Source organism: Cyprinodon tularosa, unplaced genomic scaffold (assembly GCF_016077235.1).
Source record: "Cyprinodon tularosa strain WSP-4 unplaced genomic scaffold, ASM1607723v1 ctg30, whole genome shotgun sequence".
Classification (NCBI taxonomy): Eukaryota; Metazoa; Chordata; class Actinopteri; order Cyprinodontiformes; family Cyprinodontidae; genus Cyprinodon; species Cyprinodon tularosa.
This window is the reverse complement of record NW_024039008.1, coordinates 5060656-5204834: the sequence shown is the minus strand read 5'-3', so window position 1 is coordinate 5204834 and position 144179 is coordinate 5060656. Positions and strand designations below refer to the sequence as shown.

Genomic DNA, 144179 nt, shown 5'->3' with positions numbered 1-144179 from the left:
CTCTGGCAGTCTATGGGCGAGAGCCAGGGTACCTCCTGGACAGTTCGACAGTGCGACATGGTAACACATAGACCTACAACCATAACACTCACACTCTGTCATGATGGGTTTTAGTGCTAGCCCAAGATGCAGAAACACTCACGGAGAAACTGGGTAAAAGTTCAAATGTTTAATAAAGTTCAGACACACAGGGTATAGGCACAGGGACTGGAATGGATCAGGGGCTGGTTCACTGGAGACATGACTGGGACTGGAGACTGAAGATCAGCAGAGTTCATGTGAAGCTAAGCACTTAGCTTCAGGCTTAGCCTGGCAGTTCAAAGTTTGAGCTTCCAGCTCACAATAGGAAACGACAGGGAAAACACGAGGGAACCTTCAGGCTGAGCTTCCAGCTCAACGTAGAGAACAACAGGGGACCTTCATATGGGAACCTCTAGGAAAACTCCTCATTGAAGTCATTAGGTTCACACCATGTAGAGATCTTCGGGGTGGCTCACCAGGGCAGATAGCTGGTTAACTCTCCTAGAGCTGCAAGCCAGAGACAGGTTGCCTGAGAGACAGTTCATCCAGAGCTTCACAAGGAGACAGAAGGTTAAGCCCATCCAGAGCCTTCACGAGGAGACAGGTGGTTAAGCTCATCCAGAGCTTTCACGAGGAGACTGGGGTTAAGCTCATCCTGAGCTTACACGAAGAGACAGGAGGTTAAGTTCATCCAGAGCTTTCACGAGGAGACAGGATTCCTGTGAGGCAGAGACAAGGAAGAATTAGATTCTGATCTCACACTAGAGAAAACAAAGGATCTTCTGTAACAGAGGCTCAGGAAGCTAACCAGCTAAGATCAACACTGCGGCGTGCAATCCAGGTCTGAAAGCAGCTTAAATACTGTGGTCCTCCTGATTAGCAGATCAGCCACAGGTGTGTGAGAGGCTCAACTCAGGAGGACCACGGCGCACTCTGCTGGAGGCAGAGGGTAATCTCCAGAATCTGACAGTGACTCCAGCCCTAAGGAAAAACAAAGAAAGCAGAAGAGGATCCTCGGCGCCCTCAGGTGGGCAAGCCTGAGGATCCCAACACACTCACGCCTAGAGTAAGGACAATTTTCCACAATGTCAATTACCCTAACAGTTAATCCAATTCAAAAATACTTTATGAACCCCGATTATATGTGTCTTTTACTCATAGATTTATTTTTGTCTTTTTTGTGGGCAGGAAGGATCTTTCCGTAGCAGTCTGTCTTACATCAGCCCTGGAGAAGCCTATTACTCATTTCACCTGTTGTTAAATAGTCTTGTGGAGAGGAGGCTCACTGTCCATAATTACATAACATTGTCCATAATGTTCTTCACTTCATGAAGAATTCTTTGAGAAATAATCTCCAGAGTTTGCAGCCTTTTTCATGTATTAGCTTGTTTAGCTTTATTTGCTCTGATGCTGTTCCCCAGTAGATAATGACAGAAAAGATCACAGATTTATAGTAAATGCTTAATAGAAGATATACTAATTGGCTGCAAAAACAGAAGGACCTAAGTTTCCATATGAAGTACAGTCTGCTGTATTTATACTCCTCCCCCACCTCCAATGATATAGTTACGATGCAACTTGTTCCTGTTTCTTCTGAAATCTACAATCATCTCCTTTGTTTGTGTGACATCCAGGATCAGATGATTGTTTCCATATCATGTCACAATGCGGTTCACCATGTGTTTTTACTCATGTGCATCTTTGATTGCCTGCCAAGTCCATCGAGTATTTCTGCAGATAACAGTTCTGTCTTGTAATGGAAGTCAGAGGTGAACAGACTAAAAAGGAATGGGGAGATTACTTTCCCCTGTGGTGCAACTGTTGCTAACTACCTAGGGAACATTTTTCATCATTCTACTTGATTCTACTTCTATTCTCCAATTCTGCAGTATTTGTTCAACATCAACTTTATATTCTTTTAGAAATGTCATTTGGCCTCCTTCTGTGTAGTTGTGACATCATCGGGGAGGGAAAAATCAGCTGGGCTGCCGTCATTAACATCTTAAATTATAAATGACAGCGGTTGGCCTATTCTTCAGTGATCAATCCTGTTTCTCTCCTAGACATAGCTATAGACTCAGCTTATCTGGTGGCTACAATGTAGCTTGCCACCATAAGTGTGTGCATGAGTAAGTGAATGACTGCATATAATCTAAAGAGCTTTAGTCAAGTCTCCTGAATTGAAAAAGCTCTATATAATTTCAGGCCACTTACCATTTACTAACTCTATGTCAAAACATACCCAACGTTCATCATCTTAACTATTTCTTTGTCTATACAGAGCCACCTATGGAGCTAGTTAACCATTACTTTTTCTAAAATAGAAAGTCTCGAGGTGACATGAATTCATGCATGAGTTATCTTACACTTCATGTTCTTTTTACGCTACTGAAACTTCAGGCATATCTGTATTTGATGGAGATACTAATAATGATCATTGATGAAAAAAAAGCATTGTTTTACAGAGTTGCATAAAAAATATCTTCTACAATAATATGTGCTGGCAAGATGTGTGTAAAAGTACATATATGTGCCAGATGAATAACCAGCGTTTGCTCAGATAACTTTGTTAAAAACCGTGGTGCATCAATATGCTGAAATAAAAATTATTGAATGAGTTGATGAGTGGCTTTTATTCTCAGTATAGAGGTACAATGTGATTAAAAGTAACTCTTCTAACAATGCAAACATAAAATATAAAAACATCAGAAAAAAAGAACAAAGCTAAAGTGTGGTAAACAGAAAGAGAGGTTTCCTGTATTACAGCACTAATTCTAATACTATTACATGCAGGTAAAAGGGGTTGGATTATGTGTTTATTGTTTCCTATAATAAAGACAAATTGATTATAAGCCGCACACCCTTTCTTTTACAATTCTTAAAAAATATGTGATTGATTATATCCTATTTCCTGTCCGTTTGTCCACCTGTCCACCCGTCTACCCATCCATCCATCCATCCATCCATCCATCCATCCATCCATCCATCCATCCATCCATCCATCCAGCCAGCCAGCCAGCCAGCTATCCCTGGATACAAAAAATTAGCCATCCACACAACCATGCACACACACTAACAGTTACGGGCAAATTCAGAGTCACCAGTTAATCTAAAAGTCATGTTTTTGAATTGTGGGAGAGAGCTAAGTACCAACAGAAAACCCACACATTGACAGAGATACATGCACACTCCATGCAGAAAGACCCTAGTCCCTGAATCAAACCCTTCATGCCGCAAGGCAACAGTGCTACATCATGTTCTGCTATGCAGTCGATTATTTACTAAATCACAATAAGTTAATGAGGATAACCAAAATGGATCAGTGCATGCCTTAAAATAAATTTAACTTTGATGCATTGATATTTATAAACAATAGTTCAATAGCTTGTGTCAATTATATTTTGAAATCATCACAGGCTTATTTCAATTCAGTTTATTTATATAGCGCCAAATTCACAACACATGTCATCTCAAGGCACTTTACAGTTCAACCAGATCATACAGTCAAATTGATACAAAGTTTTCTATCTAAGGAAAACCAGTTGATTGCATTGACTCATTGACTCAAATACAATCCCCCACACTAAGCATGCTTGTAGCGACAGTGGAGAGGAAAAACTCCCTTTTAACAGGAAGAAACCTCCAGCAGAACCAGGCTCAGTGTGAGCGGCCATCTGCCGAGGCCGACTGGGGTTCAAGGAGACAGAAGCAGAGATACAAAAAGCAGCTGTAAAAGGCAGCCCCGTCCAGGAAACACACAGCCAGGCAGACGAGCTCCAAGGCAGCTCCCATGCCAGAGGACGAAGAGAGCACATCCACTCAGTCACGGTCAGAGAAACAGGACCACACTGGAAAACAGGCCGATCTCCAACATCTATTAACAAGGGTGTTGATAGAAGCAGCACAGCTGATGTTTTTTTCCAGGATGACGTCACAGCCAAACAGGAACAGACGAGGCAAAGCTACTCTGAGGAAAAGCAGAGAGAGCAGAAGGTTAGAGATTGAACTAACAGATTCTGCAGAATAGGAGAACAGAGAGAGAATGAAGCAGAATGATGAAATGGGGGTCCCTATGTCCTCCAAAAGTCTAAGCCTATAGCAGCATAACTATAGAGATAGCTCAGGATAACCTGAGCCACCCTAACTATAAGCTTTATCAAAAATGAAAGTTTTAAGCCTAGCCTTAAAAGTAGACAGGGTGTCTGCCTCACGGACTAAAACTGGTAGTTGGTTCCACAGGAGAGGAGCCTGATAACTAAAAGATCTGCCTCCCATTCTACTTTTAGAAATTCTAGGAACCACTAGTAAACCTGCAGATTGAGAGCGAAGTGCTCTGTTAGGAACATAAGGAACAATCAGATCTCTGATATAAGATGGAGCTTGGCCATTTAAGGCTTTATATGTGAGAAGGAGGATTTTAAATTCTATTCTTGATTTAACAGGAAGCCAATGAAGAGAAGCCAGGATAGGAGAGATATGATCTCTCTTTTCATTTTCATTAGAACTCTGGCTGCAGCATTTTGGATCAGCTGAAGGCTTTTAACTACAGTTTGTGGACTTCCTGATAGTAAAGAATTACAATAGTCCAGCCTTGAAGTAACAAATGCATGGACTAGTTTCTCAGCATCACCCCTGGACAGGATATTTCTAATTTTTGCAATGTTCCTCAGATGAAAGAAGGAAATTCTAGAAACCTCTTTGATATGGGATTTAAATGACAGGTCCTGATCAAAAATAACACCAAGATTTTTTACTTTATTATCTGAAATCAGTTTAATCCCATCCAAATGAAGTGACTGGCTAATCAGTTTCTTTTTCAGAGACTCTGGTCCAAAGACTATAACTTCTGTTTTGTCTGCATTCAGAAGCAGAAAATTAAGAGTCATCCAGGTTTTTATGTCTTCAAGACATGCCTGTAATCTATGTAATGGGTTAGCTTCATCTGGGTTTATAGACAGATATAGCTGGGTATCATCAGCATAACAGTGGAAATTAATCCCATGCTGTCTAATAATTCTACCAATTGGGAGCATGTATAAAGTAAAGAGAATTGGTCCTAGCACTGATCCCTGTGGTACTCCACAGGTAACCTTTGAGCGTGTTGAAGATCTATCATTAACATGAACAAACTGAATTCGATCAGATAGATAAGATTTAAACCAGTCTAGTGCTGTTCCTTTAATTCCAACAAAATATTCAAGTCTTTCTAAAAGAATATTATGGTCAACTGTATCAAATGCAGCACTAAGATCCAACAGGACGAGCACAGATACAAGTCCATTATCTGAGGCCATGAGAATATCATTAGTGACTTTCACCAGAGCTGTTTCAGTGCTATGATGAGCTCTAAAGCCAGACTGAAACTCTTCAAAAAGTTCATTATGGTGGAAGTGATCGCAAACTTGTTTGGCAACTACTTTCTCAAGAATTTTGGATAAGAAAGGAAGATTGGATATAGGTCTATAATTGACCAAGTCATCTGGGTCAAGAGACGGTTTCTTAAGCAGAGGTTTAATTACAGCAATCTTAAAAGCTTTAGGTACATATCCCTGTAACAGAGATAGATTAATCACATCTAAAATGGAGGAGGAGATCAAAGGGAATACCTCCTTAAATAACCTGGTTGGAACTGGATCTAACATACAAGTTGAAGGCTTAGATGAAGACAATAATTTTGCTAATTCAGAGAGTTCAACTGGATCAAAGCAGTCTAAACCCGGTTCAGATTCCATGACTACCTCAGGTACAATCGCGGATAGAGGAGTGCTTATGATCTTATTTTTAATAAGATCAATCTTATTTATAAAGAATCCCATAAAATCATTGCTGCTAAGAGCAGGTGGAATGGACGGTTCAACAGAGCTATGGCTCTGGGTGAGTTTGGCAACTGTATTAAAAAGAAATCTAGGATTATTCTTATTCTCCTCTATTAATGGGGAGAAGTATGCTGCTCTTGCTTTACAAAGGGTCCTCTTATACAGCAGTAAACCATTTTTCCAGACTAGGAAGGACTCTCGCAGGCCTGTGGAGCGATATTTTCTCTCCAGTTTCCTAGCATTTTGCTTCAAAGTACGCAGCTCTGCATTAAACCAAGGAGCAAGCTTTCTATTTTTAACGGTTTTCATTTTCAAAGGAGCTGCGTTGTCTAAGGCAATACGCAGAGAACTAGCAACCCCCTCAACAAAATCATCAACCTGTGAAGTGGAATAAGCTAAGCTTTTGCACTCTGCAGCACTGCTCAGTGACACAGAGCAGAGAGAAAGTGAAGCAGATTCTTTAAAATTTATAACTGCACTATCTGATAAAGATCTACTAAAATTGAACCTTCTTTTGGGGGAGGAGAACTCTGTTAAAGTAATCCTGAAGGTTATTAGAAAGTGGTCAGAGAGGACAGGGTTGTGAGGAAATACTGTTATTTCTTCACATTCTATGCCGTATGTCAGCACAAGATCCAAAGTATGAAGATGAGAATGCGTGGGACTATTCACATTTTGAACAAAGCCAATAGTGTCTAAGATAGCATTAAAGGCTGCTCTTAAGCTATCGCCTTCAATGTCAGCATGGATGTTAAAATCTCCCACTATGATGACCCTGTCAGTATTTAATACCAAATCAGAAAGGAACTCTGAAAACTCATCTAAAAATTCAGAGTAAGGACCTGGTGGACGATACAAAGTTACAAAAAGAAGAGGTTTTCTTGCCTTGAAATTTGGATCAGGGAAATTAAGGGTTAAATGTTCAAAAGAGTTGTAGGAATTAATTGTTTTGGGAGTAATCAGTAAGTCAGACTCGAAGATTGTTGCTACTCCTCCTCCTCGCCCAGAACTTCTGGGGATGTGAAAATTTAAATAGCTTGAAGGAGTTGCCTCATTTATGCTCACATAATCCTCTTGCTGCAGCCAGGTTTCTGTAAGGCAAACCAAGTCAATGTGATTATCACAAATCAAGTCATTAACTAGTAGACTTTTAGAGGAAAGCGATCTTATGTTAAACAGACCGCATTTAATTGTTTTAACTTTTTCCCCAATTGGAGTTATTTTGATTTTAATTAGATTATCATGATTTACTCCTTTGGGAATCTTTGCTAATTTATTAGATTTTGGTCGTGGGCAAGACACTGTCTGGATGGAGTAAAGAGTGGGTAACAGTAGAGAAGCTGCAGAGATGTGTGTTAAACTACAACTCTGCTTCCTGGTCTGCACCCTGGGTGGTCAGGGTTTTGGAGGACTAATAAATGTGGCCAGATTCCTAGAAAGAAGAGCTGCACCATCCAAAGTGGGATGGATGCCGTCTCTCCGAATCAGACCAGGCTTTCCCCAAAAGGATTGCCAATTATTAATGTAGCCCACGTTGTTTTCAGGGCACCACCTAGACAACCAGCGATTGAATGACGACATGCGGCTAAACATGTCATCACTGGTCAGATCAGGGAGGGGACCAGAGAAAATTACGGAGTCCGACATTTTTTTGGCAAACTTACACACCGAAGCAACACTAATTTTAGTGACCTCCGATCGGCGTAACCGGGTGTCATTACCACCAGCGTGAATAACAATCTTACTGTATTTAACCTTATCCTTAGCCAGTAGTTTCAGGTAGGATTTGATGTCGCCCGTTCTGGCCCCCGGCAAACATTTGACTATGGTCCCTGGTGTCTCTAATGCCACGTTTCTGACTATGGAGCTGCCAATCACCAGAGTGGGCTTCTCAGTGGGTGTGTCACTGAGTGGGGAAAACCGGTTAGAAACGTGAACGGGTTGGTGGTGACCAGTGGGCAGAGATCCACGACTACGCTTTCTGCGTACAGTTACCCAATCGCCTGGCTGCTCAGGCACTTTTGGAGGACAGCTACGTGGGGGGCCTACTTCAACAGCCTGAAGCCTGGATTCTAACTCTGACACCCTCGCCTCCAAAGCTACAAAAATACTACACTTATTACACATCCCATTATCACTAAAGGAGGCAGAGGAATAACTGAACATCTGACACAGAGAGCAGGAGAGAGGAGAGGAAGAAGGAAGAGTTGGAAAAGAGTCAAGGGAGGGAGAGAGAGAAGCCATAGCAATGCTAAGCTAGCGCTAGCCTAGGCTAGCTACTTCTTGCTATCAGAAATAAAACCGTGTGAAACTGACAAGTGCTCAGTAGAAAAGTGCAGCAGAAGGTGCTATGTTTTAAAGTGGTCAGTTAGAGTTACTTAGATACAGAGATATCACAGAGAAAATAACTTAACTTCAGATGGAGATCCTCTGAACAGCTGCACACTCAGTTGCACACTCAGTTAATCCAAACAGGAAGTCTTCTTCTTCTTCTCTTCTATTATGGCGGATCACAAGCAACTTTAAGGTGCATACCGCCACCTACTGTACATGAGTGTGTAGCAGCGTTACTTCACATCTATTAGATTCTATTTTTTAATTTTGTATTCTTAAGATACAAAAACAATGCTTTCCTTAGTTTATGAATATCTGTTATGTTTCCTTCATTTCCTAATATTCCTTTAAGATTCCATTCATGCCCTATACTTCTAACTATTCTCTTTAATTTTTCCCTTTCGTGTTCATATAACTTACAGTTCATCAGTATGTGTTCTACATTTTCTTTTTCACCACATTTCTCACATTTCTCACTATTTTTCCTCCCTATTAAGTAAAGCATGTCATTTAAGTAGGTATGACCTATTCTTAATCTACTAACTATTATTTCTTCTCTTCTGTTTCTTTCATTAATGTTTCGAATTCGAACTGACTTTTGCACTTCATATAATCTTCTTCCTTTCCTATCTTCGTTCCATATTTTTTGCCATTCCTCCATTTCTTTACTTTTAATAAGTGATTTCCCTTCCCCTTTTCCAAAAGGAATTGAAATCGTTATTTCCCCCTCTAAAGCCCTTTTAGCTAATTTATCTGCCTTTTCATTGCCTTTTACTCCTTCATGTGCCGGCACCCAAACAGGAAGTCTTCTTCTTCTTCTCATGTTTTATGGCGGTTGGCAACAAACTGTTAGTAGCATTACCGCCACTTACTGGTATGGAGTGTGGTTCGTGATGGTTTAAATATTTATCCTGATATATTCTACCCTAACTTCTTCTAAACATACATTCACACATTCACACTTAAAAATATAAACAAATTTGTGCACAGCTTTGTATATCATTCCTTCACTCACAAACACACTTACTATAATTAAATTCTATGGAATAATTTCGTTTTCTTTAGAAAACGAATAATTATTTGTATGTGTTTACTCCCTAAATTTTTCCTCAATATATCTAATAAATTAACCTTCTCCTTAATGTCTTCAAACTCTCTTCTCATATATCTTCTCTCTCTTTCATATTTATGACAGTCTAATATAACATGTTCTATGGTTTCATATTTATCACAGAAATCACATTTGCCCGTTTTATGTTTTTGTATTTTAAAAAGTGTATAATTAAGTCCTGTATGACCAAATCTTAACCTTGTTATCACTCTTTCCTCCTTTCTATTTCTTCTTCCATATCTTCTTTCTCCTACCATCTTCTGAATTTTATAAAACCATCTTCCTGTTTTATCTTCATCCCACCTTTTTTGCCAAATTTCCATAAGTTTCTCTTTAATAATACTCTTTCCTTCTGATTTACTTATTTTAACTATAAAACTAATAGAATGTTTAATTGCCCTTTTTGCCATTTTATCTGCCCACTCGTTTCCTTCTACCCCAATATGTGCTGGAACCCACACAAATGTAACTATCAGCCCCATGTTTCGTATTCTGAACAGTGTATGATTTATTTCTAATAAAATGTCCATCCTACTATCTGTTTGGTTATTTTTTAAACTTAACAATGCGGAGCTTGAATCTGAACAAATGACTGATTTTAACGGTTTTATGTCTTCTACCCATTGTAACGCTAATAATATTGCCAACATTTCTCCTGTGTATACTGATAATCCATCTGTAATCCGTTTTCCTATTTTTATATTGAATTCTGGTACTACAAATGCTATTCCTAATTTCTCAGTCATTTTTGATGCATCGGTATAAATTTGAATATATTGATAATAACTGTCTAAATATAACTGTACTAAATTGATATCTACCGTGTACGATTTATCTTGTTTCTTTTCCATTAGTGACATATCTACTGTTGCTTCTGGTAGAATCCAGGGAGGTATAATTGATATTGGTGTTGTTTGACTCATTTCTAAACTATTCATTTTAAATTTTTTAATTTTATTTTCAATTGTCCATCCAAAACTCCTCATTTCTTTCTTTTCTTTTTCCCAGCATGGATTTAAAATGTCCAAAGTTGGGTGATCCCCTTTATTTCCTTGTAAATTTAACCAGTAATTGATTTCTAATTTTGTTCTTCTTAAATCTAATGGCATTTCTCCCATTTCTATTTCTAATGCTGCTGTTGGTGTGGTTTTAAATGCTCCAGTACATAATCTTAGTGCCTGATGTTGGATAATGTCTAATTTGGTTAGATGTGTTTTAGCTGCTGAACCGTACACTAAACAACCAAAGTCTATGTTGGATCTTATCATACTTGTGTAAATCTGTTTTAGTGATTTCCTATCTGCTCCCCAGTCACTGCCAGCCAAACATCTCAAAATATTCAAGATTTTCTTACATTTATCAACAACTTTTTGTATATGTATATGCCATTTTAATTTTTCATCAAACCATAATCCTAAAAATTTTATACACTTTACCTGCTCTAACTCTTGTTTATATAATTTTAATTTTATTTCCTTGTTTATTTTTTTCTGAGTAAATAACATTACTTTTGTTTTATCAACTGAGAATTTAAATCCCCATTGCAACGCCCATTTCTCTATTTCAATAATAACCTTTTGTAATTTTTTAACAATAAAATCAAAATTTTTCCCTCGTTTCCAAACAGCTCCATCATCTGCAAATAGTGAACACCCCATGTCTTTTTCAATATCTTTAAATACATCGTTTATCATAATTGAGAACAAAAGTGGACTTATAATACTCCCCTGTGGAGTTCCATTTTCTACTTTATATTTTCCTGAGGTAGTTTCTCCTATTCTAACTTGTATTTTCCTACCTGTTAAAAAGTCTTTAATCCATTTAAATATTCTCCCTTTAATACCAATCTTGTATAATTTAATTAATAATCCATCCACCCACATCATGTCATATGCCTTTTCTATATCAAAGAATATAGCCACTACACTTTCTTTATTTACTTGTGCTCTTCTAATTTCGTGCTCTAAACAGAGCGTTGGATCGTTAGTGCTCCTCCCTTTTCGAAAACCACTTTGATATTTTGATATATATCCTTTACTATTTAGATAATATACTAGTCTATTATTAATCATTTTTTCCATTATTTTACATAAATTAGATGTTAAGGCTATTGGTCTGTAGTTTTCTGGGTTTGAATGATCTTTCCCTGGTTTGGCTATTGGTATAATAATTGATTCCTTCCAGCTCAACGGTAATTTTCCCTCCTCCCAAATTTTATTATATAGGTGTAATATTATATCTTTAGATTTTTCACTAAGTTGCCCTATCATTCTATACCAGATTTGGTCTTTACCTGGTGCTGTGTTTTTTGTCTTTTTAAGTGCATTGTTCAATTCCGTTTTTGTAAACTCAACATTTAACAAATTATTTGTTTCTTCACCGCTCTGTATAAAATCTTTATATTTAATTTTTGTATTTTCTCTACCTTTTCTTCCATTTTCACTAATATTATTTGAACTATGAATTTTACTGAATGTTCTTGCCAATATTTCAACTTTATCTTCATCTCTTATTACGTTTGTATCATCTATTTTTAGAACAGGATAGTCAAACTCTCTTTTAATACCATTCATTATTTTGATTACTTTCCAAATTTTCTCTATTTTTGTTTCTTTCCCTATCGTATTACAGAATTTTTTCCAATATTCTCTTTTTGCATTCTTTATAGTTCTCCTTACTATTGCTTGTTTTCTTTTATAATCAATTAAATTTTTATAAATTGGATTATGTTTGAGTGTCTTAAATGCTTTATTTCTTAACTTTATTGCTTCTTTACACTCATTTGTCCACCATGGAACCATTTTCTTATCGTTCTTACTCCCTGATTTCTTTATAGAATTATCTGCTGCTTCCATTATTATTTTACCAATTATTAAATTTAAATCATTTATATCCATACTCATGTCTACTTTTTCTAAGTTTATTTGACTCAAATATCTAAATTTAGTCCAGTCAGCCTTATTAAAATTATACTTTTTCCCAATTTTAATATTCCTATTATTTAAATTTAGCCCTACTCTTACTATTATGGGGTAATGATCGCTACCTATTGTAGATTTTTTATCAATAAACCAATCACAAATACCAGCTAAAACATTTGAGACAATTGTTAAATCAATAACTGATTCCATCCCTGTTCTTATATTGATTCTTGTTCCCTTTCCATCATTAATACATACTAGATTTTTCATTTCCATTATTTCTTCTATAACTTGTCCGTTTTTATCATTACATTTACCCCACACTGTACTATTTGCATTAAAATCTCCACACCAAATTACCTTCCCTTCCAAATATTCAGTTAACTCCTCCATTATTTCAATCGATAATGTTTTACATGGATTATAAAAATTTATTATTTTTAATTTACCTTCTTTTTCCCATATCTCAATTACTACATATTCTAGTTCTTTCCCTTTCCCCAATATCTGATATTGTATTCCTTTTTTGATAAATATTGCACATCCTCCTCCACTTCCCTCTGCTCGATCTCTTCTTACACTATCATATCCTTTAATCACAAAATCTAATGATGTTTTTAACCATGTTTCCTGAACACAAATAATTTCCGGTTTTTCTTCCAGCTCATCAATATAACCTTTAAGTTCCTGTCCATTAGCGATTAAACTTCTAGCGTTCCATTGTAGTATTAACATGAACCGTTTTCACCCGAAGGTCCTGGTCTCCCATCTTCCTCCAACTTTTTATTTATGTTCTCCCATGATCCCTCTTTAAATCCCAAAAACTTTTCAGCTCCTCTCACTATTATTTTAATCTTCTCAGTTTTGTGTTTGGCTTGGTCAGTGCAGTTGATAACATAAGCTATGAATAATATTAGTTTTTCCACTGGAATTGTGGCTTTTTCTTCTGTCTGTACTTTGCTTTGTTGTGTAGTTTGTCTCACTGTTTGTTTAATCTCTCTTGTTTCCTGTTCCTTCACATTCTTAACTGCTTCTGCATAGCTTATGTTTTTAGTTGTTTTAATCTGTACGATTTCTTTCGCCCTTTTCCTTACTTCACATCCTCCAAACGTGACTCTATGGTTCCCTCCACAGTTACAACATTTTTCTTGTTCTTCTTTACACTCTTCTAATTTGTGATCTTCTCCACATTTTGGGCATCTTTGCCTCCCTTTGCAGACTGCTGCTATGTGTCCATATCTTTGGCATTTGAAACACCGAAGTGGTGGAGGTACATATGGTCTGACCTGAAAATTGAGGTATCCTATTTTGATGTTTTTTGGCAGCTCTTCATCTTCAAATTCAATAAGGATTGACAAGCTTCCTACTCTTTCTCCATTCACTGTTTTTGACAATCTTTTCAAGTTGTTCACCTTTGCACCCACAACACTTCTCTTGATTTTATCAAGATCTTCATCAAGAGGGATCCCATAAATCACTCCTCTAATTTTTTTATTTTCTCCCATGATTTTTTTCTCCAGAACAGTTCTTTTGCAGATACTCTCCACATTTAAAGCCTTATTCTTTTGTTCTATATCTTTACATATCACCAATAGGTTTCCGTCTCTCAAAATCTTTACCATTTCAACATCTCCAATTTTCTTTTTTATTTCTCTTGATACCACAATGGGACTGATTTTATCCTTTTCTTCCTCATTTTTAAGTTTTAATATTACTTTAAATTCCTCCCTCACAACTTTCCTCCTGACCACCCTTTCTTCTTCTGAGCTACTTCCTTCCAATTCCCGTTTATTACCTTGACTGTCACCTTTTCCCCTTCCTTCATCAGTTTTATTTCTTCCACGACCTCTCCCTCTTCCCGCAGGCGTCCACCCTTCAAAATCCTCGTCTTCCTCATTTCCTATCTCCATTTCCATCCGAACCATTCAAATACCAGTTTATGCCAAATCCGCCTTCTCTCAAGTGATGTTTCTGCTTTGAATTTTTCCGCGTCCAACACAAACGTTCGCCACACGTGCTCAACCGCTCCAAGCAATGACGTCTGTGATCGGAACCCCCCAAACAGGAAGTCTTATTTCAGAGTACTATTTATGTTCTTTTAATTTAAAGGTGTTCTGAAATACACCCACAGTTGTTAGCTGCTTGACACCCCAGATAAAATGCTTGCAACTGTATTCTCACTACGTTTGTTTCAATTAACTGACTATGTTTCACTCAGATTTAGTTTTTTACACTTTTGACAGGTTGAGACATTGTTCTGTTTTAGTCTTGAGAAAAGAGAAAAATACAAACATCAAAAAGGAAAGGCATAAAGAACCTTCTTAAAAGACACATTTTTGTCCTGGAGTAAATTATATCATAATAGGAATTTTTTTTTTTTTTCTCCTCACCATTTACTTCTGAAGATGATGTTTTGCCTCTTTCTCCTGCTTGGGATCTGACTCTGATTTGATCTGAGTTTGGTGCTGTCCTGCTTGGTGTTGTCCTTTAAATTGCTGTGTCATTGTTGTTGTCAGTCTGTTTCAAATCTACAGTATGGGTGAAACCTTTGCATACTGCATAAAAATACGGTTTAATACAGGTTTTGTGATCAAGGGCTTAAAAGAATATTCTGTGAACATACTGGTATGGAACATATTTAACTGCTATTTATCTATGGTGCAAATTATGCTGTAGTCATTTTGATATAGCCCAGTTTTATAAGAAATGAAAGTGGGGTTAAATCTGAAAATTATGTTTGCTTCAGTCCAAGCTGCAATGCTTGCATTGGACTCATTCTGATTCCTGCAAACCTTAGCATTTTTGTTTATTTTGTATTACACTGAGATTTAAGGAAAAATCTCTATTTCATTCTCCCCCCTTTAGTCTCCATGTGTTTGGCACCAGATCAGCAGAACACATCATTACATTTCAACCATATAGACCCGCTCTTCTGTACAGCTGTTCAGAAGATGGGAGGATAATCAACTAGTCAAACATTGCTCTCTCCCTATAGACCTCCTTTCCACCCTCATCTTCTCCAGTTTTCTGAATAGCTGGGTGAAGTCTCAGCGGGGTGCCCTGACTCTCTTTTTCTGCAATGGAATCAGTAGTCTTCCTCAGGGAGTGCTTGTTTGAACTTTTTGAATCAGAATTTGTAACGATCCTCTGCAAAGCCCAGAAGATGCAGCCTTAACAGAGCGACACACAACATTATGAGGTGAAGATGGGCCAGATCAAAGACTCCCCTTGGGGAGTAATGATGAACCCCCAACCCTAGCCACAAAGCATGGGGACATGTAAGACGCCTTTTGTTTCACAGATTTTTTCCAAGTTTGTGACCTCAGTCTATCATTTGCATCCAAGCAGCATAAATAAACATGTTATTTGTGCGGCATTCCCCGGGCCACCCACCCCTTTCTTTCACTGACGGCACAGAAAGTGAATTAATCTCTTGGGGCAGTCTGGGCTTTTCTGTAGAACACTTTGAACAAAGAAAACAGACTGAAACGACGTCTTGCAGGATTTTCAGCCAATATATTATTTTTTTTAACACTGTTTCAGTTTGCTGAAGTACATTTGTGTTGGCTTAGATGAAGTACCACTGCAGTACATATGACAGGGGTAATTACATAGCTCTGAAAATGTACAAGGAAAAATGAAAACAGTCCTATTCTTCTGACTGAAGTAGAGGGCAAGTGGCACTGACCCAGATATCACACCAGATTTATTCTTTTGACAGAAAGCAGGACCCTGGTGCTGATTTTGTACAACTATAGCTCTTTTAAAAATAGAACAGAAAGTATTATTACAATCCATTACTCTTTCACATTTGGGAAATTAAGGTGCAAAAATGTAAATTTTGCCTAGTAAAACAAATATATGAAACAAATGGCTCTTTACACCTATGATTTAAGCAAAGTAAAATTATTCAAGTTCAATTTCAAAGTATATACTTTCCACATAAAAAAGGTAAAATAAAGAAAAAGATACTAGATATACCCTTTGACATTTGATCTATTGTGGATTATGAACACATGAATGGCTGTTAACCATTAACTGTTTAATATAAACCTCTTTTTGGTATTAATTAAGTCTGAAAAATATGTAACTGTTTGTACAGCACACCACACTTATATGAGAGCAGGTTAGGTTTAATGTGCAGTGGAAAAAAACATAAGGAACAGAAAATAGCAGACTGGCAGCTAAATGAAAAAGCTACAAAGGCTTGGCTCCTGTTCCAGTATTTTAAAATTCACTTTGATTTATAATTGTCATGTCTTGAAGCACTTCCTGGTTTGGATCGAAAAGTGAAACACCTGGAGAGGAGAATTTATGTTGCCTGGATATTTAAAAGTAGAGTGAATTGCGTTATATCTGTGGCCACTACTGCCAAAACTGCTTTTGGTCGCTGTATAATTTTACCACTTGAATGAGAAGGAGGATCCACTGTGTGTTATGTTATTTTTGAACCGTGTCACTATCAATATCCCAGGTTGTCTTGTAAACAAAAAGTTTAAACTTTGTTTTTATAATTCCAATGAGAAGTATTGAGCTATATTAATTTTTACAATGGTAAAAATTAAGAACATAAACATTTTGGAATTGAAAAAGCTTTTTACATAGGTTCAAACATGAAAAAAAAAGCATTTTAAGAAAAGTCACATCCTTAAAATGTATAAAGTACACATGTGTATATACATGCATATTTGAGTAATTTATGTCATTCCAAATGTCCTAAAACAGGAGAAAAGTTTGGTTAGAGCTTTTATCAGGCAATAGCTACATATCTTTTCATTGTGAGTGTAAACACCTGGTTTAATTTATAATTAGAGAGTGTGAGGGAAATAAAGACTTCAATGGTGACAAAATTGCCCATATTATCGGATTACAGGTTTATTTTCTTGTTTTTTTTTGTTTTGTTTTTTACATCAGAAACTGCTTTATCCTGCAGATCTAAGAGTACAAATAGTTATTAGCATTACCCGTCCCACACAATGGTGTAGCTTTAAGCCATGGAGTTCATGTCCAGTCCACCTTAGGCAACCATGTGACTAGAAGAGAAGGTTAAACAATCAAGTCCACTTTAAAGGCAAAGAGTAGAAAACTTAGTCACAAAATCATGTCTGTGAAGAGCAAGCTTTTGTGTGGCTCCACTTCCAATGAGCAGCAGTTTTTACAGTTCTCAGAAGGACTGAAAGTTATGCTGGATCTTTTCATCTCGGTCTGCAACAGAGGAGCTGCAGTAAATTATGGATATGTTTAGGCTTGCAGATTCATCGGAGCAGCTGAATAAAACACAAAGAAAGAAATGTAAATTTTCTTTCTTCTGACTTCAAAAACATTTATTGGTACATGTGCAAAAACATTCCTTTGAAAATATGTCAATACATGGACATAAACTTTATTTTCTTTGTTCTTTGGTCTGCTCTTCCTGTTTTCTGTGGTTATCTCCATGTTTTTTGTGCCTCTATTTCTGTCACTTGTGCAAATCTGAAGACGATGTCCAGCTGCCTTCATTCACACTTTGCAAGATAAATCAAAATCCTAATATTTCAACCCACCTCCAAAACTTAAGCGAAAATGAATTCAAAATGTAACAAACTTCATAATATTTTTAAGGGGACATTTTTTAATAATCTTCATGAAGTTTTAAAGCAATTTCATTATAAAAAAAAGTCTAAACCTTTCGCAAGCTTTTGTTTTCCAATTACTAACTGAATTTAAAATAAGCTTTTCTAAAAATACATAAAAGAAATATTAGAGAACACAAACAGCATCAGAAAAAGGAGGAATAGCTTAGATATTTAAGGAATGTTGTGGACATGATTAAGCAGGGTTAGGTGAAGAAAAACAAACAAGCAAACAAAAAAATGGTTGGGTATGAAGCAAAATCCCAAGCTCCCATAAAAAGGATAGTTATGACTCAGCTGCACACCTGCAAAGACATGATCGTTTACACTGGGCTGCAAGAAGGTCATTACTGCATGGATAAAATTGCTCATCACCCATAACATACCATCCCAACTTTGAAACATCGACATGGAAGCATTTATGTTACAAGGTGTTCATACCCAGCAGTACTAGACAAGCTTGACAAAATTGACAGGGAGGTGGATGAAACTAATTATGGGAAAACCTTGAGATAAAATGTGTTAGAGGAGGAGTTTAGACTGAGGTGGAGTTATCTCTGTAACAACAAATATAAATGTAGACTTAATCACAATCGAACGATTCAGAGCAAAACTTGTTCAAACATTTACTCCATGCAAAATTAATAGGACTATAGGAATATTTTTCAGAATAGTCCTGTTTCTCTGACTGTGACTGGCTGGATGTGCTCTCTTTATCCTCTGATAACGGAGCTGGCTTGGAGCTCGTCTGCCTGACTCTGTGTTTCCTTAACGGGGCCGCCTGTGGAGCTGGTTTACAGTTGCCTTTTTATCTCTGCCTCTTTTTCTATGTCTGCCAATGTCTCCTTGAACCCAAGTCGGCCTCAGCAGATCGCCTAAATGAGGTTTCTCCCTGTTAAAAGGGAGTTTTTCCTCTCCACTGTCGCTACAAGCATGCTTGGTGTGAGGGATTGCTTTTGATTCAATGAGTTGATGCAATCTGCTGGTTTTCTTTAGATAGAAAACTTTAAATCATTTTGACTGTATGATCTGGTTGAATTGAAAAGTGCTGGAGATGACATGTGTTGTGAAGTGGCATTATATAAATGAACTGAATTTAACTGAAATTGAATAGAAATGTCTGCTCCGTAACATACAGGTGCTGGTCATAAAATTAGAATATCATGAAAAAGTAGATTGATTTCAGTAATTCCATTTAAAAAGTGATACTTGTATATTATATTCATACATTACATACAAACTCATATATTTCAGATGTTTATTTTGTTTAATTTTGATGATTACAAATGACAACAAATGAAAATCTCAAATTCATCATATCAGAAAATTAGAATATTGTGAAAAGGTTCAAAATTGATGGCCCCTGGTGCCACACTCTAATCAGCTAATTAACTCAAACCACCTGCAAAAGCCTTTAAATGGTCTTTCAGTCTAGTTCTATAGGCTACACAATCATGGGGAAGACTGCTGACTTGACAGTTGTCCAAAAGACGACCATCGACACCTTGCACAAGGAGGGCAAGACACAAAAGGTCATCGCTAAAGAGGCTGGCTGTTCACAGAGCTCAGTGTCCAAGCACATTAATAGAGAGGCGAAGGGAAGGAAAAGATGTGGTCGAAAAAAGGGTACAAGCAAGAGAGATAACCGCACCCTGGAGAGGATTGTGAAACAAAACCCATTCAAAAATGTGGGGGAGATTCACAAAGAGTGGACTGCAGCTGGAGTGAGTGCTTCAAGAACCACCACACACAGACGTATGAAAGACATGGGTTTCTGCTGTCGCATTCCTTGTGTCAAGCCACTCTTGAACCACAGACAGCGTCAGAAGCGTCTTGCCTGGGCTAAAGAGAAACAGGACTGGACTGCTGGTGAGTGGTCCAAAGTCATGTTCTCTGATGAAAGTAAATTTTGCATTTCCTTTGGAAATCAAAGTCCCAGAGTCTGGAGGAAAAGAAGAGAGGCACTTCATCCACGTTGCTTGAAGTCCAGTGTAAAGTTTCCACAGTCAGTGATGGTTTGGGGTGCCATGTCATCTGCTGGTGTTGGTCCATTGTGTTTTCTGAGGTCCAGGGTCAACGCAGCCACATACCAGGAAGTTTTAGAGCACTTCATGCTTCCTGCAGCTGACCAACTTTTTGGAGATGCAGATTTCATTTTCCAACAGGACTTGGCACCTGCACACAGTGCCAAAGCTACCAGTACCTGGTTGAAGGACCATGGTATCCCTGTTCTTAATTGGCCAGCAAACTCTCCTGACCTTAACCCCATAGAAAATCTATGGGGTATTGTGAAGAAGAAGATGCAATACACCAGACCCAACAATTCAGAAGAGCTAAAAGCCACTATTAGAGCAACCTGGGCTATCATAACACCTGAGCAGTGCCACAGACTGATCGACTCCATACCACGCCGCATTGCTGCAGTAATACAGGCCAAAGGAGGCCCAACTAAATACTGAGTGCTGTACATGCTCATACTTTTCATGTTCATACTTTTCAGTTGGCCAACATTTCTATAAATCCTTTGTTTTTATTGGTCTTCAGTAATATTCTAATTTTCTGATATGATGAATTTGAGATTTTCATTTGTTGTCATTTGTAATCATCAAAATTAAACAAAATAAACATCTGAAATATATGAGTTTGTATGTAATGTATGAATATAATATACAAGTTTCACTTTTTAAATGGAATTACTGAAATCAATCTACTTTTTCATGATATTCTAATTTTATGACCAGCACCTGTATATACAGCTGATTAATACATAAACACAGAACTTCAGATGTAAATGTGTGGATTGTAAAATGTATGAACCTAATTGAGTTGAATAGAAAGACACAACATACCTTTAAGATTTTACTTTTGGAAAGGATCCTTGAAAAGTATATATCCATTATTAAATAACCAGTTATGCAAGATTTTGTGTAAATTATGCTATTTAATCCATGAAAAACACATAAAAAGGGGGGGGGGGGGGGGGGGGGGTGAGAAGGCACTGTTTATCTCTCTCTCTCCATTAGTCTAAAGACAAACCATATTTCCAAGAAGCCTACATTTATTTGTCTGTTTGGACCCTGTTGTGTATCAGACTTCTGAACATTTTGTGCCACAACAAAAAAAGCCTCTAATCTCAGCTCACCTTTTTGGCTCAGAGCTGCTTTGGACACTTTATTTCCTCTGTCCGTGAACTCAACACCCAGTGGCTAATCTCTTGGAAACACTGATGACAATCAGTTGTTGTGACTTCTGCCTGAGAAGCCTCGGATCATCTCCTCTGCTTCCCTCCTTCCCCATCCGTTCCTGCTGATTTCATCATCCCCCCCTCATTCAGCTGTAAGACACTTAGGAGTCTGCACACAAAGGGGCTGCTGTGTGCTTCATCCGTGCCAGGATTAAACTGTTAATCAGGGTGTGACAAGTTAGGAAGGCCCTTTTCTTTGAAGTGTAAGGTGAACATAATTGGGTGTATAAAGAACAATGTTTTTTTATTTTTATTTTGTTTGTTTCGCTGTTTTTTTATATACCTTTCATTTGATTACTCGTCAGTTTTCTTTTCAAAAGCTACATTTATTGTTGTATATCAATGAAGTGTGGTAAATGTCTTCTTTAATCTAAATATACCCTAAAGTGTGGTCAGGTTGTGGGTGAAAAATACAACTGCATAATTTTTACAATCTAATTAATCTTAGACACAAATAACATTCACAGTATATTGAAAAGTACAATCCCCTGCTCTGCCTAAATTTAAGCCATTTGCATCTTTACCTATTGGTTAATTGAGTCAGTTTTAATAGTGTTTAAAGGAAAAATTAAAACCCAGCAGAATGAAAACACAGAGAAAGATCTAATGTATCTGTTATGGCTGAGATAGGAGGGATAAAAGGCCAGGGTTAATGGTTTATAATACCAGACAGGGTTGTGCTTTGAAGCAAACTGCCATAAAAGAGAACAGGCTTTAAAACCTGAGGTGACAGATAAGGGAGGAAGTTTGGGCCACTTGGTCACCAGGACATCCTGTGTGACTCACTTTGAAAGTGACAGTGGCCAAACTGTTTGCAGACTGTTGGTGGACCTGGCAGCCTGTTCTAGAGTGACTGCAGACCAGACTCTCATTACATTCAAAGCAGCTACGTTTCAAGGAGTTAAACTGTAAGCTGTCAAAGAACTCCGCTCTGACACAAGCCCCACTCTGAACAAAGCAATAATCAGGCGCGCACATATAAACATGAATAATGAATGACTGCTGCTGAATAAATGCATTTGAAAATCCACACATGTTGGTTGAAAAGGTGCTGGTTTGTATGTGCTGAAAATCAGAATTTATGTTAATTTTTATGCCTCAGAGTAAAGCATTACATGGGGAGCAGTTTGCATTTTGATGACAAATCCACACTGAGCCTCCGCTTAAGCATTTAAATCCAAAGTTGGATTTTCAATTGGAGATTTTTCAGAATAGCCATTCTTAATCATTGTGCTATGTGGTAGGTCGACAGATGTGTAATTTACTGATAACTTTGAAGTGAGAGGGAAAGCTGTTTATTTACAGTAAGATATGTAAGTCAGTAAAAAAAAGCAATCTAATTATGATAGAAAGCCTGGGGTATGTGTCTGTATATGATTCAAACCAGCCTATAATGCAAAACAGCCAAGCTTGACGAGGAAGAGCCAAATGAAGACTTAAACCAAAAGAATTTTCAGTTTAAAGTCATTCACATATTTTAGATCAGATTGTTGGGAAAAAGGAAACCAGACATCCCTCTTTGATTCTCTACACATTTTTTTCCAAAATGGCTTTCAATGTCAAAGAGACCTACTTATTGGTTCAGCTCTTTCCTCATCCTAACAGACCAGACCAACACTTGCACAACTGCAAATCTGTTTCCAACATTTATCTAATCTCCTAACATCTACTTCCACCTGAACACTCAACAAGCCCAGGCTCCCACCCCTGAATACAATTCAGCTTACATGAGATCCAACCCAGATGTTCCTTCAGTTGGTGGGCCCACATGAAGCGCCCTGTCTTCAAGATCCATTAGCTTTTGATCCATTAGATTTTCTTCTCTTATGGTTTGCAATACTAAGTCTTGCTCCAATTCTCTCTTCCCTGAGGCCCATTTGTAAAGGGAAACATTACCAGGAGCCAAAGCCCCACACAACTCAGCTGCATGGATTAGAGGGTACTCACAACATTTCTCCTCATGAAGGTTCTGATACTTAGGTGGAGGGGCTAAAGGATTGTTGAAGACCAATTTAGTAACAACATGATTTTTTTTTTTATTATTAGTTAAGTAAATGTGGTCAGATATTGCTTTTCATTTATTAAGAGCTCCAGTTGACGTAAAAAAAAAACCCAAAAAACTGACTCAGTGAGAGAGCAAGTTCAGTTTTTCCCAAAGAAAACAAACACCTGCCAGAATCTTAGTAATCTTATGGCAGTGTTACTATCAAACAAGAATAATCAGAATAGCCCAAGGCACTTGACAAATTTGTTTTCTTTTTTTAAATAACACCTGGTGAAAAGACAGGAGGCATCCTGTCAAATGTTGCATGGTTTTGATTGCCTTATCTTTCAAACTTTCTGTCATTGTGAAAACAACTTTATTATTACTTCTTTGTTTCATTCAACTATGTGTTTCCTCAAACAAAAACTCACTGTGGAAATCCGTCTAATAATTTAATCATTGCTTCCCTGGATTCTCACCTCACAAACTTTTCTTCCACTGTAAACACTTAGCTATCTTCCTCATAATCTACCTGGATCCCTCTCCTCAACTGTAAAGAAACATAAACACATTTGTTGTGTAAAAAAAAGAAAAACATTAAAACCTTTCTCAGTTGTCTTTAGATATATATCTATAGATGTTATATTTAAAAGACTATTACAAAACTGCAAGACCGTGCAACAACAGAGTGTCCATTTCATTCATTGCATAATTCTTGGTCACACAAACCCCTGTTGCAGGATCTGGCAGAGCTGGCCTAAAGACGTGGGGTTTAAAAGAAAGAAGCAGATCTTTGGTATAATTTGCACTTAATATTTACCTCTTAGCAGTAGTTGAATTGTATTCTCAAAGTCTTTAAGGAGCTTTCTTTTATACACCTTATTAAACACTTAAAGATGGACTCTTTGGATAAGCCTTAAAAACTGGAAGAATGGATTACTATATTCATTCACATTCATAATTGTCTCAGTGAATACGTAGAGAATTTGACCTGTGTGCACGTTCATGCGGATGTAGTGTTGCTTACATTGGCAGCTTACCCAGGTTTGATTACCATCTTTTCCCAGTCTCTTACAAAATAGGTAGAAAGTTACACAAGCCGCAACCCTTACCGACTGCCTGTATGCAAGTCCCTGATTATTGGAATCACCCATTTAAGTGGAATAGAGGCAGGACTTGTGATGGAAAGGTGGGCTAATGGTAGCACCCTTCCATGAAATCTAAGAGGAAGACAAAGATCTAATCTGCAAAACAATATAAACTTTTCACAACGCATATGGGTTAAGCAGTGTGTTAGTAAAAAACATTACCTACAATTAAAAAGTCCCCGTCAGTCATGTTTGAACCAGTTATCTTTATTATTATGAAGCAATAATGAGCAATGTGCTTCCTATAACAGGGTACAGATATATCTGCATGCTCTTTTCTGCTTAACAGTGGTGTTACGTCAGTGCGTGTTTCTTCTTGTCAGGGCTCCTATCTGTGTGTTTGTTTTTGTGTTTGTCTCCCTTCCACCAACAGGAGGCGCCTGGTTCCGGTTCGCCTTCTCACACATCTGCTGATTGCCACTACCTCGACGCCAGAGTGTTTGCCAGTTTTTGGTACTCTAGCCAAGTTTAGTTTTCTCTGAGTAAGACTGAGTTCTTGTCTCCCTGAGTTTTAACCTTTTTTGTCTTTGCCTCTCGGCAGGAAGTCATCCTGCAAACTGGACCTTTTCGGACCTCCTCTCCCAGGAGGGATCAACTGAGTCTTAAACTGAGCCAGGGATTCAAACAGGAGGTTTGGATCCAGTCTCCTTTGAGGACGTTGAAATTACTCTCTGAGCAAGGGAATCATCTTCACCACGACCCGTTCAAGTACAGCAGGAAATCTGAGTGGCAATCAGCGCCTCCATTCCCCCTACACCGTCCGAGTTCTGGGTAAACCCTGTTCCGCCCTCCACCGAGTCAGACAAACTCTGGAAAACCAACACACAGATTGGAGTCAAGGATCCTTCACTTCTCTGGAAACGTGAGTCTACAACCAGATCCTCTGCTTCAAATCAACGAATCAAATTTCCCACTGAGCCTGAACTAATAGTCTGTCTTCCCCTCATCTTCCAGTTCCGGCTGAGCAGAGTTGAGAGCAACTTTGCACCGAGCTTAACTTCTTCAAAAAAATCCGTCAAAACTTTTCATCTGTGTCTCTCTGTTTGGACTTCTGCATTTTGGGTCAGACCTTTAGTAAAATCATGACAATGCTAAATTACTTATTTTCTTCTTCATGTTGGGTCGAAGAGAGACGAAGACGAAGAGAGGTGCACCCCACACTTTAAAAAGCCCTGGCCTATTGCTAGTAATTTGAAATAGGTTCATGGAACTCAAGCTGTGCCTATAAGAAATCTGACCCTACTGAGGAAGACTGCAGCTTCATGTGCAACACTAGGTTGCCTTTTTCCCCCCCTGAATAACTGTTCCCCAAATTGTCCGTGTGTGCAACTATTCCTTATCATCCCTGTCTTTTCATACAATAAATTCAATAAAAGAAAGTGTTCAGAAATTCAGTCAAGCATACCGATGTAACCTTAAGAGGGTGCCGTGCTGATGATTGGAAACTTTTATTGTGGGGATGTGAGTGGAAGAACCTCTGCTCTGAATAAATCCCTCTCTGCAAACACCTTTCAATTTATAGGATTAGGCCCCCTGTTGTACTCCTGTCATGTTCTGGGAGACACACATCGGCACAAAGACCCCTTCTGAAAGATCCGCTTACCCCCATCCCCTCACCTTTGACTGCTCCCACTCTCCCCAGTCTTATTAAACTAATTAAGCCTTCCCCCGTCCAAAAACTTTTATTCAATTTCATATTTTTACGTCAGCTCTTTAATCCTGTTTAAGGTTACGTAATGGCAGCACACCAAAGGCCTCTGCTCTAAGGCCTCATGTGAATAGTGAATGACTATAAGTTTTAGGGGTGGAGGTCTTGGCTTAAAAAGTAACTATTTTAAAATTATATCTACAAAATAGAAAATATAGAGAAAAAGAAATTCTGAGATAAAAAATGCTCTGTTTCCATGGCAATAGGGGCTTAGTCAAGCTTCAAGTAACATCGCATATGAATGTTTTAAGTATGGCTTTCTCTAAAAAACCAGCTATTCTGTATATTTTGATTCAAGATCATATTGTTAATCTTTTATGGTATAGCTGGAATAAATTAATGCACATTATAGAGTGTTATGTCTGTATGTGTCAAATAGACTGAATCGTCATAACATATCTTATATGACACTTACAGCTTTACGTTACAAACACAAGAGTTTTATAGCCCAGTCTAAAAAGCTGATGTAAAGATCTTCATGTTTCACTCAAGCTAAATTATTTCCTTACTTTTGCTGAAAACATTTCCATCTCAAAGTCAAAACACTACACCTTAAACTAAGCTTACTTTGACATGTCTATCAATCACAGCGCGTACCACAGATTGCTCGGTGCAACTTTCAAATAAACACCCACAAGCCACTGTTAAGTTCAGTTCATTGTGTTTAGAGTAACACGTAAACACAGAAAAGAAAAGCAATACTCTGTTGCACACATCGGTATAGCTGAGGATGTGACTTTTACCTTTCACAAATGAACTTCCACTGGATCAAAGAGATATTAATATGCTACAGTAAAGGGTAATCAAGTTTATTATCCCATGTTCGCTTTTGTCAGGTATGATTTTTCTTTTTTGAGTTTATGGCACCTCAGACAAAAACATATTTAGTAAATATCTTGAACATTTGACCAGATTCATTTACTAATTTGACAATTTGTTTTGGCAGATAGGGTTACTTGAGACTGAAGATGCAAGGCCAGTGTAAAAATAAGCAAGATGCTGTGGCAGTTTTGCCTCAGATTCATCTTTTAAATATTTATATTACAAGCTGCAGGTTTTAATCTAATATGCACTTTCTGGTTAGTTCAGTAACTTCTTGTAAACCTGTGCAACTCTCCATGTTTAAAAGAAACTGTTTTTAATAATGTACCTGAAATTTTGAGAGGAAGATTAGGGTATGTTCAATAATTTAATCTTTTATCTGTTTTTAATAATATTTGTATCTAGAATTGCAGCATAGCAGCATCGGTAAACATTCAACCAATCACGAATGTTATGCTTGAATTTTATGTGGCTTGCAAAAATGTGTTGTTTTTGCAGTAAACTGATTGCACATACATTACAAAGCATCCCATAATACAGTTAAGGACATAAATGGCATTCTCATAGGATTATGTCTAAATCTAATTGACTTGTTTATTGCCACAGGAAACTTTAACATCATCAACCTCTCCTCCTACATAACAACACTTTGCTAGGTTATTCAAGGAAATTCTGTAAGGAGGTGGATAAAACTGTGAGGTTAACACCTTTATGAGAATAACAGCTCTAAATAGGTGGGGCTGCAAATTGCCTTACTTAGTTAGTGCTAGCAGCTGTTCAAATGTTTTGGATGATGGTCACACATCCAGTGTCCAAATGTCACTTATCCTGTTGGTTTTTAACACTCAGGATTTCAAGTCTCCCTACACCCAGCTAAACAAACCCAGGACGTTGAAAACAAGGCCACACCCTGGCCAAACATGTCCTACCAATTATCACTGTTTGATTTCAAAGTCAGGTTCCTGACGTTTCTTTTCACACTCCAGAGGGCAGGACCCCCTTGAAGGATTAGAAGACAGGAAGAGACATATAGGGCAGCAAGAGGAAATCGGAAGGATGGGACCCTGTTAATAGCTGCAGGAGCGGCAGCTGACAGCAGCCACGTTGTCAATAGGGTGTGAAATTCCTGTTTAGATGGGATCTCCATCTGGGAAATAGCTGAAGAGACACTGAAGAAGCAGAAACGTGTCAGCCTGTTTACCCTCAGCAGCAGCCTTTCTACCATACCTCTGCACAGTGGACTGTGTATCTGTAGTTGCTGATGCCTAACCGTTTACCCCATGACCTCTGTGGGCAGCCGGCAGGGAGGCTGTCATAAAGGGCAACAAAGCAGTGAGGAAGTGCTGCTGTTTTTTTATGTGACTTGAAGCATTACAGGAAAAGCAATGAAGAAGAAAAGAAACTCTATCATTTGAAACCAAAGGAAACCAAATGAAGGCAATGTATCATAATGAGCTCAGCAGAGCATAACATGTTGACATAAGGTCTTATCTTAACTACAGTGAGCTGATATAATTTGATAACCACATCCTTTTAAAGATAAAAATTGAGATGATAAAAAGGTTGTTGTCGATCAACAAACAAGTCATGCAACCTTATGGCAGCAAGAGGTCAGCCTATTCTTCTACAACCCTTTCTAGCCTGAAAGTGTAGTGCACTTATCTTCACAACTCCTTCATTCATGATGAGGCCGATTTAAAATTAGAGTTGGTTAACCTGTTCAGAAACACTTTTTGTTATATCGAGTGAAATGCTCCTTTCTTCCTGAATGTGTTCAATACCTTTTGTATTCACAAAAATGAATAAAAAAAAAAACAGATGTCAGAGCTGCAAGCCTGTAAAAACTGGTTGTAAGAAAATTTTTCAACATCCCTTCACAAAATTCTTGCAGTAATGCTTAAAATAACGTGCTTGAAACTCATACAGTTAGTATTGCTAAACTTAACATGCTAACTTGAAAGCTAAAAAAATATTTTGTTAAAATACAGGTGAATGAGACATTGGGAGTTAGGTTGAAGTCAAAAATTTATTGAAAGAACTGGCTGAGCCAGACCGCCTCTGCTTTGCTGAGTTCTGCTGAGAGATACGTAGGCTAAAGCTTTGAACAGAGAGGGTAGGGGAAGTGGGAGTGCCACTTTCAAATCTTGCTAGCTCTCCCAAATTACCAACCATAGCTTTAAATAAATGTTCTGTTGCCATTCGGAGCAATGGAAACAAGAAGGACATATATATTTCCCTAGAAATCCTTTTACATGGGTTAAACAAATCCCTTGGCTTTGGGTGGAAATTGGCCTATTCCTTGAGTTTCACCCCTGACGAAACAAAGACGACAGTAGAAGCCTTTTACTTTACATGAGGAAATAAGGGACTGGATGGCTTAGTGGTCCAAATTAAAATTTTCATTCATCTGGTATCTGTATCTTATTATCCTTGTAGGATTTTAACTTAATATATTTTTGATACAGAAACTGTTTGATGGCAAAAAAGAACAAAAACTTCAACCAGCGTGCTTAGTTTTCACAGCAAATTCTCCTGGCCTTAAAAAAATCGAGAAAAAAAAAAAAAAAAAAACACACAAAGCAAACTAGTTAAAGGTCACTTTTAACACAATGCAGAGGCTGATCACCTCAATGCCAAACTGCATTGAACCTTTTATCTATTTAAAAGGAGCTTCTGTCAAGTAATAAATGTATTTACTGTACAATATATAGATGTTTTATTATTCAGCTATCAATTTAATAATTTCAAAGAAAATATTTTGGGGTTTTATAGGCTGTAAGTGATGTCCATCGACAAATAACTGATATAAAGCAATTGCAATATGTATACTAATGTAATCAGAATCAGACATACTTTAATAATCCCAGAGCGAAATTACTTTCGTTACACGCTCCAGAATATATATATATATATATATATATATATATATATATATATATATATATATATATATATATATATATATATATATATATATATATATATATATATATATATATATATATATATATATATATATATATATATATATATATATATATATATATATATATATAAGTGGTAGTAAGCTTATTAACATACGCTGCTAAGTTGTTTGTTTATACAAACAGTACCAGACAGGTAGCAACAAACATGGTACCATATATTGATGACCACAGTATACACACCTGTAGTATTTGCTGCAGCTATTTTTATTAACATGATACTTTATGGATTCAAATTTTATCATCCACAATCAACAGATCTCAGTTGAGTAGAGGACAAAGCTGCAGGAAATAAAATCCATGAGGGAGATAACCTTTGCATTTATATTACTCTTTAATATGCATTTTGCAATGAAACTATATAGGATATGAGATTCCCTGTTAAATTCAGTTGGTGAAATAAATTCAATTTCTGATTATATTTTACCTTTTGTGATGGTCCTCTATTACAAAAGAAACAAGAAAATATGTTTCTGACAAAAAAAATGGACAGATCAAAGGGCTTATTTGTCAAGTTTCTCCGTCAGGTTAATTGTTTTAAGTTGTGTCAAAAAGACTGAAACTCTATTTGTGTTCAGACATGACCTGGTTTTAGCCTATTATCAAAGACCTTACCCCTTTTTGTTCTTGGGTCACACTTCTCTACATCCTCTCCCTTTGAACTACCTGACATAGATTTCTAATAAGAGACAATTAATTAGTTTAGTGCATTACACTGTTCAGAGGTGGTACAGTTCTTTGCCTGGAGCCGGCCAAACCGTCTCAGGTGGGTAGACACATGCAAATGTGTTTGTTTCATCAAGTGAGAATTTAATTTCCAAAGCTGCTTTTAATCTAGAACACCTTTGCCCCCAGCACACCTTAGAAAAAGTCAGGACAAAGGACAATAACAGGAAAGGACTGAAGCAGAGAAGGAGAGAAAAACAAGGAGACAACACCAATAGACCTTGGAAAGTCTAAATGAAATGAGCTTTTTCCCAACACAGTTAGTATTCAGTTTTATCTGGCTTCTTAGCTTAATTTACTCAGTTTCCTTCGATGTGTGCATTCAAGTCCGAAAACACCAACACAAAGCATACTTTTGTGGTGGAGACTAGTTTAGGCGGGGATTATAACCCCACCAAAAAATCAGATCCAGTTAACAAAGCCCCCATCCCTCCCAAGTAAATTACAACATTGGTATCTACAAAAATAAGTTATCTGGTCATTTTTATTCAATATTTTGATTTTCCATCTAAATAATAGCATATTTAAAGGAGAAGTTCGGTTTTTAACACTTTTAGCCCATTTTCTGTAGTATCCAGGATGAAATCGAATGATCGACACCAAAATGTTGACAATTGGTCCTGTCTCTGCTTTTTGGCTCATTTAGAATCCACCCCTGGCTGCTTTAGAATGGCTTCCATAGAGCATGTCCGATAATGTCCTTAAAACAACCTTAAACGTTCTTTTTTTAAAATATGCTACTCACCGGGTCGTCAGCACTGTTCAATGACGTTCCAAAAAAAGTTTCGTGAAGAAAAAACGTTCCTGTAGTGTTTTATTTAGCATTTTGTAAATCCCATTGAGTTCTGTTGGAATAGTCAATACTCCCCTGCCACCGGAAACGGAAATGGGGCCTGTTTACACAGTTGTAGTCTTTTCGCTTCACTCTGTGTACTCCGACGTCGAGGTGCTAACGTCTCTGTTAAACACTTTAAAAAACTCTGAAAATGGAATACGAAAGGTGGATTCTTGATTCTCGACGTCGGAGTACACAGAGTGAAGCGAAAAGACTACAACTGTGTAAACAGGCCCCATTTCCGTTTCCGGTGGCAGGGGAATATTGACTATTCCAACAGAACTCAATGGGATTTACAAAATGCTAAATAAAACACTACAGGAACGTTTTTTGTTTACGAAACTTTTTTTGGAACGTCATTGAACAGCGCTGACGACCCGGTGAGTAGCATATTTTAAAAAAAAGAACGTTATAGGTTGTTTTAAGGACATTATCGGACATGCTCTATGGAAGCCATTCTAAAGCAGCCAGGGGTGGATTCTAAATGAGCCAAAAAGCAGAGACAGGACCAATTGTCAACATTTTGGTGTCGATCATTCGATTTCATCCTGGACACTACAGAAAATGGGCTAAAAGTTTTAAAAACCGAACTTCTCCTTTAATCCCCTGGTAATTTACCCTTCCCCCTCAAATCCAACCGTTTTTTCTTTTTACTGTAAATACCCTACCTGGCAACAGTGGTTATAAAGATAAAAAAAAAAAAAAAAAAAAAACGTGTGAAAAAGTAGACAGACTACAATTATATGCATTGCTTAACCTATACCTTGAAAAAGATGAACAATCAAAATGATGTAAGTATATGTATTGTTAGATTGAAATAGAATAGAATAGACTCCAGCTCCTCCAGCTCTGCCGGGGGAAGCCCTAGGCGCTCCCAGGCCAGCCGAGAGACGTAGTCTCTCCAGCGTGTCCTGGGTCGTCCCATGGGCCTCCTCCCAGTGGGACGTGCCTGGAACACCTCCCGAGGGAGGCGTCCAGGGGGCATCCGAAGAAGATGTCCGAGCCACCTCAACTGACTCCTCTCGATGTGGAGGAGAACCTGCTCTACACTGAGCCTCTCCCGAATGACCGAGCTCCTCACCCTATCTCTAAGGGAGAGCCCAGCCACCATGCGGAGGAAGCTCATTTCAGCCGCTTGTATCCGGGATCTCGTTCTTTCGGTCATGATCCAAATTTCATGACCATAGGTGAGGGTAGGAACGTAGACCGAACGGTAAATTGAGAGCTTTGCCTTTTCGCTCAGCTCTCTCTTCACCACGACAGACCGGTGCAGCGTCCGCATTATTGCAGCAGCCGCACCGATCCGTCTATCGATCTCCCGCTCCATTCTTCCCTCACTTGTGAACAGGACCCCAAGATACTTGAACTCCTCCACTTGAGGCAGGGACTCTTCTCCCAACCTGAACGGGACAAGCCACCTTTTTCCGGTCGAGAACCATAGCCTTGGACTTGGAGGAGTTGATTCTCATCCCGGCCGCTTCACACTCGGCTGCAACCGCCCCAGCTGGCAGGAGGGAGCCAGCAGAACTACATCATCTGCAAAAAGCAGGGACGAGATCCGCTGGTCCCCGAACCAGACCCCCTCCGGTCCTTGGATGAAACTCAACTCGACTGAAAAAATTCTCGCACAACTCTTGAAACTCCCCGGAAAGGAAGATTAGTCAAGATAAAAAATAAAAAAAAAAATGGTTATGCACCGCAATAGTGAAACTACGTGCACAACCATATGCAGACTCTAAATGTGTCCACTTGGGTTTTTAGTCCAAGACCGTCGGCCAGCCTCATTCATTACTGTCTTGAACATGGCTACAACAGGGGAGACAGTTCTAAGAGCAACTTTGAAGTCAATAGGAGAGTAAGACTGGTGCGCATGGCATATAGGGTTAGAACCCAGTGGTATAATGCAGGCTAAGCAGTAATATATGTATGCCGACTCAGTAAGACCTGATTGTAAGCTAACCCCTGATATTCACCTAGCAAGACGAAGTGGAGGCTTATGCTAGGCATCTTTATGTTTATAATAAGGAAAGCACATTGACTTTCAAAACAACTCCATTCATATTTAAATGGCCTGGCAGTGAAACAAAGTAAACATAGTTACCTTTCTGTGAGCTTCTTGTAGGATTTCGACAAAAAAAAAAAAAAAACTTACTTGTAGCTAAATACGCTGAAAGTCCTTCATAATATGACATTGTGTGTCATTGCCTTAGCTGGTCCTATAGTCTAGTTCTACACGTGGCCAAAAAAGTATTGCTCAAGATACAGGCAAAATTGAGCTTCCCTCATCTCTTTCATTAGTGCTAATCTTACCATTTCATATATCTCCATAATAACTGTAACGTGTAATATTAAATATCCTACATTTGTTAAACAGTTACACAGTTCATCTCATATTAAAACATACAAACTATTATAGGTATTAAATGAGTCATAACTGTAATATCAGCACTTATAACTGGATTAAGGTTGAGAGGGCAAAAAAGGTTCTGGAAGAATCGTTTTGTTGTATTTTAAAGGCATCAATTAAGGACGTTTTTTCCTTAGAAAAAAAAAGAAATGGAGTTTTGCAGGGCAAATAAAAAAAATCATCCTAAGAAAACTGAAAGGCTTGAAATATGCAGTAAAAGAGAACAGGTTTATAAAAGAAGGATTATTTCAAGAAAATTAACAAATTTGTAATTATATATTTTTTTATTCATTTCAGTATATTCTTCTCCAATGACTCAAAGTTGCTTTTACTTATTTGTGTATGTTTTTTATTTCCCAATGCAAGCATGGTGCACCATAAAAACATATACACAATGAAAACTTATTTATTTCAGTTGTACTTTAAGATAAAAAAAACAAAAAAAAAACATTAATTTACTGTTGAACTTGCCTGGAAAAGAAAAGAGTTAATAAAAGCATTACTTCTCATAAAAAAATAAAATAAAATAGGATCAAATAGAATAATAATTGGGCGGTACATTTACCCCACCCCAACCACATAATACTGTAAGACATAGGTTATACACACAAACCCTATTTTATTTCATTAATGGATTATCCTAGTTACTCAGTGCCATGGGATGAGTTTGCATGGCTCAAAAAACCTCATACAACAGCCATAATGCCTCATCCGAATCTGCATGGGTGTAAGCCACGATATGTTAGTGTTAACTGATGACAGACACCCAGTGCTGTTTCCAAACTGTCAATGCAAAGGCATGCAATGATATGACATAATCTGTTATCACATGAATTTGAATCAACACCAAAAGCAACAAACTGCAACTCACAACAGCTTTAGGATCAAAACATTTTCCATTTTAGGAAGAGTGTTAGGAGGGATGAGCAAAGGTCTGCAGGGCCAGAAATAGATCTTGTCTCTTAGTCTGTCTATTTGCGCCAGAATGCTGTTTCATTATAAAAAAAGTAGATGTTTGCTGAGACTTTTTGGCTGCACAAAATGACATCATATCATTTTTATCATAACATGGTGCATTTGCTCGCTTATTTATTTAATTAATTAATTTATTTATTTTTTTATTGTTAATTTTTGTAAGACACGTCATTTGTTTGAATTATTATCTAGCTTGGGAATAATTCATCAGAAAAAAAGCATTTTGAACAATAACACATTATAGTTTGCACTATATAGTTTTATCAAATCTGGCCCAAACAATCAATGGCCCAAAATAAAAAGTGGTAAGAAATGCTAAGCATTAAATATTTTTCAATCATACGAACTCTATTCAAAACAGGAACACCTGTGGTTTATAAAGCTGGGATCTACTTAAATCGACACCACATGTCTTGTAATTTCCCCTAATGTAAGCACAAATTTAGGTTTAGTCAAAAACAGCCATGGATCCAAAAGCAGAGAAACTTTTGTCTGATGAGCTCATGATGCAAATTGAAGCCAGGCAATGCATATAATCCTATAAACTAAATAGTGGGTTTGATAAACACAGCCAAGCATGCAGGATGCCTTGTCAAAGCTGCACTGAATAAGTCATGGACACCATCACATGGACAAGCTTGAATGTCCACCCTATCACATCTTGTGTCCTGCTATCACTCTTGTGGAAATGTTTCTCACACTAATTAGTTAGATAAAAAAATATGGATTTATATTATCCCAAATTCTACTGCTCCCACATATTAGGAAGGGACGTTAATAGATAGGAAGATCATATAAGGACCAGAATACAGTAAGATCCTAACCATGAAGCAGAGTTAACAGACCTCTCTGCAGCTTCTATATTTTTAATTACTCATTACCTGATTAAGAAAGAAGTAAATCATAACCATCTCATTAAAAGTAATTGACTCCATCTGAGCAAAAAGTAAAACAATTATATGTCTTTTATTCAACATAAGCTCTTTTCTCAAAGATTTTATCAGTTATTGACTTGATTTACGGTAATCAAATTGATTTATGTTGTCTTACCGAAACCAGGTTGCATCAATAGAATTATGTTACCATAAATAAGTCAAATCACTCGAGAATATATATTTTACAATAGCAAAAAAATCTGTGGGAGGAAAGAGGTAGCAATAATCTTTCAGTTTGATTTGTTAATTGGTCAACAAATCAGAGCAATGAAACTGTATACAACAATACCACTTATTTCTGTTGTTTTGTATTGTTCAAAAGGAACTTACTCTTAATTTTTAGATTAGTTTTCCAATCTGATATTGCATTAAGTGCTGACAAGGTCATAATTATAGGAGATTTTAGTATTGATATCAACATTAAAGTTTAGTTTACTTGTAGCCTTTAAATTTAATCAGTTTTGTTCAAAATGTGCACATACCCATTCATTTTCATTGTCATACTTTGGACCTCGTGCTGACATACGGCATTGATGGTGAGGAGTTAATAGTTTTTCCTCATTTTCTTCATAAATAACATTGACCATATTAATGACAAAGACAACATAATTCCTCCAAATATATTCAATTTATATTAAAAAAGTGAAAATAGTTGCTTGTCAAGTGTGTAAGCACTTACACCATAATGCCAATTTTGAAAAGTTTCAGTCAAGTTTAAGACCTCATCATATTACTGAAATGGTACATCTGCATCATTTATGATATCCCCCTAAATCTGTCAGGACGCATTCTGGGTAAACCCTGTTCAGCCTTCCACCGAATCAGACAAACACTGGAACCACGGCACACAGACAGAAGTCAAGGATTCAACAACTTCTCTGGAAACATGAGTCGGCAACCAAATCCTCTTCTCCAAGTTCACGAGTCAAATTCCCCACTGAGCCTGAACTTACCGCTGTGTCTTCCTCTCACTTTACAGTTCCGGTTGAGCAGTGTTCAGAGCATCACTTCTCCCTCTGTTTAACTTCTTTAATAAAACCCGTTAAACCTTTTCCCTGGTCTCTCTGTACGGTTTTCTGCATTTGGGTCTGAACTTTGTAACATCATGCCATAATCATCTTTAAGTTTTAGGGTTTCTTGTTGAGTACCAGAGGAATCTGTGCAAGGGCCAGTTCTCTCCACTCTGTATATGCTTCCAATTGGTAAGATTATCAAACAGGATGGGATTAATTTCAACGGCTATATTTTTACATAAATTCTGACAAACCTTACACAACTGATCGGCTTTTTCTTATGTTGGGGTCTTCCTTGATGTTCCGATTATGCACGTAAACATGAATGGAAGCAGCATCAGCATTACTAACTGACATCTTAATGTAAGAACAACTTCCACGATTGCATGTTTTCACTATAAAAAAAACAAAACACATTTAGCTCATCAGTTCTCTTTATGGTAATGAAAAAAAGGAGCATCAACACAATTCTGTCATTGTCATTATTGACGAATACATCACTGTTGTCAAACATCATAAATGTAGTAATTAGACTGCATTAAATATGCGGTAAAATGTGTCTGAGTATGTTCAAATCTCCCCCCCTAATATTTTAACCACAACCTGAATTAAATGCAGAGTGAAAGAAGAGAAGGGGCCACAGAGGCATGACTTTACACATCCATCCATTTTCCATCATACTTATCCCAGCTGGGGTCACGAGGGGTGCTGTTGCCTATCTCCAGCCGTGAACGGGCAAGAGGCGGGGTACAACCTGGACAAGCTATTGCAGGGCAACACAGAGACAAACAGGACAAACAAACTCACACCTAAGGAGAAAGCCGACAGATAGGAGAACTGAGAGAAGCCAATTAACCTAGCAGTCGTGTTTTTGGACTGTGGGAGAAAGCCGGAGCATCCGGACAGATCCAGTATGCACAAGGAGAACATGCGAACTCCATGCAGTAAGACCCCAGGCAGGGAATCAACCCGGCACCTTCTTGCTGCAAGCCAGCAGTGCTACCCACTGCCCTACTGTGCAGCCCTATTTTATACATATATAATACTTGGTTTTACATAACCAATGGGTTTTGCATGTAGTACGTTTTTCTTCGCAGAAGATATGTATGTTTAATTAATAAAATTCCCCCAACTGCTATAATTTGATGCATATTATATATCTACAGATATAACTGCAGTTGTTTTGGAGTATTTTAAAAACCCAAAGCAGTTAGAAATTGGCAGCATTAATGATCCTTAGTTATTATACTACTAAAATTTGATTATTTTTTTTAAAGTCTGATTTTGACAATTGCAACAGTCCAAATGACTATGGTCTTATGGATGAAGGTCTTTTTACATAATTTCATGCTAGATGTTGTCTGTGTTATCAAACTCAGGAAGGACCTAATTTACTTGTGTTTTTTTATTTTCATGGTTGCAATGTATCTATTAATTTTAATTAGTTTAAAAAACAGCGCTTGTGCCATTGCACAGTAATTATATATAATTTCTCTTTTGGGGGATTTAATTGTAACACATAAGAGTAATACAAAATGTGAGTTTTTTTATTTAACTTTTTTGCACAAACAGTTTTGCATTATTATTTACCTCATTCAAATGATAAGATAAATTTTACCATGGATAAGAATGCAACCTTCTGAATGTGGATTTCGGTACTGTAATAAATACAGCACAACCTCATTTGTTTTTCTTGCAACTTCTTGCATCTAAATGATGAAAAATTTTAGAAAATTATCAATGCCATGAGCACCTATACAAATTCCAACTGATACCAAAAAGAAATATGAGAATTTAACGAGAAATTGAAACTTCAAAACTCTGTCGGTTGAAACTCTTTTTGTTAAATGTAGTTTTTTTAATAATTCAGTTATTATATTCTCTTGTGAAGTATTTAGAAATATATAGTTTATTTTTACTTTTCATCTTTTTTTTCCAGTTAATATTTAGTTGGATGACCTTATGTTTTTCTCAGATGGTTACAGTGTGATGGTTTGTGTTTTGGCTTGAATTTGTGTGGCTAAGTCTTCTGATGACAAGTCACAGCAGCCTACAGAGACACACAGAGTCTTGACACACACCACACTGCAGTACTGCAGCACCTTGGAGGGTCACAGTAATCCCAGCATATACCATTACATCGCATACAGACTAAACACAAGGCCAGGTGAGAGAATGACTATGTGTGTGTGTGTATGCGTGTGTGAGGTCATAGTGTGGGTGTGTGTGTGTGAAAGGAGCCACATCAATGTTTGTATGGGTGTCTGTGTGGGTCTGCTGGCTGTGTTGAACATTGGGAAGTTTATGTGTGCAAGCCCGATGGTGTGTAAGACTACATAATGCAGAACAGCCTTGCCTCCCACCTCAACTCAAAGTTAAAAAAAAAAGTCACAGCGAGGAGGCCACTTTGAAATACCAGGTGCTCATTTGGCAAATCTAGGCAACTGGGGTGTTTACATTTCAGCGACTGAGAGGGGAAAAAGACCAGATGCCCCCTTGAGCAGCACAGCAGCGTCCACACACAGAGATCCCTCACACCGCCATTGGTGCCGGACCTGTATGTGTGTGTGAGAGTTTGCTGTTGAAGAAAGGGATACAGAAAATGCTCTGTGAAGAAATTAAACATTCTGTGATGTCTTGCAGCAAAAAACAAAAAGATCAAATGTTGCAACAATACCAACAATTAGCCACTCTGGAAAAGTTTGTTTGTTTGAAACGGATCTATTCCATGACCAAACAAACCACAGGCATCCAATATATGCCACTTGTATGTGATCTCCTGTGTGAACTGCATTCATACAACACAAGTGTCCAGTATGTGTTGTAGAGAATGCAATGACATCACAACAAACTCACTCTGTGTTTAAGGAACTAAACATGGATGGTAGCGCTGGAGAGCATCTACTGATCTTTCACCACCTTAAAAACTCAATCTTTTGAAGATGGTTAAAAAAAAGACTGCTTTCCGCATCATCATCCAACATGGTTTTTGTTTTTCTTCCTGCTTCTGCGTAGCAAGATGCAGAATAGTGATCTTTGTTCAGCATTAATGACGTTCAGGTTGGATGAATGCGAACTGGCCGTTCAGACACAGGTTGCATTTAATACGATACGATTCATATCGGATTCAGGACCACATAGCCAAGTGGCCTGGGTTGCATTGGAAAAAATTGGATCTGTGTTGATCAGACTGCCTTGAAAAGATCAGATACAGGTCACTTATGGGTAACAAAATCAGATTTAGGTCATTTCAGGCTGCAGTGTGAACATAGCCTTAGATTTTTTTACTACTCTTTTTGTTAGAACAGATAGTTTAGCATATTTTATTAGGATTCTATATGACAGATTAACATAACATAGTGCACAATTCTTAAGAGGTAGAACAAGGACATTTAAGTGTTTAAGAAATAAAAAATTTTGGTAATTCCATTTTAAATGTAGGTGTTATAAGAAAGCATTGGTTATTGGTTTAGTGTTGAAATATTAAACAAACAATTATTTAGACAAAGGAACCTGACAGTCTAGTCAGGGAGAAAGTTGATGAAATGTTAAAAAACAGGTTAGAAATTAAAACAATATCCTAAATCCTGATATCTTCATACTTAAAACCCACCTTACAAGCTGGAAGAGCTTGTAAGAATGTATGTAATAACTTTCCCTACCCCTATCCCTAGTGGTAGAAACATTGTGCTGTGAAAATAGTTCTTTCTTCAGGCACAGGAAAGTGGTCAGAAATCGTGGAAGTATATATAAGTAAATGCAGGGTAATGTAGAAAATATCAATGAAAAGCTGCAAATTACTTAAAGGTATGGAGGATGTATTTTTTCCGGGTGATCATCAAAATAAGTGGTCCCCCTAATTGTCAATCATTCTGGTGATATGTTTACCTAAGGCTGTCCTATGTGGTCATCCCCATTTTTACTTACCGGTGGTAAGTGTGACATAGTGGAAAAATAGCAAATCTTCTTTTGGAAAGTAAGCTTGTATGTACGATGCAAACCGCATCTTTTAAACAGAGCGTTCACAAGGAGAAACGGGCTTGTGCACGCTCTTGCACACGTTTAATAGGCGTTCCCTCTCGGGAGCGGGTAAAGGGTTGTGCATTTTGTGTGGAGAGGGCGGTACTTTTCAAAAATTCACGAAAATCCTCCACTATAACTTTAAGGTATGAGAAAAACAAAGACCAAAAAAACATACAAACATATCTGTTAGAATTGCCTAGTACACGTTGAGTCATAAATTCCATTGAGAATCAGTGATAAAACTTGGCAACAGATGTTAACAGACCTCTTCTGTCCAATTAAAAAAAGGTCAGTCTGGCATTGATTGTGAAAAATTTTGCAGGAATAACTGACCAGAACTTTGTTCTGTAGACGTGCAATCCTCTCTGTTTTTATATCATCTAAAGTCAGAATAAAACATACTAAATGATATGCCTGTAACCTGTGAACATGTAAGAAAACTCAAAATGTACATATACTCTTCCAAGGTTCTGTATTACACCTGCAAACACGCTGAAATAAAGTGGTCTGTTGTGGTGATACGAGCAGTTTCTGTTTTGACGTTACTCTGCTGCTCACACACACCCACACACACATGCCCTCCTCCCTGTTTCTCTTTGCCTCTAATTGACCTGTTCTTATTCTGCATTGCTGCTGAATGGTTCTATTGTCCCCTCTCACTGTTTGCAAACAGCTCAAGTACTTCCTTATCAGCAAGGGAAACAATGGGCCATAAAAGACAAAAGAAGGTAACAGGGTGATAGCTGAAGTGCAAAGTAATAGATGTCTTCTAATGCACACATACCCCTACACACATTCTCATCTTACCATAGTAAGGACCATGTGTTGACTCCCATTGACTTCATTAATTTTCTTTCATTTTTATCCCTTTCTATCCCCTTACCCTGACATTAAACCTAACTCTAACAATTACCATTGCAAGCCTTAATCTAAGCTCAAATTCTTAGTCCTAAACCTAACGGTTAGTAAAATACAAAGTAATTACAAGCAAAATGTCCTCACTTGCTTTAAGTGGCCCTTATTTTTCTGGCGAAATCAGAAAGATTGTCTTCAGTCTGATGCACAAACAGCTGCACCCTCACACACACCCCCACCCATACAATAAAAGCCCATGCAAAACTGAATGCACGCATACCGTACACGTAGCTTCAGAGTACCTTGCCCTGGCAGACACTTTTATTGTTTCATTATGTCTGCTATCAATTTTCTGGCATTAAATTCACTCTGTCTTGAGAAAATATTGCCTGTCAATTTTGTCCCCTGCACCTGCTCATAACAAATCACCAAAACACTCTTTGTGACTGATTGCTTCTTGGCGGAGCACTTTGTGTTGTCTGTTTGTATTAATGATCAGCACAAAGCAGATTGATTAGGGGTTAAAGTTCAATGTGGGGGAAACTACAAGCAGAGCAATTGTTTTTGTTTGTGTATGTTTGCTTTCTAATGATAGCTGGAAACTCTAAAGGAGAGAAAAACATTTTTTACGCATCTATGAACCATTTGCACATTTTTTACTCGGGAATTACAATAAAAAAAAATTTTTTTTTTTTCTGGCAAAATGACTTAATTTGAAAGTTTGCTGACTAAGCATGTGTATAGGCATTAGATCTTCTTCAATACTACTTTTTTTTCATGGAAATAATGCATCATATTTTGAAAACTGATGGCTTGTTTGGGTCAATGTCAACCTGTATTCCATGTAAATGTCACTGAGAACTGAAAAGGGGTTGAACTTGGCCACCTCCTGTATGTTGCTGTCTGTCAAATGCTTGCCTGATGCAGTCATGTGTTTTTGTGTGTGTGTGTGTGTGTGTGTGTGTGTGTGTGTGTGTGTGTGTGTGTGTGTGTGTGTGTGTGTGTGTGTGTGTGTGTGTGTGTGTGTGTGTGTGTGTGCCAGCATAGCTGCATGTATTCATTCCTTCTGCCATGTGCATACTGTACAGGTTTTTCTGTAAATGGCGGCCTCCTCTTGAATTACATCATTTACTGTGACTTACTTTCTCTGCAAATCCTTTTCTTTCGTTGTTGGCCATCATAACCAATAAAAGTGTGCACTTTAAATCTAGGTGAAATATAAAGAAAAACATTTCATTTTCTTCTTTGGTGATTATTCCTCCCATTCCATGCTCATATGCTCCCATTTCATACTTGTAAACAAACATTATTATTCTTATTTGTCTATGGATCAGCCGTCATGGCTTAATTCTCCTATGTAACTGGAAAGGACCTAAGAGAAAGCTGGAAGAAGAGCTTAGTTGTTTTAAAATTTCTTCCAAAATGTTATGGTATATTTGGTCAATTCAAGGAACGGCTGTTCCTGATTTCTGCAAAAAATGTGTCCCTTGCATTTTTTATGAAAATTGATAGCTTAGCAGCTTTTCTGTTGTAGATTTCACAGTAGCCATGTTTACGTTGTTTTCTTTTCTTACAAGTGGAGCATTTATCAATGGTGATTTCTTTCCACCAGATACAATTTTAATGTAAACAGGAGCAATATAATCCTTTATATAACAGATATTTTGAAGAATAAGTTAGATAAAAGTTAATCTACTATAGGAATAGACTAAAGATTTCAGATGTACTATCTGTAAACATGCATTTTTTGATAACATCTGTTTTCTAAGTGAGAGAACACTCAGTAGACTTTACGATAGAAAAAACATCATGAATATGATCTGGCGGAGTGACATCATTTACCAAAAAACATGAACACCTTCACTGATTATTATATCTAGATTGTTCTAAATTATGTGTAGGCGGTTTATCATTTTAAAGTATATCATTCATTTAGCTTTTTTGCCTCTCTGTCTATTATGTTGTCACCATTGATGTTAATCAAAGTTTCCTGTACTTATTAAATAATCATAATGCATATTATATAGATATAGATAGAAGTTTACTTAAGTCATTTAAAAATGGAGGAAATTGAAACAAACAAAATAATTGCAAATTCATCTTTAAGGTTTTAAGACGCAATGTCAGAGAAGGGTTGGAAACACAGGGCAGAGTTTAGGTCTGGTAATAAAAACTAGATAGAGGGGTCTGATATGACATTGGAAACAGAACTGCAAATAAACAAACACAAACAGAGGCATGTGTTAAAAAACAAGATCTGAATGACAAAGCACAAAGATTACTTAAAACATCGAAAAATACACTCAGTATTCATATTTAAACAAAAACTTATCCGGAAATCATATATAGTTATGGAGAGTATCCTGACAGTCATTTGTAGGTGGTTCATAAATACCGGTCATAACACAAGCTCACTCCGATACCAGACAAGATACATTTGTCATCTTATCAGTCTTGCCACTCACTTGTCATCGAAACAGTTCTCTTACTGTGACTCATCTTTAGGAGGTATTTTATGAGGACCAGCATAGCAGCACTAGTTTCATGTGTTGCCCCAAATATTGATGATGTAATCATGTGTAACTGCATAGACATGTCGGAGCCTTGAGGCAGATAGTAATGCAGGATGATTTGTTTTCAACCCGATGCAGAGAGAACAACAAAACTCTTGGAATGAATGCTTATTTAATTTGTGGCCATGCTTTACATTTTCAAAGAAGACATTGCAGAATTAAACAAATGAAAGTAAGGGAATGTTTATATGTACTTTTATAAGGGTGGAATTTAACCTTGTAAACTGTTTGCAGCTGGATTCATTGTTTTTTACACTACTAGGAATGCCTGTGACATTCCCATATATGTATATAAAAACAATACTGGTAAAATGAAACAAAGTCATGCAGTTATTGAGAAATAGTTTTAATCTACATACAGAAGCACTTTCAATATACTATTTCTGGAATTTCTTGTGCTCTTATACAACATGTAAAAGAAACCCCAGTGCGTCAACTGACTGCTGCTATGGTGGATAACTGCACACACATTTGCTGCAGTGAAAAATCAGATGCTTCCACACAACAGGCAATGATTTGGGACTTGAAGACACTACTTGGTTTGTTATTTATTTTAACGTTAGAATCTATAGTGACGGGGGTGCCTATTGGAGTCAGCGGGGGAGCTGGCTCCCTGGGAGTGCAGCAGGCACCCCAGTCCTTTGCTCCCCATCCCCGAAATCCTCCCTCTGCCTGCTCCATCACTCGGCCACACATGTAGGTTTTTGGGGAGGGGGTCGTTACTGGAGGGCCACACCTTCTGATGACGTCCCCCACCCCAATTTTATTTTGCATTTTAGACACTTCCATCTACATCATTTTCACAACACACATCTATGTAGGGCATTTTCGGGGGGTGGGGGTCAGGGCCACCGGGGGGGGGCTTATTTTATGGGCCTCACCACGGTCGGCCTCCTCCATCCCCTCTCGCATCTAGACATTGAGGGTTGAGGGTTGTCGAAGGGGGAGGGTGTGCTGGCACCGTCTATCTCCTGGAGGGGGGGTGGAGTGTGCCGGACACCCCCTCTTGGTACTCCCAGTTTTAATTGCATCTGAGAGCAACACGCAACAACACCACATTCGAGCGGGCGCAGTGAGGATCGGGGTCTTCTCACACCCCTGTTCTCCGGCTGCCGCCTGGAGTCTGGGGCCTGGAGGAAGAGCGGGCCACCTGGTCCGTGGTTTTGGCTGGGGCTGGCTGCGGGGCCTAGGTGGCCTGCTGGTGGCGGGGCTGTCACCTCTGCTCTCCCCAAAGAAGGTTGGATGGAGGGGCATGAAGTGCCTGGTTGAAGGTTTTTTTTTTTTTTTTTTTTTTTTTTTTTGTTCTTTTCGGGGGGGGGGGGGGGGGGGGGGGGCGGTTCTGGTTGGGTGGCCGGCGCGGGATGGGTGGGCCCCGGTCCCGGGGGGGGCTCTTGCGGGGGGTGGTCCGGTCCGTGTGCGGGGTGGGGGGCCGGGCTTGAAGCAGGAAAGAGATGGGTTGGTGTGGCGGTGTCGCCGCTCCCCTCCCCTCACATCCGGATTTTAGGTTCACTTATGGGGTCATCCGATAGTCCCGGGACCGACCACCGGTGTCACCGGGTTTTTGGTCCTGGTATTATTGGATGTGAGTGTTATGTGTGAATGTGTGTCTGCGTTGTTATTTTCTTTATTTATTATTATTATTATTTTATTCAATTTTTTTTTTTTTTTTTTTTTTTTTTTTTTTTTCCTGTGGTACGAGTGGGGGCACTAGGGTGGGAAGGCATGATTGAGATGGTGTGTTTTTTTTTTTTTTTTTTTTTTTTTTTTTTTCTTTCCCAGGTTGGGGTCTCAACCGCACCCTCTCCCAAATACATCTCAAGTCTCCGCTAAGTGCGGAGCCCATTCCCCCCGTCCTGCTCTCCCTCCGCTGGCTGGCGTCGGGGCTCACCGGTGCACTGGTGGAGCTGGGGGTGGATGCCCGGGGGACTGCTGGCTCATTCCTGGCGGCCTCTCCACTGGCCCCGGCCGGCCGGGGCTTTGCTGGGGCTCCTGTCTGGGGGTGGGGTGCCCTTGGGGCCTCGGATCCCTGGGGCCTGGGACTGGATCCGCTTCGGGGTGGGGCTGGGTGTTGTTCGGGGATTTTCGGGGTCGGTGCCGGTGCCTTCGCTACGATGCCGGTTCCTGGGCGGTGTTTCTTTCCTATGCCGGTTCTGTGGTATCGGTTCGGGGAGGGGGGGAGCTGCGCGGCATGGTGGGGTGCGGGTCTTGGGTCCTGTTTTGGGCTCCGGTTTTTCCGCTCGCACTTCTCCTCTTGCCTATTTATTTTAATTGTAATTATTAATTAATTTATTTATTTACCTATTTATTTGTTATTTTTTTTTTTTTTTTTTTTTTTTTTTTTTTCTCTTCCTCGGTGGGGGGGAGCGGTTGCGGGCGGGTCGGTGTCTGGTGTCCGCTGTCGCATTGTGGGGGCCCCTTTTTTTTTTTTTTTTTTCTCTTTTTTTCTTTGGGGGGTTTGGCATGTCTGTTTTCTCGGGGGGCAGGCGGGCCTGCTGGGTGGGGGTCCTGCTGGCGGCGCGCCGCTGGTGTGTGGGGGTCCTGGCGGCTCCGGCGGGGGTAGTGTTGGGGGGCCGGTCTGGGCGGGCTGGCTGCGCTGGCTGGGTATTCGGGTGGGTTTTCCCTCCTGGAGGCATGGCGGGGCTGCTCTGTTCCCACTGATCGCGGCGGGTGGGGCTGCGGGGCGGGTGGGGGCCTGGGGTGGCTATGACCGGCGCGTGGTGGGGGGCCGGGGCGGCGGAGCTGCTCTGGCCGCGTGTCGGGGCCTGGTGCGGGCTGCGGGGGGGATGGCGGACGTGGCTGGGCTGCTTTGGCATCGTCCGGTGGGGGGGGCGGCGCGGTTCGCTCCGCTCTGGCTTTGTGCTGCCCCTCGGGCTGCTGGGGGGGGGTGGTTGCGCCGGCTGCGGTCTGCTCCTCTTGCGGTTTTGCGCCGGGCGGCTTTTCTGCTCTCGGGCTGATTCTGTGCGCGGTGTGTTTCGTTGCGCGCTGTTGGCATCGGTCTTGGTGGGGTGGGGCTGCGCTTTTGGCCGGGGGGGCGTTTTGGGGGGGGTCCCGCGGCGCTCGTGGCCGGTTCGCGGCGGATGCGCATGGGCCCCGGCCGGGGGCGGGGCCGTCTTAGTGTTTTCCTGGGTGGTGCGGTCGCGGTGGGTGTTGCGGCCGGTCGCCGGGGCTTGGTGCGGGGGGGCGGGGCGTGTTTCGGTCGGCGCCGTGGGGGGGCTGGTGTTCGGCGCCCGGCCCTACTTCGGGGTGGCCGGCTGCCGGCGGGGCCCGCGGACTCGTCCCCGCGGCTCCCCGGGGCGCCGGCATGGCGGTGGCTGGGGGGCTTCCTCGTGGCTGTCTCTCCTCCTGCCTTGGTGGGGTCTGATTTCCGGGGCTGGCCCCGCCTTGGTGCCTTCGCTTCTGGGGTCCCCTTGGGCGCCTGGGGCTTTGGGTCTCCCGGCGCTGGACTCAGTGCTCTGGGGGGTGTGCCTCTCCGGCTCTCCACAACCACTATTGAGCATTTTTTTCTATGGTTAAAACTTTACATGCACAAGTTCACCCTCACAAACAACTACAGGTGCTAGGCTTCAGGTACTTAGAGATTCACTTCCAAACAGAAACCCCACATTCATATCTTCAGGTAACACAGAGTACATGTCAGACTTAATAATATTACTTTAGTGATAGTTTCAAGGTGTTTGCTTTATTGTATATCTCGTACCATGTTTTTTGGTTGTGCTGTTCTTTTTTCTTTTTTTTTCTCCATCTCATTACAGGTGTTGAAGCAGACTGAAAATGTTTTGTCATTGTCTCCTTCCTATCTCCTCTTTCTTTCATCTTTTGTCCTGTTTTTTTCTTTTTCTTTTTCCTTCTTCTTCTTCTGTTTTTCTGCTCTACTTACATTGCAGTGTCCATATGAACTGTAAAACTCCCTGCATAATTATAATAAAGCAATTTATATACATGAAACAAGTGGAGCGGTATGGCAATTGCGATACCGCTACACTTGTGAAAGTAAAATCTGTTGGGCTCCTTTTGGCATCAAGACAATTATTCTTATTGCCACCTTGCCAGACAGGACACTGTAAAAAAAAAAAAAAAAGTCTTATTTCCTGCAGTTATAACGGGGCATAGAAGTTCAAGGGAATAAATAATAACTTCCTCAAAAAAAAAAAAAAAAAAAAAAAAAAAAAAAAAAGAATCTATAGTGACGCATTTATTTCTGTATGCTATATGAATTTACGTTTTAGACATATACGGTGCATTCTTATAGAATTTATTTAATGATGCAACAACTAAAATGGTTGCTGTTCAAAGAAATAATAACAAGTGTGTTAAAATGCAGTTTTTATTTTTAAATTAATCTTCAAGCATATTTATCTACATGCTATGTTGATAAAGTATATTAGCATGTGTCACCGAAACGATTTATGACATCTTTATAATACAGACTATGAGCAGAACTTCTATTGATATTAACATGATTGATCTTTAAAATGATCTCTTTTGAACATATTTATTTTGATCATTTCTATTATGGATTTTTCATATTTAGCAAGACGTACCTATAACTAAGTTTACTGTTTTTGACAAGGATCTATTCTTATTGCTAAGCATCAGCTCAACTAGGCACATGGAAATAGCACCTCCCTTAAAGGCACTCCTTCGCTCATAAAATATTAGGCCCTCTGACGTAACTCCTCCGCAGTATTCAGACATTTCTAGTCTGAGGCTGTTTGTTGAAAAATCATATCATCAGTTTTACAGTTCGGCTCTAGGGAGCACAATATTATTTGGTGTCACAGTATTTCCGTTACCAGGCAACAGTGTGGTGTTTTACCGGCTCAACAAGGCTTTTTTGTGTAAACTGCTGTTAACCTGAATTGAATAGAAATAATGTCAATCATTCTTTTTCGGTTCTGGTCAACTTTGGACCATCAGATTTTAACATGGAAATATGTCCACATATTTGGCGTCAATTGTCTTTTATTTATCTCTTTAATAAAATAAATATATAAAATAACACCCAATTTTTTTAATATTAATATGCTTTTCTTTGATTTTTTTCATTTGAGTACATAAGGATAACTCTACTTAACAAACTAACTGGCTAATGTTACGGCTGCAATTAAGGCTGGTTTATACTCAGAAAGCAGGTCGTCTGAGTGTTTGTCGCAGTGAATAAAGACACTGCAGACAAATCTGGTGCACCTCTTCAAAATTGTAGGTGACCGCAGACAGTGCCACAGACAGGAGGCATCTGATTGGTCAAATCTACATCCGCTCTACACTATGCGTATTTCCTGTATAGTACCTTACCGTCTTGTTTTGTTTGTATGACCGCCATTGTGGAAAACGACTCGTGAAGTTGGACCAGGTAGAAGAGCAAGGTGCGCAAGAAAGCTGGGACCCTTTTCCACCTGGATTTTCGCCGTCATGTCCCTCAAACTTGTTCACAAACTTGCCCCCTTGCGTTTTTCCACTTTCTCACTATCTCCGCTGTACCCATAGCTACTTCGTGATTGTCCCTCATGCGTTGTGGCGTGGAATAACATAGCGCAAACCACGCTTTAAAAATATGGAATAAATCAAAAATACCTGAATCATAACTGCGACAAGCTCACTGCAACACACTGCTGCGGGAGTATAACCAGCCCTTTAGCCCAAGATCACACTCTACGTATATTCATTAGGCAGCCCACACAAGCCTGAACTCAGGACCCTAATTGCTTTGACAGAGATTTAAGGTAGGCTATTTCTTGACACACAGGTGAAGTTTTGAGGTGTCCTTTTTTCGCAAAAAAACATCTCAGAATAATTCTGTGTGCTTAAAAAAAAAAAAAAAAAAACAGTAATAAAAAATACTATGGCTGCATTTAGCCAAAGATCCCATTCCAGATCCCGGCTGAGTCAGCAGTCTGCACCAGCCTGCACTGGAAACACTGGCAAAAGATGCATTTACTGACAAGCATAAGGTATGAAAAACAACATTTGCACACTCACCTTCAGCCACTGCTGCTGTAATAAATCACTCCAGCTGTAATGAACCCCACCCCTCAAATGCCCAGAAAGCACTGGGTCTCCAGAGGGACAAAAGCCATGGGGAAATGAAGTCACTTGGGTAAATTTGAATGGAAATGCTACCAGCGCTTTTGAGAAGCCTGTGACTTTTCAGTAGCAGTTGAAAAGGGGCTTTCGATTATTTCACCAAGGATTTTGAAATGTTAAACATTCTTAAATGTTAAACATTTCTCGCATATTTTAGTAAAAAGACTATAAGACAAGTGCTTAACATGACCAAAGCATAAGAAAAGGAAATTATATGCTGTGGCACAATAGAGTCAGAAAAAGGCCAGTTGGGCTACAAAATTACTCTAATTATATTTCTGATTTTTTTTCTTAAGTGGCATTATCAAAACAAATAGGCACTTTTACAGTCTTCAGGGAGTTTGTTCCAGATTATTAGATTGCAAAAAGCTGCTTCTCAATTTTTGGTTCTGGTTATTGGTGCGCAGAATAGACTTGACCCAGAAGACCTGAAATGTCTGGGCAACTGATATGCAGACAACAAGTCTGTAGATATGTTTTCATCTTTTTAGCTGCAATATCAATAGCGATAAAAATAAAGCTTGGCATATAAACCAAAAACTTTAAGTTTTAAAGCAGGAGGTGGGTTTGAGGAAATGGATGGACTGATTTTAAGGATGGTCACCTGGGAACACTTGATAATCAGGATGTGATAGGAGGAGATCAAAGAAATAGAGGGCTAGTGTTCCCACTGGCCAAAAAAGTTATTTAAATCTGGGAACAATCGGCTTTTAGTGGCAGTGGGAACAGCTCACTGACGTGTGTCTAGGCAGGTCAAGCAACCTGGCAAGCATCCCACGTTAAAATCGCCTTGGCTCTGATCGTCATACAGTGGGAACACCAGAGTTGGGTTGACCTGTTAATTACATGACATCATTGAACGCAACGTACGTACGTCAACACACACTGCCAGCCACGTCTGATCTAACAAGCAGAAACAGGTCTGCTTACATTCGATAAACATGGAAGAGCAGAGGCAAGAAGGATTTGGAGAAAGAGGGAAACAATAAAGCACTCTTATTACGCCCTGACTTCCTTACACGTTGCTCTCCATTGTTTACTTTTCTGATATCTGTCGCTCTGGTGACAGCTTTTATCAAAGCTAACCCAGAGTGATGGTGTCATCATTCACACAGCTGTGGGGGGACAGAGGCCATGCAGCTTGCCGGGGAGGGGTTAGACCCAGCTTTTTTTGCCAGCAGGAAGGGAGCTAAATGCCAATTGTTAGCGGGTCGACCCATGTTTGAAAAACACGAGTTAACACTGTATTTTCAATGGGAAAGAGGCTTTAGAGTGGTGAATAAGAATATTAGGAAGTAGGGATTCAGGTAATAGGATAATTAGGAGGAAGACAGATAAGGAGTAGAAAGGTAAGGGAGGCTGCATTTGAAATAGTGTCACAGATTAGAAGCATGAATTAACTGGGAGTAGAGTACTGGCTTGGCGCTATCCCAGACCTAAGTTAACACATTAACCTGAGTTGAATAATTTTGTTAATAATGTGTTAATGTTAATAATGTGTTTTGGAAGAAAGAAATCCAAAAAACCATTTTAGTTAGTATTTGACTTTTGTTGCCTTTAACCCAAAACAAAGAACAACATTCTAATTCCTTTTTGGACCATTCTCTGATAAATCATGTAATTGCTGACATCATCAGGACATCAGCAGTCTCACAAATACTCCCCATAAATTGTCTCTTATGAACAACCATGGCATGTTCAGTCATTCATCAAGTAGATTTTTATTTCAGAAGCACAGATATGAGATTATGTTTGCATTCATGCATTATAATTATTATAGCCCAATAAATAATAATAAATAAAAAAATTATCAAGAATTTATGATGTAACCATTTAATGAACATTTTTCAAAGAGGTTAGTTTAATCACAGAATTTAAGTAACTGGATATGAGAGGTATATTGATCTTTGTGTGATAAAAAAAATTACTATAGCTTTAAACAAATTATACTTCTTTGTGCTTTTAAAAACGTCTGATCAGAGGGAAATTTCATTTCAAACTTCAAGTTCTTGGCTGATTAAATGATGCTTTCCAGTTTTACTTATTCCTGAAGTTCTTCATGCTTAGTCAACAGGGAGTGTGATTCATGATTATCCTAGAAGCTAATCCAAGCACAGACATACAGTCACACAGCGTGCTACAGTAATAGGGGTCTTGCTTATGCTACACATATGCTAGGTTAATAACAACTTAGCACGCACACATATAAATGGACTACCTCACCCACAATGAGGTAATAAAGGTTCTGTTCACTCAAAGGTATGAACACAGTTGTTCATGTTGAATTAGAAAAGTCTTGCACAAACTTGCCAGGTGCTTTCTCACAGCATTCAGGGGAGATTGCAAACATTAAACCAAACAAATTGACCAGCTGACTCACAAAACCACAGCCACCTTTTCAAAAAAAAAATAAAAAATCCTAATTTGCCGTTCTTTGGAACTCCTATATCTATATGGGTAAAGCTATTAGTACATACCATGTATTAGGTATGAGGCTATTTACCCTCGGATGTGGCTGACATTTCCTATCGAATGCCCAGACTTGGCAGCAGCAGTGAAGGCGTTCTGTTTCTTATTATTCATCTTTCTGGTCATGGTTTGATATATACAAGTGGTGCAGGGACAGAGAGAGAAAGAGAGAGAGAGCATGAGCCGATGGAAGCCATGTTGAATAGTAGCAAGGGCTAAACTAAAACCATGTGCTGCTGTGGTCTGAAACTTTGTCATGACTAACTACCTCTGGGAGAACGGATGTAGATTTGGACACTGAAGGGGAAGAAAATCCCTTTTTTCTGTTGACTGACAGCAACTAGAAAGGGGTGATTTGTTGTGATTTAATACTCATAAAGAGTTGACACTTAAGCTATTGACCTCCATGTGAGTTGTGAGTGCAGCAGTAACTACCCCATTACAGATTTTGATGTGATATCAGATTGCAGAAAATATCTGTGGGCTGGTTTAACAATTTAATACCCAGGCTTGTTTCTGATAAAATGTGATATTGACCTATTGTAACCTGTAGACAGGAGCACTGCTGTCTCTGTGGCACAGTCTTTGGTCATATGCTGCAGAGAAAATTGCATTTTTGCAGATTAAAAATTCTAACATGCCAAGGTTTAAATGGGGGGGAACCAGGCTGTAAAAGAAGAATATGGCCCACAAGGGACACCGTTACCGTTGCTCTTAGACACTTTAAAGAATGTTATCTCAGTCTTTGGACCAATCAATCATTTGCCATTGAACCAGTTTTGGTTCTTGTTCATCCTGAACCTTTGAAATCGGCCAAATTCCTCACCTTCCAAATGTCTTGACTTCCACATAAAAAAATTGTATAGCCATATATATTCAGAAAGTTTACTTATTTAAAAAATAAATGGAGTGTTCTCTCTTCAGCACGAAGATAATCCACAGCAATGAAAGAACAGTTGAATATTTATTAACCTAAAGAAATTGTATTGGCACAAGCTCCGGCTGCGATATTTCAGTCTCAGCCATTGACGTATTAAGATGTTATAAATCTGGCATGTGCAGGCAAAGCATACCTCAGCAGTAGGTCACTCAATAGGAAATAATATGCATTGCACTACATTTCTCAGTGATAGCTTCAAGAATTTGTGACCAGAGTTTTTTTTTTTCTGTTGTGTTAATGGGAAAAGCTTTGATGCGTACTGTAGAGTCTCCGCTAGGGTGTTAACTTGAGCTGACCTCTTTCCAGCTACTTTGCCAAGAAGGCCACATAAAACACACTGACACAAGGAACAGAGGTCTGGTTCAAAGGAACAAACAGAGTTTGGGTTTACTGAAAAATAAAAGAATAAATTAGAGGTGTGTTTATAAAGGTATGCCCCAGATTTTTTACTTTGCATTACTATTCTTCTCAATATAATATGCTGTTTTTATTAAGTAATACAACAGTAAAATGCACCAAAATGCATACCACATTTGTTATCTATTTCATAAAGAAATCCAAATTGTGATTTGTGCTGTGATGTGACAATATGGGATAAAGTTCTAATGTCTCTTTCTTTCTAATGTAATGAAGGCACACACAGTTTGATTTTTTTTTTCCATAGTGATGACTTTTTTTAACTTAGTGAATGCATAAATATTTTTACACAGTATAAATTTGGGCAAGAAAGTTTGAAATAAAACTGTTATTCAGAAACAATGGTGAGAAATACACAGTCACCAGGAATCAAATGCAGAGAACACAATGGGACACTTTTAATAAACAGCATTGGTGTTACATCCCCTGGCTGGGTCTAGGATATAAAAGGGACCAACATGAATTTAGACACTGAATGGAGGAGTCAAAGTGGCATTTAAAAAGGTTTATCTTCTGTCATTTTTTATGAACATTTCCGTACAGACTGGTAAAAGCTTCAAAGAGAGCTCAGGACAAAACAACAAACAAAACAACCCTAAAAGAAAAGGAACTACAACTACAACTGCTCCCCGGGCGCCGCACAATGGCAGCCCACTGCTCCCCAAGGGAATAATATACACACACACATATATATATATATATATATATATATATATATATATATATATATATATATATATATATATATATATATATATATATATATATATATATATATATATATATATAAAATTACCTAACAAACGAGAGAACTGGGTTTAAACAAAAAGGCAGCTCTCCCTACCAAAGCCATCTGAACCGTTTACATAACACCAAATTGACAGGGCATTCAACCCTACACAAAACAGCGGGGGTGTATGGCAGACAAATGGCACAGAATTGCAGCTTCACAGCCCTTAAATAGTGTGCAGGTGATTGCTGATTGGAATCTTAGAGGTGGAGCCTAAAACAGAGAAAGGTATTACTTTTGTGCGAAAACAAAATAAGATCCATCTCGGGTATAAATCAATTGGAGATATAACATTTTTATTTAACAAAGAATTTCGTTTAAAAAAAAATACTATTTTAGTATGCCCTTCACTGAGAATGTATTTATTTTTCCCTTGCACAATTTATTTAAATCCATGCTAAAGAGAGACAAATTAGATAAATTAAGTGTTGAAAAACAAGATTTCTAATAAAATCCCTGTTACAGAAAACATCAAAATGCTAGTGACAGTTTGGATTATAAAAACAAAATTGATTGCTTTAAAAATGATAGAACACTAGGGACACCAAATACTTTTTTTCCTTTTTAGTTGTATATTTTTCTGAAAATGTTGAAGGCTTTAGATTTATGTGACTTAAACTTGAATCTAAAGGTTTAGCTCAATTACTTTAATCCAAAGGTTCTACACAGAATAATTGGGCAAGTGTAACTTGCCCAATTATTAAGTGTTCAACAGTCTCTTTTTTCTTAACAAGGTGATTGCTGCCAACAGAAATGTTGTCTATCATCAAAGTGGGACCTTCTCTCTTTAACTTTGTTTTTTTCCCAGTCGACCCGCAGATGGTTAAAACCAGTTGCACATATGGTGTTCTTCTCCGCTAATACAACATGGTAGCCTAAGATAAAGAATTGCAGTCAGGTGGGTTTTCTTAGAAAAATTTCTTTGACTGCAATACCACGCCTGGGCCTCCTGGAGGGTGGTGCACTGCTGGGCCTCGGCCTCGGACCCGGGGCCCAGCGGGTTCACCTTGGTCGTGTCCGTCCACCGGTGGAAACCCTGGAGTCACTGCCCCGGCCCCTGGGACATGGCCTTTGGGGTCCAGCCCCTCAGAGACTGGGCCCCTTGGGAGTCAGGCTCTGTGTGCTCTCGTCTGCCATTCTCTGGTGGGTGTGGCTGTCCCTATGTCTGCCCTCGTTGGGTTCCAGTGACCTCTGTACATCTGGGATCACCTCTTTATGGGTCTTGGGCCCTGTAGGCTACGTCTGAGTTTGCCCGCACCTATTCATCGTATTTTCCTTCTGCAGACGCTTTGTAAATCCATCTTCAACTAATAGTGCCTATGAAGAGGCTTAAAACCAGAGGGGACAGAGCCTTTTCTGTAGTTGGCCCCAGACTTTGAAATAATTCGCCCCTCCATATACGAATAGCCTCCACAGTGTTTGAAGTCTTGTCTTAAGACCCAATTTTACTCTTTGGCTTTTAACACCACTTCATTTTGTGGTCCTTTGTGTCCTTTTTTATTTATTCATTCATTTTTAAATCTTTCCGGGGGTTTTTATGTGTGTGTTGTTTTTTTGTTTTTTTAGGTACAGCACATTGGATACACTTTTTGTTGTTAAATGTGCCATAACACTAAAGTGGATTGGATTGAATGCCCATCCATATACATGGCAGTTTGGTTCAAGGTGATCAAGGACATGCACTAATACTAAATACTATGCTGCAGCTACTGATACCACCCTGACTAATATTATGTAATCACCATGTGTGTGTTTGACTTCCACACACATGGATACCTAAGGGATACCCGCTGCTCTTGAAGCTTTTTTTGATGTTTGTTTTGGTGTCTGTCGTCTTCTTCTTGCTGTTATGTTCTCTGTTTTCTTTTCTTCTCATCTCATACAGGCGCAGAAGCAGACTTCTAGGGGTTACTGTATATCTTCTGTGTTGTCTATTTTTACTGTTTTGTTTTATTTTCTCTCTTTTTTAATGCACTCTTCTCTGTCTCCCTCTGTTTCTCTCTCCCCTTAGTTCTCCCTCTTTCTTTCTCACCTCCCTTTCCGTCTATGTGTCCGCTGTATATGATTTTAATCCCTAAATGATTTTCAAACCTATGGCAACAACCACAATAGCCTGTTTGTGAAAGCAACGCTGCTAGGCTATCATCTAGCTCTGGGACATCTATTACAGAGCTGTATTGGAAAAATAGATAAAAAAAAACTACAAATATTTTTACATAGTTATACACATATGGCGTATTTGAATTTTGACTCCTAATTACTCTGTATGTACCTAAATCTAATATTGGCAGGATTATGTTGAAAGAAGGATGCTTATAACTAATTTTGGAACCATATTACTGAAAATAAATTGGACCTATCTGTTCTCTTTGTTGCTTTTATTTGACATTTTATATGACCTGTGGTCACCTGTACAGCATTTTAGACAAATCAAGGCAAATAAAATAAAAAGAAATTAAGTGACCACTTCAAGCTTACTTATATTGTGCAAAATAATACTAGTAATAATATACATGACATATGCTTCCCATATGTCATGTATATTATGACAAAATATCAATTCCCCTTTCTCAAGTCATAGGTTCTTGTTTTGAATACTTCTTCTGAAACACTAAACTGCCCCAACACTCCTAATAACCATATCCATAAGCCTTCACATAAAGCTGAAAACCAAACCTCATTTGCAAGAGGAGCAACTTCAATGACTTACTCACTTTCTTCATCCTCAGCTTCTAACATGCCTTGTCAAACTTCTGAGTGTTCTCTACATAATCCTGTTACGGTGCTGAAAGGTTATTTCTCTCTTACGTGTTGTCTGTACAGTGTATAATTTACAGGCTCAGGCTGTCTGTCAGCTGTGCATGCGTGTGCCTGCAAGATACCGTCATCCTCATACGTGCATTCGAATGACTATCTGTGACTGTCTGTCGGCCTAAAAGACTTTTTGACTGTTTTTGTCAGGCTGAAGACTGCAGGGCCATGGTGATTGGAGTCTGAGTCATAAATCTTCTGTGAGTTGAGAAAGTGAAGTTAATGTTTTCTGGGATAAGAGGAGAGGTGTTGAAGGGGGGGGAAATAGGTACCAGAGACAGTGGTTTAAAAGTTTGGGACCTGTAAAGATGAAGAACTAAGAAAGTTGGAAAAACTGCGACGAAGGTGGCGATATTCAGCAGTACTGTTGTTAAAGTCACAGCAGTGGCCATGAAGCCAAGTGGGTGTTTTTTTATTGCAAAGCAGGGTGGGTGAGGGTTATTTGGGAGGGGGTCCAGCATTGGCTGAATTTGGGAATCCTGCGTTAAGTGCTCAGTCAGTGGTGAAGGCCTAGAGGATTAGACCTCCGTCCTAAAACTCTTGTGAACAGCCCTCCTCTTTGTTCCTCACACACACAACACTCCTCTCTTCCTGGATTTCAGCTTTGAGCTTTTTGTGAGATTCTCCAGAGCTACCCAACACCAACTACTCCTCCTCCTCCACCAGTTCTACCAATACACTTTGCCTCTTCACTCATTTTCACTAGCATATATTCAACCCTCGACACACACACACACACATCAAATACACTTAAAACAGAACCAAGATCTTTCTGTCCGCTTAATATTGCCACCGTAAAGCGATCCTCTCACACTCAGTTCACATTAGTGCTGCTATTAGAGCAAACACAGACATGAGAGCCACAGGGTGCGTGTGCCTGTGTGTGAGGGGTGTGGAGTCTGCAGGAGTTTTAGACACATTAAACGGGGTGATTGTGTGAGTGTGTGTTTGTGTATGCATCCAGGCATGTGATTCGAAGGGGAGGAATCGAAAGAGAAGTTTGGTGTGCGTCAGACAAGGTCTTGTGTCTTGTGTTTTTGTGTGAGAGAAAGTAGAGACACTGATATCCTGGCATGAGATGAGTGGGAGGAAGGATGGATGAGGTTAGCAAGGGTCTGGCAAGAGCTCAGTAGGTGCAAGCTTGAGAAATTTCCATATGGCAGTAAAATGTCTGCCACTTTGCTTATTGGGTTTCTAATGTGTGCCAGGTGCTGCTGGGACGCTCTCAGGAGCACTTAGCGGACAATTTCCTTGTGTCTGTGTGCAGTACGTGTTTATATGCATTTGTTTTAGCCCGCATTTGAAACAAATTACGGACTTCAAACCAGATCAAACACTGCTTTGGGACAAAATCAATGTCCACAATTTGGTTTCATGGAGTTTGCACCCAAAAGCGGTTAAAATATCATGTTTCCTCATGGGGGCTGAATTACAGAGTAAAGGTAAAAGAAATCTTCAAAATAAAGGCATAGTGTGGAAGAGGGTAATGGCTATGCAGGGTGTCCAGGCAGAAAACATCAATGCGACATTCCCAAAAATAAGCCATCTGTGTGTATGGAGAACACAGATGGCCTGAAGCCATAAAATTCAGCCACTACACAAAAACAGGCCTATAGTTTTGCTGTTACCTTTACTAAGAAGACTCTGCAGGAAAAACCAAACAATAAACTCTGTAGTGTACAAAGACTTAAGTCATCCTAAGTTTACACAGCCACATTATAACTTTAAAGTACAAGATCTTGATTAAATATTAACAAAGACATTTTAGTTGGTGGAAAAAACAAAAACGCTCTTCACTTGTTGGTTTACTCCAAGCACAAATTTACAATTTTGATCCATCCATTCTTTATATTTATGAGAAGGTGGATTACACAATAATTTTTGGTTTCTGATCTTCATATTTAATATAGATTGGTTCAGTATGAGAAAAAAAGAAGTAAATGAAGTAAAAAAGTTGTAATCTCTTTACAGAGTTACTCTATATTTCCTCTAGGTAAAGCAGGAAGCAAACTGAGGTTAAGAAGGTGGCAGCCATAACTTACAGCGCGCCTGGTTGCCATTTAATAGCGGCAAAGTTGAGTCTAGGCTTTTGTAGTTTTGGCAACATATAGGAAAATATTCGTTTAGGTCACCCTGCTGGTGATATAGACTATAGGGTATTTTTTATCTAAAAAGAAAAAAAATCAGATACTAAAATACAGTTTTTGATATTTGCAAATTATTTATGATACATAAATTAGACTTTCATGGAGAAAGAAATACAAGAAATTGTATTTATACATATGCATCTGGGAATATTTATTGCTGATTATATTTAAAGTATAGAAATGTTTGGAATTCATTATTTGGATCATAATCAAAGATTTTTAGATAGTTGTGTTTAATTATGTTGGATATAAAATGTATTTATTGCTGGTTTACAATAATAAACTTCATCTAGAATAATCCCTGCTTCAAGATGAACATTTAACTCAACGCTCAAATTGATTAGCTTTTTTAGGTTATTTATAATGATGAAGGCTTATTTTTATCCTTCTACTGTTTTGGTATTGCAATTACTTTGCTACTTTTGGGAATATGTGTACCAAAAATGAATAGAATGCAATACTTTTTTTAATACTTCATAAAATGCATGTTTTAAACAAAGTAACATTAAAAAAAATTTCAGAGTAGGATTGTACTTTTGTATTTTTTTTCCTAACAAATATGATTGTAAAATATAACTGATTATTGTCTAACAACTCAATATTTTCCATATAAAAAACTACAAGTTTTTTTATATGAAGAAGAAATTTAGATAAAAAAATAAATATAAAAAAACAAAAAAACCAGCATCATTATGTACCATTGTATAGGAAATAACAAAACTGCTTTTAAATACTATTTTCCTACCTGAATGGATCCGAATTTGTAAAAAATAGTTTTTTTCATACAGTCAAACTGAAGCCCATGTTTTCTTTAAATCAGCATTTTAAATTAACAATTTTCTTGGCATAGAACTGAACATAACATCCACTGTAGCATAAGGTCTGTTCTTTACAACTAGAGCAAAACTAAAACTTTTAAATCAAATTTAACAGTAAATATCTTACATGCATGTACAGATTTTTTTTGTTTGTTTTTTCCCCCCAAAATTGAACAGTGTATAAAAACAAGCTTTCATCATAATTCATAGTCAGTTTCAAGGCAGCTCAGTAATGCTGGCTTTTTCAAACCCTACCTTATGCAATGTTAAAGTTAATTAAATATATAGGCACTCGGTAAAATAAAACAAAAAAGAAAATGTACAAGGCAATGATGTACAATGTAACATTTTTTTAAAACCATCCCTGGTCATTTGGATGAGGCGTTCTGTAAGCACATTTTTGAATCACTGCCTTTTCTTGAAGACCATCTCAGTTATTACAAAAATCTAAATCTACTAAACAAAAAAAGGAAAGAACTGACATTGTTGATGTTTTGCATAAGCTTGGGTCGATTTTTAAACCGTTGCTGACAGCTGTTTGTTTCACAATGTGAATCAATAAGACTACAAGTGTTTAAAACTGAAGGGACAATGAAAGGGGAAAGGCTGTAAAACAGGCTGGTGGTAGGTCGTGACAGATGCCTCCCTTTCTTCATCTTATCCACTGACGTGAAAAAATAAACATTTATCCTGGTGATAGGTGAATGTCCTATGGAATTATACACAGTAAAGTGTACTGGTGCAGTCTTATAGGTTTGGCTTTTTCAGGCAACACACTTTGCTATAAGTAGTTGCAACTTAAAAAAAAAAAAATAATATATATATATATATATATATATATATATATATATATATATATATATATATATATATATATATATATATATATATATATATATATATATATATATATACATAGTCAAATAATTCTTAGATGTTTTTTCATTCATTACATTATAGTGTCAGGTCGGTGTCCCGAAAAACTTGTAAATGGAGAATAAAAGTTGTTTGATTGAAGCAAATAAGCAGGAGGTTTCAATTGAAAAGAGAGCAGCCACAGGGGGGCGCTGTGTGTCCATTACTGTAGAGCAACAGCCAAATTCACCCACTGTACATACAGGAGAAAGAGCAAAATTAGCTTTAAGGTGGATAAAACTGCCATAAACACTTGAATAAAAGAAAAGAAAAATACCCACATTTTTAAAGAAGTAATACATTAAATAATAAGAAGTGAGGAGGAGATTGATTTCTATGGTGCAGTGAGAGATAACTTGAAGGAGACAGACAGTGTAACAAATAAATTCATTCTTGTGTTTTTTTAGAACAAAATGTTTGTCACCTAAATGAATTTATAGGTGGGCATTTTTTTTTGAGCGCAGCTGCTTCCATTGGAACCCCTCCTCCTTCCCTGTGTGCCCGTTTGGTGTCTGCTTCCTCTCTCTCTCTCTCTCTCTCTCTCTCTCTCCTCTCACTCCTTATTCCACCCCTCTCTGGAGCTTCATTCCTGTGCACGATCCGAGAGACACAGACGGTTTAACGGAGCAGCCAGGAGTGGAGAGGTTCGCTCAGGGAATAAATATCTGTGAACCGCGCGGCTGTTTTCTTTACAGGAATACCTTTGGGTCACGGACGCACGTGAGCGCGCACATGCTGAAATGGGACCACTAGGCATGGTTCTGACTCATCTGCTCTGAACTGCTGACAAAAGTATCGGGGAATATCCCAGGGCAGGTTGTTTTGTAGCAAAAATCCAATCGGGAATGTTGTCTGGATGGTGACCGAGGACTGGACTACCTGCTCTCCCATTTGCTCAGTGCGCAGGGAAGGGACGCACCCGCTGCCTGCCTCCTCTCTGGTTTAATACGGCGCTTTGAGGATCAGTGAAAATAACAAAAAGGCGTGAAGGACTTTAATTTTTACACATTAATTCGGAGGGTGGTAAATAAATCCCGTGAACTCTCACCCCTGTGCGTTTTGTTGAATGGGGATACCACTGATTCTGGAGCCCTGACGCAGCAGCTGTGACTAGGACGGGACGAGGGGTGCGTGGAGCTTTGGACCGGGGATTGTTTTCCAGCGCCACTCTTCTCAGCCGCGGCTCTGTTTTCATGTCCAAGTTGACCACTTTGTGACAATGGATTACTTTCTGCTTTTATGCAGCCTCTTGGTGTCTGTGGTCTACGCCGTTGAAGGTAAAATATCTGTATTTTTTCCCTCTACTGTTGGTGTTGCTGTGCGTCGCAGGCTCGCCCCTGAGCGCATTTTATTCTCCACTCAGATTTCAAGAGCCCGAAAGCTTATTTTAGTCCATATTCCCATTCCGCCCCCCTGGTTTCAATGAGAATCAAAACAAAAGCATACATTTTAATTGGACTATATATGTGAGATGTTAGGGTTTTACGCACCGGCGCAGGTTTCCATACACAGTTATCAATGCGCAAAGCAAATCTCATGCGTTCATGTAAAAAAAGATGTGTATTCTCTATTCATTAACACCAAACAGTGAATTTGCGGGACCTTTTTCGCCACTTCAAGAAAAATGAGCTCCACACAGCAGGTCTCATCGGGGAGTGGCGGCGCCCTCTCCACCACAAGCCTGCCCCCCACCGACACTTTTCCTTCAGGTCGCCTGCGTGTATTTTAGGCTTGTTTGTGTGGTCTTTTGACACCCTGACTGCATATCAGTCCAAGTGGTGTTAAAAAGAGAAAGAAAAGTAAGGAGGAAGAAAAAAAGTGTGTTTGTGTGCTGCCACTCATTTGAAAAGTTTTCCAATTTTCTAACATGAAAAAAAAACATACCCCTAGAATGACTATTTCTAATAACTGATATCTTATTTGTTCGTTTTTACGTATAACACTATTGATAGGTTATTTACAGCAATTGGCTTCAGTAGAGCGACCATCTGATTTTATGCACTGACTTTTTTTGTGCATAAAATCAATGGGAAATACATGATTTCGTTCCTTTGAGCGTATATTTCTCCTATGTCCCTCTGTTGTTTAGCCTTTTCTGTGCTTTTTCCTCATGCTGCATTTGAAATATGGTTGAGATGACAGTCAGTAGGGGCCTGGAGCCTGAACTGTGAATGTTTGGAGCCCACTGGCTCCCGATGCCAGCATGAAACTGGGACAGTGGGCCACTGGTTCAGTGAGCGCTTAACATATATATATATATATATATATATATATATATATATATATATATATATATATATATATATATATATATATATATATATATATATATATATATATATATATATATATATATATATATATATATACATATATATGTTTTTCTGTCTGAGCGCACAGCTTTCTGAAGCGTGTCTTTTATAACTGCACTTTCAGTCAAATAAATCAGAAGCAGTCACTTAATCAGAAGCAGGATTGACGTACAGTCTGACGCAGTTTTGAAAATTAAGACCAAAAAAAAAAAAGAAGAAAAAATGTTCCAATAAAACTTCTCACACAATGAAATGAATGGTTTTAAGAAAATTTTGAGGATTTTTGTTCTACACATTCCCTTGATTTGCTATAACCAGACACAATTTCAAAAAAAAAAAAAAAAAAACATAAATAAATAAAAAAGGGAAAGAGAAAAAAAATAATTTGATTTCGTATGCAGCCTGCCATGAGCGGATCTACAAAGAAACTGACTCAGATGGGTTATATTGGATCATCAAACTTCCCCTTAGCCGAAAGTTGGTGATTATTTTCCCTGCGACCCCCTGGCTCCTTCTCAGTGACCCCTGCCGGTCACCGGACCCCAATAGGGAACCGCTGACTTAAAACACATGGCCTGAACGGATGAGTGAATTCCTTGGGAGCAGGAAAGTTGAATACAGCAGGCATGGAGGGAATAACAGGAATAAACTTGGTTTGGTGCGCGGTGCGTCTCACTGGGCTCCTTTTATTTCATGCATTCCACTTCCTGCATAATAAACATCATAAATTGACCGGGTTTAGGATGTTGTTAAGAGTTTAAAGACAATATGATAATTCAGGTCCCGCTGCTGGAAGCTGTTTGTGGCTCATCATGGTCACTGTTAGGTGGAGGGAAACAGGCAGACTGAGCAGGGAAGTCTGACCCGGGAGAGAGGCGGGTCTCCTCCGGCTTCTTCAGAAAATTATTCTAACGAAATGTTGTTTCCCTTTTGCTTCTCAGTAATCTATCATTCGTTAAAGGAAATTAGATTAAAAAGGAAGTCTGTTATATTTATTTTTAATTATACAATTATCCAATCCAGAAGTCTCTGTTAAAAGTGACTGCCTATAAAAAAAAGCTAATAAAATAAATGCTTTTTTTCCCTATTATTATTTTCTGTTTTTCAATCTAATCTTACTCTCTGGTGAAAAACCAAGCCATTTATTAAGAAAATAAATTAGCTTTTTGTTTTAAACTTACTGTTTTTTTTTTTGTTTTTTGCGTTTCAATTAGATTATTATAAATTTAAGCCGCTTTTGCTCTGATTAAAGTGCGACATGGCTCGTTGCGATGCCCATTAATGTCAGGGTATTCCTCGGTGGGTCATTGCTGCATGCATGCGGCCTTGGCTTGTTGAACCTTCAGCTGCTGGAAAGCTGAGGAGACAAATTGCTTCGATGACAGTCCGCTGTGGTTGCAGAGGCGGTTTACTTACCATTCGGTGTAAATTACATGTGATGGAAGGAGTAGAAAGGTGAAAAGAGAATGTAATAACCAGAACTTAATTATACTCAGGACACTTTGCTCCTGCTCCACTTAATTCACCCGTTTCACATCAAAGCCATGGATGCTTAAGTTATGCTTTACATGTATCTTTATGCACGTATGGTTATATTTCAGATTAAAAAACATATCTCCCAGTGTGTGCGTATTCCGTCCGCCTTCGCTTGTAAATAAGCTATGAAAACTTAAATTTTGCATTTTTTTATATCTACGCAAAAGAGAAACGACTCTTAAATCGTAACTCAGGATTTCCCCGTTCTGTTTATGGCTGCTTATTTCGTGGCATGATTACGCAGAAGCTGGCCATTTGTTGCGCGCGTTTATGTTTTAATGTGGGTGAGATCACACCTCCACAGGAGTTTTTCCTGTGCCTGTTTTCAATTGGCATGTTTCTCATCGAACCCTTCTTGTAGGTTTTTCTCTCGCATCTTCTGCCAAGGGATGTCTCCCTGGATTCCTCAATCTAAAGTAAACAAGGACGATTATAAAGTTACATAAATTGTAGAATGTATTTCATTATATATATATATATATATATATATATATATATATATATATATATATATATATATATATATATATATATATATATATATATATATATATATATATATATATATATATGGTCTTTAAAACACAAAAAAAAGTTTTCATATTAAGCTCTAAAACGTCAAATCAAGTCCCGCTAGATGATTTCATTCCTCCGCTTCTCGTTGAAGAACAATTAACCTTTGTAATAAAGTGAATAAATGGCCGGTGGGGGGGTCAGTTGTCCAGCGCGCTCGCTTTGCCATAAGGCCTCCATGGTTATAAAGACAGGACCAGGCTGTGTGGGCCCTCAGCGTGACTCGCAGGGGGAAACCGCTGTGTCAAACTTTTCTCCAGGAGCTCCTTTACATGACATTCAGAGGCAAATGACTTAACAAATGTGTTTAGGGTCCCTGTTGAAGTAACAAAGAGAAGTATTAGTGACTCTGTGGTGGCTATTACACAGGCCATTCAAAGGCAGAGTTGAACTGAGCTAAAGAGACATGCAAGTAAATTTGCAAAATAAAAGGCAAATCATTAAGACCACTTAAAGTGATCTATCTATCTATCTATCTATCTATCTATCTATCTATCTATCTATCTATCTATCTATCTATCTATCTATCTATCTATCTATCTATCTATCTATCTATCTATCTATCTATCTATCTATCTATCTATCTATCTATCTATCTATCTTATTTAAATAAAATAAGTTTATTTAAACCTAAAAAAGATTAATCCAATCTCCTTATCCAATTTGTATTTTATTTACCTTTAAAAATAAAATTTAATTAAACTTTTTCTTTCTTTCTTTCTTTCTTTCTTTCTTTCTTTCTTTCTTTCTTTCTTTCTTTCTTTCTTTCTTTCTTTCTTTCTTTCTTTCTTTCTTTCTTTCTTTCTTTCTTTCTTTCTTTCTTTCTTTCTTTCTTTCTTTCTTTCTTTCTTTCTTTCTTTCTTTCTTTCTTTCTGTATCATGAAACTCTTTTAGCCATGCAGTTTGTAGCCTTTTTGTTTGTTTTACATTATCTTTTTTACACACCGAAGCTACTTACAAGTACTCACAAGAGTCCATATTGTACATTTCAAATAATCACCTTAGAAACAAGACACTTACCGGTACTGTTATACCGATATCTATTTATTTCATTAGATTGAAAGCCTAAATGAAAGAGAGAAAAAAAAGACATGAGAGACAACAACTGTGCCAGTCTGTCATCCTCGTCAGTATCTCATCAAACTGACCTCGGAAAGGGATTGGAGCCAGTCGTTGGGTCATATGCTTTAGGCTGACGCCATGTTGAACAGATGCACTTTGACTTAGATTCAGATTGGCGTATGGGGCATTCTGGGGGAAAATGGAGGAGTGCATGATGACATTTCGAGGAGCTGGGGCGGGGTTCTGCGGGAGAAGCACTGTGGTGACGGCGGGGTTTGTTGGGCAGATTTGGGTCATAGGCTTGTAGATTAGCAGCAGAGTTGACAGACTTTCTGGAACCAGAAGGTGTGTGGGGAGCACGTAAGATAAACTACCGGTTGTTCATGACCTTAATGGCAATTTCTTTACATTTGAATTTTATATGTAACTAATCTGTCACCACCATCGATGGGCATCCATGCACCCAGGAAAGGATGTCAAAGAAAGGGCAAGGAGAGTAGGCAGTGAGGAAAAAAAAGTTGAGCTTACTTTTACAGCTTTAAAACAAAACTAACTAAAATTCTGACTCAATAATTTTTTGGCTGATAAAGCATTAAGTCTTAGTGATAGAATTTTCCATCTTGCATGTGCCATAGGTAATAGTGTTACCTAATACCTCAAGTTTTTGTACACACTCCTAGTTAATTTGCTGAAAGAGTCCTCTTCCACTTTTTGTTCACTTACAAGTCCGGAACATATGGCTGCTTGAGGATATTTTAGATTGTGAAGAAGGGTAGTTCCTCTAAATACAGGAAAACAGGCTTTAAAGTTTTTTTTTTTTTTAACAGTGTCCTGTCTGGCAATGTGGCAATAAGAATAAATGTCTTGATGCCAAAAAGAGCCCAACAGATTTTACTTTCACAAGTGTAGCAATAAGGCAATTGCCATATTGCTCCACTTGTTTCATGCATATAAATTGCTTTATTATAATTATGCAGGGAGTTTTACAGCTTATATGGACACTGCAATGTAAATAGAGCAGAAAGACAGAAGAAGAAAAAGGAAAAAAGAAAAAAAAGACAAAAGATGAAAGTTAACGAGATACAGGAACACAGTCAATTAAATATGCAGTGTACATTGACTCTTATAGAATTATCACAAAACAAATGGAGTAAAAATATACACTAGAGTTCTAATTCCGAGTGGGACTAAATGCACTTTTAAAGTCTTAATTTAACACTTCAAAATTGACTGTGTTAGCAGGTCTGTTAACCAGTCCAGAACTATCTGGCAAACTCAGCGGATAGACAAACTAATTAGTCACTTATTACCAGGTTGCTACAATTGTGTTACTTTATAAAGAGCAACAAGTTATACGCTGTGAAATTTGTGCCATAAAATATGTAAGTTTTATTTTTTAACTTTTGCTTAAATTAATATATTAAAATCTAAATAGAAATAAATCAATTATGTAGATTAAATGACTGTAATATAATTTATATTCATGCTATTAGTAGTCTTAATAATTATTGTTGGCGTGGGATAATTAAACAGATTCTTTCTTATTTCTTCTTTTGAGCATTCTGTAAAAATTTTAAAACTTTTAATAGTAATCATGCTGTCAGATTAAATCCCATGCCTTTTTTAAAGTAGTTTATTTTTGCATTTTTAGAGACTTAAAAGTAAACCTTATGTTCCTATAACAGCAGAGTATTTTTTTAGGTAATAATTTGGTTTATCTTATTACCATTCATACTCCTGTATATTGTAATGAGTCTTTCCACTAATCATTAAACCAGTTGTCTGCTTAAATGGACGGATTCATCCCTGATCTATTTAAAACTTATCTTTTACTGTGATTAAACCTTGACAAACCTAATTACAGCTAGATTTGTCATTTATAGCTTCCTGAAACTATAGCTTTATTCCACTTGTCACTATGTATATATTCACTCTCAGTAGTTTAAAGAGGCATCAGCTGTATGAGAGTGACTTCCTAAACAGAATTTCCTCTTGAAGCACTAAAAATTTCTTAGTATGTATACAGTTTTTATGGCCGCTTCATTTGTGTGACATTTGTTTGGGAAGTCTATCCTGGCATTCAACAGAGGGGCCTTGTGGGATGGCACGTCTTTGACACCCACTGTTGAGAGCAAGCGAAGGGGGGGTGGGTGGGTGAATCTCTGGGCCTGCCCACCACGCACGCACACAGTCACTCACTCACCCACTCACCCACACATACACACCGCTGCTGTTTGCAGGCAGTCAAGCAGAACGACTGAGACAGAAAAAGAGAGACACAGACATGAGGAGTGAAAGAGAGCCAGGGAGAGATTGCAGGGAGAGCAAGATGGGTGGTACGTCTAAACAGACTGTGTTTATTGGACGGGTTATGTAGATAGGAGAGTGTTTTTATCTGTGTGTGTGTGTGTATCATTGGGGTTGCAGTGTGTCTGAGTGTCAAGTGAGGAGGATTAAAAAAATTTGTAATATGATAACTGCACAAAGAGATGGATATATATACCATCTTGGCATTTATATAAAAAAAATCTGTTTTAGATAAAATCAGTAACTTTTTTTTACAGCTGTAGATAATCCATGCAGAATTGGTTTGAAAAAAAAAAACATTTTAGGAATTGCATTTCTCACATGTGTTTATACTTGGTGCGTGTGGGAAAAAATATTAAAGTATTTGACTTTTCCCCCATAATGCTACACACTGTAGCTGTGTAGGTTTTTTTTTTTTTTTTTTATATAAACTTTTAAAAGGTCCTTCTTGAGTGTGTAAAATAAAATATGTGGCTAATTTAGACAAGATCCTTTCTTTAGGTTCTCACCGAAATATATATAAATGGCTTTCAAAATACTGGTGAAATGTTCAGCACAATATAAATGGCCGGCAGAGTTTATGTTTTATAGCCCCTGTCTGCACCGGATGCTCATGAAGTCCAGCTGAGATTACCATGTGTCAAACTGTCCAGATTATTAGTGAGTTAGTACCTGCTGAGACGTGTACCCACACCAAACCCACGCCCCATGACCTCAGCCCACAGGCCATGACTGGATCCCAGCATGGATTATTTTTAGGCGAACTTTACGTCACTTGGCAATCCTTGATCTTCAACAACAGTCATAAAACAATCAGTCTCCCCAGGGGTTCATGCAGTTTCAGCTGTGAATAGAAATACTATTGAAAGACTATTGAAATGACTGTGCAGCTTACCACAAACTATTGGCAAGTACAAGAAAAAATATGCATACTACTCAGACTTTTCCACATTTTTATTACCTTACAACCACAAAATGTAATATATTTAATCAGTATTTTATACGATTGAACAACAGAATGTTGTTTATGATTATGAAGTGAAAGGAAATTTTCAAATGTCTTTTTTTTGTTACTGACCAGCTTCCCTGTAGCCATTAAAGCAAAGGCTCCCCTCATAATAACGCTACCATCACTAGGTTTCACCATGCAGATTGTGTGTATGAGGTGATATCCTTGTGATATTGTTTCATAATTTAACCCTGATTGAACATTTTTCAATCTACGGAGTCTACTGTGTTGCTTGGTCTCATTAATGCTCCTTGTTCCGTAATTTTTTCTTGCAAGGCTCTGCGGTCTTCAGAGAACAGCTGTAGGTAATAAATTAAAGTCCGCAAGAGGAAGGATCTATTTACTGATTAGTTGAATTCTGAAGGACATTGGTTGCACTGTTATTTCTCAGGCATCATAGGGAGGGGACTGAATATGTATACATCTCTCATATTTCTTAATGAATGCCAGCTATAATAAAATGTTGAAGGGGTATGAATTCTTGCTCGGCACTTTATACTGTTAAAATTTTTACAATTGGAGAAAGCTCAAAGCACAACCACAGCGCCATGTTATGGATGTGTGCTGGACTTCTCTTTAGCATCGCTTCCAGCCTGCAGATGAAGGTTTTGCATGTTGCCGAGAACAGACACATGACAGCTATTAGGCTGTGTGACACAGACTCAAAGGGTGGAGCTCAAAAGAGTAGATTTCTTCTTGGAGCAGCTTTTCCAGCTCAGTTTCTCCTCCTACCGTTTCTTTACGAGCCTCCAACTCTTGTAACAAATTTCTGCCAACGAAGCAGAAAGAAATCTTTGATATTTTTCTTTAAAAAGGGCCTGTTACATCTGTGTGGAGAGTGGACACAGCTGTAAAACAGTGAGCCTCTAGGGGAGGGGGGGCAGGACAGGAAAGACTGCATTACCTGGTTTCAGCCTTTTCTGGTGTTGTTAAATTTAAGGAAAGACAAGCAAAGGAAATAGAGCAGAGAAAAGCGAGAGCTTTTAGTTTAATTTTACCGTTGCTGGGTGGGAAATAATGAGACATTTTGAAGTATCTGGCCTTGCACCAGACCTTCTTCTTTTAAAAAAAACCGAGAAGCACCTTTTATCAACTCTCAATTATTCTAAATTCATCCTCTGTGAAATTGTTACTACTTCAAAGTAAAATCTCTGAAAACAACTGATTGATGACAACTCCAGAGGGAGCATATTTCCCCTCAAAGTAGATTTTTTTAATCTATGTGATTTTAATGACTCAGGCTGTATTATATTCTTGTGGTAAATTTCACCCTACTGTACCATCTCTTATTCTTAGTATTTTTTGTTAGTGTGAATCTGCAAGCTCCAACTTGCCTGTCACTTTTCTGCTGGTACACCCGATTTCCCCAACTGAGAGACATTAAAGGCTATCTCTATTTTTATTACACCAGGTTCTGCCATACTTCTTATCTTCAGTGTCAAATTCACTTTTCACTTGCGCTTCATCTGTACTTTAAAAGACCTTCAGGGAAGAGAAATGCCCCCTTTCCAGCAAAACAATTCTGTTACTTTTTATTTATTAATTTTTTTTTACTTGTTTTTTCCCTTTATCATCTGAATTATCCAGCACACCCCAAACACACCTCTCTGCTCAGCTGAATCTTGGCAAATTTCAGAGGTGTCAAGATCTGTTATATGCAACTGTTTTTCAAGTATTTACTAAGAAACAAAGTAATTTTATGGTTTTAGCATATGTACTGCTTTAAGGACAGTGTAAAGAAGAGCACAGCACCTTTTTTAGAAGGAAAGCATTTAACAAGGGCAATGCAGCAAATGTGGAGGTGTTGCTTTTTATCCTGGATACCAGCACCTCTCCTTTTGTCTTGGTTGTAAATACCAGACTAAAGCCATATAGTCTGTTTTCAGCTGCAGAAACAGGTCGAAAGGATTTGCCATCAGTGTTATATGGGTTCAGAGCTGTTAAAAGACTGTTTTCTATCAACAACTGAATTAGGAGTTTCCCATTGCCTTGTAGTATTCCTAACATTCAACTATTTTATTTTTTTCATTTTTTTTTTCAAAATATTTCAAAAAAGGGTGGTGTGTTTACCTTTTAGCAAGATACCCACCCAAGAATACATCCAGGTGTAGAATGGAAAGATTAAGTCAAAATTATACTAAACCTAAAACTCGACAGAAAAATCTACAAATAGGTTCTTCATCCAAACCAACTGAGCCTTAACGACGTTTTGAAGAACAACTGCATACCTTAGAAGACAGGATGCTGTAATTGCAATGAAATATATACCTCAGGGGGGCGATATACAAATACTGTAATAATTTAAAAAATGTATTTGAATTTTATAAACAATTTGTAACTCATGCATCTTTAGTATTTAGATTTTTTTTTCACTGTGTCACTATTTTTCTAAGATGTGATATATCTTTGCTCCAGTTTTTTTTTTTTAGACATAAAATACATTAGGCCAAGTGATAATGCTGGCATATATCGATTTACCCCCTGCCTCTTTTTCAGGTCAGACCATAAACAGCTCCTCTTAACCCCTTTTATGTCCCATGGAAGTCCGTTCTGACCTCCTATAGCTCCTGAAGGCATGCCTAAAACAAACGAATATTAACAGATGCGTAACTGCTCATCTCATCCACACCAATGTATGCACAAATTACCTCCAGACAGTACACATGCATTCAGACCCCTTCCAAATGCTTACCCTTGCACACTTTTTTTAGGGCCAGAATGTATATCCACAGTCGTTTAGCGCTCTGCTAATGAATCAATCAGCTGGCTCCATTCTTTTTACTTCTGTCAGACCCAATCGATCAGGCTCTTTTCCCCTGCCTTGCCAGAGCAGCAATGGAGCTTGAAGATTGAGAGAGGATGAAGGGGTTTGAAACATCTTGGTAGTTCAAAGACCCTCTCGTTTTCTATTTGCCTTTGTTTCACATAAATGTGAGTTAAGTAGCAGTGTGTATGTAAAAGTGTAGCCTGAAAGAGAGAGTTTAGATTAAAGAAGATCATACAGGATATTTCTGAAGATTGTAGCAACGTCTGAACTCAATAGCAGCTTTAAAAATGTTTGTGACCTCTTTAGTAATCCACCCTTTCATTGAGTGTCAACTTCTGATTTGGCCAACCCAGTGATGTGTGCGGTCGTTCCAGCTCTCTACATGCTCCACATCTACACTCGGACTCAAAGTCAAAAAGGTTTTTTTTTTTTTTTAAGCGCCTTTAGTGGACGTGTGCATATGCATGAGCCTATACAGAGAGGAAAACTTAGTGACTTGAAATGGATTTTTAGATCTCAAAACACTTTTTTGAGCAAACTTTTGAGTTGAGTGTATAAGAGAAGGTGAGAGAGGAGTAAATAGTTAGCAAAAATAGTTAGGAAAATATAGTTAGAAAAATAAGAAAGCTATATAAAGAATTTTGAAGGCTGAGGTTGTAAGATCTTTTTTGAGCAAAGGAACTGCTCCACAGCTTAATACCGACGCAGGTGTCTTAACTTTTGCTTTGACATAATGAAGCTACCTGCCATGTGGTAGGATTTAAAATGTAAGATTCACTGTTCTCCATCAATGCCTTTTACTGACTCCTAAAAGCTGTCTATATCTTTCACAATTATGGTGTTAAGAAATAATTGGTGCAGGCTTTGATCCAGTATATACAGAAGTTGTGGTTCTTTCAGCAATCCATTCATCCTCTATACTTTTTTAATCCTTGCAGGGTGGTACAGAGCTAGACCTTATTTTAATATATTGTGGTGCATGAGAGATGTCAAAACTACCAAAGGTTTCTTGTCCGTCACAGTTTTGAGACAGAACAAGGGATAGACCGATGAGGCAAAACGTATAAGCTGAAAATAAGGCAGAAAGAGCAAGAGGGCACACTTTTCCTCTTTGCCAAAGAGTTCAATGGTAAATGGTAGTGAAATGTTTGTGAAATTTTAGGCATTAGTGAACATAATAATGACATTTGTTACCAGAAAATATATAGGCTTTTCCAGATAGTAATCTTTTAAATAGTCTAGAACTTAGGCAAAATGTCGATTATTAGGTTAAAGTTTAAAGAGATCTCATAGACATTTCTCAAGTGAGAAGACTTTCTTAAACTGTCAGTTCTGATTGATCCACACGATTCCTTCCTCTGTCTATGTTAAAATACCAACCCTGACAGTAAACTGCTTGCAGGCAGGTGCTATTGTTGTAGTGTAGTACATAATTAGATCCTCAGTGTCAGTACACATCTGCCTGTTTTATGTCTGGAGAGGAAAGCTAGCAGCTCAAAGCTATGGAATATGTATATATAATTTCCACGCAGTCTATTGACTGCAATTGTATCCTTTATCTTACGAAAGCCAAATGGTGCTCAGTATACAGGAAATGGAAACAAAAGGAAAGGAGGTTCAAAGAGCGATACTTACATGACAGGTTTGGTGTGTGCTTTTATTTCAACTTGTCATTGTCACCCTGGTCTTTTTTATTTAAAAAAATGCATTCCTTACCTGTCAGTTTGGACAATGTGAAAGATTAGTGTGGTGGAAACGGTTGCAAAAGAGACAACAAGTAGATGCGTCTCGGTTGGCTGTAACTTAAGATGTTGCTTTAGGTGGCGAAGGGTTTCTAAGTGTGAGTTGCATGGAGGTCTTGGTTTTAAATATTGAGCCAAGCGACTTAGAGTATGAAAACAATCGAAAAGCACATGAAAGTGCACGCAAGAACACAAACAGGGGTCAGATAACCCCAGGCCAGATGGGAATGTTTGAGCAAACATAGGAAGGTGTAATGTGTGTGGTGTGTGGGTAGGGGGGGTTGGGTGTAAGTTACCGGTAGTGTTTATGGCTACAGCGTCAGACGCAGGTATACAAAAGCACTGTCTTATTTGACACTTTTTGCCTTTGAAAATCCTTAGGGGTTCAGGAACTAAAAGGGTGGTGATAATTAGAAATTCAGTTTAGCATGCCATCAATCAATCCCGCAAAGACAGACAGTATTGCTGCCTATTGCCCATCCTTAAACCAGATTGGGTTGGTCTCATGGGATTCACACCCTTTTTCACGCTTTGTTAATTAAGCGACCAAGCTGCCCTTGCACTTACTTATTTATGAATCTTGGCTTCGACCCATACTGAACCCCCCCCCACCCCCAACTCCCAATTAGTCTCTCACTAATGGCTCTGCTTCCAAACAATTTTAAGAACCCTATTTCGTCGATGCGCAACACCAAAGTGTAACACCCAATTTGACCTTGACGTTACACAACTTATGCTGCCTGGTGTTGTGTTTCTGTACTACTGGATAAAGTGCCCCCACATGGGATAATGAGGCCACACTTAGAAGAAAAAAAAAATCAATTTCCATTGCCATCTGTTTGAGTCACTCTTCACCTTTTCCCAAGAAAAGAGCAGAGCAGCCTGAATTTAAATAACTAAGTATTTTTTTTCTTTTTCAGAAACTTAAGTTTTGTCTGAATTAAATCATCTTTTAACATTACCACCATTTATTACTTCATACATTTATGGATTATAAACATAACTTTTCAATAACATGACACTGAGTCTATAATGAACCCCATAGCTACAGTAGTATGTTTTTTTGTTTTTTGTTTGTTTTGGCATGTGTGGTGAGGTTTTGAAGTCCCATCAACAGTGGTACAGAGTCAGACATATAGACTAAAATCTCCAAGGATACGATTGTATTCTTGGCCTGTTTAAGTGACTTATTGGGTCAAAGCTGATCCACACCCTGTGGAAAGAGCTGTACTTACTCTGCTTGTCCCCACTTGAATCAACAAACCTTTACCTCAGTCTGGTGTACCCCCCCTCAGGTTGTCAGCAAAGGGCACTACTGAGCTAAACCCATCTTAGTACATACTCATGGATGAGTTTATACTGAAAAACTATTTAATTAATTCTGAAGATAGCACTACTTTAGATAAATGTAAAGATAGTGTGGGATAGTTAGTGACACTCTGCTCCCTTTACTACCAGACATAGTTAAACATCAATGAAGACTGAATTATACATTAGTGGTGATGGCTTAAACTTTATCTATACCTACCGGTATATATATCTATATATATAGATAGATAGAGATATATCTATATATATATATATATATATATATATATATATATGCAATGTAAATTTTGAATATTTTATTAGTGATTGTGTTAAGTTGCAGCCGTACTATTTTTTTAGATTATCCTTGTGTTCTTACATTTTTTGATGAACACCTAGCATCTTGGATTGAGATCAACACTTATGCATGAAGATGCATTTTAATGAAAGATGAGGAAAATAGTAGTTTTTTGGCTTGGGATTGCTGGACATCCCTATTTGAAAATCTATAATGATAAAGTTAGACCCTCTGTATATGCCTTGATAAGCCCTCTGTGTGAATTCTCTGGATTTTAGGTCTTTGTTCCCATGCACTTGGACATATGTAAGTGTATATATGCTACGTGTTTCTATATCAGTCTTTGTGATAGAGACTAACTGCGGCTTGATTTATTCCTTCTCTCTCCTGTGTTGCTGTCTGCGGCTGACTTGTGTGTCATGCCAATGCACAGAGGTCTTTATGTAATTGCAATGTGCCTCTGAAAGCCCCCTGCCATATGGACCCCAACAGCCTTGGATCTCTGTCTGTCCATCCGTCAATTACTTTTAATTGCTCAGAGCCAGCATTCTGTGCTGTGGCTATCTACTGAGGGGTTTCTCCATAGGTTAAATACATTAATATGTAATAAGGTTTGGGATCCCACCAGTCCCTAACCATGGGAGTGACGAGCTAAAGCTGAACTGAAAACAGGTAGTGTAGGATAGCCAGGACTATAGTCTGGTTTCCGCATTTCTGCCAGTGTGTGCTCCTAGTAATGTATATTATTTTCACCTCGAAAATGTATGTGATTATTTAGTATAATGAACTTTAAAACTGAAAAAAAGAAAGAAAAAATTGCTGAAATATAAACAACCCCAAATATTGTCTTATTTTTTAAACTGTTTTTAACTCAAAATATTTGCATATTCACATTCTTATTTGTGATATATGTTACCTTGTTTTCTCTGAATATTTCAAATAACACTATTTACATATTTTCTTCCCCCATAAAATACACATTACTCCAGGAATGCTTGTACTCACCATTCCCACCTCCTATGCAGAGAAAGCAGGCTCAAGCTATGCTTAAATTTGCTAAAGGTTTCTAAATGACATAATAATTTCTGGACATTTTACTGATGGTCCATAAAACTATTTGCCTACAAATTGGTCCTTTACAGGTAATTTTAGCTGCTTAAGAGGTAAGGTCCATTTGTACAGAGAACATCTAACAAGTCATTACAGCAGCCAAGTGTGAGATTAATTAACTCAACAGTGATTAAGGACAGACGCCCAGCAGGGAGAGGAGAAGAAGATATGCTGTGATACACAACAGCCACTCAAAATGGCCCAACATTATTAGTAGAATCAACCTTTACAAAAAGGTACTGTTGAACAAATGTTTAGAGTCATTAAGTTCTCCTCCGTTTACCTTAAATTTATGTTGCAAAAGAGTAAAAAAAAAAAAAAAAAAAACTTTTTAGATCACTAACTTATGTTTTAAAGCCTGCTGTGATATTAAAATACTAAACTCTTAATTTAAACTTAGCATACAGCTGTTTATGTCATGGAATTTAAACTGTTGCTCATGTGAAGAAGAAAAAATTAAATGTTGGGTTGCCAACATGTGCAAAAAGAAGCTCCAGTCTAGAGGTTTTGCAGGGCAAAACCATTAGGTACTCCAGTTAAAAGTTTAAAAGGTGGTTAGTTATTTAAAGCCAAGAACCCCACATCAAAGAGGAAAGAAATGATGGAGATAAATGGGAGCGGTAGCCATATGTGTAAAAGGGAGAGCCAGTTATAAAAGTAGGAACAAAGAGAAACAGAAGGATAAGGGAGGAAGGATTTGTGAAAGAGAAAGGAAAGAACCATGTGTTTACCTTTGTAGTTTTACTGATTAAAAAAGGATCAAATGTGGAAGAGTAAACTGGTACCTTATTATATTTCTGCTACATTGCATTGCTGTGTGCCCTATTAATAAAATAATAAACAGGGGTAGACAAAAAGAGGGCACTCGTATACAGTTACGGTATGGGTGTGTGCGTTTATGAACACTGACCAGGCTGGTTGCATTCTTTTCTCAAAGTGCCCCAGTCTCCCTTTTGTTTTTGGTGTCTCAAAGGCTAATGGCACAGAAAGCAAGTAAGGAATGACAATCCTATTGCCTTAAAAAGATGTAAGAATAATCAGCCAGCCAGGGTTTGCACGTCATTGGTTCCTCTTATCCGTTCTTTAAAGAAAAAAAAAAAAGGACAAAAGAGATGGGTTGTGATAATATTTATGTAATCACAGGGTGGAGTATAATTACTTACCAGCAAAAATTTCCCACCTGGAATCTTTTTGAGGTACAGATAAAAGATGGCTTACCTCTAAATTAAAATAACTATTAATGAGAATTGCCTTGATAATTATCCTGCAACATTAAGTCATGCTTACTCACTAAGCCACTGGGAAGCTCTTACAAGGTTTATTTTAGTTTAGTGGTCTATGCTACCTTAGACTTTAACTTATAATGTTTGTACAATTAAACAGATAAAACTCAATGTATTTTTTTTTATTTAGCAGTCAAATTATTTCATGTTGACTATCTCAAAGTAATTAGAAGCCACTGGCATGTGGAAATATGGACCACCTCGGGGCTTTGCCCCTTGCTACTGTTGCAGGGGGCAGCTGTTCCGGGAGGAACAGGAAGTTGCAATCTTTTATTAGATCTATCCGAATTATTGCACAATGCCCTGGATGTACACTGTTAGGTGATCCAATATTTTGGCAGATGGCTGTGTTAACTGAGAATGATTTAAATGAAACAATGGTCGAGGATGCAGAGGCAGAAATATGCCAAGAGAGAGTCAGAGAATGTCAAAGCCATGTGTTTGTGAAAGACTCCATCTGTAGAAACAGAGTGACAAAGCTTTGTCCTAAGCCCCCTTTCTTGTGGTGTTCAGCTATTCAAAAATCTCTGGCTTTTATTCAATGGATTTTTCCAGTTCTTTCTAGGCTACATCCCGTGTGAAAAAGTCGGCTTTGTGTGTGTGTGTGTGTGTGTGTGTGTGTGTGTGTGTGTGTGTGTGTGTGTGTGTGTGTGTGTCTGTGCCTTAATAACATGTCTCATTTTTTATTTGTATTTATTGAGTATAATGTGTATGACTTTGTATGATGTAAGTATATAGCATCAGTGTGTGTGACTCTTTGTTTGGGTTTTGTTTGTTGAGTCAGCCTTTGCTGACACACAAAACAGTCTGAAACCTGCTATTAAAACAATTGCAGCAGCTACTCACACAATCCAACTGCGCAGGCGGCACATAAGAGATTCTCAAACAAAAACTGCGTATTAGTTGCATGTTTATGTTTCCTTTTACTTTTGAGATGCAGTAATCAGCAGCTTTCAGCCAAGCAAATACTGATTCACAGGGGTGGATGTGCACGTACACATGCAAGCACAGCTTTCAGCAGCCATGAAACGTTTCCATTGCAATTTATATGGAGATCCCCTAGGACAAGTTAGTGCTATCAGCTTCATGTTCTAGTTTGGCCTGGGAGGCTGTGCTTCCATCTTCCAAACAGTCTTTTATTAAAGCAGTTGAGCTGTTATGAATGGATGCAGTGGAGCAAGGGAACACAGGAGAAGATGGAAAAAAAGAGAAAACTGGAGAGAGGCAAGAATAATTGTGAATAACTGAGGAAAGGACAGTGGTCATGCAGACAATGGCACCCTGAATTCCAGTAAAGTAATGTGAAGAAACAGTTACCAGCAGGCTGCCAGCTGAATGCGCACACCATAGCCAGACAGAAGCATGCAGGGAGCACTGTGGACATCTCCCAAAGCCTACGTATGCATGTCAGCACTCTGAAATGCGGTGGAAGGGAGTGCAGGAACTGTGGGAATATAAGAGACTGTGTATAGGCTCTCCAACCTCCTTCCTTTTCTTTCCTCTGTGTTCTCTCTTCCTTCTTTCTCCTTTGTTACCTCACCCACCTGTTGTTCATTCCACCGCTTCGGTTTTACACTTTTGTTCCACCTTCGTCCTTTATTTAGAAAAGCCTATTTTACTCTTTTTTTTTCAACTTCTCTGTTTTTTTATTTATTCTTATTCCTCTGCTTATTTGTGTTCCTCATCTATTGCATTTGGGAAATCTGCAACAGCCATACCCAAAGCTGGGGATAAGTGTCTCAATGTTTTTATCTTTTCATATGTCACTGCCTTAACATATTGGAAAAAAGTGCTAAAAGTGCTGTTTGTGTAAATAACTTGTGTGCCTTCATCTTGACAATATCAAAAATCCCTAATCTTTATGCACTATACAGTCGGTTTTAGCCTGTAACTTTTTGCTGAGAAGAACTTTAAGCTAAAGATTACATTAGCTTAATAGCTTCTAATCTGGACTTAACTAAAGGGGCACATTTTTTTATATTGCATTATATGCAAATCTTAACTCAATTAGATCATGTAATGATTTGTTCAGTGCATCAGATTATTTATAACAGTAAGAGATCCACTGAAAGATGATTAATGTCAAACATTGTTAAAGCACTAGAATGTATTAAATTGTTCCACCAGGTTCATTATATAGGCATAAAGAAAATAAAAAATCACAATATATGAAGCTGATGACAAATTTGTAAAAATACAGTTTATGACTTGAAAAATAAAATCAAAAAGTTTTTATTAACATCTGCCTATACTAATGAGAGCTTCTATAAAAGTTTAATTATTAACATTATAATTTTTCTTTTTACACTTGAGTTTTGGAGTTAGTTCAGCTGACAATTTTTCAAAAATCTTTTCAGAGAAGAGATTTTTTTTCTGACTGACACTGTGGTGTTTATGTGTGGAAGTGATAAAAACAAGAGACCGAGATCATCTTTGCACAAACCTACTTGTTCTTTCCATAATAGAACCCAGGACAAAAGTAGAGACATTTTTAAAACTACAAATACAGGTTCTCTTAGTTCATTTGTCTTCTTTATCGATTAAACTCAGAATCTAAGCAAAGGAACGTAATTTACATAATTTACATATTTAAATATATACACTTAATGTCCAAATCCAAAGGGCATACAGTGCAAAAAAATGTAGGCTACGACTGTTTAACCTATTTCTGCTGTGAGGGATTGTGCTCTGTGGAATTTTATTCAATTTATGTGAACATTATCAATATCTGCTAGAAACTTGTAGCTATTAATGCATTTTGATGGGAATCAAAAACTGAGAAGTCAGGTAAAAAAAAAAAAAAGAGGAAATATTAAAATTATTTCAGTTTAAACACTTAATTGTGGTACAGAAGTGGGGCTGGGGTCTTTTCACAGAAATATTGCTTAATATCTCATCGTTAAAACTTAAACATGCTGTATTGGTTTTTGCAGCAGTCATTCTTTGTCCATATCCTTTAGTATTAGGCATGGAATCACTTTCAGCCAGGGAGAAAACATTTTTTATGTCTTTGTCTCCTTTGAGAAGTTATAGTGGATAGATAATAACATGTTTTCATTCATGGACTAAGGCACGGAATCTCCATCACTCTGGGCCGGAAGAGATTAAGCTGAGGTGTCAGGCCAAATTGAGCCCTGACAAAACCCCTGTCGACTGACATGATATTCTAAATTTGACTTGGAGGGTGTTAGAAAGAGGACGTGACACTCACCTGTCACGGGTTTAGCTGCTCCACTAATACCTAGACCCCCCATGTGATGTAGAGGTGGGAGGTAAAGACTTACACTGATATGCAAGTGCAAGCAAACATACAGTATTGTATATGGACACACTGCACTGACCTACACTATATTGCCAAAAGTATTTGCTCACCCATCCAAATTATTGGAATCAGGTGTTCCAATCACTTCCATGGCCACAGGTGTATAAATTCAAGCACCTAGGCATGCAGACTGTTTTACAAACATTTGTGAAAGAATGGGTCGCTCTCAGGAGCTCAGTGAATTCCAGCGTGGAACTGTGATAGGATGCCACCTGTGCAACAAATCCAGTCGTGAAATTTCCTCGCTCCTAAATATTCCACAGTCAACTGTCAGCTGTATTATAAGAAAATGGAAGTGTTTGGGAACGACAGCAACTCAGCCACGAAGTGGTAGGCCACGTAAACTGACGGAGCGGGGTCAGCGGATGCTGAAGCGCATAGTGCGAAGAGGTCGCCAACTTTCTGCAGAGTCAATCACTACAGACCTCCAAACTTCATGTGGCCTTCAGATTAGCTCAAGAACAGTGCGCAGAGAGCTTCATGGAATGGGTTTCATGGTCGAGCAGCTGCATCCAAGCCATACATCACCAAGTGCAATGCAAAGCGTCGGATGCGGTGGTGTAAAGCACGCCGCCACTGGACTCTAGAGCAGTGGAGACGCGTTCTCTGGAGTGACGAATCGCGCTTCTCCATCTGGCAATCTGATGGACGGGTCTGGGTTTGGCGGTTGCCAGGAGAACGGTACTTGTCTGACTGCATTGTGCCAAGTGTAAAGTTTGGTGGAGGGGGGATTATGGTGTGGGGTTGTTTTTCAGGAGCTGGGCTTGGCCCCTTAGTTCCAGTGAAAGGAACTCTGAATGCTTCAGCATACCAAGACATTTTGGACAATTCCATGCTCCCAACTTTGTGGGAACAGTTTGGAGCTGGCCCCTTCCTCTTCCAACATGACTGTGCACCAGTGCACAAAGCAAGGTCCATAAAGACATGGATGACAGAGTCTGGTGTGGATGAACTTGACTGGCCTGCACAGAGTCCTGACCTCAACCCGATAGAACACCTTTGGGATGAATTAGAGCGGAGACTGAGAGCCAGGCCTTCTCGTCCAACATCAGTGTGCGACCTCACAAATGCGCTTCTGGAAGAATGGTCAAAAATTCCCATAAACACACTCCTAAACCTTGTGGACAGCCTTCCCAGAAGAGTTGAAGCTGTTCTAGCTGCAAAGGGTGGACCGACGTCATATTGAACCCTATGGATTAGGAACGGGATGTCACTTAAGCTCATATGTGAGTCAAGGCAGGTGAGCAAATACTTTTGGCAATATAGTGTATAAGTTAGTATTTGATCATGACGTATTTTGAACAAGACTGCTGTCTAAGTAAAATGGTATTAGGACTGATTAAATAATCGTCTTTCCTTTTTAATTTTTTTTTTACATTTTAGGCACATGGTTTTTATTATTCTTAGTAGTGCCTCAGATAGTTCTTATCCTATCAAAAAATTTTGAATTTTATTTGTTCAGTAATGCTCACAATATTCCATCCGTCTGTCCATTCATCCATTTTAATAGTCTATGGATTTTTAGGCTACATAGCTTCTACAAGCTTCTAAGATTTTGGATATATCCTTTATCAAATGACCTTCTTGTATAATGTTTTTATAAATTAGTTCAATTTAAAGCTTTACTTTTGTTATCTTGCTGTTTCATCTGGGATAAATTTCCCCCAAGCAAAGCTATTTCACTTTTAAAAACAAAAGAATGCTTTTATGAAACATGTATCTAAATCGGTGTAAAAGGTTAAGATGGTGAAAGGGTTAAGAAAGTAGAGTCGTCTCAGTTGCTTGTTAGTTTGATGTGTTGAGAGTTCCTTTTTACCTAAAAGCTTAAAATCAGTACCTTTGTGTATTGAGGTCTATTAGTGTGACTGTGTTTGCTTTCCATTTATCTATTTTTAGCTATATTGTGTTTTAGATAGATATTCCCTGCAGTGATTCTCCTCCAGGGAGACAGAACTGAAAAAAATCAACAACTGGAGTGAAACCAACCCCCCTATATTGGACTACTACACACAAACAGAAACAGACAAATTGCTTCATACACACAAACACCCACAAAGCTTGACAATGAGGTTGGTATTTCCATATGCAGATCTTCAAGGTAAAACCGAACCTGCTACTCACTTGCTTGTTTGCATTTTTCAGTCGTGGTTGGCTGAGTCATCAGCCAGGAAATTGAATGATTCCATCTAGGCATCTCACGCAAAGGCGCTCATAGATTAGGATGATGCTGCATGCTCGTATACATTCAATTTATAAGCTTTATGTCTCCTTTTAACAAAGTTTACTGTTGGCAATTGAGGTTTAGTTTTATTGGAATTAGAAAAAAAGACCTTGGACTAAATTATAAAATGTTGTAAAAGTCAGAGGGAAAATAAGCAAAGGCTTTCCTGGATGAATGTGAGTTTAAAGCAAAAAAAAAAAAGTTTCATTTATGGAAAAGTTTGAGGCAATACTTTCCATGTTGGGTGATATAAACAATCCATGGCTCTACAGAAATCTGGTGTTGTGCCCATTTCCTGGGGTGGTTAAACACAGGCAGACTTTATGTCCTTAAAGTAATCATTTCAAAATGAGGAACATGTCTTTCCACAATGACTTTGCGAACCTAAGGTGCAACGAACCAGAACTTGGTACATTATAATGAAAGGTACCCATTTATTTTAGATATTTAATTCGATATTTCAATATAACAAAACAGATAACTTCGTAATTCTGACATAATGAGAGGCTAAAAACCCGTCTCACCTCATGAATCCAGAATTAAGTAGATTTCTTCTCTCCAGCTTGATTTGCGCTTTATCATTATAATCCATTACTTGAGTTTAAAAGTAATTTTTTCTCCTAGGTTAAAGCAACATAAGCACCAAGCAATCTTTATTTCAGGGAGAATTCAGCAAAATCTGGAGCAGAAGTAGTTCAGATGCCATACAAGAATAAATGGCCACCGTTCCACAGTTGTAAATCCACTGGGTTGTTTCACAAAACTTTTAAATGACTGAAACCCAAAAAATCACAAGCTGGAACATGTCTGACAAAAGATAGATAGATAAAGGCATAAAAGAGAGAAGGGAAGTGTATTGTCCTTGTCATCCAGTTATGAAACACATCATTTGAAAGATAAATCGATGTTCACATTCTACTGTACTATCAGGGCAAATTAAGTACAGCTTTCACAGCACTGAAAATAAAAAGGTTTTTTTTATATTGTAGCAGTCAAAAAATCGTCCTCCTTTGAAAAGCAGCAAGCTCTTTATCTTTTTCATAGACAATTATTAAAAAGAGTGAAGTTAAACACTATGTTGCAGGCTGCCTGTTTTTTGATTGGTCCTGATATTTGTAACTTTCTGCTTATAATTTATGGACCCCTCTAAACACACCAGAAAACATATGTATTTATACAGACATGCTTTTTGATAAAGCCTGAGTATAACTAAGGAAGAAAAAGAATATTTATGGAAAATGTAGCATACAATTTGAAAACATTAGTTATGAGGAATCCAATAAATCTGGATTTTTTTTGTCAGCAAACACCTGGAATTAAAAAGTGTCTTTTTTATCTCTAACCCTTCTGCCTTATAATTGTATACATTTACACTTTTTTTGTCTTTAGACTTTCTAGTACGATTACGTAAAACATTGTCAGAGTTTTTAATTTTAAAGACATGCAGTGTTTAATTGTGCCATTGACATCCAAAACTAAAAGGCTGTATATACCTGTGTAAAAAGCGCTATGACATTATTAGAGCAAAATGTATATTTTCTTTTCTCACCTGTCCTTGATTTTGATGCCACTGAACTTGAAATGTAAGATAAAAGGGGAACGAATTAACTTTTTTTTTTTTAATTGGAAGAGTCCCTATCCATATGGAGCATCCTTTTCTCTTAAAACTTAATGTAGATAAGGTCAGCCTTATAGGCAGCTGTTTATGCAGCATAGGTTTTACAGCATGTTCATTCTAAGAGTGTTAATGCTGATTTTCTTTCCCCCAAAACAACGAGATATAAATTTTAGAGCAATGTGATTATATATTAGTTATAAGGCAACTATTGGCTTAGAATTTACCGATCAAAAGTTATACTCCAGCCAATTTTTTTTTTTTTTTTTATGAAAAGTATGCTTCCAAATCCCAGTTGTGGTATTAAAAAGTTAAAACAATTGTAAGAAAATTTATGATTTTTTTCCCCCCTCTTTTAAAACATTGAGATTCTTAAATTTTTTATATTTCTTTCAAACTTCAGTTTTTTTCTCCCTCACACTCATGAGAAAGGAGAAAAATAAAAACAAAAGATACCTCTGTTGATCAATGGACAGATGCAAGCACACATGCTGACACACATATGTTCGCTCACACAGACGCGCACCTGGTTCTTTAGACAGCTGCCCTCAGGGCTACCTGTTTGTCAGATCCTCTGTGGGTTGTAATTAGGAGGGTGGAAGGGATGGTAGGGTGGTTGTAAAGAGAAAGAAAGAGATGAGAGGATGATAAAGAATGACTAAGAGAAAAGAAAAAAAGAAGAAAATATGGACACACAAACAAAGAGGTCTTTTCCAACAACAGCTAGTGAATTGAAAGAACTTCCTTTGAAAGAAGCTGTAACCAGATGCACATGAATATATATACACAGGGAAATACTATATTACATAGCTTGTGTCCTTCCTGTGAACAATGCTTTTCTTCCTACATTGACACCGCTTCACTTTGATCTTCGCTGTCCAGCTTGAGCTCCAGCAGACAAGAAAAACAAAAATAAACTGATTGTGTTTATTTATCCCTGAGTTGCAAAGTCGCTGGGTGAGAGTTTTGTTAGAAATTGCCTTTTGAGACATGATGGACAAAGCCGGACTATAAAAAAAACAAACATCTAAAACAAAATCTGTGGAAAAAAACACTTCGTTTTGGTACCTTCTGGCAGAGATCTAAGCAAATCTGAGAAATATAATACAGCAGTGAAAAATTAAAAAGGACAAAAAACACATTTAATCAAAACTTTGTTTATTAAGGAAAGTGAGGGCAAATAAGATTGATCGAATGGGAACTTAATTTACCATTATCTGTGGTGTTACACTGTTAGCACACAGACACACATGGAGGATGAGTGTCTTGTTTGACAGCCATTGTTAGATGATGGACAGTGAGTGGTAGCCTAAAGAAGTGTGTGCCCCCATCTGTGTGTGTGTGCATGTGGAGGGATTGTCATGGGAGGCAAGTCTGCCTAGAAATTCCTCAGAGGAATCAACTCCTTGGCTTGTCCATGTTGCAGCCGCCAATTACCGTGTGCATATCTGTGTGTGTATTTGTGTGTGTTTGGTGGGGGGTTGAAGTAGAGGCCTTGCCTTAAAATAGAGGGGACTTTTCCTAATCATCACCCTCTGGCCCCGGACAAAGGCAAAAAGACTACTTGGACAATTTGAATTTGAATAGCATCTCTCCTCCTGCCCTCTTTTCTTCCGTGTCTGTCTTTCTCTTTTTGCCGCCTGAGCTTCACTTCACTCCTGGTAACAAAAGTGGAGCCAACAAAGATGGTCCACAAAGCAATCAGGCTAATAGCGCTAATAAGTTGAGCGTGGGGTCCTCGCTCCCAGTGTTGACACATTTCCTTGTTTCTGAGGCTAAACAGAGGGTTGAGTGTTTGGAAACTAGACTGCATAGTATTTTAATGGAGTGGCTACCCCTTGCCAGGCTGCCATTTGCTTGGTCTGTTTGACTGTAGAGAAACACAACAATGGGAAGTTGGGGAAGAGGTGGAGAGAGGATAATTAACTTGGGGAGAGGGGGTGCCTCAATGGAAGAGATTCAAAAGATGAGACATTTTAAGTGTTCAGCATTTTTTCCCCTATTGCATTGTATATTTTTCATTGACAATTTTTGCATCCAGGTTACATCAGTTAATAATGACCATATTAGAAGTTTTCCAGGTTTCAAAACATTTCACTACCCCTTCCAAGTTGTCGAGGCATAAGGTGTCTTTAAATTGTCTCGTGACGGAAGCACGCTAACAAGGATTGGCATGCTAAAAAGCCCGAACTGAGATCCAAGCTTAACCCCTCACCTGTCTGCTCCTTGAGACCCGAGGACTTGTAAAAAGTCTTTACATTCCGGTCTCTCAATAATAGCTCTTCTTTTCCTTTCCTCCTTTGGCCCTTCTGTTTCTTTTTCTTCCTTTTAAGAAGTCTGCTTGTTGGAACAAAGAAATATTTGAAGGCGCTGGTAACTAGCTGTGTGTGTTCGTGTGTATGTGCGTGCCTGTGAGTTGGACGCGGCCGTAGGGACGAATGCTTCAGTGCCCTCCTCTGTTATTAGGCCTGGCCTGTCATTATGGGATTAGTCTGTAGGGGTTGGTGTTTTTGCATGCATGTGTGTGTATGTTTGTGTGTATGTGCGTGTAAGGAGCTGTTTGCTTGTATATGATCTCCCCAAGCCTGTTTGTACAACTACGATTTTTCTCACACAGGCACCAGTCACAGCATGCTGAGAAAACAAATGTCTTTACCCCCCCACCCCTATTGTTAAAGTAATCCCAGGTGCATTTGACCTCTATTATAAAAATAACACTTTACTACAGCAGTCCTTAGGTTTCACAAACAGTAAGTTGCTAATTAAATAGTCTTGGTAAGCAGTGGGTGGTTGAAAAGCACTCCCCAATACACTGCTTGTCACATCCATCAATGTGCTGATAGAAAACATGAGCGACGATGTGAGCGATTTGCAAAAAAATAGGAGCAAATTAAAGAGAAGTAGAATACAAGGAGTAGAAATCTCCACTTACCTCCTAGTCTCCGCAAAGACATTGGTTTGAGTGTGCTAAAGCAGATATGCTTTTGTTATAGAAAACGGTAATATATCGACTGGTAAACCTTACCAATTATGAAATATGCCTTAAAAAGGGGAAAAAAACGGGCAAAGAAAAATATTAAAGCAGTTCCTCATCTGGATGCTAAAGCTATTCTCAGGGGATTTTTTTTTTTTCAAAGATAGAAAACCACTAATCTGACTTATTGTGTTCTTCAAACAACAAGCATAATTGTTGTATTTTCTCAACCCACGATTGGGCTGAGAGTTTTCTTATCACTGTATTCATGTACAGTTCTGGTGACATAAGTCTTCCAGTCTGTTGAATCTCTTACATACATTGTTGGACACATCCATATAGTAAAAACTATGCCATACAGGCCTAATGGTTTAGTGAATGGCTGAGCAGAATATGTATTTGCCCCCTTTTAGTATTATAACATTTTTAGAGTAAAAATGAACTAGATCATTTGACTAGTTTTGAGGGATATTTCCCACAACACCCTCATAACCTCTTTCATAAAGCAGTCCTGTCATGAACCTGCAAAAACAAGCCCCTCTCTGATATGCCTTTGGCATTCATAAATCACAACACAGAGCTGGCTATATACCTCACACATGTGAGCTATCAAAACTCAAGCTAGGACAGCTGAAGAGGCTTGGAGTTTGACCCAGCAGAGTTCATTTATTGCACTATACATAAAATTAGTGTCAGAGATCACCAAATTTAAATGGAAAAAAAGCTTGGCATGTAACAGCTTATTATTTCAGTTCAGTTTCAAAGTATAACTGCTGCAAAAGGAACAAGTGGAAGACTATTTTTGGTAGTCCAAGTCTAAGTCTGGTTGAGTTGTATATTAACAGAAATATATACATAGTGCACAGTGCCATCCGTTGCAGTCCAGATGGGATTTTCTCTTAAATCTCACAGACAGCTTGTTGCAGTCACCAAGTGAGGTAGTCACTACTGTTAACACTTGTGGGTTGACTCCAAAGCCCTGAATGCATTATTGTGAAAAATCCACTAAGACTGTGAAAGGTGGTGAAATTCTAGATTTAAAAGGGCCTGTTTACTCTTGTCCCTTGTTTAGTTTCTATTGGCAGGTTTACATGTCCATTCATTCGATTCACTGCCTTTGCGCCATTGCTCAGAATCAGACTAACAATCATTCCTGAAATCCAATCATGAACATTAAAAAGTTTTAAATAATTTTCTTGTTTTGAAGAAGTTATTTTTCTTATTTGTTTCACCAAGCTTTTTTTTCTCCTCCAAGTTGCCCTTCTGGTTCTCTTTCAGTCTATTTCTTTCTTCTTGTCCAGGCCCACTGGGCAACTTTCCACTTCTTTTTTTTTGAGCTTCTTGAGTATTATGTACATTGAAATGCACTGTATTTCTTTAATCGTGCTTTGATTCCCTGTGCTGTATCATCTATATAGAATATTTCTTTCAGTTATGCACTCAAAACTCTTTTGTTCATGAGCTTTTAGTATTTTATTTTTTTCTTTTCGTTATGTTGTGAATAACCTGCTTTTTGCAGATGTATAAATACACATATATTGTCGAATATTCTATAAGGAACCAACAAGCTTAATCTGTGCAGCCTACTAAATAGACTAGAAATGCACTTGTGTGTGTACAGAGAGGGGTGGGTCGTGAGGGTCAGCCAGGTTAGATGGGGGTCATCCTGTGCTTACACTTTGGCCCATTGACTCAGGATTGATGCTCCACTTTGACCACAATGCAGGGCTTTGCTCCCAATAGACACACACATAATTGCCCTCTGACACAGACACACAAAAAAGCATCCATCCATGCACACTCAGTCCCAGTATGGTGAAACAATACCCATGCACTAAAAAAGGAGGGGTTATAGAAAACACCTGCAATCCCGAATGATCTACTGCCCAGACCACAGGTCAGGGCAGTTTATGTGTTTGCTTTGCATATCTGCCTTGCTGCCACTCAGGTTTTGTTCTTTCATTCTCATCCACAGCATTGCAAACCAGTCAGCCAATGTGTTTCCCTGTGTTGTCATTTTTTTTCTGCAAAGTCAGCTCCAACACCATCCAGTGTTGCATACATATGCCCTCATTGTAACTATAAAGACCAGATAAAAGGAGTATATCATTTTCACCACACCAGCTTGTCTACCTGTTTATCCTTCAGTAATAACCGCCAAATCACAGCGTGTCACAATATGACTCAGGGGAAGTTTTGCTGGTATATATGCTGACACTTTCTGAAAGACAGACACAGGTAAACTGTAATTTAGACAAAGGGCCACAGGAGATGCATTTTATCATGTGATTTAATTGGTTGACTATTGCTATTGACTAATTTTAAGAGCAGGTTTCTAGTTTAATCCCATCTTGCTCCTTGCATATGTTAAATTGCCCTCGGACAAGACACTTAAATGCCTCCCATAATTTGTGTGTCATATGAATGTGTGTGCTTTTGTTGTTAGATTGGGTCAACATGGCTTTAGAAGTTGGTATGACTAGAAAAGCATCATATACATTCAGTCCAAATACCATTTAAAGAGAAGCTTTTTTCACTCCTTCAAACATTTCTTTGACTGACAACTTTTACTGCCTGGACTGGTTCACAGGGAAGCCCACGATCCATTTTCCTTAAGGGCAACAAGTCAGTATCATAAGAGATTGATGTCAAGGATGTGTAACTTTAGCTGGAACATTCTTCAACATAAGGAAAAGTTTTTCATCAGTGTAAGATGCATATCAGAAAGGCTGTCATGATATATGTCTTCTAAAAGTTCAAAAGAAGAAATGTATTTGCTTTAATACGTTTGTCCTTCCTGTATGATCACCTCTCTCTTCTGATAATGTGGTTTCTAAAAATTTAACATTTTTGAAAACCTCACTGGTTGTAAAAATAGGCTTGTGTTCTTCCCATAGTATCAACTTCCACACAAAAGATTGTTTCTATCAAGACTGGTGAGCTATTTATAAAAAACAAATCCCGTCTATGTGCGCCTGACTCATCAGTTACTTGTAAACTCGTCCTGTTCTGTTTACCTGGCATCTCAGTCATAAAAACGGTATATGTTAATTTCCCTTTATCTTACCAAGTGAAATACAATTTTAAAGAAAAAAATAGATCAAGAAAGATAGCTGCTGAAGTAACTTTATTCAGGGTTTTCCTTTAAACATCATAAGTGAAATGAAGCTTACACTTCCTTTTATGTACAGATACAGCACAATCTCCCTTTTTTCCATAGTGTTTCATCATCTTTTACCATCATGTAGAACAGCATGGTGGTTGAGATAATAACTGTGGCTGCACACTGCGCCTAGAGCGTCAGGTAGTAAAAGATTCTACATTTATTGTCTCCCTTCCCTTCTCTAACAAAGCTAGAATCCAGTTGCCAGTAAAAATTAAAGTCCAAGGTCGGCTGGAAAAGAAGGGATTTGCAGGAGAGGTCCACCATTTTATGTTCATTCCTTTTAGTTTGTTTCTTAATGTGCCAAGTAACAGACATAAAAACATTACCTTAACCTTAAGTGTGGCAGTCCTTTAATTACTGACATAAAGTGAAATTCGGTTGAAGATTTCTGACCTCTGTTTCCCCCACAATCTCCTTCTTTGTGGCTCCTTACTTTATTACCGCTCCATTCAAGCCTTCTGTTGGGTTATATATCTTGCAGAGTTTTACAGCAGGCTACTCACTGTATGTGTGAGTGTGTTTCTGTGTCAGCGCCCTGTGGGAAGCAAAAACAACTTCTCTTTGAATTTTGCCGCACTGTTTAAAACAACCGCCTAATTGAGACTAATTAGCCATATGAGAAACCACAATAAAAATTTACACAACACTGGGCTGATCAGACACTTTCTGTCCCTCTCTTCTTTTGTGGCACATATGCATACATACAGACACTTCCAAACCACCACACATAGTACTGTTTTTTGTTTCATTGGACTAAATGTCACTCAGGATCTTTCCAACTGTTCAGTTATATTCAGTTATCTAAGAACGGCCCTGTTCAAAGCCTCTTATCTGTTGGTTCTGACTCTTACAATTTTTATGGCATTGTAAAACCATTGAAAGTTCTATTGATCTTCTCTTTTCCTCTTTGTCTGACCTAAATGCTTTCTTTCTGCCTCCAATTAACAGAGACACTGATGGACACGAAGTGGGCCACTACAGAGTTAGCTTGGACAGCACATCCTGAGAGTGGGGTGAGTTTGGATAATTAATTCACTACCCAAAAGGGAAGTAGGAGGGTGGTGGGGGATGGTGGTCTATATAATAAGGCACATAATATATATGTAGTTAAAAGGAATATGTATGTTGTAAAAAAAAAACTCTTTTTCTCCCTGCATTTTTAGTCTATTTATGGTCTTTTTAACCTAAAAGAAATTCATGATATTTAGAACACCACAGGTGTGTGTCTCATAAAAAACAATCTGTGTCTATATTTATTCTGTTTAACATGAGCTGACATTTCTTGATGTAGTAGCAGGGTGTTGATCAACGTAGAGGCCGCCTACATTATAAATATAAGTGAAAAGACAGCTTATAAGTAATATAAGCTGTCTTTTCAAAGTATATTAAGCTTAATTCTGTCAGTGAGCCCCAGGGCAGCTGTGGCTACAATGTAGCTTGCCACCATCAGTGTGTGAGTGTGTGCGTGAATGGGTGAATGAATGTAGTGTAAAGCGCTTTGGTCAAGTCTCCTAACTTGAATAAAGGCGCTATATAAGTACATGCCATTTACCATTTAATTTCAGTATTTCAGTAAAGTATTTTTGAGATCAGATTTTTGTGAAATGAAGAGGACATCCAGTTAACAGGACTCACAGGCTGCAAAATGCTAAGGTCTACAATACCAACTGAAAATCACTCATAGAGATATCTTGATATTCATCAGGATATACTTTATAGCAGGGGTATTCAACTGCATTCCTTGAAGGCCACTGCCATGCAACTTCATAATGTACCTTTCCTTTTAAGACAACTTATTCTGATGATTGTATTTCAGCAAAAGCCTGTTAATTAGCCATTGTTTGAAATTATAGTTTCCCACCCAAATTGATATCAAATATAAGATGTTACTGATGGTTTTACATGCTTTCCCATGTGGATTTTACAATGGGTCTAAAAGGAGCAGAAAGAATATTGACCCTTTCTCAACTTTATTTCAAAGTTTGCTTACACTCCTCCTCCTACTTTTGTGTAATCCTTTGACCTGGGGGTTATGTTTTCAAAGTTGGGCACCCTTTTTAAATATTTTTAACTGTTACCCCAACATAGTTGCTGTGAGATCCTTTTTAAACTGTTCAAAGCCACCCACAATCCTTATTCCCCCCCTTTGTCTCTCTGCTTCCTATCAGTTGACGAAGCCAGACACATTAGCCACCTCAGCTGTAAACAATCAGGGGCCAAACCCCCTCTTGGCCTGTCATGACCTTTCCCTGCTTCCCCTTTTTACCCACTCATACATCCATCTTTCTGTGCCTCTTAAGCTACAATGCAAATGGGATCCTTCCACCACTTTCAGGCAGACTTGATATAGGGAGCCCTGTTGTTTTCAGCATAATTGCATCAGTTACTTCTTGTCAAGGAAAAACACACAGAGTCAAGCATTTGTACCCCAGATACCCCATATGTTAAACCAGAATAAATTTAACATTTTTTCTATTACATTTTCTTGGATTGGTTACATTGGAGCAGACAGGATTATTTCTATCCTTCAATCTTTTCTGTTTTTATTGAATTTCTTAAATCATTCATCAGCTCTATTTTCATTCTTACTGTTCATTTGTATTTGTGTAAATATATTTTTTTTACATTTGATTTTTTGATTGCTTTTTGCATTCTTGCAAGGCAAAACTATTTTTTCCTTTTACATATAATATGAAGCGGTACATTGACAGAGTCGACAAAAATGGCCAAAGGATAATTTTGAGCAGCAAGACAGGTGTAGACTTAATAATAAAAAAATAAATAAATAAATGTTTCCATTGCAAGAAGAAACTTCAAAGGAAGAACTTCAGATTCATAAAATACAAATTTTTAAGCTCAGATATTAGAATTAAAAGACTAATTTTGAACATCTCTTGATTTGTTGTAAGTAATACATAAATAAACCCAAAAGAAAAATACAGAAGTTTCATGCCTCATCTTCACAAATTTGATTACAGGAACATGTTGTGCATGCTTCTTATCAAATTTTTTTACGTCTGTGTCCTTTTTTGGTATGTGCATTCGCTAGTCATCTCATCTGTTTATCACTTTTTGATAAACCTCACTGTGTTTGTATTTTTCCTTACAGTCATTTTGTTTCTGTTTTCAATCCAGTTTATTGTATATTTTGCACCAATTCACAACACATATAATCGTAATGCACTTTACAAACCTATTTAAATGAAATCATACAGACAGTTTTGTTAAATTGCTAATCTGACCCAGCAGACTTCATCCAGTCATTGACTTTGAAAAAACCCCCCTTCTTGTTTGGGGGTTACAGTGGACAGTTGCTTTTATTGTGTAGATGGCTTTGCTGCAATCCCTCATACCAAGTATGCATGTCGCAACAGTGAAGAAGAAAACTCCCCTTTATCAAAAAAAAAAAAATCTCCAAGAGAGGCAGACAGTTATTTTGCATTGTGTGTTGGTTTGGCCAAAGCTCCGAATGTATGTCTCCAAACTAGCTGGAATGTGGGCCACTCCTTTGAAAATATTTAATGTACTACTAAGTTAAATGAATGGGTCCACTCAGGTCTACATTTCTATATGGGTTGTGATCTTATTTACAATGAATTAGAATGAAAGCAAAACATTTGGTTTTATGGTTCTTAATTCAAATTACCCTTGAAGGCTACACATATCATTCTAGATGCTACTGAGCATCCCCTACTCAGAACTTAAATATCCCTGCTTTAAACCATTCAAATAATGAAACATAATGTTGCCTATTTAAAAAAGAAAAAGCATTACAAAAACCTGGTTTAAGTGCAGACTAGAAAAGGGAACATACCTACTGAAGGCATTAAAGCGTTCCTGAGATCCGCAGAAGGAATTCTGCCTTTTAAAAGACAGTAAATAAATTAATAAAAGAAAAGCCTACGTTCATTATTCCACTATTACATAAGTAAAAGTTAGTTGTTATTTATTTATTGTCACCTGATAAATATAAAGAAAGAGCCAATTTAGACAAATAATAAAGCATCTTTATTCAATAAAAACCTAAATGCATTAAAGTGTGCAGTCTTGCAGAACTCTGTCATTATCTGTTCGCCACACTAAGCCCTTAAAACCAAAACAACCGTAAATCCCTTCACTCCTCTCTGCTTGTAATAAATGATTATCAATTATAAATATATAACTGCTTTCTTCACAGAGCACATTCAGGGTGTATATTTGCTTTCTGTAAAAATACGTCTATGAAAACAGTTTTAATAGAAAAAAACGTCAGAATACAGATTTGCATCATTATGGAAGCCGATATAAAAACATTAATACTTGATCAAAAAGATACATTTGAAGGTAAGGCTCGGGCATAAACAAGACAGTTTTTGATATATTGGACTAACACAAAACCCCAAAACATAAGGATTTTATTGCTTTTGAATTTCTTAAGACAGTAAATTATAACATTAATCTTTTATTTTTCACTGCAGATTAGTCTAATCTTGCACACCTTAAATACCATTTGCTCTATATCGTTTCCTTTGTGGACGAATTGAGTTGTTGCCAGGATATGTTTGAGAAGTTATATTAACCTGCAGAATCTCTATTACAACTATAAACTGTAGAGAAGATGGATATCAGCCAGGAGTTATTAGATAAGATAAAGTAAGCAAATACAGCATAAGCTTAGCTGTACCAAAAGTTTTATACATTAAAATTACATTAAGTTACTATTAAAAAATACTTGAAAAGTTATTTGTGAAGCTAGTACTTAACTACTTTAATTAAGTAGGAATTTTAAATAATAAAATAAATTTAAGTAATAAAAAACCCCAAAAAGTTTCAGTTACCTTCATATGGTTATGCTTATAATAAGGTAATACTCATTGAAGTTTCCTCTCATTACATTCACTTTAACATGCAGGCTTAGGGACACCAAACAAATACTAAATGTATAACTAAACTCAGTTTTTGGAATGATGCAAAATATTTTTTCAATGAGTACCATCAGTTATATGTCCAACACTATTGCATTAATATCCTCAGTTCGTCTTTGCCAAAATGTTGCAAAACCTAATTTCCCAGCTGCATCATGGACCTGCAAGTATTGTTCATTGTAATGTGAAAGTAAACTTAAAGCCTTGATTGCAAAGGACAGAAAGGCCATATCTGGATTGCCTATTTATCTTGCTGAGAATCAATGCCATAAAATGTTGGCCTTTTCACAGAACCTAATTTATTTAGGCTTGGGAAGTGGGTACTTAGAGCTTTTGTCCACTGGTGCATATCATGGTAGGGGTGTGGTGATTGGGGACCTCTATCTAAATGATCACATCCAGTTTCATTCATCAAGACAGAACAAGCTCAGGCAGAAAGTTTCATTTTAGCACATTAAACAAACACACCCAATTTTTTTGTATGTACCTGCTAACACTTGGCTGTATTGCTCTTTTGTAGAGGGTGATTTATTACTCTGAACTAAATACCCATTGACACTTCATGCTGTTAGCTATCCCATTGACCCAGCTGGTGATTATTGATTCCCTCTGGTCGCTTCTTCTTTCTTGAGCCATCGTTTTAATGCCACTACCCAACTACACCCATTCTCCCCCTCACTGACTCTTGGCCACCAGAGTCCAGGATGAATAACCCTGTCTCCACCACATCTATATCGCACCCCTAATTAAGACACTCAAATCTCAAACAGAAACATTAGGCTCTGAGCAACAAAATAGTCTCTGTTTACAAGTTTGAAGTTGTTTAAAGGTATAGACGATCTTTTATTTCCGGGTGGATCATCTAAATAAATGGTCCTACTAATAATCAATCATTCTTGCAATATGTTTACATGATGCGGTTCTACGTGCTCATCATGTTACCTATCTTTTATTGCGCATGTGCACTATCAGGCGTATATTTGTTGTGAGCTACAGATTCAGACAGTCACTGAAGTTCTTTGAAAATGGCCGAGGGTCGTAAGAGAAAAAGTGTCTACGAAGTGTATGAGAAGAAAAGAAAGGCCTCAGAAGAGGCAGATATATCCCAGAATGATTTGCGCAGAGAGCTCTCCTCGCAAAGCATTATGGGATTTGCTGTCACAGCGGCCCGCTGTCACCATAGGCTGTCGCTACGTGACAGCGGCGACTAATAACAAAGATAGCGAAGGCACCGCGCGGTGGAGGAGGAGTTACGTGACTAACAAAGCAAAAAGGAGTTATCATCTCTGTCCGAATGGTCAGTTAACTGAGGTTGCTATAAACTCCACTATATATGCCCCACTGTAACTGGACACAGTAAGCTTGTATGAGCTGCTAGAACAGCATATCTTAAACGGGGCGTGCAAAAGGAGAAATGGGCTGGTGCATGCTCTTGCACGCACATTTTTTTTCTAAGTGGAGAGGGCGGGTATTTTAAAAATCCTCCACAACACCTTAAAGTACAGGGAAACTAAAGTGTTGCGGGGAACAATTAAACTTTGGAAAATATTACTGCAGATATAAAAGCCAACTGGATAAATTTAAGACTAGGCTGAGGGTGGGTTAAGAAAATTAAGACTATTATTTGGGTAATAGACAGATCGAGGGCAGCATTGCCCTAAGCAGTCAAACATATAAAGACAAGCAGATAGATTATCTGCACAAGAATTGATGTTTGAAGTAAAACCACTCACCTGTGTTGGCTTCCTCCAATATTGGAAAAATAAATCAGAACTTGTAAATTTTACAGTTGATTATCATAGTGTTTGCTTTCAGAAATTCGCTACAGTCATTAATCAACGCTTAAAAATGTAATTTAATTTATCTTGTGTATAACCTCCCATGGGTACCACAGTAGTACTAAAAGTTGCAAAGGTTGGTCAAACAAAAAAAACAAAAAAACATGAAGGTTAAGTAATGACTTTTTCAATTGGTATTAGAGGACGTTGCAGTCATTGCTAAATTAATAGAAGCCTAATAGTTTGTGAAACAATGTGCCTGCTACTTCCAAACAGATATGAGGTAAACATGCACCGTGCTTCGGTGGCAAGGAGGTGACAGGTTGGTGTAATTGTGATAAATTTGCCATTCTTGTCCCTGGCTTTTTACCACTCTAAACAGAAATGAAACACATTATGATGAAAAGAAGTGATGGAAAATGAAAACATGACCAAAATATCCCTGCTACAAGCTCTGTTTTATATTTTTCTTTCTATGCAATATCAATTAGTGTACCTCGTAAAAGTTTAATGAAAATAATGTTTAAATGGTGTCACATCACATTAATTAAAAGCCCGACATATCAAGAAATATATACAGCTTCCCAATTAATTGTTAATGTCTCTTTTCTGCTCTCTTATTCAGTGGGAAGAGGTGAGTGGCTATGACGATGCTATGAATCCCATCCGGACGTATCAAGTCTGCAATGTACAACAGGTCAACCAGAATAACTGGCTACGTAGTGACTTCATCCCACGAAAAGATGTACTACGTGTATATGTAGAGATGAAATTCACAGTTCGTGACTGCAACAGCATTCCTAATATACCAGGTTCCTGCAAAGAAACCTTCAACCTTTTCTATTATGAGTCTGACTCAGACTCAGCCACTGCCACCAGCCCTTTCTGGATGGAGAACCCTTACGTGAAAGTGGACACTATTGCCCCGGATGAGAGCTTCTCAATGCTTGAGACTGGACGAGTAAACACAAAAGTCAGAAGTTTCGGGCCACTATCCAAAGCAGGTTTTTATCTGGCCTTCCAGGACCTCGGCGCTTGCATGTCCCTCATCTCAGTAAGGGTATTTTACAAAAAGTGCTCCACAACAATCGCCAACTTCGCAGTTTTCCCAGAAACAGCTACAGGAGCTGAGGCGACCTCCTTGGTTATTGCTCCAGGAACTTGTGTTCCCAATGCTTTGGAGGTGTCAGTGCCGTTGAAACTCTACTGCAACGGAGATGGAGAGTGGATGGTGCCTGTTGGAGCATGCACATGTGCAGCTGGTTTTGAACCAGCCATGAAGGAAACCCAGTGTCAAGGTAAGTGTTTTCACTTCAGAGACATTGTGTTAGTCAAGGATTAAGTTATCAACTATTAGTGGAAATGGATTACATTCTTTCTTTGTTTTATGCCAATTATGAGGATTCATTTTCTTCATCGTTGTAGACATGGTTCAAGTTTCTTTAAAGTCAGGGATTTTTTTACCCTTTGAAGTGGTCTTACCGTTTTCAATTCTAAATGCCATCTAGTCAAAGTTCTGGGTAAGGTATTATTTTTAAATGAGCATCCCATTTGTAGACGGATATTTTAGTAAGTATTTGTTTCACATAAGGATTATATTTTTTTGAATGAATAAAGTTACCTTTCTGCAATTCTGCTATAAGTCTACCATCTGTATATGAGCAAGTGACTAAAAAAGCCAGAAAAAGAAAATTAAGAAGACTGGCTCTATTTTTCGGGCTTCTCCTCTCCTTTTACATCTACTTGATTTGCCTCTTTATTCTACACAGTTTTGTTTGTTTTGATTTGCCGTTGAGCAACATCTCAATGTGGGCGTATAGTAAAGAGTAAGGACACTAAATATAAAGTAATATGATGTGATTTGTAATGTAAAATAAAAAAAAACATCTGCCATAGACAATGCCTTTTTTTATGACTCAGAGTGAAACAGGGGAGCCAAAAAAAGCCTCAGTGTGGCAATTTGAAGTACTCTGGATAAGTACAGATTTGCCAGCGAAAGTAAAGGGTAGGTTAACACTGACTAAGGTCACCTTACTATAGCGATCATGCACACAACTAAAACAATAAAAACTGCCATAAAAAGTCTTTCTGATATTTTAAAGTGTAAAGATATTTTGTTATTTTCAATTGAATACTGTAACAAGTGATGCCATCCCCTGCAAAAAATCAGTAACCAACAATCCTTTGACATCATGTTTTCAGCCAACTTGGCACGATTGGATTTTGATCAAATAACCTTTATTAATTTTAAAAGCCCGAATAGCAAGTAATGCTCAGTGGGGACTAGTGGAAAATGGGCAAATGAGAATAAGTCAAGCATTGTCACAGGAGGGTCATCGTGTTGGGCTGCATTGGTGCACCCCACTGAGGAGTCCATTGAAGGAACCATGAAGCAACAGAAAACTGGGCTGCTGGGTGGTATTCCAACATGATAACAATCTCTAACACACCTCAGACATGAACATGCTTTGCTAAAAAAACAAAGGGTAAAGGTGCTGGACTGATGAAGCGTGTCTCCAGATCTAAACCCCATTGAGCATCTGTGGGGCATTCTGAAACAGAAGGTAGAGATGCACAAGGTCATTTTGCATTCTCCAGCTCCACGGATATGAAGGCTCCTACGATATGAGTAACACTTGCATGTAATTTCCTTTTTTGATTGATAAATGACTTTTGAATTGAATTTAATGTTGTTGGTAAGAAGCTGAAGAGAATCCCAGGGGCAGCTGACAAAGTTCTTGTGACCTCCTTGTCAAAGAGATTTAAGGCAGTGCTAGAAAACAATGGTGGCTAAGCAAAATAGAGAAATTTGGGGTGTACTAAATATGGCTTATAGACATCAATGGCTGTGTGTAGATGATTGTTGAGAGGTCAGCAGATCAAAACTAAGCAACAATGGAACACATCACATTGTCAGCTGGAGGCATTTCACTTCTCTGACCTCTGGTTTGATTTGCAGCTGGGCGCTGACAAAATGGTAATGCAGCTGATGCTGTCTGTTTGTGAAGGCTGAGATGCTTAGGGTTTCTGGTTGAGTGGAAAACATGACATGTTCAAAAAGAGGTTGAGGTAGAGGTGAACTTTAACAACATGGTCTCGTCTGAGAGCAGGTGACAGCAGGAGAAGAATGAAGGATAAATGGAAACTGTTTGTGTGTAGTGATGGCCATAGGGCGTAACATTGGGCTGAGAGTGTGTAGGTCAAATGGACAGAGCAGGAAAATCGTGAATAAGAGGGCCAAAGGCAGGCAGCGTTATGCCTACTAAGGCTGATTGCACGATGTGACTTAACACTTATTAAAGCTATCAACTTTTTACCGTGCATCTTACCTTGTAAGTTTTTCTGTCCTTGCTCCAACATATGGTGAATCCTTCTCCCTTTGCACGTACCTACCTCACCCATTCCCTCCTAATTTGAAGGCCGTTGCTCTCATTAATAAGCCACCAGAGATACAGTTGAGATGTCAGCATTAATATTAATCGATGAACCTTTTTTTGCAGCACATTTTTCATCCCCCAATATTCTTCACTTTCTTCATGCCTCACACTTTCCAATTTCAGCATACATGCTAATCAGTTCTTTAAGCTCTATGTTCTGCATGAGAGGATAAGACACAGGGGATTGCAAAAAGGCTGTGTGTGTGAGGGTGTGTGTGGTGGAGGTGGTCGTGGTGGTGGGGTGTTAAAGGATTAGCATTTTTATGCCTCCAACCCCCTCCTTTTTCTGTACTTCTTGTCTGTCTCTCTGCTTCATTTTTTAATGGTTCCTCTAAGGGAAAATGGATGAAAGGAAGAGGATGACCCCTTTACTCACTGGAAGTGATTGATCAGCACTTTTAACCTTTTTCATGACACAGAAAAAAATCACCATTTTAAATGGAAATGCACTATGGTCAGGCCAACTGTGTTCAAGAACTAATATTTTATCCAATGATAGTTAAGATATTTTTTCATGGTTAACTTTTTGCCAGCTGAACATACATGAGCTTACAGAGGTCATGATACTAATCGAAGAGGTTGTTCTACAACCTGTTGTAACTAGAGAGCTTTTTTTTTTTGTTTATCAAGCAGTATTTCCTGGTAGCCTGCAATGTGGATGACTCTGATTAATGCTGGAAGAACAAATACACTTAGTGCTAGTGTACACAGAGCAGCCAACTGGTGGTTAGAGCTTATACTGAAGCTTTATCAGCATGAGAACAACAGGAGCAGTCTGCTAACCGTGGTAGTCTATGGTTCACATGAAGTCCAGGCTTTCCTTTCTTTATGTTCACTAAAGAAGCTAAACGCTAATTATCGTCCAGAAGGACAAACGTTGAGGCCTGTCCTTGACCAATAAGCACACATGGTGGGTCAGCTAATGAACGGGCCTTAGTAAACTTTGTCTGCTTTACCTGCCTCTGTCTGTTTTGATTGCGCATGGTGGCAAGCTCATTTATCTATTGAACAGTCAGTCTTACAAAGATATCGAGTCTCCCATAGGTTCTGGATTGCAGTGCTGCTGCTCTCATGGTTATTATTCATGTCTATTACTTATCAGCAACATTGTAAACGTTCAAACAGAAGCTTTTTTTTCCCCCATATAATTACTTAGACTATCTAATTGATTAAGTCCAGGCTTATATAAAGTTGCTGTCAAGGATTTGTTTCGCCTGTTTGGCACATCCCACAAGTGCTTTGTGAGATTGAAGATTGGGGAATCTGAAGCCCAAGTTAATACCTGATGCTACTTTTTCTTAAACCAATACTTGATGCTTTGTCAATTTGTAGAATGTATTGGATCTTTTTTGATAAGCAATGACAGTTGCAGGCAAACAAAACCCAAAAAGACCTGAGTTTTGGAGATGCTCTGAAGGAAACTCTCTACTTGGCACAATTTTACAGAGATCTGGACTTGGATGTTATAACTTGGATTCAGACTTGAGTCATGAATTGAATTACTTTAGACTCGACTTGCAAAGCCACAAATAGACTTAGGACTTAAGTGGAGTATTTATGCATATTTCTTATAAGTTCACTATTTTAGATCTTAAACTATGTAGCAAACCGGGTACAATATCACGCCTGGCCATTTGCTTTTTTTTTTCCTTTTGAGGGCTTCATCTAATTCGCTCTTTTTTTTTACCTGGTTGTAGTCAATGAGAATTGTGGTAAAGTCATTTCCTGTTATTCAGTTATATTGAGGGGATATCCACAAGGTTTGAAGAAAACAGAGCAGCGCTCACTTTAAAAAAAACACTGCTTAGGATACTCTGCAGCAAGACTCTGCACAGTGAGAACAGTTAGCAAGATTTTACCAATCCTTGAAATGCAATCCTGGGGAATGTAGAACCGCTAAGAATTTCCTTGACTTTAAGTGTTGGATCTCAGAGCTTCCATACAGTAAGTGTGTGGCCATTGTGTTGGGTGATGGGTCGTGCCCAAAATAATGCTCTAAGAAGACAGAGGGCCATTTGAGGGTCTTACAATGGAAGTGTTTTTTTTTTCAAATGCAAAGGATGTTCTGTGGTTTTCAGAGATTCGCTCATACATTTCAAGAATTAGTTACAGCAAATACAATAAGTATAAAGAGTATGAGTACAAGTATGTTAAGCAGTTTAAGTTAGTTGTGTTAATTTATTGACTGTTTAAAGTAACCACAGATCTAAAGAAAGAGAGAAAAGGAAATTATATATTAATACATTTGATTTTATAAAAGATTTGAGTTGCACACCACTGTGAGGATTCAACATCATCTAACTTTATTTGAACATTTAAACATATAAAAGCAACAGAATGAAACTTTGTGTATTGTTATGCACTCTTCTCATCTTATCTATGTTCTTATCTGTTACTGTCAGCTTGCAGTCCCGGATCCTTCAAGTCCAAACAAGGGGATGGTCCCTGTTTTCCCTGCCCAGCCAATAGTCGAGCCACCTCTGGAGCTGCCAGCATTTGTTCCTGTCGAAATGGTTATTATCGCTCTGACACAGATACTCCAGACTCCCCATGCACCAGTGAGTAAAGCCTTCTTTCAATATTACAGATACAGAAGAAGGTTCTGATTAGGGCTAAAAAAATTAATCTGATTAACTGTTATTAATTGATAATTGAAATTATCATCAACTAATTTTCAACAGCAGTAGTTATGCCAAACATGTCTATAAATATATTTTTCAATTAAGATTAAAAAGTTTATTGTCGTTGAATATTTTCTGTCCAGATCTACTCAAGATTTAGACACACCTGGTTTCAATTCAAAAATCTTTAAAGCACCTTTGGCTAGCTGAAAATTGATTCATTAATCGAAGAAACAAATGACAGAAATATCAATTAGCAAGATAATTGTTGATTGCACCCCTAGTTCTGATCATGCAACAAATTTCCAGCATGTATAAATATTTACCCAGGTTTTCATTTTGAATTGTGCTTTCAGTGGCTCATAAAAGCACTGGGGACAACATTCCTACTATTTTCCGAAAATACTTAACGAGGCTGCTTACTTAGCCAACATTATCAGAACTTTATCATCTTAGCACTACCCCTCCCAACTGCTTAAAATTTCAGGGTTATCTGTGTTGCTGGCCCTTGACATACACAAAGTAGAGCATTTTTCCCGTAGCTGTCTCTTCATTAAACACATATATGCAAATTTAGGATGAAATTCAATGAAATAGTAAAGAGAGAAGATGCTTTTTTTCCCACTGCTGAGAGGCGGGGGTCTGATTCTCCCACAGTGCAGTGTGAGATAACGCTCCATTAATTGGATAAGAATTGCCAAGGCTCTGCGAATAGTTTGTGTTACCCTTTCCCTGCAGCACTTTACACACACAGACACACATTGCCACAGTGGAAATAAGCATGCAATTCAGATTTTAACTCGTGTTCTTTTATTCTGGAGAACTGCTAGAACAGTCTCTTGAAAGTTGGAATAGAAAAAAAAAACAAGTCTAGTTAATGCATGAAAAATGTACTTGTACAGCACCAGGGAAATGAATAAGTCTTAAATTGTGAGGAGAGCAGAATGCATTATTGAATGTATATGTATATAGTGAAATATGTATTATGTACCATATTATATCACTATCTGTTGTTGTGATTTTACTGTACAATCACCAAGAAAGTATTTTGCCACCTATTGTGCATGTAGATTCAATTCGATCTCATTCCCAACAAATTTTTCCTCATCTCATACATGCCTTTTTTTCTCGCTTTCATAGCTGTTCCATCAGCTCCACGCAGTGTCATCTCAAGTGTTAATGAAACATCGCTCCTGCTAGAATGGAGCGAACCTCGGGACATGGGCAGCCGTGAGGATATCTTTTACAACGTCATCTGTAAAAAGTGCCTTCCTGAGCGAGGAATGTGCTCACGGTGCGATGACAACGTAGACATTTCGCCACGTCACCTGGGTCTGACGCAACGCCGTGTGACCGTACGCAACCTCCAAGCCCACACACAGTACAGCTTTGAGATCCAGGCGGTAAACGGCGTGTCCAACAAGAGCCCTTATGCCCCTCAGTTTACTGCTGTGAACATCACTACGAATCAGGCTGGTGGGTACATAAGCAATGTTGGCAGGGATCAACATTGATCTTGAAGAATTGAAGTTTTTTAAAAGTAATACATGCCTTTAATAGGATACATTTATACATGCAGGACTGTGTTAAATATTTGTTAAAATTAAAAAAAGATTGAGCACCAAAAGTTACCAGAATATTTCCTGAAATTGCTTAAAATCTAAGAAGCTCAGCAGTGTGTGTGTATATATATATATATATATATATATATATATATATATATATATATATATATATATATATATATATATATATATATATATATATATATGAAACATTTCTGAAGAAATACTTCATAAAACTTCTTGTAATTTAAATCACCTCAATAAAATTTAAAGATCCAGAGTTCACTCACTACCTCTTAAAAGCAGTTTCTTTAATGAGACTTTCCCCGAGCCTTTAAATTTGCTCTGGCTAGGCTCAGTCAACAAGACAGATTATGCATTGCTCTGGTCCTTTTTCTTCCATCCATGACCTTGTTCTCCTCACCTCTAACCTTGTGTTCACACCCCTAAAAGAGGCTTTCGGAATGCCTTTGTTAGTGTAGGTTTTGAAGGTCTCCCAGACCCCCATGTGAGAGAACTCATTGTTTTATAAGGGGATCTGGCAGTGGGACGACAGAGGTGACTGTCCATGCATAGTGCATAAGGTGCAGAGAGAGAGCGGTGGAAGAAAAGAACAGGGCAAGAGAGCATCATCTTTGATAAGATTATCCATTTGTGGAGTCCCAAGACTGTCCGGGCATGTGCATCCCCCTTTTAAGAACCAAAATAAATACGAAGGGTGGTGATAAGCCTCGGGGGCCACCTCCATGGTTACTGCAACATGCTCCCCCAGCGGAGGGCCTCTAATCCTTCCACCAAAGAAGCCAGAGGCCTTTTCTAGGAAGTATTGTGTTCTGCTTGAGAAAGAGAGACATAAAGAGAAGAAAAAAATGGGTTGGGCAGAGAGGAAGAGACTTGCAAAACTAGTATTTTGAGGGATGAAAAATAGAGATAATCAGAAGATTGCCTTGGTTGAAAAACAAGAGGGTAAAATAAAAACACAGGGTATGGAAAGGGTGAACTTGATTCATCTAAGGTGTTAACAAACACAGTGGGAGTGATTGTGTGCTCAAAGGAAAAAGGCCTCAGGTTTATTTTGGAGGAAAGGTGCCACTAGAGATCAATAGTGGAAGCTTAGAAACAAAGGCGGTAGACAGAGATAGCAGAGTTAGAGCTACAGAAAAAGGCTGAACTGAGAAAGAAGGAAGCAAGTCCAGGACCCAAATGTCCACAATTGTTCATAGGCGCATGCAAAACAAGGTAGGGAAAGCTCAAATGGGTGGAGTGGCAGCGTGCCTTTCCTTCTGGAATCCTGCTTGAAAATTAGCCCACATTTGTTCAATGTTAGACTTTTGTTATTAAGTAGTTTTTTTTTTTGTTTTGTTTTTTAGATTCCCAGCACCATATGCATATCAAACAATTGATATTGGCTAGAGGATTGTGAAATATCATACTGTGTATTTTGTGTGTTATTTAGCCTGACTTATAACATGCACCTGCTGAACTATGTTTAAGAAATGTATGCAGTTTGCAGTCTATCTTTCTTTCCTCCAGTACTCTGATACATTGAATGTAAGAATTAAATGGGATGTATTCAGCATGCTAACTAGTGCCAGCAGCGTTTCACTAACTCACAGTTTTAGATGTTACATGTTGAGCATATGCTGGTGAAGATGAAGAGCACATAAAAAATATTTGGTATTAGAAAAAAGGAATTAGCAGAAAACAATAATCAAACCAAGCCTCCATGTACTCTGTTTAGCTCCATCTGCAGTCCCAACAGTCCATCTAATGGCAGCCACAGCAAGCACCATGAGTCTGTCCTGGCTTCCTCCAGAAAAACCCAATGGAATCATTCTGGATTATGAGATTAAGTATCATGAAAAGGTGAGCAATAATTTTACTAAATGTCTCTAATTCAGTGCAAAATCATTGATTAGGGAGGCATCTTTTTCATCTGTTTCTGTAAATGTGGAAGACAAAGTCTCTCTTCATAGGCAAAACATTGCTGAGAGGCCAGTCACTTATTTTTTTCCTATTAGAATAATCTAACCTCTTTCATCTCCTTTTCCCATTTTTTCACAATTATTTCGTCTCACTATGTTCTGAACATGTTCTTAACCTTTTTAGCCCTCATTTCTTTGTAATTTTGCACTCCGATGTTCAGTATTTTTTGGAGCAAAGAAATAACAATGCTTGTTCAAGCCTTGTTCCTAGTGAGGTGAAACCACCTACATATGTTTTGCCTATTCATCACCCTTTACACCCATTTTTTTTTACCTGTTGCCAGCATACTTAAATCATTGCATATCAGTTTTCTTTAATTGTAGATAATTTCATGAATTATGGAGATAGCTAATGAAAATGTTTTCAGGTCTTACAGATATTAAATTACTGTATGCTCCTAAAATGTTTACATTAAACCATTTTTGTGTATTTGCTTCTGATGTTTACTTAAGTCAATTTACTTTTGAGAAGTATTCTATGGAGTTTTTATTAATAACATTTTATAACTTCATTTCCATACAGTACACTATTAATATATATAGTTTTTTGTGTATTTGCTTACACGAAAGATTTACAGTCTCAAGTCTTGAGAATAGAAGAAAGTAATGAAACATTAAATGCTTCATGCATTTTTCTTCTTTCACCATCTTTTTTGATACAGGATCAGGGTGAGGCTATTGCCCACACCATGACCGCCCAAAGGAGCAACGCCCGGATTGAAGGTCTTAAAGCTGGTACACCATACGTGGTTCAAGTCCGAGCCAGAACAGTGGCAGGTTATGGGCGTTACAGCAGTGCAGCAGACTTCAGCACCAATCTGCAAAGTATGTAAATTTATGGAATGAGGAGACGTATTTAGATTAAAGAATTGGAATAAGAATAAGATTGGTGTTATAATTTTGCACACAGTGGCTTTTCAAAAGCATATTTATCTGTTTTTTTTTTTAAAGAAATCTCAAATTCTTGTACAGAATGGGATTAATAAATTTGAGATCTAGCATTTTTAGTAGTAGTGCTTGACATTGTTCTGATCATTCGGCTAAAAAAAACATCATGACTAAATTTTGTTAACTTTACATGTTAGCTTCATATTTATCTTGATCTGCCTAACAAAGTTCTCTATACTGTGCCTATAGCTGACCCACCAAAGTCATGGCAGGAGCAGCTGCCACTCATCGTTGGATCCATCACAGCAGCCTTAGTCTTCATCATTGCAGTTGTGGTCCTCGGGATTGTCTGCCTCAGGTACAGTTATAGCATGACAGTAAGATGTGCAGGATATAAATAAACACTGGGCCAAAACACTTCTTGAAATGTGAAGTAGTATTTGTGCATTTATTTTTAACACAAAAAAAATCTTCAAATGTCAACTTTGTTTGCATGTCCTCCAAACAACCGCAGAGCGGTCTCAGTGGATTGCTTGGCCACCTGTGAAGCCGCTGAATGCCAGATTAGCCTTCTGAATCTCTGAATAGTAAACAGCTTTGTCCAAAATGCTGCTGTTCTCAGTGGATGCTGCATGTGATAGCAACTGTTAATCCTTCAAGGACTGCACTTGTAGCTGAGCATTCAAAATCAACTGTGAGAAAGCCTGCCAATAAGAATCCCCCTGTCAATTTAGCTGAACTGACTGCTAAAATGTGAAGGACTGTTCACACCTTTCAGTAATTTTGGTTTTGCATCAGCATGATCTAAGCGCACTGATTTAACCACATAAAAGCCATTTTTTTCAAGAAGCAAATGCAACACTGAATGAATGAATGCATACAGGAGAACGAGTGGCACCCATTGCTGACTGGCCCCCACCGAGCTCACTCCAGAAGCCAGTTGAGGCAGCGGCTGACAAGCGTGGGCATTGGTCATGCTAGACTGAATAATAATCTCACTGATCCCACCCTCCCTTCTCTGTTTCGTTTTGCCTTAGCTCTCTTCTATTTTAACGCTGCTACATTGTGTCTCTCTCAGGGTCTTTGCTTAGCCACAGCTCTGACTGGCCCTGAAGAAGAAGGAGAACAGCAATAATACAGAACACGTAGCGCTTGCATATAATAGAATGAAATTAGAAATTAAAATGAGATGCAAATCACCATTGGGGATTTTTTTGCCCCGATTACTGGTTAGACAACAAAGGAAGCACATTAACATGTAATTTCAACAACCCATTTCCCTATCTGTAGCCACCCCCTCTTGCAATCCAAATGGGAACTATGCTAGAAGATGAGGTTAGACAAACTGAAAACTATATGTGTGAGAAAAATAACAGACAATAAAAAAGAATAACTTTAGGAGTCTGAGTTCGTGTCGAAACAAGATGAATAAAGTCTTGTAGGGAGGAACAATGTTATATCCTGTAGTGTGAGTAAGCTAAGACAGCTCATCTTACTGTTTCCATTTTCTTAGTCTAAGCTTCTCATTTTGGTGTGAATCATATAACAGCTCCTATTAGCTATTCCATTGTAATTTTCCTTTGTTTAGACTTGCATTACAGTGGCCACTTATTTTTTATTTTCCTGCCACTTCTTTCCGATTGAATTCTTTGCTCTCTGATAAAGCTTAAAAATGTAACCAAGCCATGCAATAGTATGACTACATCTGATACTAAGACCAGGCATTAGTTGGAATTTGTTATCTCTTGTTGCCTTTGTTAGTTTGCAGTACTTGAATTCCATTAGGCTCATGTGACTCAGTTTGTGTTTTCATCTTTCTCTACAGAAAACAAAGAAATGGTTCAGAGTCAGAATATACAGAGAAACTCCAGCAGTATAGTAAGTATCTTTGCGAATTTACTCCTTCGTCTTCTATACCCTGCATTTCATTAACTGGTCCAGTTAACAAACCACTTAGTTGCTTGGATCAAAGTATTTAATGGTTTAGAACAGTCATAAAGTAATTTGACTAAATTAGATACATATTGCTTAAATTTTCCTTGACTGCATAGATTCACTTTCTCATTCTTTCTATAGAATCCCCAATAGTAACGCCGGGAATGAAGGTCTACATTGACCCTTTCACCTATGAGGATCCCAATGAAGCAGTGCGCGAGTTTGCCAAGGAGATTGACGTGTCCTGCGTGAAGATCGAGGAGGTCATTGGCGCAGGTAACCCACCAAAGCTCCTGAGCTACAGGGGGAAGACTGCTAGTCACCTCCAGGCCATACCATTAGAGGACTTCACACCAAGCGGTACTTTCACTCAATTCATCATTAGTCCTCTTCTTCCTCTCACCCCTGCCAGATGTCACCTTTTAGGACCCCTTTCCCAGACCTAGTAATATCTATAGCACCCATCCCAATTATTTTAAAATAATGACTTATAATGTCTGGCTTACATTAGAGCGAATCACGGTTATTGCACTTATACATACCATGCAAATGTAGAACATTGTTAAACGCTAATCTTTTTACCATTCTCCTGATACTGACTCCAATCCTGGAACAAGAGCAATAATAAGATAAAAGGATGTAAATCCACTGGAGCCATATTTTGGATGATGTCAAGATCAGAGCCCAATGCAAACAAAAGAAGAATTTTGTCCTTTCGATACACCTGTGTAAATAGGTCTTGCTTCAATTTTACAATACATGTTTTGAATATGAGATATTCGGTGTATCAGTGTGAAATATACTCCATGGAGCATCTTTAATTAAGATAGAAAAAATAATTTGTTCCTAAAAAGGACTTCATCTCTGAAAATGGCAAAAAATCCATTATCTCGTGTCCAGGATTGTATTCAACCCTACCCACTCTTTTATAATCTTAAGAGCCTCTTGATTTAAGAAAAGAGGTTTCCACTGTATCACTGTTTGACCCTAGTTTCCTCTACTTCCACCTTTTCCATCATGTGGTTGTCCTTCCCTTAATTAAAAAAAACCCACCCTCTACCTTATGTTGTAGACAGTGAACTATTTTATGAACTTGACATATATAAAAGTAATATGTCTGCTTAAAAGCTGCAGGACTTACCATGTGAGGTTGATATATTTTTTTAACTTATGTATCTGAACAATTATGGAGGACGTTTTGATGGCAGAGGTGGGAATCCCCTACTACTGCTTCTACTACTACCAATACTACTGCTGCTACTACTACTACTACGACAGTTCTTCTCCTGCTGAGGCTACTACTTGAAACCTGTCGCATTCCAGCATTCACCTTTAAAGTGACAAACCCTCAACCCCTGTCTTCCCTTTCCCCCTTGCTCTCCTTTATCCCGTCTTTAATCCACCCCTCTGTCCTTCAATTCCCCTTCCTACCCTCTCCCCATTTTCCCCCCCTTTGCCATCTTTACATTCATTGACACATGTTGCTCTCATCTTGCTTTTCTTGCACACGCTTGGTGTAGAATCTAAACATAAATCATCCACAACCCCAAAACCCCCAAAGCTTTTGTCTCCACCCATCTCTCTGTCAGGCTCTCGTCTGTCCAGCCCCACTGAAGTTTAGCACCTCCTTCCTCATCCAAACTCCCTCCGCTCCACGACTTTACTTATCCTACAAACTTATTCCACATTGTTTCATTTTATTTTCAGTTTTATTTCATAATTTTTTTTTGTTTGTTTTGCAACTTTCCACTCCTGGGCATCACGATTCTCCCTTACCATGCTTCTGTTAGTGTTTAGCCTAACAGTATGATGTTATTATACATTGCCTGTTTCAACACCAACCCTCAAAGACTAGCCTTAAGTCATGGCTTCTCTTACAGTTGCCCCTGCCTCAACCTTCCTCCCTCCCTTCCCAGGCTCCTTGGTTCTAACCAGTTAACTGTTCCCTCTCCCCTCTTTTCCCCCACTCTCCTTCACTCTTCCATCATGCCTCTCTTGCATCTCTCCTCTTCCTCTTTTGCTGTTTTTCTGGCTGTCTCACCTGGGTTCCCACAGGAGAGTTTGGGGAGGTCTGCAGAGGTCGACTGAAGCTGCCTGGGCGCCGGGAAATAATTGTAGCCATCAAGACTTTAAAGGTGGGCTATACTGACCGCCAGAGGCGAGACTTCCTGTCTGAAGCATCTATCATGGGTCAGTTTGACCATCCCAACATTATTCGTCTGGAAGGAGTGGTTACCAAGAGTCGTCCAGTGATGATTGTGACCGAGTTCATGGAAAATGGTGCACTGGACTCTTTTCTAAGGGTAAGACAAAACAACAAACACATTTCTTAAAACTATATTGTAATAAAACAATTAGTTGCTCATTATATACAAAATACATGATCACTGGGTTTTAATCATTGGGTTTCCGCTGTTTTGAGATCCACAGAGAATTAATCTGATTGCCACATTCAGGAGGCTCATGCCTTAATTTTAATTATCCTAATTATCCTAGACAAAATGGTCAGAAATCCAGAAATATCAACATTTTTTTAGATGTTTATGATCAGTTAATGGAGTTTACTAATGCATGAACAGGTCACACAGACAAACTAACTCTTCAAAATTAAGATGATCATACAATTTTTTCACTAGTTGTTAAAATATATACAAAAGAATAAACAATATACACCAATTAAGAGCAAGAAGCAATATATGTGGTGTTATTTACATATAAAAATAAACCACTTTGAATTGTTACAAAATAAGATGTAGTTTTCTATTCCTGCTGTAAACAAAGTGTTTCAGACAAACATGTATTTTCTCCAGTTAAGCATTTTTTATTAATGATATAATATCGGAACTTAGCTGTGGTTTCACTGTATTGTTTAGAGCAAACTAACTGTATATAAAGTATAGATTTTATCCTAATGAACACTATATAGCATTTTATTTCATGAAGTAGTTGCTAAAAATTTGAAGTTACACAGAGCATAATGAAGAAATGCTTACTTCCATGTTTTTGTAAAGTTTTATTAAAATCTTTTCTACTTTTAAATTTAATAAAGATAAAAAAAGTGTTCAAGTCAGAATTTCTTTCTTTCATATCTAATTGTGAATTGAAATGTTTACTTCTGTTTTTGGAACTTCAGACTCTTTGACTCTTGTAGAATGTAACCCAAGTGCCTACCAGTCATTTTGTCTCAAAAATTTGAATCTTTGGGTGTATTTGTTACCAAAACATCCTTGGATCAAGAACATTCAGATGATTTTTTTTTAAATGCACTGTATTTTGAGCCTTGAAAAGTAAGCTCAAGATCAGCTGGTGTACTCGGCTTTTAATTAAAAACTGTACTTAAAACAGTTATGTGAAAAATCTTCTTATCATCTTTAGTGTTTTTGTTGACCTTTACAAGCTGCTCCGTTTCTAATTAATTTCTTAAGACTCAGTATCCACTGATTCTGTACCTCAGTCACATCACAAAATATCTGATAGATAAACTTGACTTATAGAAAAGGAAGAGGGACAGAGGGAGACAGGCTAAAATGACTTGTAACAGTAAAATAAGATAAATGAGAAGAACATTTAATACATTCTTGTGCCATTGTTTCTCCCTTCCCCAGCTCAATGATGGGCAGTTCACAGTGATCCAACTTGTTGGCATGTTGCGCGGTATCGCAGCTGGAATGAAATACCTGTCAGACATGAACTACGTTCACAGAGACCTGGCTGCACGAAACATCCTCGTAAACAGCAATCTGGTCTGCAAGGTATCAGATTTTGGGCTGTCTCGATTCCTTGAAGACGACCCCACAGATCCCACCTACACCAGCTCCCTGGTGAGTCAGTGTACAGTGTTTTTACATGGTGAATACATATCTTGAAATCCATGGTTAAAGTTGTTTACATGTAACAATTCTAACATAATAATTTAATTTAAGAGTTGATTTACTGTTGTTTTGAATTCATTACCTACGTCACATGAAAACATATTGCAAACTCATTCCTCCACTGTTTTGTCTGTTCTTAGCAGTGCAATGCCCATAAACAAGAGAGAAAAATGCTGTTGTTTAAGTTGTTTAAGTTTAAATTACATTTATTTTATAAACATTTCCAATGTCCTACAGCCATACTTTAACTATCTTGATTTTAATTCTTGTTCTGCTGTAAGGCATAAAAAGATTCCACTTGGAATAAGTCTGATTAAAAACATTTCTTTGAGAATATACATCCTGTTTAGTAAAACAAAACACAGGCAAGGAAAAGAACAGAAAAGATAAAAGCTCCTAGAGCGATCTGGAAGAAAAATGTCTTCTGTTAGCAGTAAGCAACATTATTAAATTTTAAATATTTTCTTTATTCTGAGGAACACTTCATGTCAGACCTCAAACATCACACTAAGAACTCAGTTTGTCATTTGTTGAGCTGAAAAGACTTTAAAATGGTAGAGGGAAGAAAAATAGGTTTTGTGGCACAATAAATCTTCCTACAGCTTCATGCGTTTGTTCTCATTTTTGTCTAAATGTTGACTAACCTTGTGTGTTTCGGGTGTTTGAGTTCTGCAGCATCCACCCATGTGTTGTGCATTAACACTTCCCTTCGGAGTTTTGTTTCTCACCCTTTCTCTTTCCCTCTTGTGTGTGTGATTCTGCCTCTGTCTGTGTTCCATCCCTCCAGTATTTCATGCTTACATACTCATTCGCATATCCACAGGGAGGAAAAATCCCTATCCGCTGGACAGCGCCTGAAGCTATTGCATACCGGAAGTTCACTTCAGCGAGTGATGTGTGGAGCTATGGTATAGTCATGTGGGAAGTTATGTCGTATGGAGAGAGACCATATTGGGACATGAGCAATCAAGACGTAAGTAAAAACTGATGGTTTTAATGATTTAATTTCTCAATTCATACCAAAAGTCCTGCATAATTTTATCAAAGCCAAATTGTAACAGACAGTGAGAAGTAAATTTTAAATATGAAGTGGATGTTTTTACAGAGTAGAAGTAATTCTAAAGTTTTAGAGTTGCCCAGTCAGAGATCCAACTTCCATCTGATAGGAAATCTGTTGAGGGAGCTAAAGATTAGGGTGATGGTAATAAGGCTTTTCAATTTGAAGACCTGAAGCTTATTGTAAAAGATTCATTTTCAGACATTTTAGATTGCTGTATGACCAATCTATTTTTTTTATGATGATAATATAAAGTAGGGCTGGGCGATATAGAAAAAAAGCTTATCGATAAAAAAAAATGCATATTGATCGATATCGATAATTATTGAAAAGATTTGAAACCATATTTTATGCGCAGCTCTGCCTGGACTTTTTATAATTTTGCTAAATGATTTAATTTTAATAAAAAACACAAACACAGACTTAATTAAATATTTATTTAACCAACTTTTTTAACCATAACAGAATTGTTTTAAAGAAAAATAACTTAAGAGACCTGGGTTATGTTATTAAATACTGACAAAGAATAAACTAAAGTGACCAGAAAAGTGACCAAAATGAATATAACAAATAAATAAATGCCCCCCCACCGCCGCCCCCGTTTCCTGCTTTAACCTGAGTTATTACTTTGAAGTTTCTGGCCCCTCAGCATTTTTCTCTCAATTGTAAGAACTACGTGGGAAACTGCCCAGAACTGAAAATATATATTTTCCCGAAATTCCCGAAGATTCCTCGGAGGAGAGCCGCGCCGGGGCCTCGTACTCCTGCGGGTGTGAGCGGCTGAGATGATAAAAAAAAAAAAAAAAGTTGGTTGTGTTATCAGACTTGGTTTTCACTGGTTCCCTACACATTTTCCAGATGACTGTGGTTTGTTTTTGGTCCGACTTGCCATGACCGAAATACTGCCAGACTGCCGAACTACAAAAACCCTTCTTTGGAACAGTTTCCTCCGCCTCTCCTTGCTGCGACATCTTCATGTGCTCTGTGTTGTGGTTTGAGAGGGCGGCGCTTTGTGACGGTGTGCCTGGGTCCGCGATTGTGATTGGTTGGGAGGAAGCAGCGACTAGCATAAACCTACATGCTAGGCTACAATGAGAAGGAAGGAAAACTGCGTTTCTTTATCGAACTTTTATCGACCCTCTTTTTTTCTATTGCGCCACACGTCTATCGATCGATATATATCGTTATTGAATTATCGCCCAGCCCTAATATAAAGTGACAAGACCTTTTGAATTGAAAAAGAGCCTTAGGAAGAGCCTTTTACTTTTATGTTTTTTTAATTAAAAAGAAACTCTCAGGTTGTGCATTGTTTTACTAAATTCTTTGGAACATTGTTAGAATCATTGCAGTGGCGGCTGGTGGAGTTTTCTCCAGGGAGGGCTATAAATTCAAAATAGATGTATACCAAAGACCAATCAATTGTATACTAAGGTATCACACCAGTATATGTGCATGAATGGCAACAACAAAAAGCAAAATTATAACATTTTCTGAAAAGTGCTCTAAATCAGTTATACCTGTCTTAATCCATGCTGTGTCAGATTGTGATATTTGTAAAAGGAGGCAAGGAAACTGGAATGAAGCGTTAGCATTGCTGCATGCAGTTAGCCAAGCCTTGTTGCTAAATAATTATATACAGTAATCCTGTCAATCAGCTGCACTTTATAACAGACAACTGTGACATCAGCGCTGTGACTTCGGGTGGTGTGCAAATAAAGTTGCTTTCAGCTCTGGGCGCAGCATAATTGCATCCCACAATGGCCCAATCTCTACAGCGCATGGACAACTTTTAACAAGAGTCTGTGGGTAAAGCTTTTTGCACCCCAGGGGTCACTAATCCAACGATGAACGAAACAGCTTTACCTGTCATTAAAGATTAAAGAAAATATTTATCTTTCACATCTAAAAAATTTATAAATATGTTTCAAAAATTTTAATTTTAGAATTACATTTTTGTTTGTTTATGTATGGTTTAATAAAGGTCATTGGGTGGATGGGGCGGCGCCCTTGCACTCTCTATAATTCAGCTGCCACTGATTAATTGGTATAATGAACCTTTTATTTATTAAATTAAAATAGGAAATTATCTAGAGCTGTTTTAAACAAAATTTCTTTTTGTTTACACTCATGTATACAAATTGACAAAATAAGTCTAAGTCTTTAAGTATAAGTCTTTTAAGATACCAGCTGTTAATATATATCACAGCATTCATTTCGAAAATATATTTCAGAATATTTTTTAACTTAACTGTTAAAAACTTAACTTACCTTCCTTTAAATGTCTCACTTGGATGATCGGAAATGGAAAACTAATATTTCTGTTGTCCTTCACAAGGTGATAAATGCTGTAGAGCAGGACTATCGACTACCCCCACCCATGGACTGTCCCACAGCTTTACACCAACTAATGCTCGACTGCTGGGTTAAAGAGAGGAACTTGCGACCCAAATTCACCCAGATTGTGGCCACGCTGGATAAACTTATTCGGAATGCAGCAAGCCTCAAAGTGGTCACCAACAGCACACAGTCTAGTGGGTAAGTCCTAAACAGGGCAATAGAAATGTCATACAAAGTGCTGTCGAAAAAGGGTTTTAGTCAATAATTACTATTTTCTGCATGTGATAAACCAGCTTTATGCTTTGTGGGTCCACTGAGGTTTACAATTTTATTTATATTTCAAGACTAATAAAATATTTGATTTGCTAATTAGTTTATCTAATCAAGAGTTTTGACATGTACGGTCCAAGCAAGCTGTTTTAATCTAAGCTCAAATGCTTTGCAGAGATCTTGATATAAACATTATTTACTTTAACTGAGACGTAGGAGTGTTCTAAGGCCACATGCAGTGTGTACGCAAATATTTATTGCCCACAAACAGAGAGGTAGACACTACAGTCAAACAAATTACTGGTACTCAATATTGCCTTTGAAGCAGTTCGGTCAATAACTGGGAGTTTAATCAATTTCTCTGCAGCTACATTTAGCTGATTTATCTATATTTGACACTTGTTTCTTGGAAATGGTTCAGTGCTCACAAGACTGCAGAGTTGGAAGATATAGTAAAGGGGTGACCTACCTTTCTGTTCCTGGATCAGGGTCTTTGTGTCCTGAGGGAGGGTCTCAGACAATCCTGGGCTGGGCTCTGAAGGGAGACGAGGGTCTCGGTTGGCCACTGGAGTGACAGTCTTTGAAGATTAAGCTTGTGGTTAATTAGCTCGATTAGGGCAATGCAAAAAAGAGATGCGAAGGCCTTCTAATTAGCCACTAACAAGATTTTAAACGGGCCATCAGATGGGTGGCTTCCTGCCGACAAACTCAACAGGGAGGGGTGGATGGCACAGCGAAGCTGGTAGGCTACAGGTTTGCAATCACTGCTTTATCTACTTGACTTTGACAAATCATGTAAAATGTGATTATAAGTACATTAGCAAAAAGGCTTTGGTGCTAATGTTTTGTGTCAGTAAAAAAACCCATGTATGATGATGAACTTTAGAAAATAAGTTATTGCTTAGGGCATTAACATTTGAGTTCAATCAATAATTGTCTCATCAAGTATTTTTTTCAAGAAGAAGAGTAAGGCTGCAAGTCATGAGTATTTTACAAATCGATTAATCTGTCAATTGATTCATTATTGGATGCCAAAATGTTCCTTTAAGAAGGCTTTACACAGAATAAAACCAAGTGAAGCTAATACTGCACCCTTTGACTGCTTCTGGATAAAGCATATTAATGCACAAAAAAGTTTATCATCTTGAATACAAAATGTTTAAAAGTATTTTACAATTTGGGTATAAGAAATGCTTTGTACAGGTTGCTATTTCAACTAAAAGCAGATTTTGGAGTCTCTGAACTCAAGTTGTTGATTAGTCTATTACTAAAATAGTTGATGATTATTTCAAAAATTGATTAATCACGTTTAATCAAATTAATTGTTTCAGCCCTACAGAAGAGCAACAATTATTTGTACAACCGTTATAACTAGTACAGAGAAACATCATGTTGTCTACAAAATGTTTATAATTTTTCTCATAGTGCACTGTGTAACAAAAGGTATAACAAGCTTAAATGCACTGTTTGCCAGGTTAACTGCTCTGCTAGATGATGCTGTTGGAAGTTACAGTTGCACTTCAAGGTGACAAACAGAACTATACCAATGGGTGGCCAGCAGTAATGGCAGCCTGACGGAGTTCTGGAGCTGAGTTTACTTGATGCTGACGTTGGTACAATGTTTTCCAAAAACACAGGGGGCAGTACATTACATAACCAGTGGAAAAGTAGTAAAAAAGATAAGAGACAATTGATATCACACACTCTAATTTGCTGAATTTGTATTAAAAGCATACATTTGGAATGAAATTTGGTTTTTAATGGCTGGAAATCCTTGGAAAATCTGTATCATCCCTCATACTGAGACCATACATATGTTAGTACTTGCAAAGCCGCTCCATGAGAGCACTTTTACATTTTTAGATCTTTAACGGATCACAGCTTGCATATCCCTTTTAATGTAACAATTTGGAGGTGTAGTACTACATCATGTGGTGCCCAAACAAAAAAGGCACGGGGACTTTTGGGGTGTGGATTTTGAAACCACAACTTTTGGTTCAATGCCTAATTAAAACTCTAGTAACTCAACTTATCAAGCCCCCTAAACTTGTTAGAATTTTAAGCAGCAATTAAGCCCCTTGCAGAAACTGATACAGCTTCCATATTAGGATCATCACAGCTCCCTGTGAAATGAAGTAAGGCCTTCAGCAGCCTTATCAGCTAACACACAGGATTATCCATCATTCCTGGTGCACCACTGCCTTTGGCTTACATGTGGCCAGCAGTAATCTGGACCCAGCCTAAGCCAACTTTAGAGAAACAGGACTAACAATACTCAATTAAGAGAAGCCAGAGTCTGGTGTTAACGACAGCCTGAGGCCCTTGGGCTCCAAAGCACAGGCCTTATTAAAAATCACTCCATCTGCACCACTCAATGGAGCCTCTGTATCACTGTTATTACCCCAACCAACCCCACCCGCCCCCCACACACACTATGCCTTTCTCCCTCTTTCTCTCTCTTCATTCCTCTTTTAATTGTTAATGAATCTAATACCATCAAAAAGGATGACAGAGATCAGCAGAGCAGACAGGAGAAGAGACAGTAGGGCTCTTTCTTTGGTACTGCCCCTTCAACTGTTTCTATTCATTTACCTTCCTTCACCTCCCTGTCATCCTCTCCTCCTCAAATGTTGTTCATCCGCTCTAGTTCCCTATGAGTTGTGCAATTTTATTCAAGCTCCTAAGGAGGCCAATTCAGACCCTTTTTCCACTGTCAACAGGTGTGTAAAAAATGTCAAAAATATTATTTTTTTAAACTGATATTCACACCCGAGACATTAAAGAAATTCACAAACCACCTCTTCCAGAGTCCTTAGCATCATGAACCAAGGACTCATGGGACTAGGCTCATATATGTTTCCACAAACAAGAATGAAGAACTTTTGCATTTACATTTCAAAGCCATTTCTGTCTTTTGTAGAAATAACTTTCTGCCCATGTCTTGGGGGCCATGGTCCACCCATCCCTTAGCTGTGTTATCCCATACAAAAATACTATAAATCCAGCCATTGCGTGCCCAAGGCACAATGTTTATAAAATGCAAGCTGTGCTCATGTTAATACAGATGGTCTAGATTTAATTTCAAGTGACCAATAAAACCACATTAAATCCATTCTTTACAGATCCGATTTAAATGATGTTTGTGAAAAAGTTGAAAAGAATGACTGCATCAAACAACATAAACTGAATTTCAAAGGTGTTTTTTGCATTGCTAGCGCCAGTGACACACACTGACAGTTCGTTGCAACAGAAAGAGTAGAACAAACTCAAGGAGGAAAAGATGTTTCCAGGGTTCAATGAGGGTTCTGGATATTTTACATGACTTACACAGAAATACCAATAAATCCATTAATTGCTACCATATGACCATGCCTCACCAGCTGCAGTGCCAACTTCCACCACCCAAGCCTCCAGTCAGTCTCTCCACAGCCATAAAAATCCCTAGCCTCATAGCACAAAAACTTCTTGCATTCTGTATGGAGCAGAGGGGAGAAGGAGGAGGAGAAAAGAGGAGATGCAGAGAAATGGAGAGGTGGCAATTAGGGGGTTGGGGGGAGTTGGCCAGAAGAGGGAACAGAAAAGTGACCTTAACCCTCTATCTCTCTCTCTGTCTCTCTTCTGTCTCCTCTTCTCTGCTCCTCCCTAATGTAGGGTATCCCAGCCTTTGCTTGATCGCAGTGTCCCAGACTATACCACTTTCACCACTGTGGGGGACTGGCTGGATGCCATCAAGATGAGCCGCTACCGTGACAACTTTGTCAACGCCGGATTTGCATCCTTTGACCTGGTGGCCCAGATGACTGCAGAGTGAGTGGAGCTAATCAGGGCTAAAGTAATTGACTGTCGAGTATGAGAGTCAAATTAAAGTTCTATGAATTGACCTTGAGGGACTAAAAATAACCTCGCAGATAAATTAAAAAAGGGTGTGGAAACTGTTGGTCTAAAGCTTAGCTGTAGAAATGACAAAGTCAAAACCTTAAGAATAAGGCACGTTAAAATAATTTTGTGTGCTTATTTCTTTTTCTTTTTACAAAAGATACAACTGTCATTTGAGACTTACAATACAGCAACATATTTTAAAAGTAAAAAAATGGGGGGGGGAAAAATAACCTTTTTGACAATAGGCACAGTATAATTTTTGGTAAAGATAAAATTTTTTGAACAGAAACGTTTAAATTTAAAGAGTTTAAAAGGGTCTGGTTATTTTAGTTGGAATGTCAGCTGTGGTAAGTGACCTACTTTGGCTAAATTATAGTTTTGTCACCTATATCTCACTTACTGGAGCTTTATAACAGCAGTACCTGTATAACAATGATTAATATTGCTCCTTTAGGTTATGCATGATACCCCTCAGTGTCAATATCTGATATGGTGGGATGATATTCCAAATTGCAAATAAAAGGAGTAAAACTGTGTGAATAGATGGTTATGATGGAACATTTTAGCTACAAACCACCACTGTTGAAAACAATGATGTCCTTAATTCTACTTACTGGTTAATGCCTGTCCTACCGTAAAATAATTTGCATTACTTGAATTTGTATAAGGAGCCTTGCATAGAAATACCTTTAAAACTCCGATGTAAGCCGTAAAAAAAGTATTACCTATTTTTACATTAGCATTACAAAAGTGATGGATGACCCAGCATTTTTCATGTATACAAACAGGAAATGATGTCAAAGAAACCAAGTAAACAAGAGGCTGGTGATGATCAAATAAGTGAATTAGGAATATAATGATAAATAAATCGTTGTCATTAGCTGCATAATAGGCAGTGGAGGTGGGGGTAATTTGTTTCAATTTGGCTAGGCTGACAGGTGTGGCGTACTGTGGCTCTCTGTTGCCCTTAATGGCCAGTAATTCCTCTAATGGTTCCCATTTATTATCATTTCATCCGCTACTGCTGTTGTGGTGAAGGGGATGGCAAAATATGAAAGAAAAAAAAAATACATTTATTTATCCCATGCAGTTTTATTTAGAAGGATGTGAATACAGTGTTAATATGTATGCCTGTGAACTGTTAGTCCATAACTTCATACTGAGCCACACAGACATCTGCTGTCTTCTCACCTGTTGAACAAATAAGCAAGCAGAAGCTAAACTGCCCATCAGTAATTGTGCAAACTCGAGAACACCAGTTCACTACTTTGCTAAATTATCTTTAAAAGTTTGAGTTAACACTGGCTTAGATCTGCTTGCATGTCCTAATGATTGGCAGATCAGACATAAGTAGTTTACCAGACAAAGAAAAATGCCATTCCAAATAGTCATGTGCTGGACCAATGGTAGAAAAAGAACCTAATAAAAAACTTACAAAAAAAAAACAGTTTAAAACAAGAAAGAAATATTGAACAGCCACAGTGTTTTCCAGTTCATTTTACCACATCTTAAGTTAAATGATGGATTGAGGTGAACAATGTGAAGTGTGGCAGCTGTTAACCAGTAGTCACGTTTTTTCTTCAATCATTAACTTTATTAATGGTCTTTCGAGACACTTCCACTTGCCCACCTCCTGGGTAACAGTGGTATGTTTCATTTAGACTACCTTTCAGTCCAACTTTGTTTTGCTTTCCGGATGCTTTTCAGTAGCCGTTTAATGGGTGACTGCGCAGGTGCCTGATTCCACCTGGGTCAGTGCATGAAGCCTTGTGATGGAAAATGAAACTTACTTTTTATCTTTGGCTGGTGGTGATTTTTGTCCTATTTTTGTGACTGAGACACCTGTTCTCATTTTTCAATTGTTTCTCCACAGGGACCTCCTGCGGATAGGGGTGACGTTGGCTGGTCATCAGAAGAAAATACTTGGTAGCATTCAGGACATGAGACTACAGATGAATCAAACACTTCCTGTCCAGGTGTGAGCAGCAGGTCAAACAAGACGGATGCAGTCAAAGGACAGCCAGACAAGAAAAGGGGAGAAACTGTGCCAGAGAGGGCCACTGGAAAACCCTAGCTGCCTGACCCATCTTTGCCAACTGGACACTATGAAACTGGCTTGCAGTGCCTAAGAGTATATTTTTTTTCTTTATTTCAATACCACTTACATTTCCTGTCCCGACTCTTTTGTTGTTTGCATTGTTTCTTTCATCCATCCAAATTGAATGAATATGTTCTTGAACAAAGCCGAATTTCCCCTACTTCCCATGTGTGCCTCACCAACTCTTGAATGGGTTGATGTTTGCATGCATGTTTTTTGTCAACTTGGCCTTATTAGTGCTCTGATCCTCATGCAAGACCCTGTTTTCTTAACTTTCTGAGTGTAAAAGACATGGCAAAGGATAAACCTTGATAGAAGTAGATGAAGTGATAAAGACATATCTCTGCCAGACCACAGAAGGCAGAGGACCATTATCTCCCCAAGAGAAGCTGTTTTACTGTGCATGTGTATTATTCTTCATCTTCATATTGAAGGTGTGTTACCTAAAAGAGCAGTTACTTGGAGAGGCATGGAGTGGTGAAGGAAAAATGTTTAAACGTGCTGCAGTCAAAGGTTAAGAGGATGACAGACGTCAAAGGAAAGGAGCCACGTTTTTTGGACACCTGCTTCGACTTTTGGGTCACGAGGCGACCTCTTCACTACAACCTAAAGTGACTTAGGATTGTTCCTTTTTGTGGGAACACCTACTAATCAGCTGTTTTTTATTCACATGAAATCATGTCCACGCAACAACATTTTCTGTTTAGTTTTTTTTCCCTTTGTTCCATCTTTTCTCACACATTTCTTGGAAATTGTGGCCAGTCCAGTCAGTACCCTATCCACTGAACACTTTATGTGACAATTTTAAAACAAGGACTGGGGCAACACTGTTTGAAAGACCTCCTGGCCTTGTGTGTGCATTTTTTTTTCCAATGTGAGTGTCTACTTGTGTGTGTGTATGCACATGAGTGTGTGTATGTTTGTTTGACTGATGAGTGTTTGGACATACGAGAGTGCGCCAGGTTGCACATGTAAAATACAGCTTCCGTAATTTGACATCATGGAGAATTAACGCATGAACTGATCTGTAATAAGCATAAACTATATCTGAAATAATTATGCTTTATTCTGTGGACAGCTGTAAAACATTCACCTTTCTTTATTGGATCCCCAAAATGGACTTTGATCCCACGCACATGTACACAAATACACACACACACAATCATGACTGACAATTTTTTTTCTGCTTACTAATATCTGGATTTAGAAATAATCAAAAAAGATCTTATCTATGCTTCTTGTCATCCTTCCCTGTGTATTTATTTGTACCTCACCCACCAACCCATGCTCTCATTATCATAAAAATGGACTAGCTTGTTTTGGCAAAGTGAAACAATCAGAGAGAAGAGGGAACTCCAAGAGACGTCACCTGATGAAATTATTAATAAAAGTAATTGCATATATATTGGATTTTGTATTTTGTTGTTGTTCTAAACAGCCTGTACAGGTTTTGTAACAAAAGTGAGATAAATGACTAAATTGTGTAAAGCATTTGTCTCAGAGTGAATTCATCAGCAAATTATAGTTGTCAAGAGAGAGAAAGAAACTTCGCTCATGTTCAGTTGCTGGTAATAGTGTGCTGTTTTTGTTCTGCATACATGGTTATCTCAGTGTTGACTGTGAAGGTGTGTATGAGTTTTTAGTGTGCCACATGAACCTGATATTCACCCTCCCCAGCCCCATTTTCATTCTCAACATAAAGAGTATTTGTGAAGCACTGGGCTGTTACTAATTGTCTTCCAGGCACATAATTTTCATCTATCGTGAACCACTCAACTGTTGTCCAACCCATTTTACACAAGCCTGTCAAGAGGTTTGTAAGGGAATAGGCCAAGGGATAGTGTTGCATCAAATTAGTCACCTCACCTTTGTATTGTTTTGGTAAGCCTAGGAGCAAGAGCTCTATTGCAGGTTCCACTGCATTCAACAGGATCCTCATTAGAGAATCCTTAGCTGTCTTTCAGGAGAAATCTATTTTTCTTTTTCTGTCAGCTCGATTAATGCAGCAGCCAATCAGGCATTGCAAGGATATGGATGTGCAGCACACAGGCATTTGCAGACACAGGGCATACAGGCTTACCATTATCTCTCATTCATTTCCTGTCTGGCCTTCAATCACCCAGACTCAAGCTCCGGGTGTTGCATGATTAGCACAAAGCAGAATCAACAGTAAGGGGAATACAGGCTAGCCGAAATCTGGATCCAGATTCCTCTTAACTGATAGCAGCTGCATCTTTGAGGCCACGCTATTTGCGCTTCTCACAACGAGGGTGTCTGGTGCCATTGGATTAGGGAGTGGGGCGGTATCGTTGCTGTGATCTTCAAGATAGCCATCATATTGTTTGGATTAAAGTTGATCAATTCAGCATGTTGACACAAGTCCTTGTAGTATTGCAATATTTTTGGCAGTACAGCGGGTCTTTCCACTTCTTTAGAGAACAATTATATACAAAACACATTTATATTTTATAGTGATCAATTTTCTCTCGTGCAGATAATTTTGTTAATAATCATTAATAATAGTAATGTTCTTAATAATTTTTTTAATGTAGTTAAACTGTAAGGAGCTTCCTAACTTTTTAGCTTTTAATTTGTCATCATCAAAAATGATAAATTTAGATGAATCATTATGTTAATAAATAAATATAGTGAACTGATAATGATTTCAAAATGGCTTTAACCAGGGATATTTTAAATAATTTTTTATTAATAAGTTCTTTACCAGGACTCAGATTATTGTAAAAGATGCAATAGCTTCGATATTAGTAAAGTGACTGCAGTCAGAATCAAAGGATTGCCATGAATTACTTAGTGTCCATTCCCTTTTTTTTTCTCCAGCCGTATCAATCTATTAGTCCCTTTAGCTCCTCTGCTGCTATAATTTGCATGTGACTTTAAATCAGGTGTTATTGATGTGCACTGAAATACAGGAACATGACCAGGATAAAGGGGCTAAACACAATCAGATTGCAAACATGCATGCTCAAGCAGCAACTTTTTGATGAGTTGCACATGGTGAATTGAGATCTGGAGCTATGTTCAGCAGAGTCAAACTGGCCATGATTGATGGGCTTAATAGAAACATTTTCACACATTTAAAAGATTTACCCATGTTAACTGCTCGCTAACACTCAATTCATAGGATTCTTTTATATACTCTGCACAGAAAGGAACCGCATTTCCTGTTTTTTTCTGTTCATCCATCAAGACTCATTTCATTGAAATTAGGATAAACTGTTACATTTGTATGTATGAGTGAATGGAATAAAACAAATGCATTTTATAAAAAGCTGTTTAATAGTCGCCAGAGACTCAGCTATGTTATCAAAAGTGCTAATAGGAGACTAATTATACAAACATTGCTCATCTATTTCTTTCTCTGTTCAACATTTAACAGATTATCACAGACTACACTCCCTACTGAGATTAACACTACCCCCTCTACGCATTAAGCACACTCTAGCTTTGTTTTCAAACATGGCTATTTCAAATAATATACAGTGGATTTCTTTTTTGTCCTCTAACATGTCCACAGACTTGCTTTTTTGTCAACTTTGTCACTTTTTAGTTTTTCCTAACAAAAGACAACACTTTTCAGAGAGTACTGTACATGATAAGTAAAACAAGATCGGCGGGGCTGGAAGAATGAAATGCAATTGTTACTTCCTCTTTGAAAAGCATTGAGATGTATTTAATGGTGCACATACACACAACAAACTACTAAAGAAGATGCATTCTTGTAGAAATATTTTTAAGATACCCTTTTTTGTAATTAAATTATTTAAGAAATGTGACCCTATCTCCCATCTGCTTCTTTGTGTGCTGTGTCTTTGGATCGATAATTCCACCACATGGAAAGTGTTCTCTTTTCTTTACATATCGTGCCAGTTTAAAAATCACACTCAAGCTTCTCAGTCAAGTAATTTCCCAAGGCAAACACATTCAAATTTATCACATATGTTTTCACTCTCCTTTTATAATTACCAGAAATAATCATGCAATACTTATTGAAAATTAATTTATTGTTGAATATAGCCAGCCTCCAACTTAAGAAATGTTTTAGGTATGCATAAAGTGCCCAAAAGTAACTCTGCAGCTTAGTTTTCATCAAAATCTTTGATGTTTTTTCTCCAGAAGAGTTTAAACTGCATTGGATTAGAGAAAGACTGTGGTCATTCAGAGTAACAATAATTTTCAAAATACACTTTCCACACGCTGTCTTCACTTACTAACACCAAAGGGTTGAAAAGTGATTTTTGGAGAAGTTATCCAAGGTTCATTTCTTGCCTATTTGAAAATCAGAAAGTACCGATATGATCATATATAATCGCTTATATATTAAAGAAGTGAATTAGGCTGTACAGCTTTCACTTTTACAAACCTATGCTAAGCTTTATTTCATGCATTATACCTTATATGTAACGAGTGAAGTGGATATGGATCCACCGATGTATATTAAAAAATACAATTACACATAACCCTAGCGGAGTTAGATGTAACATTATATTCATTATACAAAATAAACTGATTTCTAAATGGAACTGAAACCAGCCTCTCACTAGGGATAATCCATTAAATTTTTTTGAGGTGACCAATAGACAACTAGAGATCCACAACAGCACCCCTCGCGACCCCGCTTGGGAAAAGCATGACAGAAGATGGATGGATATTCAAAGTTCTAAATTATTTATAAATAATCATTAATTGTAATACAAAGAGGTCATTGTACGTACAGGGGTCCTAAGTCTGGTTCACACAAGAAACTAATGAAACATCGGATCTGCTTGGTACAATAATCAGGGAACTCTAACATGTTGGATTGTATGTTCCCCACAGCTTTTGGTGAGTGCTGTCCATTGCAAAGTAAAGCGAATTGTTAGTGATTGATTATTATCTTTTGCAGCTCGACACTCTGCATCGAAAAATCAGAGAAGGTGATTAGGAACCTGGCTGAGAGATGCTGAATTCAAGCCGCAGTCTCTTTTCCTCTGTAAAACATTAATAAATTGAGCATGAATGTAAATAAATTTATTACATTCCACTAGGTTTGCATGAAAATCCTGGAGAATGACGTCCTTGATCAGACGGAACAGGCAGGAGATAAAAACACTGGTAATAATAAAAGCGGTATAATGTAGGTTAACACATGGCTCTCAAATGAGGAGCAGCCAGCTCCTCTTAGGCTCCAGCTGAAGAGCTTAATGACCCAGGTGTGCAAAAACACACAATCATCCCCACCCTCCTCCAGCTCAGTAATTAACCACCTCATAGAAACACAACACAACCCATTTCCCTGACGCTATCATGATTTTGAGTTTTGAATTTTCTTTTGTGCATTAGTTTTCTCTCTGTTGTTTCGAATTGATCTGAAAATGTTGTTTTGCTTTAGTTTATATCTTAAGGTCATTATTTCTGGTGGGAGTTTTTTCCATTTTAGGTTTCGGTTCTTTTTTGAGAAAGTTAGTTTCTTTTTCTTGATGTAGCCTCTTATTAGTTTTGCTATTTGGGTTTAGCGATATGTGATCATTTTTCTGTGCTCATCAGGTATTTCTTTAAGCTTTCTTGGTCATTCTTGAGTCCTATCTCTCTAACTCCTCAAGAGCTTTTAACACACCCCATTTTTAACACGCCTGAATCAAATCAGTGACTTGTTACCATGCCTCTGCTGAGCTAAATGAGGGGATTGAGACTTTAGAATCAGATGTTTTAGAGAACAGATGCATAGTTATATTATATCATGACACATTTTTTGGGATTTCCTGTATTTGTGGACCCATTTCAGAAAGCAGGATAAGTAAAAACTAATAATAAATTCTTGAATAAATACCAACATACCTTAAATTTTTGGTTTTAAAAGACCAGATAGTCAAGTTTATACAGTACCATAAGTTGCTTCACAGAACCAACTATGGAGTGTAGCAAGATTTGCTAACCTTATACTGAGTCTATTGCACATCTCATTTGCAACCTTACACAAGAAAAGCATCAGAAATGGTTTTATTGGAGGAGCCTTTTGAATAGCAATGGCTCATCATGGTCTATGTGATTATATTTTTTAAATCTGATTTATAGATTTTCTGAGCCTTACTGTTTTCACCAGAGTCATAAATTCATATAAATAAAATTTCAACCACACATCGCTAATATTACACAATTAAGTTATTTCATTCAGGGATGTAGAGTGTGAGTGCTACTCTACAGCTCAGATTCCCATCAGATCAGATAAATCATCGGATCAGTCACATTTTTCAGTGATGTCAGCCTATTCCATAGGTGGGTAGACAAGTGTTGCTAACTGCAGCATGGGAAACTGTGAGGTGGGTAGTAAGTAGTTACAATTTCATGACTACTCTAACCTTAAACCTAACCAAACAAGTACATACTGTACTCAACCGTCCCACGCATACCACCACCCCTCACATTCAAAGTTTTGCAGTGCCTTCATGAAGCCCCTTCTTTAACCTTGCTGTGCCTGTATCATAAAGACCCACTTTTCTGATCAGGGAGTGTCTTTATGCAGCTAATCTACACTGTGAAGCAACCACTCCTTTTTAGCTAATGTCTAAGTCTTGGAATTGTGTTGTTTTGTCCCTAAGAGGTCGAAGTCTTTAGATGTTGCTTTGCTTTTAAGACATATGTGTTTCTTTGGTGTGCGACAAAAACAACCGTGTTTCATGACAAAAAATTAATACCACATACTCCTAAAAGCATTTTATCGTATATTTGCATATAGGTCTCTTTCAAAGGTTATAAAATGATGTTTTAAGTATCGTAATATAGTTATTGAATTCTGAACCTTATCCCAAGGTTGTGTTGGACACTCAAAGATGTGTGCAGAACATTACAGTCTGTTGATGTATGACGGTGAGTGATTTATTACAAAGACTTATTGTTTGACGATGGAAAATGAATTAGTTTACCTTATTTTTACCAATCCAACTCAAGTTGCACTGCCCAGAATACTTCTGTGACCGCTTCCCTGTTTCTTAACTTGATAGAAAATATATTTTAAAAATATCTCTCCTTCTGTTTCAGAGAGTTACATAAGCTAATTTGTGGTGCCATAGTTGGCAGATAAAATTTTACCACTGTTTTAAAACCTCATTTTAAAATATTATCTTTAGATGGGATAACTTGCAGATCCAGAGTTACTTTGTGGACATAGTTCTTTTCTTTCTAGTAATTCTTCTCTTGTAATCAATCTCTTTGTATATATATTGTGGCAATGCTTTGGCAGAGATAACTTAAAAATCCCATGTAAGAAAACAAAGCTATGCATGACTGCAACCATCCTGATTTAGACAGATAGACTGTATCATAGGGTTTACATTTATTTTGGCAAACTTGCAGACTGACTATTCCTCCAGTGCTCAATATGTAGTAGGATATGTCAGTTTGAGGTAAATATGGACCAATGCCAGGATGAACTGGAGGACTGTATACTTGCCTCTAGCTATTGACATAGTGTCAAATTACTCTAAGCTAGAGAATATTGACTGTCTGCATGCCCATTTCATCAAAATATGTCATAGAGTAATAGAGAATTATTAAGAAGTCAATAAAGATTAATTTTGTATCCCCTCTTGATCTGTGAGATGGCATTTGCATTAATACTGTTGTGCATTCACATGCATTAACCACTTGTTAGTCAGGAGAAAGATCGATGAAAAGCCTGATCACACATTGTTTCTTACATCCTTTGCTGACTCCTAATTTCAAAGACAGGCTCCTTTCATTTTGTCTTAGTTCCAGTAGTGTGTTACCTCCCCCAATACATCCATTTCCTGACTACTTTTTATCATTTCTCATCTCATCTAGCATAACCCCTCTCATTTATTTTGCCACGGAAGAACTAATTGGTCACATCTGTATGATGACATGGAGACCTGACATAATTGCTGGACAAATAGCAAGGCGTTGAGCATGAGACCTGTCTCATGCAAGCCGTACACAGACACAACCCAACTGGAAAGCCTAATTACCACTTAGGCTCACATTTTACTGATTGGCAAAAACTGCAAAAATATGTGTGTATTTTGTGTGCATGTGTTGATCAGTGCATTTCCGTTCTGGTTTTGAATTGAAGAATATATTAAATAAATAAAATACTTCAAAACAGGAGCACACACACAAAAAAAATATATCAACACCTTAGAAAACAGTTCTGAGACATTAATTACAAGTGTTGCTGCTGTGTTATCTTGCTATCACTCTGTTAATTAGATTTGCGTGGTTATTTTAGCTTAGTTCAGACTTTCTTTCATGTGATATCTCCCACCAAATTGACTGTTCTTTTTAAAAAGCAATGCTGATTCCACTTTATGCTTTTAATCGCATAGATTGTTTTCACTCTCTCATATATCACAAACGTTTCAGTGTTAGATAAATAGATACCAACAGAGTATTATGCAAGCTGAAGAAAAAATACCAAAATTGACATTTTCTAAAAGAAACTGTAGACATTTAGTATATGTTTAGTCAGTACAGTAGTAAATAAAATAACTATTATGAGTTTTAACAGTAAGTACTCTTAGCAGCATGCTACAATCTGTCAAAGGTGCAAAAAATGTGTTCTATTTGTAAAGAGGACAATCTTTTATTTTTGGGTGGATCATCTAAAATACATGCTTGTCCCATTGGTTATCTTTTTTTGTGCATGCGCACTTTCGAGCGTATATGTGTGGTGAGCTATAGTTTCAGACAGTAATTGAAGCTCACCTTTGTCAGTGCGGTTCTTCCACCAGGTAGCAAAAAGCAGTGATCATGTGTCCAAACGTCATTTAACTGAGTTCGCTATTAAGTTGACTATATAGTCCCCGCTCTATATAGTGATTAAGAGATTTAGGGGTTAGAGCGGACATTCGGCATAGTAAGCCTGTATGAGCTATGAGAACAGCAACTTTTAAACATAGCGAAGAAATGGGCTCATGCTTGCTCTCGCAGGTGTTAATAGGCATTCCCTCTCAGGAATGGGTACAGAGTTGTGCATGTGCATTTTTGGAGAGGGCAGGTTTTTTACAAATTTGTCAAAATCCTCCACAATACCTGTAACATAAATCATGCTTTTTTTTTTTTTTAGTTAAAATTGCAAAAAGCTGTCCTACTTTAGCATTCCTGAAAATATTTTATGCCATACAATACTTTGCCCCCTACTCCAAACAGGGAACCTGCAATTTTAGCACTGATAAAAAATCCTACCATTAGATATTTGATTGCATGGACCTGTCTGATGGGTTTAAGCATGTCTGTGAGGGCAAAAAAAAAAAAAGAGAGATTTACAAGACGGTGTCAAGTTCCTGGCCAAAGGCTGGACAGCCAGTGGGGATCGTTTGAAGATATGGCAGCTTTTAGGTGCAGCAAGGCCACTGAATAACTACACTACAATATCAGGGCTGGGTGGGATAGGAGTGGGAGGGAGCTGGGGGATAACATGTTCTCAAGGCTGAAATTAGAAAGTTAGAGGTTTATAGTAAACACTACATAATAGTAGTACCACATGCATATATCACTTGGTTTAAGGCAAATATTTGTCATACAGGGCTTCTAGTTTTACAAATCAAGCTTACACATACAGCATATCTTCATAATAATAAGAGAAATATAATATCTTCGATCAACATTGTGTTTTCTATGGTGATTTATTAAGCCCATATGCAATTAATAAATGATCTGCAATCTAGTGGGGTAAGTACTAAACTTAAAGCAAATTTATAAATAAATGTATTTATATATGTAGTGCATGAGACATTCAGAATCATTTTATAATCAGCTTATTATCTACTTTTGGGCAAAGGGAGATTTGCATGTTAACCTCAGTCATTTGAATGAAAAATTAAAAAAATATGAGTCAAAGTATGGTGTGTCAAAATGAAAAGATCTAAGTTTATCTGTTGTAATTATCAACAAAAACAGCTAAACAAACATCTGCCTGCCAGTATATTTTATAATGTGAATAATAACGTTGAGCATTGACAATTATGTACACCAGCCAGGCATAATTAATCACTCTTGCTTTGTGCTTATGAAAGACGGTCATGACATTGCCAACTCAAGGTCATTTTTTTTTCTTGTCATCGGTTGGCATGAAGGGAAGGGCCTTGTTCCTCCCTGACATCTCATTAACTCCTCGTCGATATTTATCAGTCTTAATCAGAGCTTTGACAGGTCCAGGGTGATTACTTCCTGTGTGTGGAAGCAATCACACCTCGCCCTACCAATTGTCCTTGATTTATTGAGGGAAAAACGTTCCTGCACGGTTGAGAAACTTTGAGAGAGCTTTAATGAATGGTGAAATCAACACAGAATTAGTTTTAGCAAAAAAAAATTCTCAGCATAAAGACCATTTGGCCTGTCAAAAACCTAAACTAACTGTTAATTGTGAGTCGACAGTTGTCATAACAACAGGGCTGGGGGCAGGCTGTGAGCAGGCTTCACCTCTTCTATTACATGATGGGACCAGCAGGTGCCTCTGCACAGCTGCAGCCCATCTAGGCCAATTAGAAAGAGCCACACAGCAAGATAATCAAGTCGATTTTTGCCCCAATCTCCCCTTTCCAAAAGGCCCAGATTATCCTGATGGCTCTTACGATAATCTTTTGAGATAATCCTGCTGTGTGTGCTGTGGTGAGAGTGATCTGGTCTGCTGGGGAGGGCAAAGGCCCAAGCGGACTTCAAATTGGTAATATCTAATATGTTAAATTGTCCTGGCCCAATATTCAAATGTGTGTTGTGTTCATCGAGCACATACAAGTGGCATGTAGCCAACTGGAAAGTCTTTTCTTATTCAGATATGTTGTTTTTGTAAAAATCATTTCAGCCATGTCTATTAACTCTTAGCTAATCTTTAATCTGCAGAGGTTTTGTGAGATTTCTGACCTCTGAAAGTTTGTGTGAAATCTGTTGCGGTTTCGTGTGCTGTGCTTCTGTTTGGCTATATATGGCATACTGCAGGACAATTCCTGTAATATTTATGATTCTTTATCTTTTTTGGGGTCTCTTGGGTTTTGGAAATCACCTGATTTTCCAGCGAGGCTCCCCCCAGAGGGCGAGAGTAAAAGTGCACTGTCGTAAATATGCACAGCTGTTCTCCTGGTTTCTCCGTCAAGCCAGGCAGAGTTGTTTTGAGCTTAGCAGACAGGCGAATGCCACGAATGACTAACACAGTGAAAGTATGAACATGCACACAGAGAGAGAGAAACCATTCCAATGTTACTTACAATCGCATCAGCAGAAACGCGAGGTCCGCGTCAGCCTTGCAGCCTTCTTTTTATTTTAGCTCTTGCCATTCGGAAAAAGCTTGCCCAATGTTCACCCGTGTACGACTCCTCTCTCTGTCCGGAGCCCTTTTCCTCTTTCTTGCTTGCTCCGACATGGGCTTTCGCTGTTTTCACGCTGGTTCCGCCATGATAACTGCACAAAGATCGCCACTGTGCTAGCAACGAGCATACTTTTAACTGGGGGCGTGTAGCAGTTCTCACCGTAAAGCAAGACCGACTCTCACGAGACTTCTGAGCCTGTGGGTGCGGGCCAAGGGCTCCTGCAATTGCAAGTGCGGTATTTCCCCCACAGACCACCAGGGCGGCCGAGAATACCTTTGTTCAACCTGAAATGACTAATTTAATCATCCAAAACGTTATGGAACACATTAATTAACTGAAAAATGTTGCATAGTGCGCCTTTAAAATCTTCCAGTGTGAACCAGGGATAGAGGAAGAAGATTCCTTGAGGAATATACTGTTCCTTCTGAAAGAGTGGTAATCAGACCTCCTTTCTTTGCTTGTGAACTTCCTGTGTCCTGTTTCTAACCAACTTGCAGTAATTGTTGTCTGAAAGAGAAGCAGTGGTGTCAAAAGTAAACACACGTTACTTAAAGCTGCAGTCTGTAACATTGAGAAGAGAGCAGACTTCGACTGAAAATTTGAAGAAAAACAGGTTTCACGCCACTCCCCCACCCTCTCTGCTTCACTCATGCCCCACCTCCAAGCTCCACCCCTCTCACAGCATCTGCGCGGCTACCGCATGCGACCAGAAGCATCCAAGCAGCGTACGCGGCACTCACCTCCAAGCAGCTAGATATAAGATGCTGTAAGCAGTTGTCGGCAGGGGCAGTAAGGGCAGTTTCTCTTTCGCTGGTGGCTGTCGCTCCGCAATGACTTCCACGCACGTCCTCCTGACTGCGGCAGCCGGGCGGCAGCAGCAGGTTCAGCAGTGAGGGGGGGGTTTCAGCGTGTGTGAGCTGTGATTGACACTCCATCAGACGCTCCTCTGGCTGTGATTGGTTGTTTTGACTCGTCCCGAAATATTCTTTCCAGATTGAAATACAGGCAGTAGGTGGTACCAATTGAAGCAGTTTTTTTCACAGGTTACATATCACATGTACTGCTGTCTGGGCATAGGGACAGTTTTAGCCAATATGACAAAAAAGTGATTTTTAAAAACTTACAGACTTCAGCTTTAAGTAGAAGTATAGATACTGCAGTTTAAAAGCACTCTGGTAAAAGTTAAAGTATCAACTTGACCTCTTTACTCAAGTAAAAGTGAAAAAGTTTGTGTTCCAAAAACTACTTAGAGTATAAAAGTATAAAGTAACCTTTAAAAAAAACAGCCAGATGCCACTATATGAATTGAAAGCTCAGTTTTTTGACTATTCAGAAAAATTCTTTGAGATAGGGCCAAGGATGAGGGAGCTCGCATGTGTCCGACCTTTCAGACATTTCAACATCTTTTTCTGAATCTGAAATTGTAGCATGGCATATACAATTCACGTTTGCAGTTTGAAGAACACCTACTTGCTTCTGATGATTTCCTTTAGCTAACAATGAGTGTTTGCATTATAAGACTCATCCATTTACACTAGTTTTCACTAGATGTGGATGGCGTCAATAATCTGCATTGGATGGAGCACATGAAGGGAAATAAATATTTATAAACATTAAAACGAAGCCAAGAGTAACGAGTAGCATTTGTTTTAAAAATGAAAGGAATAGAAAGTACAGATACTTGTGTGAAAATGTAATGAGTTGAAGTCAGAAGTAGGAAGAAAAATAAGTAATGGAGAAAAGTACAGATACCTAAAAATTGTAATTAAGTACAGTAACAAAGTATTTGTACTTTGTTACTTGACACCTCTGAAGAGAAGGCAAGCAAAGTGTTTATATATAGCACGTTTCAGTAGCAAAACAATTGAAAGTGCTGTATATGAAAAAATAAAAATAGGATAACGGAAAAAAGACTAAATGAATAAGACAATAAAATAAAATTGGACTAAAACATGTGCCAACAACATTTAAATAGCACAGTCAAAGGCGCTTCGAAACAAATTAGTTTTTAATCTTGATTTAAAGCAACTTAAGATTTTGTCACATTTACAATTTTCTGGGAACTGATTCTTCTTGTTTGGTTCTGGGTATGTGAAGTAAAATTATTTCAAAGGACCTGAGAGGTCTGGATGATTGCTGTTTAAGTATTTTAAGGTCTACTGCATTGTAGCAGAGATGGGGACTCGAGTTTGTGACTCGTACTTGAGTCGCACTTAAGTCGCATATTTAATGACTTCAGACTCGACTTAGACTTGCATTTGAAGGACTTCAGACTCGACTGAGACTTGTGATTTCTGACTTGTGAACAATATTTTATTTATAAGTGTTTTTTGTTTTACTAACTTGACTGATCGCCGCTCGCCTTACCCACACACAGAAGAGGTAAAAAAAAATGTCAGAGGGGCTGTCAAACTGTCACGTAGCACTGACGTCACTGACGCAACGCTACGTGACATATATGCCCGCGCGGCCATACGCATGCATGCATGCAACCCATACAGATATGGAGGCGATGATTACCCCCCCCGTTTCGGTCCCACTGTTCATAATAACCTTTGGCTACAAAAACTTTACATAAGGCGGGAATAAAAGAGCAGCAAACTGCAGCTTCTTTTGAAAAAAATACACAATGCTTGGTCCACCACATCTAATTTTATCAGCCACAGTGCAGTGCAGGTGTACAGCCAGGGACATCACAGACATAAGGCAATAATTCAGGACCTTATTATTTCATGCAACCTCCCCTTGTCTTTGATCGACAAGCCCAGCTTTAAAAGCTTCATGGCAGTGGTAGAGGAGAAATATGTTGTGAATAATGTTGTGAATTAGCGCTTAATAAATAAACTGAATTGATTTGAAAATACTGCCCGCCAAGTCGGTTCTGTCTGTTCCAGGGCATTAAGTTAAAAAAAGTTATTAGGTGCTAGGCTTCAGGTACTTAGAGATTCACTTCCAAACAGAAACCCCACATTCATAGCTTCAGGTAACACAGAGTACATGTCAGACTTAATAATATTACTTTAGTGATAGTTTCAAGGTGTTTGCTTTATTGTATATCTCGTACCATGTTTTTTGGTTGTGCTGTTCTTTTATTTTTTTTTTTTTTTTCTCCATCTCATTACAGGTGTTGAAGCAGACTGAAAATGTTTTGTCATTGTCTCCTTCCTATCTCCTCTTTCTTTCATCTTTTGTCCTGTTTTTTTCTTTTTCTTTTTACTTCTTTTTCTTCTGTTTTTCTGCTCTACTTACATTGCAGTGTCCATATGAACTGTAAAACTCCCTGCATAATTATAATAAAGCAATTTATATACATGTTACAAGTGGAGCGGTATGGCAATTGCGATACCGCTACACTTGTGAAAGTAAAATCTGTTGGGCTCCTTTTGGCATCAAGACAAACAAAAAAAGAGAAAAAAAAAAAAAAAAAAGTTATTCCCACAATGTTTCTTTTATGAAAGTATTGTTATTGTCCTGCTATTTGTTTTTCTTTATCTCTTGTAGTTGCTAACCTCATATGTATTAATAAAAGGCAGGATTGTGATTGTTTTTTTTTCCACAGTCCTAGTTTTCACTTAAAAATAAATTGCTGACTGCGTTTTGTGAACCTCTTAAGATTTAGGTCACAACACCCAAATTTAAGCCTGGTTAGTGGTTTCAAGCTACAATAACTAAGGTTGTGTGCCAACTTTTATAAACTCTTCCTGTGGTCCAAAAATTAATAGTTCAGTTTTATTTTGATTATGTTTGTTGCAGGCTTTGTTAGTGTGGAGTTCAGATGCTTTAGATCCAAGAGGGTCAGTTAGCGTTTCGACTGTCGCAAACAAGGCACAGGTATAATTATTTTTTTTCTGCTGATGATCTCATTGAAGAAAAGAAAGAGTCTCTTATATTTTTCATTTGTAATATATATATATATAAAGCCTCCCTTAACAGATTTTGATAATGAACCTTGAGTTCAGTTTCTCCCCACCTGTGTTCAGCTTCTTTTACGTATTAACTATGGAACCTAATTTTTGTTTTCTTTGTTTTGTTTTTGCACCATAAATGTATGCAGTGCACATATAGCTCCAAAATGCGTTAATTCAACCATACACAGACATGCCTAAAAAATAAATAAATAAATATATATATATGTATATAGTATATGGTAACTAAATGCCTTTTTGTGTATTGGTGGCATGAGTTTAACTGAAGTACTTCAATGGCCAGTTTTTTAATGAGCGTCCTAGCAAAGCAAACTGTTTCTGCTGTTTCAAAGACAACCTATATACGCATCCAACAGCTTAACACAACCAGCAGGAGGTAGGAATAATTGCAGCACAAAAAGCAAGCATCAAGGAAAGAGGCCACATCGGGTAGAATATGGTAGTGCTGTTATGAAAACCCTGTTAAAGATAATCAAATCAATTTATTTACAGTTTAACTTTATTTTGTTTTACCACTCACTCCTTTTACTTTGAGCAATATTTATATTACTAAGAATTTCACTATTCTATCAAAGTAATATACAAAAAATAAACCAAGTAGCTAAATCAATTTCTCACCAACACAAAGCTGTCGCCATTCTTGTCTAACATCACATGTTCAGTCCTACTCCTTGACCCTGCTAATGACCTTTAACGAGGCAAATGTGAAGCCGTCTAATATCAGGTGGCAGCCTGACAAAGGTGTGACAATAGGGGGTGTCAGATAATGTGCTAACATTCCTGCAGCTGTGTAGTTTTGAAGGCTACCGAGGTTGTTTTCAGAGGAACCAGGTGTCAACTTCTTACGATGTCTGCTTCACCTCTCCAGACCACCATTTGACCTTTTAACAGTGCAAATCACATGGGTTTAACACAAAAACAAAGAGGGGGTGAAAAGGTGCAGTGTTGGTTAAGTTTTCTTTTCATCAAAACTAAAAGAACTGTATATATATATATATATATATATATATATATATATATATATATATATATGTGTGTCTGAATGCAGTCTTTGAGACTAGCTATTTAAACATAATTCACTGGAATTTATACATCACTACACCAAGATCCCATCATAGTGATAGGGTCATGGAAAGGTCAGAGCGCAAAGCATCTTGGATGAAAACTTTCCTTGTTGATTTAATGAGGGGTGTTATAAAAAAAAAAATGGGCAGCTGGTAAACAGAGAAGCCATCACTGCTAAGCTAGACAGACGTTAAATGACAATAAAATGATCATACATTCAGTTTAGCTGTTGTCACCACACAACACCAGTGAGTGCTGTTTAATAGCTGTATAGAGACAATCCTAACCACACACTGCTCACTTATAGCTAATTAACGAGGATTTGCATCAAGCCTAATTTAGCAGAGTACACTATGAGGGTCTAAATGGTTTCCAATAAAGAACAATAAAGGCTTTCGTTAATGCATTGTTATTCATCACATTATAATACAGATTGTCAGAGCCCTCATATTAACTACAGGAAAATAATGTGAAACATGTATGTTCCACACATCAAAAGTAGCCAATAAACACAGCTTTTTATAAAGGTTGGAAACTGCAAATTTATGAAGCTGTTTGGTCTAATGCAATGATGTGTTTTCTAAAAAGGAGAACGCGGTATTTTTACATTTATCAATTTTTTTCTACCGAGGTAGAATACATTTCCAGAAAATTTCAAGAAAAGCTTTGCTAAATAATGCAAACCGCCAACGTTTTCCACTGTTTGCTAAGGTAATGCTAAGGTCTCAGACATGACAAATCATTTTAGAAATATCTAGGCTTTGTTCAATTAAGTTTTTAAAGTGACAGTTTATGGTTATGTGTGCTTTCACCTGGTTTCACCTAGAGTTAACTAGTGACCTGTCAATGTATCGGTGGAGTTTCTCCGACTACTCTTTCAGTATTTCCTTTCACTCTTTCACACAAGCTGCAAAGATTGTGCTTTATCAGAGGAGGCAGTTTAGCTGCTTTGACATACAAGTGCTTCGCTTGCCTGATGGGAGCAGAAAAGAGGATTAGTGGTAGGTTTGAAAACGGGAAAAAAAAAGACATGCCTGACAACAACAGCACAAACACATCTTCCACAGCACATGCTGAAATGGCCCCTGTGTACAGTGACAAAAACTCTCATATGGGCTGAGAAGCATGACTGGCAATTGTGAGACATGTTCAAACTTGTCATAATCCAGCAAGTATCAGCTCTCTTGGCACGCAACTCTGAATAACGCAGAGCAACCTCTTCTTCCCAAATTGGTTTTATGAAATCAAACCCATTCTATTGTTTCTTCAAGTAATCTGATTTATATAAATGTGGTAAAGAAGGATATTTATATTCATTTCATATCTTATATTTTGGTGCTTTTTAATCTCAATCATATTTTTACCTTAGAATATGCCTTTTCTAATGCATTGTCAGAGAAAAAAGATACAATAAAAACCACTCCCGTCCCTCTAGTAATTTTGTTGGCATGTGTTCTTGTCAAATTTTATATTACTCTTGCTCAACCTTTGCACTGCACACTAGTGCTGCCGCAATTAGTTGACATAGCTGACGATGAAATCCACAAATATTTTATTCATCGATGACTATTTTTCGTTAGCCTGCTTATCACTTTTTTGTTTTGGTCTGAGCAAACGACTCATCTGAGTTCAAGTAACACCTCTCCACAGCACTAGTTTTTCTGTGCATGCACTGCTAGTGAAACAGCTCCCTTTTGGTTCAGGTTTTGAGCGTGATACGAAAATGGCAGCAGTGGCGAGACTGACTCAAGGACGGAGGCATTTGCTAGAAGACCAAAAGTATCCAAAATATGGGAATACTTTTGGGCAGCTGGTGATAGAGTGGTTTATACACTCTGTAAGTCTTGTTTGGCTTATCACAGTAGGATGCTCAAGCACCTTAAAAAGAGACACACTGAAATTGTGGAAACGAGAACATAAGCCACATTACGATTACTGTTCGAATGGCTAGTTGGCATGTGCTTTTTATAAATCTTGTGAAGTACGATGACTGACTGTCTTTGGATGTTAAGCAGAGCACTTTGCACTTTGGTAATGTTTTGGTAAACATCTTTGAACAACGCTATGCACGCACATTTATAGTATTTTTTGTGCTTTTGAGTCGACCAACTCGACACAGTTAATCGAATGAGCACCAGGTAAAAAAAAAAATGTTTTTTTAACTTGGTGTCACCATGCCGCGGGTACTCTTCCAACCACCAACAGTGTGTATTTTTTTCTGGAAAATAGTTGTTAAGGTTAGTCGACTAATTTAAAAATTTGTTGAAAGATTAGTTGTTAGAAAATAAGTCATTAGTAGCAGCTTTACTGAAAACATAATGTAGTTGATTTTAATGGCACAATTGTAAACTTATCTGCTTTTTATCTCAATAGGTCATCTTCATGTTCAACTCAAGTACCACATTCTCAATGTGCCTTTTCACAACCAGTGGGCCGTCACGTCCTGCTTCAACCATCTGTAATGAAAGGTTTTTTGTGGCTTCTGCTTGACTCTTGGAAGTGAGCCTCCAAATCCACTTCTGTACAAGGCCCCATTTAGCCTTAAGTTGCTTTAGATGTTTTTTTAAATGTTGTCATTATTTCTCATTAACATATCACATAAGCTGTTTGTTTCCAAGTAACTGTTATATAAATACACACAACATACTTAGATCGGAGATTTAAAGACTGCGTGCACCAGAAATAATATGCAACCTTTGCCAAACAGGTTATTTGAAATGCTGTCCCATAACATCTACAGATCTCTCATTCATAGATTAATGATAAAGAGACTGAAATAATTAAGCTGCTTTTGATGCTAAGCAAGCAACAACTTGTACATTTACTTACAGTTTCTTTCCAGAACTTGTTTGAACATTATTACCTATTTTGAATGCATATAGGTCTCAATATTGCTCTAATAGAAATTCCAATGCTTGGGCTGAAAACTGAGTAGCACCGGAAAAATTTTAACAAACCATGAACAAAGAAGGTTTATAACTCGGCGTCTAACTCAGCTACTAACTCTGAAACTTCAAATGCTGGTTCATGTTTAAACTGGGACTCAGATTTGAATAAAGCCTGGTCTAAAGTCCTTGAGCATGCTTTTAAACATCTGTGATTTATCAGTTGTGTAATAATGTTAGACATGCACACGTTTTTGCCACCAAATTCCCAAATCCCTTTGGTCCTAGGCAGATTATTAAAATAAGAGGTCAAAAG

The 144179-nt window shown here is 38.1% G+C and overlaps 1 protein-coding gene across 6 annotated transcripts; it reads left to right on the top strand.

Annotated features, from left to right (window-relative positions):
• Positions 1–62007: 62007 nt before the first annotated feature.
• LOC119787675 (ephrin type-B receptor 3-like) lies at positions 62008–128461 on the top strand. 6 transcript variants are annotated; one of them, XM_038291655.1, is made up of 16 exons: positions 62010–62715; positions 92992–93056; positions 99351–100023; positions 104565–104720; positions 105924–106259; positions 108090–108214; positions 108996–109158; positions 109471–109579; positions 111047–111099; positions 111298–111516; positions 113212–113459; positions 114762–114977; positions 115816–116001; positions 118421–118620; positions 122344–122499; positions 124445–128461. In XM_038291655.1, the coding sequence occupies exons 1-16, from the start codon at positions 62658–62660 to the stop codon at positions 124551–124553; spliced, it is 3072 nt and encodes a 1023-aa protein (XP_038147583.1). In that variant the 5' UTR covers positions 62010–62657; the 3' UTR covers positions 124554–128461. The 6 variants fall into 6 exon arrangements, with proteins under 6 accessions (XP_038147587.1, XP_038147583.1, XP_038147586.1 ...); XM_038291658.1 differs by having other exon boundaries at positions 62011–62715; positions 111298–111432; positions 115852–116001; XM_038291657.1 differs by having other exon boundaries at positions 62011–62715; positions 111298–111432.
• The last annotated feature ends 15718 nt before the right edge of the window (positions 128462–144179 follow it).

What these genes read in the sequence shown, in the direction of transcription:
- LOC119787675 (XM_038291655.1), top strand. Translation starts at nt 62,658, where the DNA reads ATGGATTACTTTCTGCTTTTATGCAGCCTCTTGGTGTCTGTGGTCTAC. An exon ending in CAGCACATCCTGAGAGTGGG is followed by an intron (nt 93,057 to 99,350) that starts GTGAGTTTGGAT and finishes TCTCTTATTCAG; the next exon opens with TGGGAAGAGGTGAGTGGCTA. An exon ending in AGAGGACTTCACACCAAGCG is followed by an intron (nt 111,517 to 113,211) that starts GTACTTTCACTC and finishes GGGTTCCCACAG; the next exon opens with GAGAGTTTGGGGAGGTCTGC.